Source organism: Diuraphis noxia, unplaced genomic scaffold, assembly GCF_037042655.1.
Source record: "Diuraphis noxia isolate RWA-SAM2 unplaced genomic scaffold, SU_Dnox_SAM2 contig0003, whole genome shotgun sequence".
Taxonomy (NCBI): Eukaryota; Metazoa; Arthropoda; class Insecta; order Hemiptera; family Aphididae; genus Diuraphis; species Diuraphis noxia.
Window position 1 is genome coordinate 47,858,139 of NW_028301713.1, and position 137,489 is coordinate 47,995,627.

Here is a 137,489-nt window from a genome sequence, read left to right on the forward strand (position 1 = left end):
TTTAATCAGCTATAACACTAAATTACCAATCGAAAAACGATAACCTTAAATGAACTTTAACCTAACGATAAACTTTAACCATACCTAACTCATTATGTACAAGCAATTTTTTGAAACTATGTTGGATACATTGCATACTTATTCTTCGTTATATTTTTTCGATTGTGGGATATATATGTTTTATATCAGTTGATTTCATATTTTGTAGCAGTTTATTTTTCTAAGAATTTTTATGAATAAAAATATAACTTTGGATGTAAGTATTAAAACTTAAGACAAACAAAGTGTTACGGTTCTCTACAAAATCGTGATCAACTACTGCACTCCTAATATAGGTATGTACTTTAAAGTTTAAACATTTATAAGTACTGATTAACAATTTAACTAGTTTGAAATTTTATGTTTATATTTCCAACTTCTTAGAAAAATATTCTAAAAAAATTAATATTCTTTAAAATAAAATGAATGTATATTTTCACAGGAAAAAAAATTAATGAATTTAAAAAAAAAAACATATTAAAAACTTATTATTTTCTCAAAAATGATCGAATGACAATATAATATAATTTCGAAAGTTATTAATATAAAGTACTTATTAATACTTTTTGATGATGAGTATTATTTAGTGTTAAAATAATCACTCTGTATAGTAAAACCAAACAACAATGCTATTGATAGAATAGTTAAAAATTATAATATGTAATTAAAAGTACTATCGTATCGCTACTATATATATTGGTAGGTAGTATTTATTAGTTATTATTATGTAATCTGTTCATTACACTACAATATAGTTCTCATGAAATGTATCAGTCATATAAATATATAATATCTAATTTAAAAAAAAAAACACACAAATACCTAATGTGCAATAGTTTTTAAATCAATTTCTTATGTGTTTTAAACGTTTAAACATAAATAATAATGATAAGATATATAATTTTGTTAAATTTTTTTTTGGTTTTGGTGCCATTTTTTTCTACTATAAATACAACGGATGCTCAAGTACCACAACCTATTGAAATTATCTATCCTAAATGTTTTCTTGCGTCAGAACAAACTGGAATCATGGTCTATGAAAAATACTTCAGTCCAATACATGGTTATGCAATTAGTCCATTTGAAAGTCCAAATACAAGAAGAAATCATTTCTATCGCAGAAATGTGAATGATAAGATAATGATTATAGTACTACATTATACTGTAGTAAATTTTAGAACAACTGTACAAATGTTTACTTCTATCCGTAGTAATACTTCTAGAAATGTCAGTTCTCATTATGTAATCGCGAAAAATACCGAAGCTGGAACACACAATCAATTACTGCAGGTAAAAAGCTTTACTTCAATGTTTTTCTTAAATTCAAAAATACAAAACAATACAAAAAAGGGAGAGTAGGTAATAGCTCAAGTATATAATGAATATTTTGTTAAATTTGAATTTAAGACATAATATTGCATTCGAAAAAGATTCTGAGTGGAGAACTATTATCATATAAATATGTTCCTATTAATTATAATAGTAATTTATTTTACTTTTAGTAATACGGTTTAAACTATTATTAGGATTTCAAGAAATAGTGTCAAATTAATCTAAATGTTTAAAAAAAAATGATTGTATACATAAAATATAATAATGTACCTGGTTCAAATTAAAAATGATAAGCCATTATAATAAGTGCATTATAATAATTACCACAAAATAACTAAACATCAGACGTTTATAAAAATTATTTGTGGAATTATATTAAATTTTAGATTCTGAGTGGACCGAGGAATATATTGATTTTAGCATGATGTGTTTTTTTTTGTCTGTCATCACGTTTTGGGGCAGTAAAAATGTTTCGATTTTCGACTTCACTACCTCGTTCGATCATACAGTGAATCTAGTTGGTACTTTAGGGGGGGGGGGGCAAAAGTAAAAATTCTCGTAAATAGTCGGGATAAACAAACTAAAAATTAAGAGAAAAACGGGAAATTTTATGCACAATCAGTTTTCGATAAAATCGATTTTGTTTTTGATGTAACTTTGAAACAAATGACCATAGATACATGTAATTTTCACCGAATGTTTATACAAGTATATTCTATCAACCGTGCAATTTTCGAAAAAATTTTGACATAAGAGTTGAACTATTTATAGGCATATGCAATTTTCGATCATTATTAATTTTTTTTTAATTTTTTTAATTTTAGTTTATTTTATTTGTTGAGTAGAAAATCGTGAAAATGTAATACAAGACTCCTAACATATTGTTACAATAGCAGTTGAAAAATAAAATAAATTCATAGTCACAATTTTTTTTTATAAGCATTCAAAGTTTGAATTTTGACAACATAGTATGTAAAAATCAATAAAATTCGTAAATTATTTTAAGCTAGAAATTCATAAAAAATTTTCTTTTTAAATCTAAGATTTGAAAATTTAATACAAGGTTCCTAACATATTTTTACAATAGCAGAGAAAAAAAATAAATATATTGTTCCAATTTTTTTTACAAGCATTCAAAGTTTGAATTTTGACAACATACATGAAAATCACGAAAATTCGCAAATTATTTTAAGCTAGAAATTCATAAAAATTTTTCTTTTTAAATCTAAGATTTGAAAATTTTTAATAATCTATAGTATATCCTAGACAGATAAACCGTCTCCGCTCAGAATCATTTTTCGTATACAATGATTATAATATCTTTGGATTAAAATTTAATTCTATCCATTACTGCAGTAACCCACTTGTACAGCAGAGCGACATCCACGACTTACCCGCTTTTTTTTGTTTTAAATCTTTATTGATTACAACATTTGAAAAACTTTCTTGAAAATGTTTGAATCTTAGGTGTGAGTATGAATAATTTTAGGAGTTTTTAAAAACAAAATAATTTGCAAATGTTCGTGATACTTGCGAATTTAGTCAATATTTAAACTTCAAATGCTTTTAAAAAAATATTGTAATATTGTGTAAACAATACACACAAAAATAAATTATAATATTTACTCGATTATTAAGAAATGTCCCATTCTACCAGTAATTGTTCTCTGGACTCCAAGTTTAAGATTCAATCATTTCTGAAAAAAGTGCCGAACCAGCATAAAAATAAATAAACAAATAAAAAACACACATTGTTGTATAATCAATACATCAATCACTGCCTTCAGAGTCTAAAAAAAATTGTGCTTTTAAAAATTACTTGAAGTTTAAACATGCTGTAAATAAAACGTGGATTTCAATATTTAAAAATATATTATGTATAATATACTTATCAAAGAAGTAATTGGTTCGGCCTACTTGGTTACCTAAGTTAAATTATTTATACGATTTTCAGTATTTATCCATATACTGTTAAGATCATAACGCTGTATTAAAAACCAATATAATTTAACTCATTAATACAAAAAATAAAAATAAAATACAATACAAAAGATTTAGTTAGCAAACAAAGACTAATATAAATTGATACAGCTAAAAATGTAAACAGTAATTATTATGAGGTCAAGTGTCAAAGAATAAATAACACTTGTTTGTTTTTTATTATATAAGTACACAATTGAATATTCAATATCCAATACACTTCAATACTTTTTGATCATAATTAATATACATTTTTTATAACGGGATTATTTTTATTAAAAAATAAATTTAGTGACTCTGTATATATTATTAAGAAGTGCATTATTAGAAATGATAATTGTAGTTTCTGCAGGTCGTACCAGAAACTTTCGTATCGTTTCACTCTGGAAGATCCTCATGGGGCAACTACTCCCAAATCAATCCCATATCAATAGGTATCGAAATCGTTAATTTTGGACATAATGAAATTGATGATTCGTGGGACCCGTTTTTTCAAGAACAAATTCGCATTGTTGGTTTAACGGTGACTCGAATGGTCAACCAGTATAAAGTGTTACCACACAATATAGTTGGACACTCGGATATTGCCCCGAATAGAAAAACTGATCCTGGTGTAATGTTTCCTTGGGGCCAATTGTACAAGGACTATGGCATAGGTGCTTGGTTGGACAGCGATGAAATGAACGAGACAGTCATTATCGCCAAGTACCGTCCCTCAACACCGTGTCCGCGTATACCAGATCAGAAGCTGTTTGTCAATTATTTGGGTATTTACGGATACAATATAACCGATGAGGTTCAAGCCATTAAGGCTTTTAAAGCACACTTTACAGCCAATCAAAAACCAGAATTATATAATCAAAATGTAACACATCTTGAAATGTACTGGATTTGGGCTTTGGTAGCTAAGTATTTACATTAACGAAAGTCTAAATTGTAATTCACTATAGATATAGAATATTATAGAATTAATATATCACATAATAAAAATTCAATTTTATCATGGTTTTTATCGCATAAATAAAACTTAAATAATGAACTGTTAAAATGTATAAATATTTTAATGATTATTTATTTAATTGATCATGAGAATTTAACTTCAACAGTTAGGATATATTTAGCGCTACGCATGTGTTAGCATTTTCTTTTAGTATATTAGTACGTTATTAACAAATCATGTTTAAATTATATGTTATAAAACCAATAAAACTAACTTGAGCATTTTTAATGTTAACGGTATCGACATACCGTTAACACCGTTAATACCGACGTATTATCATAGGCGAATTGTAATGATTTTCTTTTTTTGGGAGTGTGGAGGGGCTATAGTCTTTTTTTTGTGGTATCAACGACGATGCCGCAACTTCTTGCGAATTACTTCACATAAAGGCTATAATGATTCAGGTACAGAGGTACAGACCATATATCCTACTAATATAACTATAGAAAAATGTAAAGGAACAAAATGCAAAAAGGATTAAAGAAGCATATTATCAAGTAAAATATGAATAAATAATATACTATACATCATAATATTATTATTAAATAAACATGTTGTATTTGAATTAAATATAAAAAAAAATATTTTAAAAAGGAAATGATTACTATATTATAAATTTTAAACACTTGCTTTTTTGGACAAATATATTAAGAACCTTTTCAGATTTAATATTATTATAGCTAAGTCCCATTCAATATGAAGTAACGTTAGATTTTCAAATCTATCGTTAGTCATAGTCTCATATAATTTCATAGCAATGTTTTTATTCGTCACATTACTGAAAATGATATCTCACATATGGACATATAAAACAGTAAACTTTTACACGAGTGGATAAACAAATTAATAGGGGGGGGGGGGAGCTTAATTGAATTCGGAGGGGGGCTATAGCCTCCTTAGCCCTCATCATTCTACGCTTACGAGTATTACATTACATATTATTTACAATAGGATTGATTGTTTATGTAATATCAGTAATGATTATATTAATAATAATATACTAGTGATGTAATAATCAAAATCTATAGTGATAATTGTTAGTCATAAACTCATAACTCATAATAAATTAAAAAACTGTATCTATAGTTTAAAGATTATTTAATTGTTTTTAATAACTGAATAGTATTATGTGGAGCCAAAACTTTTTGAAATAACTGACTTATTTTGATCATATTGTTCTAAACTTTTATAGTTATGTCCATCGTAAAAACATTATAAAGCATAGCCGCATAAGAACAATATGATATAAATACTGAAATGCATCATCTATAACAGAAAAAAGCAATGTTTCATTATAGTAGATATATAGTTTAATATATACCTACTTCATAAATATGAATTCAAAATAATTGAATAATATCTTTATTGCATTATAGTCTCATTTAAATTCACCCGATGACTAATGTCAATGCTATATATTATTAATTCGTTTAAAATTTATGATACCACAATTTATTATTTGTATAAGTATTATTCAACTAAGTGGCCAGGTGGGCAGACAAATTCAAATTACAAAAATATGTTTATGTTGTTGATGCCACAATACCATTTTAATATATTAAAATTATCAAATCAATGAAGGTTGATTTTTAAATTTTACAACCTTCTCAATCGATTTTAAGTGTGGCTTATAACTCAAATCTAGCCAAAGAACTTTTGAATCAGTTTCATCAATATTTTAATAGTAATACATAATTCATATAAATTATAATGAATTTCAAAGGTTTATTAGAAATCTAATATGGTAAATCTCAATTGTTTTACTATAGTGTTAAAAAACAATACATTTTATTTAATAAAAGTAATAAATAAAAATCTATAAATGGGTTAAAATTGTCATAAGTTTATATCAGATTTCGTAGGTCTTTTAAAACGTATATCAAATGCAAATCCCATCTTAATGAATGGTTATTCATGGATAAATTTAATATTGTATAAAATAAATTGATTAAATTGTTATTGAATGAATGATTAAACTTTTTAAAAATTACCATATTATCAAACTACCAAATGAAAGTTTAAATTCGCTATAGAAAAATGATTGCTATTAATGGTCTCTCAGCTGGTCCTTCGTCACATAACATTATCTTTATTTGTATGAATACAACTTTATTTTATTTTGTTATATTGTGCTAAAGCACTTATTGTAAATATTATGTTAGTAGGTAAATAAAAATAATAACTTTGTTATAACTCAGGAATTCTTAGGAAAAGAAAATTCTATGACATTAATTGATGAACGAAATAATAATACTTTTTTTTATCAATTTAATAGGTTATAAATCCTTATTTGAATTTTATTTTTTGTTATTCTTGCTAACTGTTTAAATTACATTTTTTTCAGTGCTAGAATATTAAAACCCAATTAATAACATAATAATATTATTTCATAGAAACTAAATTTTATTTAAAGACGAAACACAAAAGCCAAGGTAATACTTTAGAAGATTATAATCAAATACCTCTTGTTCATCATAAAATTTTTATTTTTGTATCTTCCATATTATAGCATATAAATTATTTAAATTTAACAATAAAACAATGTAAAACAATTAAGTATCATGTTATTATAAAGTTCTATAAATTTATTTTATTTTCATTACAGTGTAGGTTTAGATTGATAGTCGATATATCCAATATTTACACTACTATATACAGGATGATTCACCTAGCATAGTAGCATGTTCACCCCCTTTTTCTTCTTCATAAATGTAGTTATTCAAAATCTGAATTTTAGGATTTTTTTTTTATATATTTAAAGACTATATTTTCAAATTCTTGAAATTTTTTGTAGTACTTAATAAGTATTCTGTAGAGATACAAACTTTTGTTTTTCTTATGAGAACTCCCCTCTATAATGGATAATTTTTCTAAAACATTTGACCTACCTAAATCAAAATTCGTACAAGTAGTTTTGAGTTATTTAACTTTGTGGTTTATCGATAAAAGATTCATAGTAATGTGTTCATATGATATGGGAGTTAAGGTAATTTGAACATTTTAGTAATTATTATTTATCTATCAACATTAATAATTTATAAAAATAGCCCAAGTGTAGTAAATACTTATAGTTCCAATTTATCGTTTGTTTTATATTTTTTTAAACTATTTTTAAGGATCTTTAGTACTAACATTTTAACAACCAACTAAATAATTTATAACAAAAAAAGGAGTTATCAATTGAAAAACAGAAGCTTGTATCGTCACAGAACATTCCTTTAGTAAGTATTACAAAAATCTCAGGAATTGGAAAATATGGTATTTTTTTAGTATATTTAAAAATCCCGAAAATCAGAATTTGAATGAATTAATTATTAAAGGAAACAATGGGGATGCACATGCTTGATGAATCACCCTGTATAATAATCAATTTTAAAACGATAGAATTTTTTTTTTGTATTCATCAATGATTCACCGCGTATAGCATGTCCAGTCTGTATTTTACCAGTCATTCTGGTCTATTGTGTGGTCTGAATATAAAATGTATAGCGCACGCGACTGATTGTCATGAACTGTTAAGGAAACTTGCCTAAGCGCCATAATGGAATGCCAAATAGCTTTTATCCATAGAATAATGATTTTTCATTCATACGTTGTAAAATATAATACCTATGGTCCTACAGTTACTAAAAAGACTTCTTGATAAAAAAAATAAAAAAAATACAATCATTACTCTTCCTTCATCACGTACATATTATAACGACATAACGCTTAGATATCATATAGCAATTAAAAACATAATTCAAGTAAAAAAATATACATTATTGGATTCTGAATCCTTAAAATAACATTTTCTACAGATATTAAATTAAAAAATAATTATAAATATTAAAAATCTCTTATTATTCAATGTTAAATATTATGGTAAACACATAGATAAATTATGATGCAACTAGGATGTTTCAGCTATTGGGCTACATTTTGCAAAAGTATAGTAGAACAAAAAATTAATTTATTACTCGATTAATATTAACTATATCTAATAACTATTAACCATTATAATCTATTTATGATTACATTTTATGTCATCGAATTCAATAAAGTACAATATGTAAAAGGTAAAAAAATCTAATAAATTGCTAGTTTGAGTTCGCTTAGTTCTAGAGGATATTTATATTTCATCAATATCAACAATATAATATAAACCAAATAAAAGCGGCTATAGGGTTGTAACTTTTATAGGTAAGTACATTATTCAATAATTATATAAAACCCACTGTAAGTACCCACTATGTATTCAATTTGATCGTAAATTGTTATTATTGTGTCTAGGTAACTTATCACCTGCTGTGTTATTTATCAATAATTGGGTATTTCTGCCCCAACGTCTGAAAAACAATCGATAACTTTGCACATTTTTCAACCACTGCTGCGACACACGATGAGTGCCAGTAACGATGACTGTAATAAGACCGACGTATCGATAAACATTTCTTTATAGGTACCTACAAATACCTATATAGTATTATATATACGGCATACGCGGTTCATCCCTCCAAAAGAATTTTAATATGTGGTCGAGCAACTCGCCAGAGGGTGTGTCTAATTTTATTGTGTCGGCGAGCTCTCTCTCTTATCAGCCGTGTCGGATCAAATTCGTTTGGACTTTGTCTCAACCGAGTTAAAACACACACGCACGTCGTCGCAAGTAAGCACATTACATTACTATAATATATGTTACATATTATACATCTATATCTACAAATACCCACGTGGATACATTTGTGGACGTACGACTTGGTCCGAGGGGATGGTCGGGGGAGAGGGTCAACCGGGTGCTAAGAGAAGATGGCATAGGTAGGTATAATAATATATATATAATGTATAATATATATGGCGTATAGGTATAGGCCACACGGGTATGTATGCATTATAAATGTTTTGGAATGTCCAATGGTTTTGGAATGCTACTGCGGGTGGTATATACCTACCGTGTATCTTCTTCTTTTTCTCATGCCCCCACACGGCCGTACATATTATTATTATACATGTATATACAACACGTATATTATTATTATTATTATTATTATTATCCGACAGTGGTCGGAAAACGATACACCGTCACTAATTGACAACCGTGCTTTGTGGGGCTTACACATATAGTGATGTACCTATATAATAATAATAATACCTGCGGTGTGTGTTTGTGTGTTTGCGTCTATATTATATATATATATAGGATACGAAACGTCTTAATGGATGTCGGACGGCGGCGGGTCCCCCTTAAACAAACAACCATATAATAATAATATTATAGCGGCTATGTTGTAAGATGCTCTCGCTCTGCACCACACACATGTAGAGGTACCTACACGCACTACACTATACAAGCACGCGGCTCTCGTCGTCGTCGTGCCGCGCTTATCGACGGTCTCGATCTCCCGTGGGATAAATCACCGCACAAAAAATGATCGTTGCCGGAACGGGTGTGGCCCGAGCGACGTCATCGCGCGGGATTCCAAACGTAATTGATCGGGGGGATTGTGGCAGACCATGGCGGGACGGCAGTGCGGGAGAGGATAAAAAGGAAACCAGGGAGGTCCACATATAATAATAATTACACGTCCGTTTACCTACAAAATACAAATCGCCATTTGGTGGTTACACGACCGCTGTTACCGTCTGCATAGGCATCCAATATTATGGTGTATATATATAGTTGTGTGTGTGTGTCTGTACCTACTTGTGTATATATTACATACGTATCACGTGCGGTCTTTATATATACTTTATATTATTACCTATATACCATCGTTGGCGTCCAGTAAGAGATTATTACATTATATATTTACCAGTAGTTATTATATCTTTTGAGTTTAAACAAATTATTATTTACTAGGTACCTACGATTTATGTTATATACTATGGGCATACAAGTACATACGTCGTGTAATTACCTCATATACAAGGTAATTATTTAATACATTTATTATAAAATCTTTATTTAAAGCTGAACGGTAAGTATTTTGAACAACATAATAATTGTTTTAACACAAACCTACAATAATTTAAATTTATGTTCTGTATTGTATACGTTCATTCTAGCACAATTTTCTAAAATTGGTAAATGTATTTTTATTTTTAAATAGTAATTACTTATTCAGAAGATGCGGAATAGTTCAATACTCGAATAATTATAGTCTTCTTTATTAAAGCTTATATTTTAGTTCTCGGCAATATGACGAGATTGTAATTGTAGGTTAGATACAACATAATATTTATGTTAATATAAAAAACATAACATCACTTAATAAAAATTAATAGTTCAATCAAGGAAACCTTACTAACCTAACTCTGATATATTTTGTTAGGTACTATTATTTACCATTACAAGGTAAGTCTTTTAAATCAATTAAATTTTTTTTTTTTTAATTTAATTTAAGTATAGAACTATTCCCATGGTGATGTATTATATATGAATTAACTGAAGCAAATAATGTGCTAAAAGTTTTACGGATAAAATAAATGTTTTTAAGAAGTTTTGCGTTGAAAGAATTATTAGTAAGCAATTTTGTCCTCTATGCTATATAGCTATTTTACAAAACTAAAAACACTAAGCCTTGGGCCACTACATCATTTATTAAATATATTAGACGATAAGGAATCATTTACATACTCAAGTTAGAAATTTAAACAACCATCATAACTCATACCAAATTATAAGAATATTATGCATAAATATGATACAGAAATAAAGTAGGTACATTTTGAAAACGGCTCTAATATCAGATTTATTCAATTAAATTACTACTAAAAAATTATACAATGCGGTTGTGCAAAGTATACTAATAGTTTTCGACCAAAAAGAGTTTCTAACACTCTTGGAATAAGATTTCCGCTAACTATGAACTAGGTAGGAACTTCCCCGCTACTATACTCGGTGATCAAAAAATGAACATATCAGACCAAGACTTTTTATAATTAATAAAATAATAAATATATTACATAATTATTATATTATTTCATAAATCACTGATTAATAATTTAAAAATGTAGATATTCAAATTTAATTACTGTGTTAAATAGTGGCTCTGACTCCTTGGCCACTAAATTTTGTCATTACGCTATTAGTACTACGTATTAGTCTGACGAATATTTTATTCATCAGTTCGCCCGGTGACTTTCGAAGTACGCCGAGACGATCGCCTGCAGATGATAAAATATGTTTACGTAACAAATGCATCCGACGACGGAGTGATGGTATAAATCTCGTAACACATTGAGCGATTCGGCGTAATGCAACGTTGCAGGTTACATCGTAACATTACTGTTAACACTATAATAACGATTCAACGTCGCAACTACATACAAGACACGAAGACACGTTACAAAGGTAACGACAGATAAATCGTAATTCGTTACATTTGCCGCGTGCGCGCGGACAGCGAAGAAACGGCAACGCAAAACCGAGAAAAGAAAAGCCAAACGGGCTAATTTTTAATCCCCAAGACGACCAGTAACGGCGACACACAACACGAACATGTCAAAATAAAAACGATTTGTCATCCTGCAGCTGTCCGACGACGGGTGTACTCAACGTTGCACACACAAAAACCAACGATAAACACGACGAACGATAATATAGTAGATAACCGATCTAGTGTTATTTAACAATTTAAACAACTGCGCAAACTGTATAGTGAGCAATTATTGTAGCCGTACAAAAATAAAATGTCACTGCGAAAATGTCTCGTCAGGCCTGCAGCGTAACAGTAATAATCAATAAACAAAAATTATAACAAACAAACAAACACCGTGCATGCCACGGCCTACTGGTAAACACCACAAACAACGGTCAGTATCTCCGCGAGTACTATAATAACTGTCTGCGGCGTATTTCGGCTGAAAATGTTGATATATAATCTCGGAGACGGCGCGACGGACGTGAGCGATTTCTATTGACTATATTATTATTATGCATCACATAAACATATAACGTAATACGCGACGGCGACGGTGACACCACATACTATATATTATATACTTATATAAATATATCTATCAGATAACCTATAAAGGTCCCCACAACGGTAGCGATAGGATTGGGAGTTGGGACCTTTACCACTTCGACGTAGTGCCGCAACTAGGATTCTTGGGGCCCCGGACACAGTCAATGTATGGGGCCCTGAGGCTTATGTATATATTTTTTTATAGGTTACCAATACAAAATAAATAATGATGGTATTTTTTTTTAAAAAACCTAAAAATAAAATGCGAATGCCCACCACCACCCAGTGACTGGTGTCTTGTTATTAAAATATAACAACACTTTTAGTGTTTGTTTTTTTATTATAAATACAAATTGTATTATAATATTGATTCTGTCATCAAATTACCAATACTTTCACTCAGTGGCGGCCTGGCCAAGTCGGCGAGTCGGCGATCGCCGACTGGGCCTTTGGCTAAATGGGCCCTTACAGCCAGAGCCATTACCCGATTGAGATTATATTATTTTAAATGTTCATAAATAACTTAGTTTGTAGATATTATCTTAAATCGTGTTAGATAGTCGTATTAGCCAAAGGGGTAAAGTTAATTGAAACCTAAATAAGGTACTTACAAAAATAGTTACATATTATACATTTTTTTGGAAGAGGGGGGGTAGTAGAACTTCAAAATGATTAGGTATCTTTAAAAATGTTGTAAAAAGGCCCATAGCCATTTGCATTTGCACATTTGCTATTAGTCTTATTGGTCAGGGGCCTTTTTAAATTCTAGCCGACTAAAAAAAATGAACCCAGGCCGCCACTGCTTTCACTAACAGTTCAGAATTATCATAAATAGAATTAGCTAAAATAATAAAATGTATGAAATAATTGTTAAAACGTTCATCGGCGGTGACCGGGAGGGGGGGGGCTTACGGGGGCTTAGCTCCCTCAAAATAAATAATTTGAAGTTAAAGCCCCCCTAAAAATATTAAACAAACAATACCATACTTTTGTACAATTTGCAAAATTGTTATCAATATTTTATATTCTAATATCCACAATTATATAAGTGTATTTAGTACATACATATTATTTACCAATTTATTCTGTCACTAAATTACCAATACTTTCACTAACAGTTTTATATATAAATATAGATGTTATTATGGATCAATAGGGGCCCCCCGCTCTTCGACAACACATTAAATAGCATTATAAATCATAAAAATAAATATTTTCAATAATATTTTTACTTAATATATTTTATTTTATTTAAACATTAAACTATAATACATTTTTTTTTAAATAGACGCACTGCACGTCGGGGCCCCTTGAGCCAACGATTAGCGGCCCTCTGCAGGGGCATTGCCCCGGCTGCCCCTGTGGTTGTTGCGGCACTGCTTCGACGTGAGCGAGACTACGGCGGTATCGTTATCGCTACCACTACCGCCGCAGTGTGTGGGACCCATGAGGCCAAGTGGTACGCCACAAATGCACGCCGACCGTAGTCGTTCGCAACGGCGTGATGAGTATTATAACGACAAATTAGATCTAATTCGTAATGAGTAATATATCCATCACGCGTTTTCTTTGACGGACAGGCGTGCACAAAATTAGCACTGGAGCGACTATGGCTAGACCAGACGACAACACCTGTACAGATGTGTAGGTACCGGACACTATTCGTGTTGGCGTGAGCAACGGGTCAAAAGTAACGATATCGACGTAAAGCGATAATGATTGTGATGCAGCCAAAGATTAATTGACGCACGATATTCGTCGTTAGGAAAAATTAAACTGTCGACAATACTTACCACATATTGGCATAGCTTCATATTGTCATTGAATGATCTGATGTGAATTTAATATGAATAAAAAAGGACAAATAACAAAAAAGAAAAAGTTATATAGTAATAAGTACGATATATAAACCAATAATAAACGAAAATAATAGTTATATTAGAATTGATCCAATTGCAGATGATACGAAAGAACTCAAAGAAAAAAGAGTAAAATAGGTACAGATTCATCCACTATTCTCAAACCGAGACTGCGAAATCGATAATAATTGCAATTATTGCAGGCTACCGCAGTATAATAATCAATTTATAACAAACTAGTTATCACGAAGTGGTAGTTATTATTATATCAGTATACAGATGACCTGTGTGGGAGTTTTATACACTTGAGAAAGAGGGGCACAAGTAAACAAAGGCGCAATTGTGCAAATAGTGTAAATTTATGAAAAAAGCTTTATTTCGGAATTCTATACAAAAGGAAATCACTCCTGGAACATAAGTTTTGTCCAAAATCCCTTTATTAAAACTTAAAAAAATTTTAATTATTTAAAGACGACCTTATAGACAACAGCAATTGAATTATCATTTTCTTTTACATTTAAAAATTGGAGAAACAAAACAAAGCTGTTCTAAAAACTTAGAAAAATAGATAAAAGGAAAAATTGAAACCGTCAATACTTCATAAAAAAAAGCTAATAATGATATACATTTTTTACTGCAACAATCGAATAAAACTAATAAATATAAATTGGTATATTAATTCAAATTTAATACATTTTGAGATATTAAAAACATTAAATATTGAACTATAGAATTGAAATTATATTAGGTAGGTACTAATTTTTGTAATGTTTTTGTAGCACCAAATTGAGGAAATATTGACTATGACACATAAACAATAACAAAAACTCATCATATAATTCATAAAGATACAATACAAATACCAATTAAGCCTATTCTATTAAAATTTGTAATAGCTTATATGATATAATAGGGATAATATTTCTACTGCAAAATTTGACAAAATATTAATTTCATGATGAAATATGTGTGACAAAAAAACATAAATATAATAAAACATCTTAATACAAATTTTTTGGATTCTAAATATTTTAATAAGCGTAACTGTAAAACATATTAGCAAGTTTAGATGGTAAAAATACTTTCCTTCTACATAATATTATTGCAACATTTGTATATCAAATAAATATTTATCCAAAAATACACTAGTTCAAAATAACATTTTGATAACTTTTTTTTCTAAAAATATCACTTAGTGACACCTTAAAGTATGTATACCAAATTAGGAATCGTCAGATCAATATTTCTACTGTAAAATTTGACAAATATTAAATTCATGATGAAATCGCCAACAACAAGTGTGTATATACAAAAACTTAATTTAAAAAAAACATAATTCTTCATTTTTTTTTTTTATTAACATTATAATCGACCTAAAAGTAAAAGGTATTGATTAGATTGGATGGTCAAAATACTTTTTTTCTACATATTATTACAAGAAACCTATTTGTATATCAAAAAACACTTTTCAAAAAATACACTAGTCCAGTATAATATATTTATAACTTTTTTTTGCCAAATATATAGCTTAATGACTCCCTAAACTATGAATACCAAATTTGGAATCGTCAGATCAATATTTCTACTGTAAAATTTGTCAAATATTAAATTCATGATGAAATGGCCAACAACAAGTGTGTATAATGTATATACAAAAAGATAAGTAAGAAAAAAATCATAATTCTAAATTTTTTTTTTATTAACATTATAATCGACCTAAAAGGTATTGATTAGATTGGATGATCAAAATACTTTCTTTCTACATATTATTACAAGAAACATATTTGTTTTCAAAAAGTGTTTTTTTTAAAATACACTAGTTCAAAATAACATTTCAATTTTTTTTTTCCAAAAATATCGCTTAGTGACCCCTTAAACTATGTTTACCAAATTTGGAATCATCGGGTTAATATTTTTACTGCAAAATTCTACAAAATATTAATTTTATAATTATATGGCCATCAACAAGTGTGACAAGCAAAACATAAGTAAAAAAAAATCATTATTTTTTATTTTTTTTTTTTATTGACATAATAATCGACCTAAAAGTAAAATGTATTATACAGTCATGATGGACAAAAAACATTCCTTCCACATATTATTACAAGAAATATATTTGTATTTTAAAAAACTCTTTCCCTAAAATACACTAGTTCAAAATAACTTTACAATAATTATTTATTTCCAAAAATATGGCTTAGTGACTCCTTAAACTATGTATACCAAATTTGGAATCGTCGGGTTAATATTTCTACTCCAAATTTCTAAAAATATTGATTTTATAATGAAATAGCCACCAACGAGTGTGACAACCAAATCATAAGTAAAAAAAAAAAACATAATTCTTCATTATTTTTTTATTAACATTATAATCGACCTAAAAGTAAAAGGTATTGATTAGATTGGATGATCAAAATACTTTTTTTCTACATATTATTACAAGAAACATATTTGTTTTCAAAAAGTGTTTTTTGAAAAATACACTAGTTCAAAATAACATTTCAATTATTTTTTTTTTCCAAAAATATCGCTTAGTGACCCCTTAAACTATGTTTACCAAATTTGGAATCATCGGGTTAATATTTTTACTGCAAAATTATACAAAATATTAATTTTATAATGATATGGCCATCAACAAGTGTGACAAGCAAAACATAAGTAAAAAAAAATCATTATTTTTTTATTAACATAATAATCGACCTAAAAGTAAAAGGTATTGTCTAGATTGGATGGACAAAAAACATTCCTTCCACATATTATTACAAGAAATATATTTGTATTTTAAAAACTTCTTTTCCAAAAATACTCTAGTTCAAAATAACTTTACAATAATTATTTATTTCCAAAAATATCGCTTAGTGACCTCTTAAACTATGTTTACCAAATTTGGAGTTATTGGGTTCATATTTTTACTGCAAAATTCTACAAAATATTAATTTTATAATGAAATGGCCATCGACAAGTGAGACAACAAAAACGTAAGTAAAAAAAAAATCATATTCTTAATTTTTTTTTTTTAACATAATAATCGACCTAAAAGTAAAAGGTATTGATTAGATTGGATGGACAACAAACATTCCATCTACATATTATTAAAAGAAACATATTTGTATTTAAAAATACTGTTTTCTATAAATATACTAGTTCAAAATAACTTTTCAACTATTTTTTTTTCTCCAAAAATATCTTTTAGTGACTCCTTAAACTATGTATACCAAATTTGGAATCGTCGGGTTAATATTTTTACTGAAAAATTCTAAAATATTAATTTTATAATGAAATAGCCATCAACAAGAGTGACAACCAAATCATAAGTAAAAAAAAATTCTTAATTCTTAATTTTTTTTTTTTATTAACATAATAATCGACCTAAAAGTAAAAGGTATTGATTAGATTTGATGGTCAAAATACTTTCCTTCTAATTATTATTACAAGAAACATATTTGTATTTTAAAAAATTCTTTTCCAAAAATACACTAGTTCAAAATAACTTTTCAATAATTATTTTTTTCTAAAAATATCGCTTAGTGACCTCTTAAACTATGTATACCAAATTTGGAATTGTTAGATCAATATTTCTAAAGTAAAATTTGACAATTATTAAATTCATGATGAAATCGCCATCAACAAGTGTGACAACCAAAACATAAGTAAAAAAACATTCTTAATTCTTAATTTTTTTTTTTTTTATTAATAAATAATCGACCTAAAAGTAAAAGGTATTGATTAGATTGGATGGTCAAAATACTTTCCTTCTTATTATTATTGCAAGAAATATATTTATGTTTCAAAAAACTCTTTTCCAAAAATACAGTAGTTCAAAATACCATTTCAATAATTATATTTTTCCAAAAATGTGTGACCATTATGTTTGCTAACATATTGTAGGATAATTTTAACTACAAGTAGTCCTAAATTAATAAGAATAATTTTCTATATGGTTTTGTTAAAAAAAGTATTGTTTAAACATTTAAAATTGAATAAGTTTTCTAAACATTAATAATTATAAATAATCTTAGAATTTTATATGCCATGATTTTATTAGATAGGTAATTGATATTGCAGTTAACCCCAATTTTTGGTAGACTTGTATTCAATAATAGCCTTAATTAAACCTAAGTTTAATTTTCAAAGTCTGATTTATTGTTTGTTTAGGTCATAGGTATAACAACATCATTTTTTAATGATACACAAAAAAATATATTAGAGTATATTCAATTATGTATTATCTAGATTAATTATTCGACATCATTTCACATTTTCAATAGCTTCAAAATTTACAACTTACAACTTATATATAGCAAATTCATAATATTCAATTAATCTCCCACAAGGGAATATTGCCAATAGTTGAAGTGTTTGGTATTTTATGAGTTGTTGGCACTACTAAATAGGTATTACTTATACAACCAAATTAATACAATTTAAATAAAAATAACATATAATTATTAATTAGTATATAATGTTCATGTTGATTATGGTTTCTATTCAGTATTTAAAAATACAGCAATTGAAATTAAAATTTGTCGAGACTGTAAAATCAACAAAAAATTTCAACGACAACTATTATGTAAAATGTAATTTTAAATTAAAACATAATAATATATTAATAATATTTTATTATCTACTCATAATGATAATTTTGCTTAAGTGTATTCAATTTTCATATTGTTTATTTTTAAGTAAATGATCTACAAAAATTATAATTATAATATAATAATAATGTTTATATTACTGTTAAAAAAAATCATATGCTATGTGAGAAGGGAAAAAATGCACAAGCTGTAACAATGTTATAATAATTTGGGCGCTGATAAGGGTGATATACATAAACAATTGAAAAAAAAATTAGTTACACGCAATTATTGACATAGCTTCTGCAGCAAAATATTTGACATCTACATCTGTATCTGTATTTAATTTATCCAAAACTGGTTTTATTTGAGATTTCACAGCAGCACTAAACACAAAAAATATTTTTATAATATACATCACTAATTTAGCGTATGATTGAATAAAAATACATACGATTGTGCAACAATTGGCCCAATTTTTTGAAGTGTTTTAGCTACATTGAAACGTACATTAGCCACACTATCACTTGCCATAGATAATACAGTTGGTAACATTGTCTTAGCAGTTATTTCAGGACCACATACTTCAGCTAGCTCCTAAAATCAATAGAAATATTTGTGTTTAAGAAATACATTAAATTAAACAAATTACTTTATTTACATTAATGCAAAATAAGAATGTCATTCGGTGTAAATAATTTGGATCTCTAGCCATAACTATGACTTTTGGTATAACAGATGTTTGGGCCCATTCAGCGCCAAATTTCTCCACTAGTTTTTTCAAGTTTAATGTAGCAGCTTCTCGTATAGCATACACTAAATATAAAAACAATAATTTAACACACCATTTAATTCATAAAAATACTATACTTTAGATATGAAAAGGGAAAATACTAAAAGCAGGATTACAAAATAAATGTTAAATATAAAATTTCTTCTATACAAGAACATAATAATTATTATTACAATAACCATAATAATAATTATAGCTAGCTATTACAGGTAATCAATAGTAGTACTATTAGTTTATACAATATATATATTTATAGTATTGTTGTTACTTAAACAAGGAAGTAATATTTTCGAAAAATAAGTGCAATATTTTCCATATTCAACTGACATCATATTTTTAATTACTAGTAAAATTACACATCAACACATAGGCACAGATAATGAAAAGTGTATTGCCAAAAACATTAAATTTAATAATCTGTTATTACCCTTCCATAATATAGATTTGTATACTAACACTCAATCTGGATAGCTGGATTTAATAATGACATAATAACATCATGATTTTTACACTGTTTATAGTATTAATGCACTGATAATGGATCTTATTACTAAATTTAATTATTTCCATATTTAGTGAAGTGTACATATATGTGTATGTAAGAAAGTGTAATTTTAAGCTAGCTATAAATTTTATAATGGGACATGAGGTTCAAAGGACTGAATAAAAAATTAAAACATTCAAAATCTCAACTACATAGATGTACTAACAGAAGTAAACTGTGGTTGTTTACCTCAAGTTTTTAGTGGACGGAGTTTGAACTCATTATTTTAATTTTTATATTAAAAATATTTTAACAATCATCAAATATATTACAAGCTAATTATAAAAGCATGATATTTTATTTTACTTTTGTCAGATGCTTTAACAAAAATATTAAAATTATAAAATGTATAAGTATGAATTCTCTCTGTAATCTCTGGTAATCACTCTGTACAAATTCATGATGTTTTAATTGACTCATACATCAACTAATATCAGAAAAAGTTGTATTGGTTAATATTACGAATTATTTTGTAGATATTATACTTGATATTTCCATTCAGAATAGTTTTTAGTCATACATAATGAACTAACATTTAAATGTTATTTCACGCATCCCTAATGGCTATTGTGCAGTAAAAGTGACCTAATAGATGAACACCTGACACTTACTATACTCTATTCAAGATAAGAAATAGTCAGTGCCTGACTTGTGTACAGGTGGAAATACTACTTTGAAGGATATAATATAAAATAATGAGTTATTCAAATTGTGGTATTGTATATTTTAAATACATGTAATGTATGTAGAGTTGGTACAAAAAGATTAATATTGACAAGTAAAATTTATGTCAAAGTGATTCAATTTAAATAATGCGAAAAAATGGGAAGTCTTAGTATATTTTTACAAATAGTTGAATCTTTATTCCAAGATTAGAATGATAAAGCAAAGATAGTGTCTAGAAAATTACAAACCAGAAAGTCAATCAAATTGGATTAAAATTTAGACTAAGTTGGATATAATTTGAATTAAGTAAATAATCAAAATTATAAACACAAAGGTCATGGATTTTTGGTTTGTGAAATATTAATTACTAACTAGTATATTAAGAAAAAGACAAAAAGACTTTAATTGAATTATGAAGCAGTACAAGGGAATAAAATATTTATTCTAATCAATGGTGGACATGCTTAAATTTTAGACACTGATTCGTTAATAAATAAGAAAGTAAATAATTGGTTTTTCATTTAAATGGCACCAAGACTTGTTAGAAACCAAACAACCTCTGAAAATACATCAAAACCAAGCATAACTTTTCAAAAAAATGCGGATTTACAAATGGAAATTTTCCTAAAAGGAATATTTTAGTGGGTAATGTATAGACCACATTACAAAAATGGCCAAACTTTTTGATTAAGATCTTCTGAGAACATAATTTATCTTGAGCAATCATAAAAGGTTAGGTAAGGATCTAACCAAGGATAGAAAACCATAACTATGCCTAAAGAAAGTATCTATCATAATTTATTGTCTATGTTTTTCAGTTATATAAAAATTTAAAAACACAGTCAATAGTAAATATTTTATTTACTTCTTAAGGAACTGTCAAACAGAGAGCAGGTTGCCGTATCTAACACCTGTTAGATACCTATGCAGACCATGACAGAAAGTGCTCCTATTGTATTATTTTACAAAGACCGCCTGCTTTATGTTTGACAGCACTTTTAATATTTATCAAATTATAAAAGCTTAATAAAATTTTTGCATTAATAATTTTTACCATGATCAGTAAGCCAAGTCATACATAAACTGTTGAGTTTATCATCAAAGAACTGTACACCTAGTTGACTTGCTAATAACGGCATGTATTCAATTATTGCTAAACGAACCCGCCATTTAGGATCCTCGGCAAGTTCAACAATAGCAGGTAAAAGTGTTTCAGAGAGCTAAAGTATTAAATTAAAAAAACTTCATATAAAATAAATTAACATTTTAAAATTAAAATAAATATAATACCCGCTGAATTCCAATTACTTCATTAACACAATCCAAATTTGATATTATGTTAAGACGTACTTCGGGGCATTCATCTTTCAACTGTGTCAAAAATAGTGGCAACAAATGATCAAGAGTTCTAAAATAAGATAAATTCTTCTTCAAAAAATGTATTATATTGATTATGACAATGTTAATTACATGAAAGTAAAATTACCTCTGTTTTCCAAGAATAGGAGATAATCCCATAATAACAGATGCTAAAGCTGATTTGACATGTTGATTAGTGTCTGCAACTAGTCCTTTAACCACAGGTAAAATTGATGTCATGATAATGGAATCAACTGCATTTGCAGTTTGTGACGCATTTGGATCATTTAATAAAGCACCAGAAGCAACAGGAGGACAAAGATTACGGCAAAAATCACACACTTTATTGGCAGCTGCCGCTCTCACTTCAGCCTCAGTGTCACGTAATAATGATTGAAAAGTTGGTACCAAGTCAATACGAGTAATTTCTGGTCCAACAGCTTTTTGTAACTGCATTATATAACAATAACTTGATTAGTCGTTTATTTTATCATGAGTACCTACTTAATAATTTGAAAAATATTTGTTATTTTTAGAAAGAGTATTTACACTTAAGGTATTAACCTGTAAGTACAAAGAAACTAATAGAATTGGCAAAATTGATAAAACTAATTTTAAAAACTGTTTTTAAATCCACTGTTGTGCATGACCTGTGAATGAGGCCTGGACATGCCTATGATATATAATATGTTACCAGAAAAGATGACAATTCAGGAATTGTTGGTATATCCTAGTCATTGTTGACAATGACTGGAAATGTTAGACAATGTTGGATATTTCGTAGTTTTATCAACATTTCCGTATTATATTAGGCAATGTTATAAATCCGCATCGAAACAAATATCAAGACTGCTTTATAGGTGATTGATCTAATTATCGAACATAGCAATCCATACTATTAGTATAATATATTATGGTAAACCAGGTTTTATGTTATCGTTTTTATTGCTTATAAGTTATAAGTTATAATAAAATTGACAAATGAAAAATTATCGTACTATAAGCTGGTATCGTTATGGAGGATAACAAATCCCGCAAGTGACTACACAGTACTGGTTTGTACATTGAAATAGTGAATAGCAACGTGTAATAATAGTGTGTTTAATAATCTGTTTAAAAATGGATTTAAATGAAATGCGCATACAATTTGACAATGCAATTCTGTTTTTAATTGAATCTAAACGAACTGACAACAAATTATTTTTGAATGATGAATATTGAGAACGAATCGAAGAAATAAAACAATCTAAAATTACACTATCTACGGCTGGAGTAAAAAAGTGTTTGAAAGATTATGGGAATGTTCATAAGTACGTTTACCATGTAAGAATAAAGATTAATTACTATTATTATTATAAATATTATGATTATGATTTATCCTAAATAGCTAATAAGTATTATAATATATTTTTTTTCCACTTAATTTTTAATGTTATCATTAATTCCTTCTTTTATTAGAAATTGTTATCAATGACTATTTATTGACTTTAATTCCTTACTAAATCAGGCATTATCGTTATTGACTAGTCATTGATAACACTGACTAAATGTCATCTTTTCCGATAATAAGTCATAAGTTATGATAAACATAATATAATAGGTAATAAATGAGTTGTAAGCAAATACAGATAGGAAATATTTTAAAGTCGTATAAGTAATATATCTGAAATTCCAGTAACTGTAGTAAAACAATATGACTACCATTCATATAAATACCTCAGTAAATTTATCAGCAACCATATATCGTACTCTCCAAGAACTATCGGAAGTACATAAGCGCAAAGTTGGCATCACTAAATCATTCACATCTTCATGTGTAAGTAATGATGCTATACTAACACAAGCTTCAATTGCCAGAAGCCGAACAGAATCCTGAATAATTAAAATATTTTTAAGAAATGTAACATAATATATGATTCCATAAAAGCATAGTAAATAAGTACCTGTTCATCTTGAGCAAGTGATGAAAACATAGGTATAAGATCATTTTTTAAGGAATCCAATTCAACAACTTTTGCAAATTCACCCAATTTTCCTGCAGCTGCTCTTCGCACCATAGGAGTATCATCCTGACACAAATTACGGAAGAAATTGCGTAGTTCAGCTATAGAGAAAAAAATGATTAACAATACAAATTTAAACTTATGAATTGAATAGTCAATACATTTTAATAGAAAAAAATACATATATATATATATTAATAAAATAATTAATAAACTTACATTTGATCATTGGATTGACACGAGAATAGCAAACTGAAAATAAACCACAAGCAGATGTGCGTGATGTAAACCAGTCACCAGACGCCAGGCGAATAACAAGACTAACAAAGTGATTTTCAAGATCAGTTGGAGAGTGCAAAACTGCTATTTGACGTAGTGACTCAACTGCCTTATCTCTAACAACTGTTTCTTCAACTGTAGCCAATGATTCCAAGGGAGGCTGTAGAAAACATGTCATAGTTAATGAATGAAAAATTTAAAACTTAAAAAAAAGGACGTAGTTTTTAAGTAAATTACCAATAGTGTATACGCAAAGTCCGGTCCTCCAACATAATTTGTAAAATTTCCCAATTGTTCAGCCAATGCTAACAATACTTCATCTTCATCATAAATAGTTTCAGTTAAAAATGGAATAAGCTCTACTCTAGTACGCTCTACACCAAGTGCCAAAGCAATTGTTGACAGTTTCTTGATAGAATTCAAACGTAACTGTTAAATTAGAAAATTAATTAATTCACTATAGCTATTCCTAAAACCATTATAAAATAAAATGAATCTTGAATCTTGAATAGGTTAATACATTTTTTATATACTTATAATTTAGTAAATTACTAATATTCAAATATATAATGCAAACAGGGATACAAATATAATCCTTTAACTAGTTTAGAAATTTAGAGTTGTTGAATGATTTGCAATAAAAAGATCTTACTTGTTTACACAGATATATTTAATTAAGTACATGTTTAATTTAATTTAATAAAAATTATCATTTATCATACTATTGATTTTATATTATTATATTAAGTAATGATCATATTAAACTAATCAACAAATAAAAACGTAATTTTGAATAAGAAACAGATTTAAACTTCCTTACAAATCTATCAGAATAGTTTTCAATATATTCAAAAAGAAAATATAAAAATATTTGTTTTCTGGCCCATGTAAATATGCTATAATTGTACAACTAAAATAGTACAATATACTATAAGAATAAAACTGTAGGACATCAAATAAAACTAAAAAAAATATACTAAAATTAAAATGTATTACCTATTCTATAACAAATATATTAATATCTCATAACATTTTCAATGCAAGATATTGAAAGCCATAATCGTATAGTAACATTTACTATGAACTGAAAGAAATCAGGTTGTCTATTGTTCAAAATCAAATTATTCTAGATGTTTATGATAATTATTGTAAAATTAATTTTTGTACATTGTTGAAAACAAAACAAAAAGGTAAAGTTTTTAAGTACCTACCTAACTTATAGATATAGAAAATATTTATAGTAAGAAATTTAAATAGATTCAGTATACGCACAATATCTACTTACTGTAAGAACAATGGACTATTTTACAATGAAATAATAAATGAGCTTAAAACACATACATCAATACATTTTTTGAACAACTAACATGAATATTAGTAAAAATATTATACCAAAAAGTAATAAATATTATTGTCCAATTTGTGTTTAATAAATATAATATAACAGGTAGGTAACAGATTTACTTATTTTTTGAGATTGACTATTTGAATCTATAATGGCATAGATCATAGATAATAAATTTTTATACTCGCTTTAAAACCAAATCAATATAACTGATTATCTGAGATAGAAATTCAGATAAATTGAAATATTGGAGACATTCTGTCTATGGATATAAAATCGATAGCATATTTACTTTTTTTCTGGGATTTGGGTTTAACCGCTGCTAAAAGACAATAAATAACCAACAGATGTAAAACAAAACGAGAAGTATTGACACTACCTATCTAGAATTCAATTCAGGGAGGGGTGAGCAAATTACATACTTCTACTTTATTAAAATTATTTATGTGTACCTCTAAAAATTATAATACAATCAGTAAGAAATTTAAATCTTCACGGAATTTATTTTTTATACCTTATGCATCCTTTTATAATTTTTTTACGAATCCAACCATTGCCTATGTAGCGTTTGATAATTTTCATTTTTAAAAGTGTAAAAAACGTACCTGTACGTCTTCATTTTTCAATTCATCTATGAGCACAGCGATCGGATACAGCGATGTATCTTCGGGCGCGGGCTCACCGGATGGCAATGTCGTCGCAGCCATTTGTTGTCTGTACAGTATTTGTATATTATAGATCCGTCAACAGGACCAATCAATTTTTAATAGCGTATTCGAATGGCTAACACTAAAAAAATAATAAAAATTCACCGTACGCGAAAATCAAAACAAACGGGATACAGGAACAGGGGAGACGTCCATTTTGATTAAATTTTTTCATGGAATGACATCGCCTTTTGCCGAGTTCTGGTTCGACTGGTTTAGGTTATTTGTCATGGCGGAAACGGTGACGGACTTGGTCTCTCGATGGACGCAGTGGAGAGGGATCAATAACAATAAGCAACAACTTTACTTTGCAAGGCGTCAACTTGCAATATTGGCAAGGCTGCTATCAAAGTGAGAATATTCTTTTCTTATCTAGGTATAATCTATATATTATGATTATGTATGTAAATAGTAGATATGACTCAAAAAGTCCAAAAATCAAACCTACCTTAAGGCTCAAACAGCCAACGGTCAATCTTCAACGGCTCAACGCTCAAATTTGAAACCACAGAAGTACAGAATATTTTGTGCTGAAACCATGAGGCATGAAAAATAGATAACAAAATATTCTCGTCTCTAACGATTCAAACTCAATACTTATTATCAAGATATATTTAATCATGATTCGTGTTCATTACTAAACTATAAATTATAGTAAAGTAAAGTATTTATAATTTTAATAATAAAATATTTAAGTTATATATTATATAACTTATAAATTTATAAAATTAATGGTAAATATTCTAATCAATACTATAGTATCACGTCAAGTAAATAATTAAAGATCGATTCACACTAACGGTTCGGTCACAGTCCCTCAATGGGTAAAATATTTATATATATATTTATATTATTCACAGATTTATTTTACCTACGAGGGACTGTCACCCTGTGAAAATACTTTTAATAACTGAATATTATGATCTTAGAAGTTAAGAAGTATATGGGGAAGTAAAAAGTATAACTTAATAACAATAATAACTTAGATCGTAGGTGTGCACAGACCATAAAAGCAGGTAGTGCCCTGTCTTTGGCCACGTATTATATTATTATCGACCTCCAGTCAAAAATTTTATAGGTAACAACAAAATTTAATTTTTTGAAAATGTTTGATATAAAATATAGGTAATGTCTTGAAACCCTGCCATATACAGATATACAATCTTAAACTAATGAGTTTACTTAGTGAATCGTTAAATAGAACAAATGCACTTCATCATGCCCTTCACAAATTTCAAAAAAATTTTTTAAAAAGTCGTAATTTTTAACGCTGATTTTGACACTGTGGTTTTTTTTTGCGGAAACCATTATTTTGGAAGTTATAACCTTTAAAAATTTAAGATTTAACGTTTATACGCATGTGCGCAACATTAATTCCACGCGCACTGCCTTCAAATTTAGATTTTGTTTTGACGTCATTTTACAAATTAAGGACATACTTATAATTGATTAGGATAACTCGATCGAAAGCCTAGGTTAAAAAATTACAATTCAAATCCAACTTTTTTTTTATCTTTCCTAAACACATAAAGTCAATACAGTCAATATAATTAACATATAATATATATATTTATAAATAATATTAAAATTTTTTTCATCATCATTTGTACCGCTAAGTTAAAGAAACATAAGTATATTATAGTGACTTTCTTCGCCTAATTAGAAACCCTCCAGACCTCTAGTTAGATGGGGGATCGGCCCTCAAACCCCCCAGGACTAAAATAGCCAACCGGGGGTTGCGGGGACAAGCATCCCAGCGCTTCTGGCTAACGGATTACGTATCAAAAAAACTTAACCTTGTTAGTTAAAGTAACACAAGTAACCGGCTCTGGTAGCCAAACTTTAGGGACCCCTTCGCCCACTGTCTCCGGATGGTAGATTACCAAACAGTACGAGGTAAAAAATAGTCCGAGTAAACTACTCGCCTCTAAGTCTGCTCCACGCGGCATTAAAATAATGTTATACGAATGCGTATAAATGTAAAATCTTAAACTTCGAAAAGCTATAACTTTCAAAATAATGGTTTCCCTTTCCGCCAAAAAATTCAAACAGTTTCAAAATCAGCGTCAAAAATTGAGTCTTTTAGAAAATAAATTTGGAAATCACATGGGGCGTGGTAAAATGTATTTTAGCCCATTGAATTTTTATTAAATTCATAGTATTATTTAGAGTCAATACTCAGTATTTATTTGTGGTTGATTGCATTGGTCTCCGTATTCCGTTTGATAAATATTTTTCTTTTATTTAATAAAATAATTATTATTGGATATGGATGAACAGCAAAAAGCATGTATAGCAATTATATTAGCCTTATCCTTTCCAATTAAACGAGTTTCATGAAAACGAAAATCATAGGTAAAACAATAGATTTCCAAACGAAGACAGTACAATTATTTGTTATAAACAAGGTGCAGCTTTCAGATCCAAAGAACTTTATTATTTCTGAATGAACATTGATAATTATTATGAGCTTTTCAGTATGATAACACCATTAATCACCAAAATGAATAACCACATGAGAGAGAGTATTTCAGTGAATGAAAGACTGACTGTTACGTTGAGGTACCTGGCAACTGGACGGACTTTGAAACCTGAAATGGCTGAAATATTCCTCGATAATCTCACTATGAACCATAATTCTAATTGTAATCGAAATATGTGATGCAATAATAACTGTTCTCAAGGATTATATATAGGTGCTTAAATAAAACAATCTTTTATTTTTTTTTGAGCATAACATTTTAATATTATTAATTCTTAATAACAAATAAAAAGTAAATAAGTTTGACATTTATATTATATGATATAGATGCTAGGTTTCATCTTGAAAGTAGCAATTTATGACAGTATGTCTGTACTGAGTTTGGTTATTCATTATGGTGAGGCAGTCTAATCCAATCCTGTGAAATAAGTACTGTTTGTGTACGAGTATAACTTAATAATGATAGTGGTGTCGATGAACTACTATAACATGTTGATGGTTGTGTTAAAGAACTTTCATTAATTTTAACAGAGTTTCTATGTAATGAACAAAATTGTGCTTTGAATAATATATCATGTGATACCATTAAATACCTTTTCAGCAAATAACCTTTGATTTGGATCCAAATATTTCAATTGGTTTGCCTAAACTTTGACCAGATGTTAAACACTATCTTCTTCGTTTTAATGTTTGGACAAATACCATATGACAATACTAGAGAGATTTATTCATTTTTTTGAGACACACTTGTTGTTGAGGACATTGAGCCCATTGAGAACTTAGTTCTTGGACTTGAGGTTGAATAAAAGATACGTTTGACTCCACTGATCCACTTAAATCACCAATTGTTCACTAAAATATATTAATGGACATAAATTTATTAAATTTAAATCCAATGACATAAGATGGTCTATCAGCCTAAATATTAAAAGAATATTTTATGATAATTCCATTAAAATAATTTATTTAAATATTAAAATATTGGACATTAGTTATTAATACAGTAGCTTGAATTAATTTTTGACAAAAAAAATCACATTTGAAAACATCATTGCGTGTATAAAATATAATAATATATAATAATTAATTTTTTAGCTTCCAGAAATTGTTAAACAATGGCAAAATGTCTCAAATGATTTTGAACCCTATTTTGAAGCTAAATGGAATTTTTTGTTACTGTGTTGGATCAATCAATGGAAAATATGTTAATATTAAATAAAATTAACATTATATTACTTATTTATATTTAGATGAGTGTTCTGTCTTGTCTGTCTTCGTTTAGAAATCCATTGTTTTCGTTTTATTGAAACTTGTTTATTTCGAAACAATAAAGCTAATATAATTGTTATTCATGCTTTTTGCTGTTCATCCATATCTAACAATAATTATTTTATTAAATAAAAGTAAAATATTTATCATACGGAGACCAATTCAATCAAACACAATACACAAATGAAGTCTGAGTATTGACCCTAATTAATACTGACTGAGGAATTTACTGCCAATATGCTCAAATGCTGTCAGTATCTATACTGGCAATAATATTGACTGTGTAAGGGTGGCTTATCCAATTTTTTCATCAGTCATCAATATCAATTTTTTATACTGACGTACATCAGTTCTCACATTACACAATCAATAATGTCAAAAATATTGTCAATAATATTGACCATGTGAAGGCCGCATAAAAATATCAACTCATCTATATGATTCAAAATGTGTGTTTCATTTATCATTTAACATCCTGCTAGTCGTGTTCAAAAATGCTCGTGGATTTACCCTTTCTTAATCTCCATTAAAGATTTTTAACACAGTCACATAAAAAAGGATTTCTTGCTTTGTAAAAGTAAAACAATTTTTAAAATTCTTACCTAATAATAAATTGCTGATTTCTTATTCATCCATACTAAATTGTATTACATTTAATGTAATTTAATTACAGTTATATAATAGATTTATATTTGCTGGATTAGTAGGTTAATAAATGAACTGTATACGATGCATTCAAACTGATTTCAACTGTGTACCTGTTAATTTAATAACTCTTAGTCTTAGGACATAGGTATCATCATTATTATTATCTTTTTTTTTTTATTAATATTCTAATAAAATTTATTTTGAATTTTCGCAATATTTTACTTATTTTTGGTTTAAAATTTAAATTGTTTTAACTATAATTAATTCAAGTTAATCTATTTTGATTTTTGATTGTATACATTTTAACAAACAAACCAATGATAAACAATTATATAAGAAATATGCTATCTGGTATATTGCAATAATTATTGTACTCATGCATTTTTAATATTATATTTTATTTATCAATATAAAATTATATCAATAATTTAAAAAAAAAAATTTAAAACCCTTAAGATGTTTCATTATAGTATTATACATATATTATTTTAAATAATTATCTCCTTTTATATGATTATTATAATTACGTCTATTAATGCTTCCCAACCTGCGGGCTGTGGCTATATATGATGGGGGGAGGGGCCTTGAAATATTTATTTCATTTAAAATATTTTTGGTTATTTATTTATATTATAACCGTCCTTATGATTAATCTTTGTCGATAAAGTGTTAGATTACTGTTATTAAATAATAATATATTTGTTTGGGGGGGGGGGGGGGGGGTGCCTTATAACAAAAAATGTAGAAAAGCACTGTATTAAGGTAGTAAATAATTTATAAGTTTATTGTGTAGGTATCGTGTATTCATGTGTGACTTAATAATGCTGTTGATGCAGGCACTACACAGAATAAAATTTTGTCACCTGTATTTACCTGTGCTTGTGGAAATAACACTAATAAAATCCCTTCTCCATGATGTTAACAGTTCAAAGAAGGAAAAGGAACATAATATTATTTTATTATATTTTACTTAATTTATAAATATTTAGTTTATTTCTTTATAAATACTTGTATAATTTATTTTTTCTTTATTTTATTCATATAATTGTTTCAATACACAAAGTATTTTTACAATGTTTTTACAATATTATAAAGTTAATTAATTAAGGTTTACAAATAAGTTTACAGATACATTTAAGCTTGATTATGAGTCTGGGTAGTCCTCTTTTTGAGCTTCAACTGCTTCAAGTAAAACATCTTGTGGTAGCCATGGCTTTAGTCTGTGGTTTTTGATTATTTTCCCAATGTTGAAGTGAAGGTGCCTTTCTATTGTTTTTAATTTCAAATTACATTTTTTAAATTGTTCATTGATCCGTGTGGTTAAGTATGGTATTCTAGTGTTGTTGTGCAGTTGTGTGTTTTGCATGTACCATGGGGCTTTAAGAGCTAATTTGAGAAATTTGTTTTGTATCGTTTGGGATGCAGCTGCCCATATTGGGCATGCATGTTATTAATGATCTTATTATTATGAGCTTATTATCTTATTATTAGATGTGAGCATTTAATCTGAATTGTTGAACTGTAATTTATTAGGAGGTACTTATAAGATTTTCAATTGTGTATAGGCTTGGTTTAATTTTTTATTTATATGCATTTTCCATGTTAATTTTTCATCAAGGTAACCTCCGAGATATTTAATTGATTAATCTTTATTATTCCATAAGAAAGGCTGATTATTGATTTTTAATTGAGTTGGATTTGTATATCTCTTTAAAGTAAATATTTTTGCTTGGCTTTGGGTTATGAGCGAGCTTCCAATTTGTAAACCAGTCTGAAATTTGGTCTAAAGAAATTTGTATATGAACTGGGAACTGGAATATTAAGCAATAAATACAAGGTGGGGTCAAGAAATGACTCCATGGAACTTCTGCTTTTATCAAGTGTTCCTTAGAGGTATATTCGTACTTTAAACATGCAATTTGTGATGAATGAGGATATTATATAGATAGGTTGGCATAACTTATTTAAATATACATATAGTTTTTATTTTTTATATAAGCTTCCAGTCAGTGATTAACAGATCAACAATAATTTTAAGTACGCATTTCAAAATGATGTTAAAAAAATACAAATATTAAATTACAAAACCAGCTCCCAATACTAAATTAATATTTTTACTGTAATAGTTATAACAATAATTTACCTAAAAAACAATGATATAATTTGTGTTTTGAATTAAGTATCCTGAGGGCTAGGCAATATCTAAGAAACAAGTATAACTAAATATATTTTTGGATTTTAAATTTTTAACTAGTCTCTTTATATTATGTTTATGACACCCCCACACAGTCTCTACAATTTAATTACATATACAATAAGATAATGATTTGAATAAATATTAGGAATTTTAATAAATTAAATAAAACTTATTAGAATTGTCAAGTATATCTTTTTCACAGCTATCCATTCTTAGATATTATAGGTGTTCAAGATTAGAGTATTTTGTAAAATTCAAACAATCAATAATATATCTTGTATTCTTATTCAACTGTCTGTGCTTAATATGTGTTTTCTAAAAGTTTTTATAATAAATAGAATAATAAAAATACTTAATTATTACAAATAAAATTATTTTATCTTAGTCAGTTTGATATTAGGTAATGATTCTGGTCGCAAAATCAATTGAGTGCTTATTTTAATGTCATCTTGACTTCCTAACGTTTCAATTCTCATCTTTCTAATAACTGTTGATATTACAGTTTTCATTTGATACATAGCAAATTTTTGTCCTAAAAAAAATAATTCATAATATTAAAAAAAAAAAATAATTGCAATATTATTCTATATAAATATCATTAATAATTACCAATACAATTTCTTGGACCAGCACTAAATGGTATGAAGGCATAGGGATGTCTATTTATACTGTTTTCAGGTAAAAATCTATCGGGATCAAATGTCAAAGGGTTTGGAAAATGTTTTTCCTCACGATGCAATAAATATGGTAGTATTACAATGACTGTATCTGGTGGAATTTCATACTCCCCTGGAAGTTTAAGTAAATTATTAGAATAAAGTAATTGATAATTGTGAACATTTTGTCAGCAAAATATATGTATTAATTATTATACAACTTACGTATGTGAAGATGTTGTTTAAGCATTCTGGTAACACTAGGAACACTTGGATATAGTCGTAAAGTCTCCTTTATTACTCGATCTAAATATTTCATAGATTTAAGATCTGCCAAAGTAGCTTCTCTATCACTGTCTTCAAATATTGAATATAATTCTTCCCTTACACGGTCCTACAGAACAGATTAATTTCACACAATGTCAGTAAGAATACATTAGCTAAGCTTGTAGAATATTGACTTATTTACTTGAATATCTTGATTCAATCCCAATTGTATGAAAGCCATTGTAATGGCAGTTGACGATGTGTCATGTCCCTCAAACAGAAAGGTGTCTACTTCTTCTCTGATATCTAAATCTGTCATTTTTTCTGGATTTTGTTTTGATATTCCAATTAGAAGATCAAGAAATGATTGTACTTGTTTTTTCCCTGTAATTCAACTCTCAGATATTAAATTTTATATTTTTATCATACTTTTAACTTTGAGTTGAATATATTAATAATGTATGTTTTAAAATGTATAGGGACAAAAAATCAAATTAAGTAACTCAATTAATGCATTTATGATTAAATTAAAAAATAAATATATTTTTTAAATTTATAGTTGTAACATATCAGTCTAACAAGTTAATCCATAGTGAAATGGAAAACTATTTAGCTATAAACTTATAAATTTTAATTTGTTGCTCGCAGAAAGGTTGTACCTATTTAAAAATAAATTCCATGATTCATAATTTCATCTACAGTCTTATTTTGATTTTTGAATATCAATCAATTTTTCTGTTATAACCCATAACAAATTAGATAGATTTGAATTCAATTATTTATAATATTATATTATAATATTATTGTGTACGGAAAACGATTCTAAGTGAAAACGTTCAGTCAGCCTGAGCCTATATATTAAGTAGATATACTTGCTAAATATATTTTATAATATTGTTGCTATTAAAGTCATTTAGTTTACCAATAATAATACAGAGTATGTTTTACGTAGATTTTTTGGTTGTGGGATGAGCTAAAAACTAAATAACTATTAAACTACTTAAAAAAAAACTTTCATTTAAATTTTCAATCCTTGCAACTGTAAAAATTAAACATTTTATAATAATTGTTAACAACAAAACAATTTACAAATTTTGCCAAAATGCTAACTTCAAACGCTCATAAAATACAATTGTGAATTTATGCTGATTTTTTATTATGAGGGAAAAAAAATTATCTTATCCCAATGGCCAAGTTGCCGAGGGTTGTTTCTTTCATAAAAAAATGAATAAATTATGAGGAATCTTGTAATGAATCAGGTATTAAGTATTTGACCAAGTGAAATTTTTGTACCGACAATAGGTAGACAATTGAAAAAAAAAACCAATAAAAATGGAAAATTCTTATGCCTGTAAATTGATCAAAAAGAGTCAAAATATCTTGAAAATTGTATAATGTATAGAAAATGATTATAATATAAACATTCGGTATAATTATCAAGTATCTATGGTTACTATTGTTATAATATATATATATATTTATTTAGATTCTGAGCAGAGCGACGAATGTATTGATTTTACAATGTTGTGTTTTTATTTTTGTGTCTGTATCTGTGTACACGATCAGTTATCAAACTATTCTTCAATTTTTAACTTCAGTATTTTTTTCAAATTGGAAAGTGATTCTAGTTTATGCATTAAGTATTCCCAGTAGTTTTCAAAAGCACCGAGAAAAACAAAAACAAAAAATTTTTTTTAAAAATAGGAATTTTTATGCAAAATCAATTTTTGAGAAAATCGAATTCTGATAATGGTATAAATTTACAACTTATTACCTAAAAACATGAAATTTTCATTGAATGTTTATGCTGACATTTTCTATACATAATAAAATTTTCAAAATATTTTAAATCTCTTGAAGTTATTTATAGACATATAATATATCTAGATATATTCATTTTTATAAACTTGTATTAAAAAGATACGCAGTAATCAGTATAGTTAAAAGTCATAGCCGCATATTATAATCGCATTATGTGTATCTATGTTACAGAGAATGTTGACGTTTAAGAAATGTTGACAAATCCTTAAAGCGGAAGGAAATTATATCATTTCCTAACGATATCAGGTAAAATTGCCATATATTTTTTTTAGATATTTTACTTTAATCTGTCTAATTTAAATATTACTTTTATCAAACATAATTATTAATTACCCTGCTATTACCCTATAATAATCAAAAAATCGAGTGCTGTCAACATTTTTTTTTTATCATTTTAATTTGTATAATTTAAGCTCTTTTAAATTTTTTTCTGGTAAGACTACACTTTTAATAAAACACTTAAATGTTACGATAAACATGCGATACCCATGCGACAGCCGTGACATTTTCCAATCAACCATTTTATTGATATCAGTCATTTACTTACCTGATATTTTTATAACACGGACAATATTGACAGTTAGTTGCAGTATAATATGGTTTTTACTTTTTAGCATGTCACCGTAGTGAGCTAGTTATTTTTCTAATAGTTATATTGTAAAACCGGTCCACATGACCTACGACATCCACCAATGTTTTCGTGTTAGAAAGTGATGCGTGATAATATTGCCTAATAAAATACGGAAATTATGACAATTCCTAGGCAATGATACCACTTCCTTCCGCTATTAGGAATTGTCATAATTTCTTCGGAATTTTCGTGATTTTCTTAATTTTCAACATTCCCGGTAATATATATATATTTCGTCTTACTGTAATACGGAATTTTAATTAGACATCGTAAAATTCAAATTCGACACATACCTACATAACAGTGACTTACTCAGTCACTTGACACTTTTTGTACGGTTAGTACCTATACATCAGAGCGGCTACTTACTTTCCCTTTATTGATTTTTTATGTATCATAATACATATGGTTGTAAATTTTATTATTATAGATAGTTTAATTATGAATACATAAAAAAAAACCAAGGCACAATTCCAAAAAGGAATCCTATTCCCCTATTATTTTTTATTGTTTCCCAGTCCTTCTCAAGTACGCTATCATTGTGCTGAGACCCATCATTTTATACTACCTAAGTATAATTCAAACATAGATACATAACTAATAACGTAGGTACCTATTTCATTAGTCCTATTAGTTTATACTTATAATCTGACGACTGCGGTGTGAACTTTTTTCTTTGAAGCGACAATTTTAAAAAATAGTACCCAATCACCAAATGTCCCGGTGTTAATGTTGCTATAACCACAACCAAACCCAATTCATTAAAGTACATAAATAATCATTCATAAATTATAAATGATTAGCATAACGGTCCCTTCATAAAAGAGCTATTCATGGCGCTACTGGACTGATGACTGGTGATACTTGATAGACTATAGGTAAATTTAATTTGTAAGATTTTTATCGATTATACTTAAATAGGTAATAAAACAGTAAATATTATAAATTACCAAAACTTAATTCTTCAATTTCTAAACAATTGACGGATTCAAGTTTAGCTCGTTTGTTTTTAATCACCTAAAATTAAAAATATGTAGATATATAAAAATACAATTAATTATTAATTTTTTTCCTTACAATATATTATTTAAATATTTACTCACGTTTTCAGTAAATGTATGTAAAATCTTAAGAGATTTATTAAAATTCCTTCCATTTTGACTTAGATTAAAAATATTTTTATTCCATAGCCAAAATTTACAAACTCGATTAATCGTAATATCAGTTACTCTGAAATTAAAAAAAAAACTTATTGGGAAAGTAAAAACACGATTATTTTCATTTATGGTATAATAAAGCATACATACGTGTCAATTGCTTTAACATATTCTTTAGATTCACCCTCTTGTGATCGCAATTCTGTTCCCATTATTGTGTCTATAACATAATATTATTTAATGGCATATTATGGCATTTAAGTATAATCAATAACAATATTTTAATAATCTATATATAATATATATGATACTCGTCGGTCGTGTTTAGAATTTATTGTATATAGATAGGTATAGCCGGTATTATGTATACAATGAACAATGAACTCACCACACACTAGATCTAATGCACAAAGGGTCATATGATTATAAATAGACACACGTTGATCATTACTTGCCATATTTTCAAGTTTTTTTGCCAAACATTGAGCATGTTTATTAAACGTAGGAACGTACGTTTCCAATATTTTAAAGTGAAATGTATATGTTAACATTTTCCTCCTCGTATGCCATTTTTGATCTATTATATATATATATAGATAAAAATATTCATTAATTAAATACAAACAAGTTATGCACAAGTGTTATGAGCATAAATAATATTTTTTTTAATTACTTCCACTAGTTAAAAGACCTTTATTTAACCAAGGCTTAAGAAATGTATATTCTGGTCCTTTGTTTATATGTTGTGAACTGGATAATAAAACCTGTAAATATTTATGTAAAATTATACAACAATAAACTGACTTTTAGAAATTAAGTTACAACTGACATATTTCGATATTTTTATATTTTCGTAAGTTTCTAATAAAATATATAAGAATATAATAATAATTTATTGTATAATATACAACTTTTAAACATCAATAATTATGAAAATAAATATGTAAATAGATACTTTTATATCGTCTGGATCGTTTAACAAAACGTATGAATGACCCAATACATGAAAATGAACCAATGGTCCATATTGCTTTAAAATACTATCAAAAAACGGCAAAACATCTGAAAAAAAACCTGTATTTTAGTATAAAAACCATTATAATGTTATTCAAGGCCTCAAGGGTGGATTTATTAGTAAGATATATAAGCAGTTGCATGTGTTGAAACCTGTGATATCACACTGTCTAAAATTTTTCGTAGTTAGTTTACCGTGATAACGGTGATAGCGATTGCCGGTATTAGCACAGAATATTCATTAGTATAGGTAAGACATATTTTACTAATTCAGTATGCGTTCATGTATATGAATAAATATATAAATCATCAAAAAAAAAAAAAAAAGCATAGCAAATACAGTCAATGAGGGCATAGCCCCTATGCATCCGAAGCTCAAATGTAAAATACTATAACAAATTTATTGTGAGATAAATTTCTTTTTTATAAGCTATTTAAATCTTTCAATAAAACAAGTAATATCAAATTCATTAATAGTTTTATCAAATAAATATACAATTTAACAACCTCATTGTCATTAGATTTTGAGGAAGTTGTTGATAGTTTTGTAAGACTTAATCAAGATGCACATTTCTTTAAGATTTACGGCTTAATGTTTCTATTACGAGCATCGAGCATGTTACAATATATAACTATTACATATTTAGCTAATAAAAGGAGCATATTCTTTCATTGATAATTGATTAAGTAATAAAAAAATTGTTTTATAAATTTGTAACTGCGTATTATTATTTATTATACAATTATATTATTTGACTTAACATGCACCAGTGATAATTAAAATATTTGTTACGTGTGGGCCAAATATTAAATGCTTTGGGGCGAAACACATTTAAATCAACCAACTAATGTTATATAGGTAATACGTATAAGCCATAACAAAGGTCAAAATATTTGGCATATGAAAAGTATTGGTATGTCTTCATAAATGTATTTTCCTATTTTTATTTTATGTAGGTCTAAACGCCGTGATTATTTTTTATCATTGTAAAATTGATCACCTATATAACCTAAGGATTTTAGTCCTAACTTTCAATCCAAATTATATATTATTATATTTAGATATACTATTTATAACAAATACAAATACTATAGGTCCTATGAAATAATAGAACCTTGAGAATCAGACCAAATTTGTTTGACAACGATTGCTGTGTGAATTAGGTGACTATAGCTAGGTTATTTAATGGTCATGCAGACCATGGAAGTTTTTCCCTACTTTATTGGTAATGTGTGTCCGGTTCAGAGCTTGCGCTTCAAAGAATTATGAATTTCTAGAATAAAATAATTTACGAATTTTCGTGATTTTTACGTATGTTGTCAAAATTAAAATTTGAATGCATGTAAAAAAAAAATGTGGCTATATATTTCTTTTATTTTTCAACTACTATTGCAAAACTATATTATGAGCCTTGTATTAAATTCTCAAATCTTAGAATTAAAAAGAAAAACTTTTATGAATTTCGATCTAAGATAATTTGAACATTGCCGTAATTTTTATGTATTTAGTCAAAATTTGAACTGTAAATGCTTATAAAAAAAATGTGTGACTATATATTTCTTTTATTTTTCAAATGCTATTGTTAAAATATTTTAGGAGCCTTGTATTAAATTTTCAAATCTTAGGTATAAAAGGAAATTTTTTTATGAATTTCTAGGATAAAATAATTTACGAATTTTTGTGATTTTTACGTATGTTGTCAAAATTAAAATTTGAATACAAGTAAAAAAAAAATTGTGGCAATACATTTATTTTATTTTTCAACTGCTATTGTAAAAATATCGATCTAAGATAATTTTAAAATTGCCGTAATTTTTACGTATTAAGTCAATATTTGAACTTCAAATGCTAATAAAAAAAATCGTGCCTATGTATTTTTATAATTTTTTTATCACTTTAAGAATAACTTATGAGGAACTTTGTATTAAATTTTCAAGTATTTTGATAGGGCCATAAAAATTTTATCGACACTTCAAAAAAAAATTTTCAGAAAAATTGAAAATTTCAGTTGTCTATAATAAAATACCTCAAAAAAAGTCAAAATATTTTGAAAAAATCATGTAAAGAAAATGCCAATCTAAATAACTGGTAAAATTTTTCAAGTATCTACGACCTATACTTTTTGAATAATAACAAATATTTAAAATCGTTTCAGGATAAATCGTTATCGTTACGCTATTTCGTAAAAATTTAAAATTCAAATGCACTTAAAATTTTTCCTATAATGTTGCTTCGAGTTTTCTCTATAGCTACTTGAAGGAAAACTTATGGAAAACTTAGTTTTGTATTTTTAATCCTTAATTATAAACGCAAAAAATTTTATGATTTTTCAACTTCAAAATTACTTGCAAATTTTCGCGTTTTCGACAGATTTCGTAAAATTTTGAACTGTAAACGATTATTAAAAAAAATTGTTACTTACGATTTTTAATTTTTTTTAGCTACAATAAGGTCAACTCATAAGGAACCGTGTATTAAATTTTCTAGTTTTTTTGGTTGTCCAACATTTTTTTACCGACACTTTAAAAAAAAATTCTCAAAAAAATTGAAAACTTCAGTGGTCTATAAATAACTCAAAAAAGTCAAACATTTTTGAAAATTAAACTGTATATAGATAACACTAACATAAACATTTGGTGAAAATTTCAAGTATTTACAGTGATTAGTTTTTGAATAACAACCATATAAAAAAATCGATTTTGCGTAAAAATTCCCGTTTTTTTGAAAACTGTTGGAAAATGTTTACTTTTGACCTCTATAATGCACCAAGGATCTTAAATTTTACATCGGAAACCACCCCCAAAGTTTGAAATCGAAGCATTATTTCGACTAGTTATGCTGTACACAGACACAAAAAAAAAAAAAAAAACACATCATTGTAAAATCAATACATTCATCACTTCGTTCAGAATCTAAAAATATTCTACATCATAAGCTTTATTAAAAAATCATCTTAAATTTGATCCGAATACAAATAAACGTGTGTCTATAAGATACAATCTAAATGGTTATTATTCAAAAAGGGTACCTATTGGCTATTGGTCAGAAATTTGTAGACTAAGTCTAATTTATTTCAATTATCTAGAAAATAATATTAAGAGGTATCTTAGATTGAATAATAATATTATTATATTAATATTAACAAATATTTATCAAATGTTTTTATAACTAATTTGTTAATTTAATTACCTAGTTTTTGAACTATTTCATTATTGCTTATTCTTTTTGTCATAATTTGTAATCGTATATGCTGTTTAATCTCTAATGAAATAATCTCATAATAAACTCACTACCTTCCAGGCCCGTGCGCAGGATTTTAGAATGGGGGGTGTTTTGAAAAAAAAAAATGTATAACATAGATACATCAATAATCAGCAAATAGTATTATAACATATTTATATTTATTATTAATTTTGTAAGTACCTATGTTAAATGTGTTTTTTAACAATACCTACTATAAAATACAAATCATTTTTTTATTATTTATTACAAATAAGATTGGAAAATATGATATATAGGTAATAGATCAAAAATGAAAAACACGATTTTTTCGGCCATGGGGGGGGGGGGTTGAACCCCCCCCCCCCTTGCGCACGGGCCTACTACCTTCAACACAAGTTTTGCTTAAATAAGGTAGCTAAACCAACATGTTTGTTCAGTTTACTTGTACTTTCATTTATATTTAATAAATGGTTATATATATGTATAAAATAATTCAATAAATTATAGAAATGTATAAGTAACTACAGTAAAACCACGGACAGTTTATTATATTTCATATAATCAGTGGAAAAATTATCATCAAAAATGTATTCAGTACATTAGGACAACCTAAGATAAATTAATTCAGTACTCAACTATTCAAAGGGTCAACACATTTAGGCTATGCGCACGCCCATACCGATTTTATTTTACAAAATATTGAATATTATTTAAAGTTTAAGTGTTTAAACTACTGTCATAGATAGAATCAATCAATACAATCATCGATAGTCGATGCGTATTTTAAACTATTATTGTTTTCTATCAATTTATTATAAAATAATGACTATTTTTGCTACTGAATTGTGGCTCTGCTACTTACACATTTGTAAATGTGTATTAATATAACAATCAAAACAGCTATTGTTACAACTTATAATTATTTACAGGAAGTATAAACAAACTCAAAATATGTGACTGTAATAATTAAACATAAGGTTCTAATAAATTATAACATCTTTTATATATATAAAAAAAAAATAAATATTTATTTTTAAATAATATTCAAGTAGGTACGCAAGGTCAATATTAAATTATTATTCTTTTATGATCACATTGATTTTCATTGCAAATAATTATTATTTATTTACATACTTAAATGTGAATAACAATTGTATTACAATATAGGTAGTTTGTAGGTATAATATTATAAACATATATGGTTGATATTTAAAAAAAAATATTTTTTAAAGCATCTCTAAAAATATCATACATATTAAATAGCAATCCCAAAGTTAAATTTGAAATATTAATAAGCACATTTTTAAATTAAAATAAAAAATCTAAGTACCTATTTAACGAAAAAAAAACAAATATGTACTTAATAGTATTATTTAAATTTAAAACGTCACTAAAATAAATCCAAGTCTTAAATACTAAAAGAGTATCAATAGAAGACCGTACAAATCGAACAGTTATAGAAACAAATAATTTAATACCAACATTAAAATCAGAGGTTAAAGTGGGAAAAAATTCCAGAGGGGACTTATGTCTCCAGAAAGTTTTAAGCGTTCCATATATAATTTTATGTATAATGTCTAATGTATAAAATCCTAATTTGTTAAAGGGGCCGCTTTTTAACCATCGTCAGAGAAGGGAACTGAGTCCTCCTGCGCCCCCCCCCCCCCCACACACACTTCAACCCCTGATTAAAATTTAAGTTTCTAATAATTTACAAATAGTTTGGGAATTTCTATATTATTTATTACTAAATTGAAATCAAAATATGCTCATCAATTATATTTTATTTATTTTTTTATAATATTATTATAAAATTTTGATTTAAAGATTTAACAATTTAAAATAAAATATAATAAATAAGTATTAAAAAAAATTTTTAATTCTAATTTAAAATTTTTAACTTATATTTATATGTTCATACTATACTCGTAATGTCTAATATAAAAAATTTATAAAAAATCATAGTGTGTTCTGTTTTGTCACCATATTTAATATGCATTGTTCTTAGTAAATACGAATAAAAAAAAATATTATTATTTTCCTGTTACTTAAATATTTATAGAATTAAATTATTTTAATATTTTAATTTTAAATGGATAACTATTTGGGTATAGAATTCTTAAGGAGGCCGTTACACACGCATTTGTTGTCTCCACCTTACAAGTAGGTATAACATACCAAATTTAATAAATTTATGCTCAGTAAATTACGTTTCGCTTGGTTTGAAAATTAGAGGGAATTGACATATTATGAAATTCAAAGAGGGAAAAAAATATCTGTGTACGTATTTGAGTTCTTTACAATATTTCAATAATTTAGCAATCATTGCGTATATTATATACCTAGTGCAAATTAATGTTCATAATTCACTTCTAACTTTATTATCGTATAAAACCTTCATTAGAACATAGAAAACATTAAACATTAAATTTCAGTATGGTCTTTCTCTTATTTTTAAGCCGATGAAGGTAAAGTGAATTACTTAGCGTAAATTTGCCATATTATACACTTTTAAGATGAGACAACAGATGCGTGTGTAGTGCCCTCTTAAAATATTTTATTTGGTGGTAGAAGCAACCGTGATCTTTGATTGTATTTGTATACTGTCTAGGTAATGAAGAAAAATACTGCAGGCTCTCTGTCTACAGACGACGAAATGTATGTTTTTTATGATTTTTATAATTATTGGATACCACTTTAGGTTAAAGTTTTAAGGATAACATTAATTACCAAAATTATGACTTAAAATAACCTGAGGGATCCATCCTCACTACCTAGATGCCATCAGTTATTTTCGATTCTGGGTAAAGCGAAGAATGTATTATAGGTTTCACAACAATGTGTGCGTGTGTTTATTATGTATCTATAACTGACACTATAATATCGGTGAACTAATAAGAAAGACAATCATAAAAATACTCTACCAAAAATTTCTTGCAAAGTAACTTTTGATAGGTTAAACAAAATTGTACCAAAACTATTGCATATAACTTATGGGTAACTATAGGTAAATAAATACTGACGTATACAACAGTAGAAACAGTAGTGTATAATAGCTCAAACATAATATTTTGAAAATTAAGTTACCTGTGTATAATAATGATAAACCTATCATATTATAAATTATTTCATATGTATATTTAAACTTAAAGGATTATTATATAATTGAACGTTTTAGGCTTGTGAAATGAGTATATTATAAAATTCTACTCTTGAGTCTTGACTGAAAAAGGAGAAAGCTTAAAAAAGATTATTATTTCAATATTACTTATATACCTAGTTTTAACACTTATGTGTAATATTTTATGAAAATTGTCTGCTATCAACAATTATTTGTAAAAAAATATATACAAAACTGCAATGTAACCACATCAAATCAAAATTTAAGCAAATGCTTATGAAACAATAAAGTCATATAGTGATAAATAATAATATTATGGAGATATATAACGTTTCTTAGAACATACACGCCTGTAGGTATACGCTGTATATAATACACGAATAGGAGGCACCACGTAGGCAAGTGGTAACATGCAATGACTTACTAAAAGCGCTAAAACTATGGTTGGTACCTACAATAAAAACATTGCATGCCAGTATGCCACTACACATATTAAATTTATAAATTATTATGTATAGGAACAAAAATGTTAACATGAATAAATATTTTATTAAATATTAAATTAAAACCATATTATTAAATAATTGTGATTGGACACAATTAATACTATCGAAAAATGACTGTGGACAGTTTTGTATCATCTATAATAATAACTGAGATCTAGGTAAATAAATTCAAATATTAACCAATAAGGACGATAATATTGGCTCTACGAAAAGTTAACTTATTACTTATATATAGGTAGCTAGGTAGCATGGGAAAGATAAATTAATCTTCGATATTATTAATATTTAAGTAGATATACCTACAAATGGATAAAACAATTAATGTTATGCATTTCCATAAGCTGCACTTACTAAATGGCCTGCTTATAACCTATCAGGCAATAACATAATTTTAAAAACTCGCTCTGCTGTAAGTAAAGTTGATTTCGAGCGTAATGACTTACTAATATCTTATTTAAATTTGACGTTACCTAAATAATTATAGTATAGGCATGAAAAACGATTCTATGGAGAGCGGAGATGATTTTCCTGCCTCCATTTCTGTATGATATTTATAATATTACATACCTATTAAGTAGAAGTAATTTATTTTTATAATAGTGTACCTAATGCACTGAAAAATAAATTTTGTTCCGGAAACAAAATATAATAAATGTGACCACGAAAAGTTGTTAAAATGTTAAGTATAAATTGATACAGTCGATAAAACGATACTAATATATTATAACATATAATATACAGTGTTATGCAAAATGTATTTCCGTATTTTTGCAGTTATTTATTTAATTTATTTCCATTATTTAGAAAAGTACTGTGAACTTTGAGAATTTTTCTAAAAGTTCCATGGTTTAAGAGGAATAGACAAATTCAAAATGCTACAGGAATCCTGCTTTTCCAAGATTGGATAAAAATCTAATTCAAACACTTTTCTCACAAATCTCAATACATCCTATGGCGCCGCAAGATCTTTTTCTATCACACTTAAGTGAAGACGAAGATCATTCTAAAATTAATATTAAAATTACCTATTAACTTATATCAATACGAAAACATCATAACCTAACCTATCACAAACTAATTGTAATTATAATACTTGTAATTTATAATTTGTAATTAGAACGTAAACAAACCTGTAATACCTAATTATCATGCTGAAATATTTTTATTGTAATAAAAAAAAAAAAAAAATACGAATTCAATAATTTTGCTACATACCACATACTCTCTCAAATTTGAAAATTGAAAAATGTTTTCGTTAAAACAAGTGGTTTCTTCTACACAAACGCACTGCACACACACATATATAAATACATCATTATAAAACCAATAAATTCATTGCACCACTAAGAATCTAATCATCTACCACTAAGTATCTTATCATCTACTCACCTAAAATTCAATTTTTCAATATCTATAAAATATAATATATATATTATTTTTCTATACTTCGTACATCCAATGAATACCTAACACCTATATTTAATTTACGTGAAAATATTATAAATTGAGATTATATGCAAGTACATTGTACATATATATGTATATACAAACTACAAACTGATAAAATCATAATCATATATTAGTACCTACTATTTATTTATCTTGAGGTTAATCACAGGTCTAAGACAACAAATTTTGCGAATAATGTATACGTATAAAAAATCATTGTATCATATTATTTTTTTTATATTGATCAAAAGACATCGGCGACAACGGCCATTAGTCGTAAACGTTACATTGATTACATTTTTTTTTTTTATTTATCTTAAATATAATATTTTAAATTAAATTATACAATTCATATTTTCTTAAAAAAATCAAGATTTTGAGTGTGGAGTTTTCATATTATTCTCATATTATTAACTGCAATAATTATGTTTACGTTTTGGTAGTTTCAAGATGTTCGACATTTGTTTGTGTGTTTATCAAACATGAACTTAAAAAGACCTATTTAAACTAGTGTAATAACACAGATTATGTGTTTATAATGTATATCTAACTTTATAAGTTCAGAAATAGTTAAAAACATTTTGTATTATACGTAATAATATAAAGAAAATGAATAAGCAATAAACAACATTTACAAGATAATTATTTTATTAGTTATTAAAATTTAAAATAGCATCAGACACCTGGCACATTATTATATAGGTAACAGCTTACATTTATATTGAAATATGAAATCATTTATTAGTATTTATTAGCTATAATCAAGTAGGCACACATTAAAAACACATTATTATATGCATAAACCTATTATAAAACCATACATTCAATACGTTAAGTACACATCACTGGATTCGGGTCAAGTAATTTGTAGCTAATTATCACACAATTAAAGAGTTTTATTAAAAATATATTATATTTTAACCCTTTCGGAACAATATCTAATGTCTGGTTTACAGTGGATAATGGGTTCCTAATACCGTTATAAATGACATTTTGATCAATAATAAATTATAGGTAGAGGCCTAAAGGCATGTACTATTATATTAATTTATTTATACAAATAAAAATGGAAATATTGAGTTGACCCCATTCAGAGTTCAGAATAAAAAAAAGCGGGAAAGTGGATATCACTCTGCTGTACAGTAGGTTACAAGTGGTTTGTATCATATTATATCATTGTATATGAAAAACAATTCTGAGTGGAGACGGTTTATCTGTCTAGGATATATTATATATTATTATTACTTAATTATTATTAATACTTATTACAATATTTGACTTTCTGGTGTCCATTTTTTTTTTTTTTGATTAAGGTAGACAAACTTATAAGTTATAAGGAATCTTGAATTAAATTTCAAATCTTAGATTTAAAAATAAAAATTTTTATGAATTTCTATCTAAGATAAATTGAAAATTGCCGTAATTTTTACTTATTTAGTAACAATTTAAACTTTAAATGCTTATATAAAAAAAATTGATGTCTATGTATTTTTAATATTTTTCAACTGCTATTGTAACAATGTGTAAGAAACTTTGTATTACATTTTCAAGCTTTTCTACTCAACAAATAAATTTTAATCGATATTTATAGAAAAACTAAAATAGTTAAAAAATTAAAATGTCAGTAAACAGCTGAAACCTAATCAAAATATTTTGAAAATTTAATCAAATAAATAAAATGCCTATATAAATATTCAGTGAAAATTTCAAGTATCTGAGGTCATTTGTTTTAGAGTTACACCAAAATAAGAAAATCGCTAAATAAGAAATCTAGTTAGAATTCAATGTTGTAAAAGTTTAAATTTCAAACGCTCATAAAAACTTAATTTAACTTTCTGGTAGATATTTATTTTATGATAAAGGTTGACAAACTTGTAAGAAATCTTATATTAAATTTTTCATGAATTTCTAGAATAATTTGCGAATTTTCGTGATTTTTACGTATTTTGTCAAAATTCAAACGTTGAATGATTATAAAAAAAAATTGTGACTGTGTATTTCTTTTATTTTTCAACTGCTATTGTAACAATATGATAGGAGCCTTGTATCAAATTTTCAAGCTTTTCTACCCAACAAATACATTTTTATTGATAATAATTTAAAAAAAACTAATAATGATTGAAAATTGCATATGCCTATAAATAGTTCGACTTAAGTCGAAAATTTTTGAAAATTGCACGGTGGATAGAATATACTTATATAAACATTCGGTGAAAATTTCATGTATCTATAGTCATTCGTTTTAAAGTTACATCAAAAACCAAAATCGATTTTATCGAAAATTGATTCTGCGTAAAATTTCCCGTTTTTCCTTTAATTTTTAGTTTGTTTATCCCGATTATTTAAAAATTTGAGCATTTTTTACTCTTGACCCTCCCAAAGTAACTACTAGATTCACTTTCTGATTTAACAGGGTACCTACTGAGGTTGAAAATCGAAGCATTTTTACTGTGCCAAAACGTGATGACAAATACAAAAAAAAACACACATCATGGTAAAATCAAAACAATCCTCGCTTTGCTCAAAATCTAAAAAAATCACGATTAAAAATATAAATAAATGATATGGTTCTATTATGAAGTTTAACGATCAATCGATCAAAAGATATCAAATTATTTTAAATCTAGAAACTATGTTTATAAAAATAAATATACATTATCAGTTTATGAGTAAGGTGTGAATTAAATATGATTGGAACTCTCCCCAGGAAAAAGATTGTGTTCTTCCCTTGACTGATACACTACTATTTTTATTTATCGATATTTTCTATTTAAAACAATTTCAAATAAGTACTTAAAATAAACCATTAACCAACAATAAATTGTAAAAGTAACCTTACAATATATTTTGAAAGAAACCAACCTTTGGGTTTAAGCGTAGATAGCTTATGAGTCAGTCTTAAATGAGTCAAATATCCTTGTGGCATGGATGGTAATTTTGCGCACATGCGGTAATGTTCCTTGGATCTCCGAGTATAGAAACACTTCGAAAATATCAAAATTAAAATTATAAAAATTAAAAATGAACTTAGTAGCAAAAAAATTGTCATGATGAAAAATGATGAAGGTAACAATAAAACATAAAACGATAAATATTTAAAATGAAATAGGTTAAAGGACTATAAAGGTAGAGCACTGCTAGGTAGGCAATACGTACAATAATGGACCGAGAGAGTTAAAGTAATTGAAATGGATAACGAATACTTCTTTAAATTATTATTATTATAAGGAATTGTTATTAGTGGTGGGGATTATTAATTCATTATGGAAACAAACATTGGGAAAATATAATATAACCATACCGTCACCATGCGCAGTGTTGTATTGGTAGCTGGTATGTCATACAGTTGTAAGTACTGCACACCCCACTAATTTGGATAATCAGTATATAAATATTCCAAACATAGAATGGATAATAAAGTATTTTGTTTGGAATAATATCACATTTTTATAGATGATAGATTCAATGCAAATGTTTAAATTACAATAATATACACATGACCGTGAAGTCATTAAGATGGTCAATTTTTTTAAATAGTTATACTTTCCAAATATTTAAAGAATAGTTCGATGTTGAACAGGAAATCATGGAGCTTAGCCACATATCAAATACGATTGTTAAATCCAAAAATCACATACTTTTTAATGGATTAATAATTATTTTTTTTTTTTAATAATAATATGTTTTTAAATTTAAAATGCATTGTTTATATTATTAGTAAATATTTACTTAATTCAAATTAATACTATAAATATTAATAGGTATCAATTTCAATATGAAACAAAAATATAAATCTATCGACAAGTTTGTTTATTATTTTAAATAATTAAATAATTTTATTTGCTTGTTAAAATATCAATTTTATATTCCCTGTAAACAAGAGTTGTTTTAAGTCGTAATAATATCACAATATTAAAAAAAAATGAGTGCTTCTTACAAACTGTTTGGTAAACTTGGTAAAAGTTTTTAATGTTCATAACAAATAGAAGTAGATTAAAAGGAAACATAAAAAAAAATTTAGGAAAAACGGAATTTTTACTCAAAATCAGTTTTTGAGAAAATGAATTTTAGATATGGTGTAACTCTAAAAGAAAAATACCGTAGATATATGAAATCTACACACAATTTTTATACTGTCATTTTTATATATACTTGATCAAGTTTTCAAATTTTTATAAGTTTTTTATAGACCTTTGAAATTTTCAGATTTTTTCTATACCTATATGTTAATAAAATTTGTATTCATTTGGTAAAAAGGTTCAAAATTTGGTACAAGGTTCCTTAAATTTTTTACAATGGTAGAAAAAATGGTAAAAAAATATTAAAAATACATAGTCATAATTATCTTTAATACGCATTTAAAGTTCGAATTTTGATAAAATACATACAAATTTAGAAATAAAATAAAATGTATTTTTATAAATCTAAGGTTAGAAAATTCAATACAAAACCTTTCACAAGTTCGACCACTTTTATCAAATGAAAAATTCTACCGGGAGTCCGGAAAGTCAAATTAAATTTTATGAGCATTTGAATTTAAAATTTTAACAATATAGAATCGATTTATCTCGTTATATATTTATATATTCTTAATTTGTTGTTATTCAAAAACTAATAACTGTAAACACTTGAAATTCACATCATATATGTTTATTTTATCAATTCTTATATTTTATAAAAAAATTAACTCTTATTAAGTTATTTGTAGACATTTGAAAAGTTTATTGTTTTTAGTTTTTTATTCTATAAATGTTAATTAAATTAAATTTTTTGAGTCAAAAAGTTTAAAAATTTTAATACAAGGTTGGTGTAATACCAGTTGAAAAATATTAAAAATAAATGGGCACTTTGTTTTAAAACCGTTTAAAGTTCAAGTGATTACAACATTAATTGAATTGAAAATTTACAAATTATTTAGTTAAAATAATATCCTAGACTGGCAAACCGTCTACGCTCAGAATCGTTTTTGTATATAATGATATTATATCATTGAGTTCAAATTTAATACCACCCATTACAGTAACTCACATGTAACCTATATTGTACAGTAGAGTGACATCCATTTATACCCGCTTTGTACATATAATTTAATATACTGAATATATTTTTAGGTAGTTACCTATTTCATAATCATATATTATAAGAGTACTCTTTTCTAAACGCACAAAGACAAAGCCGGTAATAGGCGACATCGTAAACTTAATATTGACCTGTTATAGTGTTTATACCATATTAAAAAAAGTAAGTGTTTATTTTTATTGTTTTAAATATGAATTCTTACAAAGAATTTGAGATTGGTTTTGATAAACTAAAAGATGCGGTATAATAAATTATATACAATCATTGTGTACGTAAAATGATTCTTGATTACTACGTACAGTAAGTACCTAGCTTATAATACTATAACTATATATTATTGGGACTCCGAAATAACTTTTAAATTTAGATATTAGACACTTATCGTTTTTGAGTTTTAAATATAAGATTCTTGTTCAATTTGTTTAAAACCCTGAACTCCCCCTCTAGTTATGACCTTGCCCATGAATAATATTTTTAAATTTGTCACAACAAAATAACTAAAATCATTATAATTAGTTTGAATATTTAATTTTTTTTAATTTTGAATTCAAAATATATATTTGAAAAAAAAAAGTTTATGTAGTTCTTAGATTTATAACTCATTAGAAATATTATATCAAATATTCAAGCTTTTTGGTCAGAAAATCTTTATTAATATATGTATATTATTTGACTGATTTTAGAAGTAGATATTTTTTTATTTTTTTTTACTAAACGAAATATACCCTCGGCGACATAGGCCTAGAATTAGATATTGTAGTGTTGGTAATTGGTAGACGGTAGTATCCAGTAATTTTAATAATATATTTATAGATTCATTGTACAGTAAAAAATATTATAATTGACGTACATTTCGCCAGCCCCCCCCCCCCAACCAGTATGATTTTTGAATTTTTTTTTGCTAAACTTTATTGTGCTATTAGTGTGAATTTGTGTGACTAATTTCAGAATTTGTGCGATACTGGTTTAACCGTAAATTAATAAAGAACATTTCTCCAGCTCCCCTTATATATTTTTGTACTAACACTAAAGTTTAGCAAAAAAAAAAATTCTAAAATCATACTTGGGGGGGCTGGCGAAATGTACGTTTATAATTGTATTAAAGTTTTAAATCCTACAAGTATTATACCAGGTGATTCTTTTATCATTGATAAAAAACAAAATAAATAAACACTCATTATTTCAAAAATTAGTTTCAAGTAGTTCAAAAACCAACGTTTTTATAAAAAAAAATTATTTTAAAATATTTTTTATCCTTATCATTTTTTAAGTGTTTTACTTTTTTGAATGACAACATAGAGTTTTAATTTCACATTCTAAAGCAGAATATTTTTCTAAGTATTTTGATTCATAAAAATCGAATTTAGGACGAGTAGTTTATGAGTTATAAGTATTTAAAGTTTAGACAAGCGGATCGAGTAGTGGACAAACATTTTGCTGGGTAAACTTCGTAATTATTACGAATTAATTTAGTCGACCCCAAAAATATTTTATTACCACCGTTACACATAAAACTGGGTCTAATGAAACGATTTGTAAAAGCATTAGATAAAAATAAAAATTGTTTTCAATATTTATCCAAAAAATGTCCACAACTTTCCGAAGCTAAGCTCAAAGCGGGTATTTTTGTAGGCCTACAAATAAGAACATTATGCAAAGACAATGCATTTTTAAATTCGATGACAACTATTGAAAAAAAATGCTTGTATTTCATTTAAGGATGTAATTAACAATTTTTTTGGAAAAATTAAAAGTGAAAATTACGAAACCATAGTAAACTCTATGTTAGAAAACTATCGTATAACATGAGTATCAAAATGCATTTTCTATATTCACATTTGGACAAATTCCCGGAAAATTTGGGAGACGTTAGCGAGGAACAAGGCGAAAGATTTCACCAGGATATAAAATAAATGGAGAGACGCTACCAAGGGCGTTGGAGTGTTATCATGATGGCTGACTATTGTTGGATGTTGCAACGTGAAACTCACTATGTATATAAAAGAAAATCGACTAAACGAAGTTTTTTTTCAAAGAGGCAAAGATATTCTTCAAATACGAAGTAATATTAATGTAAAAATTGTATTAGTTGTTTAAAATAGTTATGTAAATAGGTAATCTTTATTATTTTCAATTTAAATTTTTTTTGTAAATATTATGCTTTATTTCATTCGTAATTTGTAAAAAACTGTGACGTGGTTTGACCAAATAGTTAATATATTAAATTTGGTGTACATATTTTAAATAAAACCAGTGATTAGAAACAGGACAGCTTTTGAAAATATTTTTTTTGTAGACCTGTACTTTAAGTCGAACAAAAGCTACCACATTAAACATAAAATCTTATTAAAATCGGTTGAGTAGTTTCATTAGCATTGGTATTTTTTTATTATATCATGTTATCTGACTTAAATGAAAATATAAACAGCATTATATTTATAAATACATCACTAGGTACCCAAAATATATTATCTGCGTAACAATTAAAAATTAAAATATTCATTTGACAATTTAACGCCTGCGCGGACCGTTACGTTATTTCTATAGTACATATATTGTTATACACAAAATATAGTGAACTAGTTAATTATTATTGCTTATTGAAAACTACAATTGTCTGGGTTTTAAAATGAAGACAAAATCATTTATAGCACTAGGAGCAATAGCTGGTACAGGATTGGTATGGATGAGCAGGCGATTTTTGTACAAAAAAGCAAGATGACTTTTAAAGGTACACATAATTATGCCGAATATGTCAACATAATCGAAAAGATAAATTAATTTTTTACAAACGTAGAAGTTAAATACATTTATACACGAAATTAGGTTTTATAAAATTTTGTGACTTAAACTTTTAGAACGAACAAGATCTAGTAAACGTACAGAGTACTTCGGCTGCTCAACTAACTCCATACTTCGTCCGCAACCTCATAACGACTGATAGAGTAATATGAATATAATTAATTAATATGTCTTTTAAATATATGTATACGCAATTAGGTTTTATAAAATATTGTCACTAAAACCGACTTAAACCTTAGAACGAACAAGATCTAGTAAATGTACAGAGTACTTCAACTGCTCAGCCTACAAATATATAGACGACGGCATATCAACAAATGATAGTGATGTAAGATGATTAATTAATATGTCTTTTAAATATATACGCAATTAGGTTTTATAAAATATTGTGACTTAAACCTTTAGAACGATCAAGATCTTGATAATTACTGGATAATATTTTAAGACATTTTATTTAAAAAAATTGATAATCTTAAGCATTCATGTGTTAAGAGGACGCCACATGGACAATTGTTGACTTCGTCTTACACACATACAACATTTCAATAACTTAGATATTTTTTATTTTTTTATATATTTTGGTTAAGTTTGATTTTATATTACGAAATATGCTTGTATTGGCAACATTAATGTTCATTAAATTATACAGTTCAATGTTCATTATTACACTAGATATAATTATAGTAAATATTATAACTTAAACCCTTTTACTTTAGGTGATGAACCACTTTGAATACAAATTGAAGTACCGACCAGTTCTCTTATAAAATGAAATTTATCCATATATTAACTACACAGTCAGCGTCATAGCGATTTCTCCGCCAGTGGTAATGGTGGGGTGTGTCATTAATAGTCAATCTATTGATGCACAAAGTAATATTTTTATATTGTAGATATTGACAATTTTAATATAAACTATAACAATTTCAATATTATATTTAATTTAAGTTTCACTTATATGTGATGTATGATTTTTATATGATCACTTTAATATGTACATATAAACGATTTACTGTCGAAAAATTAATGTCGAGATTATCTAAATCTAAAAAAAAAAATGTCTATTTAAGATTAAAAAAAAGATTATTTACGACAAATATTGGTTGGATTAATAATAGTATTAAAGTATTGATATTTAAAATTGTTACAACAATAATCACTAATCACTTTTATCGTTGCTTTTTTATGTAGGCTCTTCAAAAAAGGACGCCAAAAATATGCTTGCCATCTGGGTATTGAAACATTTTTGCGAAAATGAAAGTTATAACGGCGCACACACACACGAGCGCGTAAAAAGGTCTTTTTCAAGATCAACAGTGTGTACGAAACCACACGTTGACAATTTAATTTACACACTTTTGTCAGGGAAACTTGACTGACGAAGGTGGTTTGAAAAGAAATAAGTTACAAGAGGCTGATGAGGGAAAAACGCACGCACCAATCAAGTAACCACCACCACTGCAAAAGTGCGACATTCTCTCGTCACTCTTAATAAACTCAATCAACCGGCACCGGAATTCCCCATAAATGCATTATATAACGGTGCAGCTACAAAACTCAAATCAGTCTTCATCCTAACCCTCAACTGTCAAAACATAATAGTACAATCAGGTGCCACCAGCGGCATACTTGAAGCGTATCCCGATTGTTATATATTATTATATTATTTTCACCAAGTGACATATATAACGGCCATTTTACGACCGATCCACTTAATTGCAGGCTTGCTGCACGTTATCGTTTCTGATGCCCAACCCCGACGACCGCCAGTTGTCAACCAGTTGCACACCAACGACACACAACCCTGAAGTCGACTCAATGTCAACCGATGAATACCCCACGCCGATTAGGACTAGTCTCCGTAGAACCAAAATTGCCCTTTTTAGGACAACCTCTATATTATTTAGGTCACACTTATCCGAATGAGACTCACGGAACGGATGCCACTTTCATAAGCGGCCTCGACGTGATCAGATCTCGTTCCCCAGAATTTTTAATTTTTAATTTTTTTTTTTTTTGGGGGGGGCAGTTTAAACCTCCCCTAGATATGTCACTGTTTTGCATGACCTGCAAATGAGGTCTGAACCCACCTATGATACACAAAAAATATATTTAGACTAATATTAAACTATATTTTATAATACAAACATTTATTCAATGTAAGTCCTTTTTGACTTACAATATATATATATATATATATATATATATATATATATATTATATACTTATATACTTGTATGCAATATTTTTGGAAAAATTTGTTCACTCTGCAGAATTAAGCAATACAATAATATACAGCATGCCCTGTGAAGATATACCCATTAGCCGTGGAGGGGGACTCGCTGCCCGGACAAAACCAGTTTTTGCCGTTTTATCAATGAACTAAAAAATGATTAAAAAGAGATTAATGGAAATAAAATAGTGAAAGTTTAAAATTTTTAGCAAAATAAACTATAAAATAGGTACTTATCTTTATTTTTTCAATAGTTTAATTAAAAATTAATTTTTTTAAATTTTTCCAAAAATGTAAGCCAAATCAAAAAACAAATTTATGATGGCATATTTATTATCCCAGGAAATATCGCAATGGATAAATTCTAGATTCTTATCAACGCGTCTCCTAATCTCAGAATCATTTTTTTTGTAAAGTTTCAAATATTAATTATTTAATTGTAATGTACTGACTGAGTAGGTAGAGGTACCTATTACATTATTATAGTGCCTTACAGAGGAAGTAAAATATAGGAGTATTTATTGGATAAACTTTTATGAGGAATGTGAGTCATGTGTACTTATATCAGCCAAATGTAAGCTCCTATACGAATAACCTTTTTACCTGAATCATCATTAAATGTAAACTCCTACTCTAATAACCTTTTAAAACTTTTACCTGGAAATCAAAGATACTGTAATCTCCTATATAGACATTTTTCCCTTTAAAAAATATGGTAATATTACTTAAATTCACGATTTTGAAGTTGAAAAGCTCAACAAACTAAAAATTATCAAAACTTTGAAATATTGAAGATTGCTTTGTATTTTCTTTGTTAGAAAATATGCCATCTAACGATAAAGTTCAACAATATTGCGACTATTTAACTGAAAATTATATTTTTTCGTTTTCATTATTTCCTCCAAAATTGTGGTCTTCTAATGATACTACTAATGCATGTAAATCATTTCATTCAAGATTTAATAGTAGTTTTTATCATCATCATCTAAATTCTCCATTTATTCATGAAAGTTTTGAAAGATCTACAAACCGAAACATACATTAAAATTAGAAGCAGTCATACAACACAACGCAGACAGACAAAAACAATTTCGAAATATCAATTTATACATATTAATCAAAAAAATAAATATATACAAAGAGAAATTTTACGTTTAGAGTTCATCTCCAAAGTACGCCACACAAATAGATTAATTTAATTTTGTTTTAAACGTAAATGATTATATGACTATTGTTTTATTAACATTTGTATTATATTTTTCAAACAATTTTTGTTTAATGTATTAATATTATTGCAAGACTGAGATTTCTTACAGCAATACAAGTGATATTAATTTTTTGTAGGAGTTAACACTATCTTTTATAGGAGTTAACACTATCTTTTATGGGAGTTAACCCTATCTTTTGTAGGAGATTACATTACATTGGTAGGAGTTTACCATTCTCCCTTATATCTGATGTTAAGGGGATGACATGCTGTTTCAACCAGGTAAATGGTGTTATTGGACAGAGCGTCTGGACTCTGGACCAACTAAATGAAGTTTAACCAATATATTTATGATTATAATATTAAAATATATGTTAATTGAAACGATTATAATTCAAGATAATCTTATTAACATTTAATAAGTATAGTTATCTACTTAGTATATGAAGTAGGTATGAAGTGTTTCTTGTGACATCAAACTGGAAAGTTATTAAGTTTAATTAACTCGTTAACGTCCAGCCTAGAAATAATTGATGATGTCAGGCGTATAGCCAGGGTGTTTTAATTGTATATTTAAATATTAAATATTAAATATATCTGAGTGTTACTCCTGGGTGATTTCTCTCCTCATATCTTCAGATCTTTGTAAAATATATATTTATTGTAAATACTATTATACATTGTATAATGTATATTCCAAATTCCAATAAATGTTAACATATATATATATAATTATAAAATATGAGGCACATTAAATACTCTACACTACTTTATACTTTATAGTAATAAATTGATAACTGGTTAAATAATTTATTAGTTACGGTATACCAAAATATTTCTTATCTTGAACAGTAATTTTGCGATTAATTTTGTATAGAATTAATTGCATGTATTCAACCATAATTACCAACAAAAAATTACATGAAAACAATTTGAAATGTATACCATACATTGATTTCAACCAGTTTATAGAAAAAACTGGTTGTGTTTGTGTGATCAACATATTTTGGAGTACCTCGCTATAGTGAAAATGCCGTGATTTTCATCTTGATTTAGCATCTTTTCTAATGGAAAAGTGAATCTTATGAATCGGGTGCATTGCATTCGAGTGGTCAAAACTGAAAATTTGCAGAATAATTTTAAAAAATGTCGAGAAAACAAATGGGAATTTTCACACAAAACCAATTATTGATTAAATAGATTTTTTTTTTTTGATTTAACTCAAAAACTAATAGCCGCGGACACTTGGAATTATCACAAAATATTTATTACTTTTAAAATTTTGTAATTTATTTTTAAATTAGTGTCGATGAAATGAAATGCAAGAGTCCTCATAAGTTACTTTAATATAGCAGTTAAAAGATATTAAAGATTCATAGCCATAATTTTGTATGTAATTTAAAGATCACAATTTTTAAGATTCATTAAAAATTTGAAAAATTTGCAAATTATTAAAAAGTTATTCTTTTCATAGCAATAACATTGGAAACTTTAATATAGAAAATTCCCCACAAGTGTTTTTACCTTCAACATAACAAAAAAGTATACAGGAAAATAAGATTCATTTTTTATGAGTGTTTCTACAAGCAAATAAAAAATTTTATCTCGACGACTATGTATATTAACGACTGTGGACTATCACCGCAAGCGTGATTCAAGTTCACGGCGTTAGTAGTAGGAAAAAAAATCACCGGAATTACAATTTCAATACAAGAAAAAAATTCACAAACCCTAAGACCACAAAATAATAATTAAAGCAACGATGCGACGGGCATATTAAATTTAATTAAATTTAAATTATTCATAAACATTATTTTATAAATTACTTATATAATAATAATATCACTTAAAATAGGTATAAACATATTATTATACAATATTTATATTATTATTATTACTAATCTAGCCGGTTTAATTAATATTATTTGCATATCATTATATTACTTGTATATAATAATATAGGTACTTTTAAAGCTAAAAAGTTTCAAGTATCTACCCGTGAATAATATTTAATTACAAAATAAACTACTTACGTTTAACCATGTTTTAAATTTTTTATCCTTAGCTACAAAAGTTGAACATTTTATGCATTTTTAACTACTAAATAATTTGTAAATTATAACATTTATCAATTATAATAATTAACCGTATATTAGAAACCTTGTACTACATTTTCAAGCTTTTTGCCATAACAAATACAACTTTATTGACATATTTTATAGATAAAAAAAAAAAAAAAAAAAAAAACTATGTAAATATTGAAAACTGAAAATGTCATTAAACAATTCTAAACAAGTCAAAATATTTTAAAAATGTTATCAAGTATAGAAAATAATAAAATAAATATTTGATTTAAATTTTAAGTATCTATAATAACTCGTTTTTGAATAAACCAAAATAAAATATTTAGAAAATAGAATATATCCAATGTAGTAAAAGTTTGAACTTTAAATGTTCACAAAAATTTGATTTTTACTTTCTAGTAAACACTTTGTTTTTTTTTTTGATAAATGTAGACAGATTTATATGGAATCTTGTATACAATTTTTAAATATTAAATTTATAAAGACAAATGTTTATGAATTCATTACTCAAAATAATTTGCAAATTTTAGTGATTTTTACGCTCATTTTAAATAAAAAAAAATACATTCGAACGCTCATAGAAATTATTATGGATACTATTTGTAATCATTTGATATACGCGCTCATTTTTTAAAAATTTTCTATTCATAAAAACTTACTAGGAACCTCGTATTAAATTTTCAAGTTTTTTGACAGAACAAAAATGTATATTTCATATGCCTATAAATAGCTCAACACAAGCCAAAAATAAATGTATTGAAAATTGTATGGTATATAATATAGAATGTATTAGAATTAAAAATTCTATTATTCAGTGAAAATGTCATGTATCTACGGCTATTTGTTTTATACAGTTAGAGTTATACCAAAAACCAATCAATTTTGTGCAAAAATTCCCGTTTTTCCTTAATTTTTTTTGTTTATCCCGGTATTTTTGAATACTACTGGAAATTTAAAATTTTGACCTCCCCAATGCACCAACTAGATTTAGTTCTCGCCGAAAAAAGATGTTGACGATAATAATCAAAGCATTATTTTGTCTACTTATCGTGTACATGGGCACAAAAACAATTAAATAAACATACATCATTGTTAAATCAATACATTCATCGCTTCGCTACTAAGCTAAGAAACTAAAAACGTAACCTAACCGTCTCACACTCAGAATCGTTTTTCGTACATAACGATATGAAGTCATTGAATTCGAATTATACCACCCATTACATCCTAACCCTTTAAGTTTCAGTCACCTATTTGTTTAGTATAAGGGACTTGGGCTAAGGAGAAGTTTATCATTGAAACCATTGAAGGTATAACTTCTAACATGTTCATAATACATATTATATTGTATTATATTGTATTTGATCTTTAGATACAACTGATACAAGTATACAACTATATTATAAGAGTCATTAATATCAATTTTTGTACATTTTTCATAATTTTCCGAACACACAGCTGTTGACTAAACAACTTCTTAAATATACTCTCCATATACTATATAGATTTACACAGTCAAGGTGAGCTTATCACGTTACAGGTCTATTTTTATCACTATCATAATTTTTGTGAGAGAGAGAAAACAACAGTCTGCTGCCATACACGTCTTATAATATTATAAAATGTTTTGGTGTATCATCATGATTTCTATAAACATATGTTTTTTTATTATTAAACGTTTAGGCATGATGTTGTCATCTATTTTCACATAAAATGTATTACTCATATCGATTTGTTTGTGAAATATCGGTGTTTAATATAAGAAAGATTAAACAACACGATATAATATTAAATATATACAACGAATTAGGTACTTACATACAATTAGGTGCTACTTAGTCCGAAAAAAAATAATATTGAATAATTAAACCTATACTCAACTATAATTCATTAATTAAGTGTACCTATATCGTTATTATAAATTATATATGATTAAAATTAAAATATTTAACACATTTACATAAAATCAAATAGTGATGTATTTGTTTTTGAATGCATAGGTAATTGGATAACCTATTACCTATACAAAAACAATTTAGAATAACATTTACTAAGTCATAAATGAGTAAATATTAAAAATATTGTATATTTGCATAAAAGGAAATAAACTTAATTATTACGGATATTGGATAATGCATCCAAATTCCAAGGCCGTAGCAGGAATATATTTTCAAGGGGTAAAATCGAATCATATATTTTCATGATTATTAAAAAAATAATATTTACCTTGAATATATAAAAATTGAAATACCTATATAGGTATTAATTAATATGTTAAATGTTAATGCATCTAGATAATTTTTTTTTATGCATTTAGGAATCGATTAATTTATATCGAGATACGTAAATTATTATTGAGGTTGTATTAATTGTCCCCCCCCCCAAAAAAAAAAAAAAAAAATACTTAATACATTTATTATTTATTTCATAATTTTATGTAAATTAATACATTTTAATATACTTTGTTTTTTCTAGGAATTTAAGATAAATATATATATGGGTATAATAAATAAATATGTACCTAACAGATGAAAATATGAAATATTGAAATGAATGCAGATTAGTTCCAAATTAATTTTAGGAATTTTTTCAAAATGCGTGTGCATGCTTAATATAATGATACTTTAAAAAGTAGTTGATCAAATTTTCTTTGTATATTATGATCAAGAAACTTTAAAACTTCAAAATCTTATTTTTAAGGTTAAAATTCCAAAAACTGACATTTTGAATTTTTTGTAAATGTGAGCTTTTTCATTCTTAACATTGTAGTCGAATAAGAAATTACTTATCCTACTTTAGTAGTTACTAAATAATTTAATAATATTTAAAAAAAAACTGTCCAACGAGTAGGAATACGTAAACTCAGGGACTTAAAAAGATTATAACTTGATTACTTTGAAACTAAAGTAAGTGGCATAAGTCACAAACACATTCTGATTGCATCATTATTCTAAACTTATTTAAATACATAGGTTTTCGAAAAAAAATTCATAAATCACTTATGGTTGCTAAACACTGAATTTATTCCGCAAAATAGTATTTGTTCTTTAGATTTTAAGACTTTTTTTTTTTGAAGTGAAAGATAATATGTTGCTCCGGGGTGCAAAATTTTGTTACGACATCATCTAAATTGGTTTTAATTTATCCATTTAGGTACCTATATTCAAGACCTGTAAGATGTTTTTTTTTTAGATTTTCATGGTAGAAAATATACGTTTTTAAATTCCTCATAAAATTAATAATAATAATGTTAGTATAATTGCAGTTTAGCTCCCAAGCGATTTTTTCGATTTTTTTTATTGAAACACAAGTATTTCAACGAGTTTAGAACGATGGTGCAAAAATTAGTTGGTGCAAACCATTATTTTGGAAGTTATAGCCTTCCAAAGTATGCGGTTGTATGACAAATAGTACGTATTGCAGTGTGCGGCGCGCTTATCATATAACACAACAGCTGTTGACTTATGTTACTCTTAGGGTCTTAAGTCTCTAACTGGCCATCGAGTATGGCGACCGAAGCCGGTAGGCGGAGGGACGTCCCTTGAGTTTGGCGTTCGGAGTCGTCAGTCGAAGGGAGCCACTATACTTGTGTTACTTTTACTAACAAGGTTAAATTTACTTGTTAGGTCATCCGCCTGCCCGCAGGTCAGGTATGCTCTCCCCCCCCCAAGACCTCAGAGGTTAGGTGAAATTTGAAAGGCTATAACTTTCAAAATAATGGTTTGCACCAACTAATTTTTGCACCATCGTTCTTAACTCGTTGAAATACATATGTTTCAATAAAAAAATCGCTTGGGAGCTAAACTGCAATTGTTCCATAATAATAAATGTATTCGTTATAGTATAATATAAATTGATTTTTTGTTTAAGCGGACTCGATTCCGCCGGAAATGTGTATACCGTTATAGGTACCTATCAAAATATACTTTTCTTATGCCAACCGTAGGTACTCCTATCCAAGTCATTGGGTAAGACTTCTAAAAATATATTATTTGATTTCGCCATGAAGTTGACTTGAAAACGAATTTAGTAATTACAATTTATTAACGTATCTACTGATACCTAGTTTCTAGCCAGTATACATTATATCAATATACCGTCTACCCTAAAGAAATGTAGGTATTTCTGTTTTAACTTTTTATTTACTGGCTCAGGCGTGGGGTCTAGAGGGTCTACAGGGAGTGGAAAAAAAAATGTATAATACCTTTCTATTTTAGATTTAAGTACATACCTAATTGAAGCAAGTAAAATTTTTTTTTAATTGGTGGCTTAAATAACGTGATACCCGAGGCGTTCTAAGCATCCATTGCTCCTACCCTTAAACCCGCGTCTGCTGACCTTAACTTGGTATAGACATGACGAATACCGGAATACTGCTAAATTACCGATTGGCGATTTGCAATCACGGTAACGGGTTATAACTTTTTACAGTTTTAACAAACGGTGCTCCACCAATGATAGAAAAAAATGAAGGTGTCAGTTTTGAGATGAAATTTGTATTCTATACAACTGACTCAATTTCAATGAATTATCTATCAAAAAATGTGGGTGTACAATTTGTTGATTTTCAAACTGTAATGAAGAAAGCTGTAATACTAGTAAATTGTATAACATCAAAAGCATTGAATCGTATAAAATTTCAAAACATTTAATTAAGTATAATATTATGTCGAACACAGTGATGGAATATATTTTACTCATTTACTGGTGTCCCTCCAAATTAAAAAGTTTGCCAACAAACATGTGAAAAAACTTGAGTTGCACCCAAATGCAACTGCTAAACAACTTCTTCACAACTCGCAAGACATTAGGCGCCTCAAACGCCTGAAGCCATACGACTTAGTTTAATTAACTTAAGCTAAGAAAAGGGGCTATCTCATTGGAGGTACAACCCAAAACATGTTCTTGTATAATATATATATATATATATGTATATATAAGTAATTATTATTATTGTATAATACTACTTATGTATTACTATTGTTATATGTATTCATTCACCCACAATGTATTATATTTATAAAGACTTTTGGTCGTTTAAATAAAGATGCAATAGGCAGTTAAAAAAAAAATTACTGGTGTCCCTAGATCAGTACCTAAGTAGATAAAATGTCTAAATGTCTCAAATAAGTTTTTGATTCAAAATACAAAATTTTGTAATTTGCAGCAAGTAATATTTTACTTTTTTAAAACATCCTCTAAAAAATATAGGTCTAGTTACATCTATGCTGCAGCCCAACATAATCCATATTATTTAATAATAAATTGCTAATAAATGCAAATCAAAATAGAAAAATAATTTAAAACAGTTATTCACATTCATCAATATCTTAAATTAGATTTTTATTAATTATCTGCTTACAAAAAAAAAAGCTTATCAATTTAACAAAACTATTTAAATTAAAATACATCATTTTAGTTCATATTATTAAATTTAAAATAGTTATTTATACATTTATAATTTGTTATAAACTGATAGATAAAATAATTTATCATTCTCAATGGATTATATAATTACAATTTGAATATAATAAGCTTTTAAAAGAATTAAAATTACTTATATCAGAGCAAATACATTCTATATAGCTTCTCATGATCAGGATCTTTAAAATGAGGAACGAAATTTATTTTAACTATTTCGTCAATACCTTCATTTTTGGATGGTTCTTGGAATTTTGAACTGAAAAATACGTAGGATAACACAATTATTTTAAACAATGACAAACTTATATTAATGTGATATTCAGATGTTAATATTAACACATATTTTCTTATTCATAAATCGATAGATAAAATTATAAATAATACTATCTTAAAAAATGTTAATACTACAAGTTATTAAAAAAATGTATATAAAATGTATTAAAATAAAAGGAACTAATAAGAGTTTACTCAAAATCAGTAAGTGACTATTCTGAAAGATTTTTAGAAATCCTTTAAAACCCCATACCAATTTTTTGTTGAATACTTTTTTGTTTTACAAAACATCTCATGTTATCATAAAATTATAATAATTATTTTATATTACAAATTATAGAAGTAGAAATAACAAAACATACATATTTATTATTATTTTTATTGACTTATGTTAGGTGTTAATGTTTCAGCGGGCCCTCTACATGAGTATCGCAAACCACTAGAAGGCAGCGGACCACAGGTTAAGAACCGCTGTTATATTATACTATACTATGTAAATGTAATTATTCCAAATATATTAATAAATTATTCTTTTAATTAAAATTTGCCATACATGAGCCTACAGTAAATTATGTTCTTAGTATTACCTAGTATACTTACAAGTAAATATTAATTGCAGCATCTGATACTTTTTGATGTTTTCTATCAGTAAGTTCTCGAAACTGTAAATAAAAAAAAACATAATTTAAGTTAATTTTTAATATTTATATATATATCAATAAACAAAAACATAGATTTATGAATAACCACAGAATAGAGTAAACAATTTTTAAACATCCCTTTACATTTGTATGAACAGTTTTTTAAATTATATTATAAACATCATTTAATAAATATGAGGTTATTGAAAATCAAAATGTACTTCTCCTTACATTATTTAACAAATCGTATAGAAAATATTAAATCAACTTCATGGCATAATAGTGTACAGACTCAAAATAATATTTAAGTTATTTAAATGTTAAGAGTGCTTTTGTTTTTACACTTACTTTATTGTTATGTTTTCCATGGTCTTTGGATACATTCATTAAAAATACTCTGCATGGGATTTTTAAACTTTTGGCTAAATCAATGAAACGTTTTCTTGATTCTATATCAGGATTTGTATTGTCAATCACAACACTCCAACTAACACCACTTAAGTATTTTTTAGCCTCGGAAATACATTTTTGCCACGAGCCTAGTGTATCTCTATTAATTATTTTCATTCGGTCATGACAAAATAATTTATTTGATGCAAAATAACTTTTTCCAGATCCAGGACAGCCAACCATTATGATCATCTAAAAATATTATTATTATTATTTAAACATAAAGATTGCATGAGCTGAAGAGGTCTTACTTCTTTATTAGGGGAAAATAAAATTTTTGATGTTAAATCTGTATAGAGGATATTAGACATAACATCATTTGGATTAAATGCTGGTAATGTATACAATTCTTCAGTAGATTCTTTTAAAAAATATTCTTCAGGAGTATAAAATTTGAGACCAATGTTCAAGGCAAATAAGCGGTCACAACATGAATGGTCTTTTTTTATTGGTTTACCGTCAGCACTAGAACGAGAAGGTCTGCCTGCTGCATCACCACAAAAAAAACTTTTATCTATATCAATTGATAACCCTCCATTGTACTAAAATAAAAAAAACAAAGTGATTTCTTTAGTTGTATAATAATTAATAATTGGCCCTAATTGAACTCAATAGCAATAAAATCATTTTACTTCTCAAATATAATGATACATAAATTCAATGTAAAAAAACCAATGTATTTATTTATAAATTTTATAAACATTTAATATTTTTGTAAGCTAATAACCCAAGTTGTTGAATCTGTGGCAAAAAAAAAAAAAAATAATTAAATAAATAAATACATACATCAGAAACCAATATATTCCACATTCCTGGTGCAGGTTTTCTGTATATATCTTTTCGAGTGGCTATAAATACTTGAACTGGTGTTTTTATAGTTTTGAGGATATTTTCAATTTTCTTTTTAAATGTTTTTTCATTTACATTATTAACCCCAATACCACCTTGATTAGTAAATATCACTATTTTGTAACCGTCATCAGACAATTTGTTAATAGATGTAATAACTTCTGGACTATAAATTTGCCAATCATTCTCATCAACAGGAAACACTTTACCAGACTGTGTAACAATTAGTGTTCCATCCATATCAAATGCTGCTATCTTAAACAGCGAATACAATAATACAAACATTAAAAATAACAATTTTAAATTAAATTAATAGTATTAAAATTTACCTTATCTTTATGAACAATATTTGAACTATTATAAACCAACAATGTACCATCTCTAGTTTCCCAATTAGATGTAGAATCTGAGCGAGGTTTTTTAGGAGCAATTTCTTTATATTAAAATTATTAATTAATTAACATTTACCTTATCTAAAAAATATTTTAATTATTAATCACCAACACATACCATCTCTAGTTTCATATTTAGATGTACAATCTGAGCGAGGTTTTTTAGGTGAAATTTCTTTATCCAAACAATTAGTTGTCCTTTTGTTGGAGTCTACACCATAAGTAGGAGGTGTAATAAAATCCAAATGATATGTATAATTGCTGTTAAACAACAGTGCCACTTTGTCTCCATGGTTTAAGAGTCTCTTTTCTCCTTTAATCATAGATTCATCGTTAACAGCTGACTTGTTGCTACCTAATTGTTCAACCAATACTCGAGCCGTAGAATAGTCGGCAACAAATTTCACTAAAAAATAATTAGAATATTTAATAAGGGATACCTACCAAATTCTAAAAAAAAACTAATTAGATTACAATAAGATTAAGTATAAGTTAATTAATTATTCTTTGAAAATACCAAAATATTTATGATTAAGTTTTCAACATGGACTTGGATTGGATTTAGATTTATAAGTTGATTAATATTTGTATTATTTAAGGTATCTACACTAAAATCAATTTCTAGGAGTATTAATGTGAATAAAATTATTTGCCTATTATGTATCCATTCCATTGAAAAAATAAACATATCTATTTTAAATTTTTAAAAAGAAAGTATCCCAGTGACACTTAATATATGTAAATCATTGTAATTGTATCACTTCAGATGGAAAAATGCAAATAAACTCATGTTCTTGTAAAATAATAATTACATAAAAACAATTCATATGAAAATGTATACATATTCATAGTAAAATATTTAATTTACTTTGATTTTTCGACATTCTTTGATCAACAATTCCAGTCTGTTGTGTTCTACCTAATATTAAAGGTTCGTTATCCAGAAGTATAAATTTTAGTTCGGGATTTTCATCGGAAACCAAAACACATAATGAAACATTTTCGTTGGTCTTCACCGATAGTAGTGACATATTATTAAGCTGAGCAAAATATATTAAAAGTATTAAAAAATAAAAAATATATGACTGAATCTACAGTTACGTCTTAAAAATACATAACTCAAATAGTGTAATAGGGAACTTAATCAAATAATTTGAAAATTGAACTCGAAAAATGGTACTTTTTTATTATCTATGATTATAACATAGTGATAAGTGATAACTGATTATATGATAGCATTTCTATGATGATATTAAAATAATTTTGATAATAAAATAACCGGATAAGAACAAAAAAAAAATAGCCAGATATTATTCATAATAATAAATACAAAATTGATTTGAGTACCTACCTACTTATGAATTGCTATTTCGAGAAATTATAATAAAAACATTTTATTTCAAAAATTATATTAATTTATCACCATAACATCTTCATAATATTTTAACTTATTTTAAGCTGTTTACGGACATTTTCAGTTTTAAATTGTTTTAGTTTTTTTATCTATAAATGTTAATACAATTTTATTCTTTGGGTCAAAACGCTTTAAAATGTAATAAAAGGTTCCTTATAGTTATAAGTTAATGATTTTTATAACCATTTAAAATTCAAGTTTTGACAAAAATTATTAAATTGAAAATTTACAAATTATTTAATTAAAACAATATCATTGACGGACAAAACCGTCTCCACTCAGAATAGTTTTTCGTACCTATATAATAATATTATATCATTGAATTCAAATTTAATACCATCCATTACAGTGACCCACTTATAAGCTACTGTAGGTACAGCAGAGTGACATCCACTTACCCACTTTTTAATAGTATGAATCGTAAACATACGGTAAAATAATTTTGTGATAGGTAGGTTAAATGTGCCATAATAGATGAAACACATTTCTGATTACCTAAGTGATTCAGCTAATAATTCTACACTCTTTGAACTGTAAAACTAATTATAGTTAGTTATGAATTATGGTTATCTATGTAATAAATCAATACATGTGTATTAATGCATTAACTATTTTTTTTTTTTTTTTTTTGGAGTATCAATATTCGTCATACATAATAACATAATATAGTATAATTTAAATAAATAATTTATTTCGACGACGGCGATTGACAGTCTGTGAATTTTTTTTCTTTTTCATGAGCTTTTATTCATTTAACATGCCTGTTTTGAAATAATAAGGACTAATAAACTATAATACATTATAGCAAAAATATTTTTGGCTAAAAATATTTACTTAAAAATAGTATTTTATTTAAGAACGTTTAGAATGGCGGCCAATTTGCCGTCCGCGCGAGCGGATGAAGGTTGACAAGTTTTAATAGTTAATTACCTATTCAAAATTAAGTTGCAATAAAAATATATTAAAATTCAATGAATAAATTTACTGCATTTTTTTGGGAGTAGCAATATACTTAATACATAATATAATACAAAGACTAAAGAGCGCAAATGGTACCAGTGGTAAGTGGTACCGTACCACTGACCCTAAAATACAAATTTTGTTTTTGCCGACCAGTTGGTCCATGCCCGAAAATACAGTAATATTTATATTGATGATCGTTAACAAATATCATATTTTGGCTTCGGTTTGATATGATTTGTAGATATTAAATTTTTCCGTGTACAATGTACATTTTCCCCCAGATTGTTTTTGGCGTAGTAGGACATTTTCCTCCCAATATATTTTCGATGCGGACATTTTCCTCCCATTTTTTTTTTAAGTTTATTATTGAATAATATAATATTATTTATTATTTAATAAGAAATTATTTTTTTTTGAATAAAATATTATTTTTTTTCATAAATATAATCAATTATACTATCATTAACTTTATAAATTTATAGTATAAATTAGATTTTTTTCATAAATATAATAAAAATTGTATAATAAAACGTAAAAAAATTATATAAGTATAATAGTCTAAAAATGTCGACATAAAAATGATATATTTTGTAAAAAACATTTAATTTCTGATTCTTTTTCTATATCTAAGCACATATTTTGTAATCGTCTTTCATATTTATTTTATTTTGTAAAAAAACCGTGCCTGTTTTAGTTTTTAATAATTTATTAATTGCCATTGAATTTGACTTTTGTAGTGCTTCAATGAACATCCAAATATTTGGATGCGGAGTACTTACCAAAGTTTTAAATTTATTATTGAAACCTTCACTTAAATTATTTGTTCTACCTGTGTTTTTCTTTATAGCATTATGTACATTCCATAAATAAGGAGGAAATAATATTATTTAATATAAAAATAATATTTTATTAAAAAAAAAATAATTTCTTATCAAACAATAAATAATATTATATTATTTAATAATAAACTTTTAAAAAAAATGAGGGGGGGAGGGGAAATGTCCTCATCGAAAATATATTGGGCGGAAATGTCCTACTATGCCAAAAACAATCAGGGGGGAAATGTCCGGGGGGAAATTGTCCGGATACCCAATGTACATCTATATAAGCATGGGCAGATTTTGTTCACATAGTATGTCGGTATTTTTAAACAGTTATATCTAACTCAAATACTCAATACATAAAATAACTCTACAAAAACACTTAATATAGATAGGTAAATATTATATTATCAAAATGTATATATGAATCTACATTAGAAAAAAAAAATTGACATGTAAGTTAGGGATTTAGATATTTTAGTTTAAAAACTTTGTATTGTGATTCCATGGTGATTATGCATAATTTTCTCATGAGAATATAATTACGAAGTGTAATTAATTTTTGATTTTGTCTCAGTTCTCAATATTTTTATAATAAAAATAAAAAAATATCAACATTTAAATTCTAATCGTAAACTAAGTTAGGTATCAGGTACCTACTATGAACTACCTTAGACCTTAGTTAAAGATTTTAATCAAAATCATTTAACTGTATAATAATCATTATAATATAGTTATTAATTTATTATATAAGTAGTGTAGTGATCAAAACTATTTTTTTTTAGTACATTTTATTTATCTGATTTACCATCAGCAGTGGCACAAATGGTAAAAATATTTAGGGGGCTCAAGCCCCAAGAAATTTTTTTTAAAATTATAATATGTTAGTACAATGTACATTATTAGTACCTACATATTTTTAAGGATACCTGTATTTCTTCAATTCTGACTTATGTAGTTAAGTATCATACAATATACATAGAACATATTATATATAACATAAGTATTAATATTATAGTAATACAAATTTATATTTTTATAAACGAACCTATTTATTTAAAAAAAAAAAAAAACGACTATAATAATCTATTAGTAATATTGTTTATTGTAATATTATTTTAGTTGATAAAAAAAATATTGTCTTATTTGTGTAAGGAAAAAATGTCTAATTACTGGGTAAAATAAATGTTATTAAGATTAATACACATTACACATAATATAATTTTTGAGGGGGCTTTAAGTATATATTTTTTTTTATTTTTTTTTGTGGGGGTCTAAGCCCTCCAAAGCCCCCCTTATTTGTGCTACTGACCATCAGCTATATATAGAGGACGTAATCGTTTAACCGTGTATTTTAGTTTTGGGACCAGTTTTTTAGAAACTGTTTCGTAGATATTATGGTATTTTTAATTTCGATTTTGATAGCCTACAGTCTAAAAGTATTATTAATATAAATAAATAATTAATTTTTTATCACGATGTAGGATGTAGAGAAGATTTTCTCTGCATTTTGTTCTGTATATTATCATTTATAATAATATATTAATATATATTGTACAGGGTTTTAATAAATAATTTAACCACCGTGAACCGGAAACACAACATGAGCAAAAACAACACATTATAATAACATATTCTTTATACAGAGGAAATAAGAGCAATTCGTACCTCATCCATTCAGTACTACAGATACAATTACATGATTAGCATGTGACCTCACGCCATGCCAGAGCACAATGTCCTCGTAGCAGTCATAGCCATATTATACATAGTTAATCCTCGTTCTGTCAACGGTCAACGGACCAGTACAGTGCCACCTACCTGGCTACCTGTAATACATAATACATCCGATCCATGAATTATATGTTTAGCAGGTAATAGTCTAATAGGTTATGTACAATTCGAATGATTGTGTTTCGGTAATTTGACACAAATTGATAAGTTTGGTATGGTAATTGGTAGTATATAAAGGCACACATACGATCATCCATAATCGGTTTATTATATATATTTTTTTAATTATATAAAATAAAAACACATTTCATTGTTTAATACGAAACATGATATAACACATAATTATAAAATTGTAAGGCATTTCGATTTTGATTCGTAAAATATATACATGCATGCAGTACAATCGCGCGTAAATAAAATATGACAAGTATTAGGTACAACAACAAAATAATAATAAAAATAATAAATAATCATTAGTTAATAAATAGGTACATAGATTGCCAACATTATATAAAAAATGTTGTTGATAGTAATACACTAATACATGTACCTATAGTGAATATTTATACTACATTATTATACAGGCATAAAGTATAAAAACTAAAATACATAATTTAAGTTAAGATTTATCATAAATAAATATCCTAGGTAGGACTTGCTAACTGCTTATAAACGCACAGTATCTATAGGCAGGCGCTAAGCGTTACTCGATCCGTTTGGCGAATTATAATCAACTTATGGAACATTTGATATATGATTTTGACAAAGAAACATAACAATTGGCGTAAATCGTTGGTTGGCAGGCTAACCCCCCACAAAATCATCCTACCCAAAAACGATTGGTAAATAATTTTAATATTTAAGATGATATACGAATCTTGTTCATTGAAAATATCGGTAAGTGTAGTTAGATTTATTTAAAAAATAATAATTGAATAATATTCAAATAAATATTTTGTGTAAGCAAAAAATTTGTTATTTTTTATGAACGGTTTTTGTGAACGTAAATCATGACTATACTTGCTACAGTTCGCTCGAAAATAAATTATATTATGCAGGATTTCCCATCGGAAACATACCTAACTTTTAAGTATCCAATGTGGTTATTAGTTATATAAGTACGTAAATACAGATGGTCTGTATTCAATATTTAAATAGATTGGTTATTTTCAAGTATAAAATAGATTTCACAGTTTAGAGATTTTGATTTTCTACTTTTCGCTGAAAGGTTAATTAATTAAATTTATTCTTTAATTAAGTCGGTAATATTTTATTTTTAATGCAATTTTAATAATATTCTTCGAGCATGAAAAAGCGAAAATTGAGAACAAATTTTTAATCGTATTATGTAGGTATTAATTTTAATTATGCTGATTGCTTCCTAACCTAAAACCAATTATTCAACCAGATTTCAGCATGTATAAAAATAGTCTAGAGTAGGACCATTCATGGGGTCTACACAGTGATTATTTGAATACATTATTCATTAACAAGTAACAACAACATAAAATTATTCTAATATCTAGTAGGTAATAGTACCAACGATTTATGACAAACGTGCTTATATTATAATAATGAATAATGATAAAATATTGTGCTTATGGCCTTAAATAGTATGTCACAGAAAAACATTTTTACTACTAAAAGTAGACATTGTAAAATATTTTACCAATTATTGAATTTAAGATTTCTGTTTACCAGAAGTTAAGTGTAGTGAATTTCATGAAAGTGTACAATTTGTAAGTTAAAACTCATAAAATACCCACTTAACATTATTTAAAGGGATTGCAAACAGACATTACTCTGTAGTCTATATTGATACATACCCATATTTTGTCCAGGGCCGTATTTAGGAATTTGACACGAAGGGGCAACAAAAAAAATACGCCTCATTAATCATTATACAAAATACAAATTTAAATTATAAAAAAATTAGCCGCCCTCTTCTACTTAGCCGCCCGGGGCAACAGTACCCTGTAGCTCCCCCTAAATACGCCCCTGATTTTGTCCATCATACAATCATACCAAATTAATAAAACAATAACAATTCTCAAAATAGGAATTTCTCATGAAGTTAACATGTCCCAAAAAGCATTCTGAGACCTTAAGATTAAAAAAAGCTAAATATTTCTGTGTGAAATTAAATGAATTAGAAAAAATAGTGGAAATGATGTTAAAGTAATGAATAGGGCCGAGGGCTTAAAAAAGTTATTATTCAAAAACCTAAAAATAGAATAAGCATATAATATAAACTATGAAAAATATGTTCTAAAACATTTAATTTAATGTAAAATATGGAATATATTAATATAATTTTAGTTGATTGATAAAAACTTGAAAAATTATTAATCATCACTCACATTATTCCGAAACTTTTCTAGACAAATGTCAAAAAACTCGATGGCCTCAGCTCTACTAATGAAGAATTGAAATTTATTTTTAGAATTTTTCTAATAAATAGACCAAACTGTATGATTGATAAAAATTAGGTATATATATTACATTAATTCATTTCGTAAAAACAAAACAAAATCCTCTCACTCAACCGTGACATGCAGTATGCATGTGGAAGTTACACGTTTTAATACGCACACGTCGCACACTGGTGATAATTTTAACACACACAATGAACAACTCTTCACAAGTTTTCTTCATATTGCCTACACTAAACTCCTTAAAAATGAACCGTTTGCTATAATATCCCTAATAATAATAACAATAAGAACACAGGTGCTAATTAAGATTTAGGTACCGTAATGGAATCGTCTCAAAAAAAATTGTCTAACAGTTTCATAAAATTAAACCTAAATCATGTCAATCATTTAGTTATTTGAGAGACTAAAATGTTTTGATGAACCAACACTCTCATAATTCTATAGTTTTCGTTCAACAGTATTGGAGCTTACCTATTCTATAGAATATATAATGATCTGGAGTCAGCCTTATATCTAAATGTCTAAAAATATATTTTATATATTAGGTATATTTTGTATAAAATTAAAAAAAAAAAAAAAAATTGCTAATCGTTGTAGCCTGTAGGTATATACTCCATCTGGGTAGACGTGTTTTGAGCGTGTCGTAATGTGGAGGTATCCAACTGCGGTTAGGTACCAGTGTACCACATCATACCTGTTCAATCGAATGTCATAACTCTGTAGTTTCCAGGTTTTTCACCGTGATTCTTGTTCGTTCGTAGTAGTCGTCAGTACTGTCCGTGTGTATGTTACACTCGTTACTGCAATCGAAAACCAATTCAAAACCTATATGAGTATAATAAAGTTGTGTTTGTTCAGTCTATGTATACCAACCTTTTGATGAATAATGTAGTTGTTGATCGCTCTATCGGCTGAGGCGACGTTGTACTAGTAGTAGTATTGTCGTCCAAAGAGTCGCGTTCCGACGTTTGACTGTAATAAAACAAGTCCAATAATTATCTAAAATTAAAGATCAAGGATCTGCACGTTTTGTCTTGACGATTAATGATGATTATTATTTAATCAAATAAAAAACTTAAATAACCAATTTAATAAGATGTTTTGTCACACATAATGACTAAACAACACGAATCACATATTGGTACTATGAGTCAATTAATATCTACCTACTAACGAAAGATTATTTTCAGAACTATACGTAAAACGAAACTGTATCACTGTATTTGTAACTTGTAAGTTAATACGACGATACTACACTCTGTAGTTTAGCGACCACTATATAATGAAATAGTACGTAGTATTATACTCGCAGATGTTGAATTACCTTAGAGTCTCTCTGTCTTTGTACCATTCGTTTTCATACGCTTGCATCCACATAGGATTTGATCCAGCTACACTGTGCATGTTCGTATTTGGTACGCGTCCACTGATTGCAGCTGAATTGACGTGATCTGGAGTTCTTGGATCTATACAACAGCGATAAAATTTTAAACTCATATTTGGATATTATTTCATATATATATTAAAAATTGAAGGTTTCAAAACTTACCAAATGCGTTTATAGTTGCCGCTTTGAGTTGTCTACGATAGTTCGAACGTTGCGATAGGCAAATTGATACAACGACTATCAATAGTAACCCCAAGAAAAAGGTGGTTCCGACCAACCACATCCAAATCACATTATCGTCTTTCATTGAAGCTCGACGCAATGGTTCTGGCTCAGCTGCTTGTGTATCGAGTACATTGAACTCCTAATGATAAATCCTCAATCAGTATTATAACCGGAAATATTTATTAAGCATATGATTACTTTAAATAACGAATCTAGATGCTCAATGTTTTCATCTATAATTCGCAACACGTGTGGAACTTCCATGATAGAATTATCGTGATGGTTGACGAAATGTAGGTACATGTCCGATCTTGTTTTGTCTACTCTCCCGTCGTGAGTTTCATGAACTTTGTACTCGTCAACGTTTACTATAGCTCCAGTAACGTTTCCTAAAATTCTATTATCAAACAATTAGATCAATATTGGTTTATTGTCAATAATACATAAAATTAATACAATTTTAGCCAATGATCCGAGGTAATTATTATCAATTATAATAAAAAAAATTAATAAAAACTTTTGACTTACTCTCTAAATATTTCAACTTTCTCTCGTAGTTGCGATGGATTTTGTCGCACGACAAACCTGACTCTTTGGTCTTCGCGCAACAAATAAATTAGTACTCGTGCCGTATCGTATAACCCACCGGTGTCATTAACTACCACTTGAAAATCAAAGTAACCTTTCATTCCCTTTTGAGGATCAAAATTCAAATAGATTGCTCCCGTAGCTATGTCCACCAAAAACGGGGGATATTGTATACTATCCAATCCTTCTGCTAGTGATACTTCCAAAGAACCAGGAACAATGTAATATGACAATTCAGCATTGTTTCCTTTATCCGTGTCAATGGCCTAACATGAAATACCAGGTTATAATAATAACAGTTATTTTCTATTGAAAGGTATTACACTATTATTTTTAGTTCTTACCTTTATCTGCATAAACTCTGTACCAAAATCGGCTTCTGTAGTTACACCTCCCGTAAATACTCTTTTCACAAATTCCGGTGCGTTGTCATTTATATCATTAACAAAAACTAAAACTTTAAGTAAACTATCATCATCTTGAATAAAATTCTGACTCGGCGGTGGAGAGTGCAAACAATCTTCACTAGCTTTCACAAGTAATTCATAGGTTTCTTTAACTTCACGATCGAGTTCATAAGCAACCTGTATATCATATATGGATAAATGAAATATGATTTATTCTAATTATTTCATATAATTAATATTTTTTTCATACAGAAATCCTGTGGTTAAGAGGTTCAACAATAAATTTGTTTTCATCGTTTCCAGAAATCACATAGTAACAAACCGGAGGTGGTGTTTTTTCTAAATCATTTAACTCCTCTCGATCAACTGTATCAATAAGCTGCCAATATTCAGATCCTGGTTCGCGGTGTTCTAAAATTTAAACATATAATATATTCACTGTTAATTTTTTTATTTCTGTTTTACATAAATATTAATTGTTATCAACAAACATGAAATTACCAGTGAAATTGACGGTGATTTCATCAATTAAGAATCTAGGTTGAAAGTCATTAGTACTCCTTACGTTAATTGTTAGTTCTAAATCAGAAGAAAGGGATGTTGGTGTACCAAGATCATAAGCTTCTATACGAATCTATTAAAATTTAATGGATAGTTAAAGTAAGATATTAAATACTGTAAAATATAAACGTAAGACTCAGCTAGGTACCTGATAGATTTTTTGGATTTCTTTGTTTAATGATTTTTTTAATGTGATCAATCCAGTATTCTCGTCCACCAAAAATGTCTTCCAGTCGCCCATTAGATCCTGTTTAAAACGATATCTAACTTCTGCATTTTGGCCAACATCGTCATCAATAGCCTTCACTGTAATTACCGGACTTCCAATTGTCATATTCTACATTTAAAAATACAATCACTTACATACAAATTCAATCATCTATTGATTTACTTCAAAAATGTTATTATTTATTATACTATCAATCCTTACTTGAAGCAACCTAACGGTTACATTGTATGGAGGTGATACGAAACGGGGAGCATTGTCATTAACGTCCGTGACACAAACGTTCACGGTGGCTAAACTAGATTTTTGAGGGTCGCCTCCATCCTGTGCTCGAATGAGAAGGCTATAATTTCCATAGAGATTTTTTAACGATGAAGTTGTATACAAACGACCAGACCAATAATCAACATTGTGTAAACTGAATAACTCTAAAAAAAATGAATTTATCACAATTATTCATATTTCATACTCCCTCTACATAATAATATAGGAAGTCATTATGTTTTATTATTACGTATTAGTTATAACTAAAAATAATAGTTATTACTAACCTCTTTCATTCCCATCCTCAATAGAAAACATTATTCGACCATTAACTGTGGACGGGTCGTCTGCATCTGTAGCTTTTATTAATAAAATCATATCACCAATGGTATGAAACTCTGTTACAACGACACATTCGGAAGGTAAATGGTCGAATAACGGAGCGTTGTCGTTTATATCGGAAACCGTCACCCTGTATAAATAAATGTAATTAAAACGATTGTTTGTATTAAATATGCAATGTAACGCACGATTGAAACTCACATAATTTGTTTGAAGGCGTTCCGACTTTCGCCGGAAATGTATCCAAACTGATAATTATCCCATGCCTCGACAATTAAATTATAGGTACTCGTCTGTTCTCTATCTAACGTATCAGCTACTTTCAATACTCCGTTATTTGTATCGATTGTAAATTTACCCTAAAAATGATTGTTGCTAGTATGTTTGAATATTATTCTTCCTAAAAATCTTAAAATTATGACTTACCTGAGACGATAGACGATCTAATAAGTATGTAATTTTACCAAAATCACCCGAATCAGCGTCCATTGCTGTAATTATAGCTACCGATGATCCTACGCAAATGTAAACATCATAATAAGTTTTAATTATTTCAAAAAAGTAATCATATAATATGATATATACCGATTGGCGTGTTTTCTGGAATTGTTATGTTAGTGGGTGTATCTTCAATAAAATATGGATTGTTGTCGTTTTCATCAATCACGCGTAAAATAACGTCAGCAAACGAAGACCGAGTTGGAATTCCGCTGTCTGATGCTCGAACACTGACATTTATCCAATGTACTTGCTCGTGATCGATACGACCAGCAACGACAATTTCTCCAGACTCAGGATCTAGTCTAATTAAATCTGTAGCATCCATTGACGAATCTGAAACATTAATTGGTGTGAAAATGTACCGCTATAGTATTTTAATTACAAAAAAACTCAATTAAATAAACCTTCTATCGAATAATGGATTGTTCTGTTTTTATCGGCATCGTCTGCCATCACGGTGATAATAGGTACACCAGGTTGACTATTTTCCATTACAGTTCTTTTATAAAACTTTTGACGGAACACTGGGTCATTATCGTTTTCATCATCGACATGGATAATTAAAATAGCTATTGAAATGAAAGATATAAATTAAATTTTTATTTAAGTTAATTAATCCAATTACGACTTACGGATAGATTTTACGTTTTACTTACTTTCAACAATTTGTTTGCCATTAACTGCAGCAATGTCTTCGACTACGAGTGCTAACCGGATAGTTTCAACTTTTTCTCTGTCTAGTAGTTTACCCACTCTTAGATAACCATCTACGGGGTTTAAAGCAAATGCCGATGGCCAATCATAATCTGTCGGTCTAATGATAACTCCATCTTCATTTCTAGCTTCTGAAGCGTTCACATCGATTTTATATCTCAAGACCGGTTTCGCATCTGGATCTTCTGCTTCAACTTTCGTAATAACGCTACCAACCTAATTAATATATAATAAAATATGATTTTAAAATAACATCTAACGATGACAGTTTAATATGATAAATTACCAACCAATTCATTTTCTTTCATGTGAACCGGTTCCATTTCTTTGAAAAATGGGGGCTTATTATTTACATCTTGAATTTTAATCGTTACGTTTACAATAGAACTGAGTTGTTGATCACCAATCCCTCCATCAATTGCCACCACTTCTAAATAGTATGCATATGTCTTTGGTTGAGTCTTGTCTGGGTCCAAAGATGCCCCATGAGCAACTTTAATCACGCCTGAATATGCATCAATCACAAATTTATCTTCTGCTCCACTACTAAGTCTGTACACTACAATGTTATTTGGAGCAGATCCATCTTCATCCCAAGCATTTACCTATATGATTTTATATTGATCAAATAATGAAACACTTTAACTCAAAATATCTTGGAATACAATTACATAATTCATTAATTGACGAATATGAATTTAATTATTTTTTTTAATGTAATTTTACCTCTAATACAGTGCTGCCACCAACTAGATCTTCAGAAATAATTGTTTCATAACTGCTACTTTCAAATGTTGGTCCAAAATCATTTACATCTTCTACATATACAACTACATGAGTTTCATCAGAAAGTGATGGCAAACCGTGATCTTGTGCTTGGATCACCAAATTGATTGGTCTCAGATTTCCATTAATACTGTTGGCACTCTTTCGATTTTGCAGCTTTTCAAAGTCTACTGGCCTTATAGGTTTTAATACGCCAGTAATGTGATCGATTGAAAAACACTCAACTGGATAGTCAGAATGCAATATGCGATATGATATTTCTGAATTCTTAGTGCCTAAACATATAAAAACAATGAAAATAATACACTTAGGTTTGTTTTACACAAACATACCATTTAAATCTAAATCTCTTGCTTCTACGGTGACTGGTGATTCAAAGATCAGATGATTTTCTTTAAGTCGAGTTTCATACTTAGAAGAAAGAAATCGCGGTGAGTTATCATTAACATCTTCCACGTTAATAATTAACTGAACAGAATTTCTATTTCCTAAACCTAAATCATCACGTGCTTCGATTGTTAAAAAGTGTTTGGATATTTGTTCTCGATCAAATACAGGTCTGTCGGATTTTATTATAATTTCTCCAGATTCCGCATTTAATTTAAGACTATAATAAATAAATGTTTTACAATTTTTTTTTATCTAAGAGAATGTTGCGAGTGTTACTTACAAATCAGCGCAACTTCCTCTTATACTTGTATATCGTATACCGCTTGTTCCAAAGATACCAGAATCTTTATCAGTGGCTTCAACTTTCCCAATAGTTTTACCAGATACAGAATTTTCAGAAACAAAAACTTCATAAATAGGACGTGAAAACTCTGGGTAGTTGTCATTAACATCTCGAATGTAAACGGAAACGGGCACTACACTATATTTTGGATTTTTAGCTATTGTTTCAATGGCGACGATTGTAAAGTTAATAACTAAAAATAATAATGATAAAAATAGTGAATAATTACCTAAGTATAGACTAGTAAAGTTAGATGTATTTTAATTTTTAAGGTCTTAAAACCTGTATTAAGTTTCGTCATACCCTTAACAAGTTCATAGTCCAAATCAGCTGTCCTATTCACACGTATCAGAAATGACGCATCGTTTATACCTTCGGAAGGTGTAATATCAAAGTATCCAATTCGCCCTTGCTGGATTCGTAAACGAAAAGTTCCATTTTTACCTTGATCGTAATCATACACTTGAGGTATTGAGTCTCCAATAAAATTCACAGGGGTATTTTGTTGGGCATTTTCGTTAACTTCGGCAATGTATTGTGGACTACGGAATGTCGGAGTTTCATCATTGACGTCTGTAACGATTACGGTGACTTCTGTTTTTGTTGAAGGATTAGGGAACACGTTCTTCGAGTCTTCTGTGGCCTTAAATATTCAGAAAAAATATAACAAAAGGTATTTATAATCAATAATTATATGTGAGCTAATAGCTATTTTATAATACCATAATTTCAATGATAATGGCACCAGTTTTAATAATAAGTGGATCCTCCCGATCCAGAACGTTCGTTGTGTAGACAATACCAGAATTCGGTTCAACTTGTAACATTCCATTGCCCCCACGCGTAATTGAATACACAATGCGGTTATCTATACCACGATCTCCATCAATTGCTTTCACTAATTATCCAACCATTTATTTAAATTAATACATATAACATTGTTCCAAAACCATTATATTTTAAAACGTTATAAAAAAAATACAAAAAGAACCTTGAATTATTGATGTCCCTGGTGGTGCATCTTCGCTTACTCTTGCTACCGGTGTAACAACAACGAACTCGGGAGGTTGATCTTCGACATCTTGTACTTTCACAAATATGGCAGCTGTACCGGTTTTCCTCTATTTGATATAATAAAATATTATTGACTTATTAGTTAGATTGAGTAAATAAATTATTATGATAAAATAACAGTTAATCGTTTTATTTTTAATATTCAATTTTTGATCATGGAAAATCCGAATACTTCCATAAATACACAAACCTTCTCAACGGTTGCACGATCAACAGCTAAGATTTTCAATTGATGCAGCGATGATTTTTCATAATCCAAGCTTCCCACAAGGCGTATTACGCCTTGGCCATTCACTGTAGATATAGAAAATAATCTACTTTCTATTGAATCCGAGTCTTGTAAATGATAAACCACCTACGTGAGTAATAATAATTGTATTGTTTTATAAACAGTTATTGAATATTGTTAAATAGCGTAGGAATAGTACATATTATCAATATCGATTTTATTTGATCACCCTAAATAGAGGGATTCGGTGAGTCATATATTGTATACCATGTTTTAAAATGGTCTAATAATGAACACAATAATATTATTTAAATAATGTATATACACTATATAGTGTAAACGAACTTGAACGAGGGTGATGATCGTCAGACCGTGAAACCCTAATTTGTTGCTATGTTACCTGTCCATATGGGCCTTCATCTGCGTCGGTGGCCTCAACCGTTGCAATCACCGTAGGTGGACTGTCCTCTGGAACAAATATTGTGTTTTGATATGGCTTGAATATAGGTGCATTGTCATTTATATCATCCACAATTAATAGAAAACTCTGAGTAATGAAATTTCCATCTCCCAAGTGACCATCAGTCAATGTCAACACAAGTGAATATTCATCTTTGGTCTATAAAAAATCTCGAAGTATAAATATAGGTAGTTAAATTAAATAGATATTTTAAAATTGTATGTACAACTATTAATTACTTCACGATCTAATTCAATTTTCAGATAAATGTTAGCTTCACTTCTCCCAAAATTTTCAACTCTAATAACTTTATCGCCTGGCTCCCTGACACCAAAAATTAATTTGTCGGCATCGGGATCAATACCACGAACCCGATAAATGAGACTTCCTGAAAATAAAAATCAGAGTTATAGGTATGTTAATATCTCAATCGTTTATTAACTCATAGTAAAATTTACTAACCAATAGGAGTCTCAGGACCCTCTTTCAGTCGAACAATAATTTCGGTTTGCCAATCAGTGACAAATTGTGGGGGCTTATTGGCAGCAGAAAACTGCACTAATATCACTACTGACAACCAATATAATATTTTCCAACCATTCCGATAGACAACCATATTTCGTCCTCGGTCGATGACATTATTTGCCGTTTTTCAACTTAGCATGTTATTATGATTAAACCGGTATATCGGTTTTCATATCTGAAAAAAAAACACAAAAACACGTTAATACTAAAATTGACTATATAATATAATATATAGGAAATACAAATATACAATATCGTTATTTTCGTATCTTACACGGACTTCTCGCAAGCCGCGGGAGCACCTTTATACGACGGCGTTTAGATGTAAACGAATATTTTTATAGAATTGATTTCCACGGTTCATTATTTTATCGATTTCAAACTTGTATGGTTGTCTATTATGTTGAAGAGAAATGGCATTCACGTGCATTATTGTCACCGAATATCCACGTATTATATAGTCGTTATTTTATCATAAACAGTTACGCATACAAGACGAAGAATTGAGGCCGCCGAAGTAATAAGGCCTGGTAAATTGGTAAACAAATAATATGGACGAGAATGTGATGGACTCTAGATAGTATAAATGAATGATAATATACTAAAAATATAGGTTAACAACGAGATGTCTGAAACGGTTGAATGATTCACAACATGAATGCTGATGAATCACGGTGACTGTGAAAAAAATTAATATATAATAATACCTACAGCAACCACGAGGATAAACAACATCTCTACATAGTACGTGGGATTTTACAAATCCACGGAACATCTGCTTTCAAGTTTTATTGATCAATGAATGAAACAAGTCACGGACTTAAGTCCAAATTTTTGTCCAATTAGTGATACGGCAAAATGATTATAATTTTTTTCTATTCGCATATGTATCCATCGATATTTATTAGAGAAGCAGGTGTTGATACGTTCTATTATGTTCGGCTGATTCACAATCCTGCTTTGTCACTGACGGGGCTTACTGAAGAGAACCATTTAAGTCACATATATCAATTTTAAAAGAGTGGGTTTACAATTAAAAAGAAAACACATACAAAATAACGATTACATAAAAACAAAAAAACAAAACGACAGATGGCTTTGTCATGGAAAACACAGGTGTTGTGAAGAATGTTATGATAAACGATGTTCTTGACAGTCGACCGTTCTGAGAATTGTGTTTTACATCGGAAAGACTAAATGACCATCGTACGTATACAGAGAAAGTGTTGACTGAAGACTTAACTGTACAGTATATGTCAACATTTATAATATTTTGAATTTATCAATAAAATATTCAAATACTATGGTAAATTTATAAATAATTATTTATGATTGTCTATTAATGTTTTAAATTTTTTTTATTAGGTACTGGAAAACGTTGTTGAACTCATTGGGGATAAAACATTATAATATAATTTATTATGATATTTTAATACCAATAAATATATATGTTAAAAGTATTAAATAAATCTAAAACCAGTGTATAATAAATGGAATCTTTCATGTACTTGGAAATCATGATGGAAAATAGTTACCTAGTTAAGGCATTTTAAAGGTTTAAGGTCATATAACTATTGGCTACTAACTTTTTAGCTATTATACTACTTTATATTTACATTTAAATGGTGAAAAATAATACTCACGAATACTTAAACTATACATATTATTATATAAATTTTGAATTATAATTAGAACCTAATTAGTAATTACCTATTTTTTAAGTTGCTTATTATTTTTACTATAACTGAAAGGTATGCATCAATAATATTAATATATTATATATTATAATTTTTATATTATATATAATAGTAATCCGATAGTATATGTTGTATAAATTTGATGGAAAGTACTACATATTTGATATTAATTTATTTTGTTCCAGTTACTTTCTGTAGCATATACATTACCATTAATTTAAAATTATTGTCATGGTTGAAGAGAATTTACGTATCATAATATAATGATGATGAACTAAAAGCAAATATAAAATAAAACTAAGAAGTAGAATAATTGTATATGTTGATAAACGTGCATATTTATTAACAGTATACTGTTCCTATAAAAACATACAATTAGCACAATTTATTTTTTTTTTAAATTGACCTAGCATCGTATTATTGAATATAATTATTGATATAAACAAATATTTTCATTTTATTCGTTAAGACTTTTTAATTTTTTTAGAACTTACTGTTTGTATTGCGTTATTCGTTGTTTAAAATGCTCCAATTATTATATAATTAAATAAAATACCCACACAAAAAATTACCATCATTTGTTTATACTTGCCTACTATAAAAAAAAAAAAAATATTTATGTAGAAAGAGCAAGAACGCCGAGAACTATAACTTCATTCAATATTCTATTACACAATGCAATTACATATTATATATATGATACAAAAACTCAAAACCCAATTTTACAAATAACAAAATTATAAATTGCATACAGATCACTGTGATAATCAAAAATATTTTATTCATGAAAATTGGTTTTGAGTCTGTAATTCTGTTGGTAACTATAAGATTTTGCGGTTTAATAATTAATATCTAGTACTGACTACTGAACATTGAATACATAGAGGTACCTAGATTATTTAAATGTTTTGATATACTCTAATACTCTAATAATGAATTATATATTTTTATGCAGTCTTGATTTTCGTGATTGAAGATTGAAGAATTATAACTCCTGTTGTATAATCATCTATTTTTTACGCACATCATCAAATTACTATTTTTGGTATGTAATAATTTTTATTTAAAATTCATACGTATTATAGTATAGTATATACTATTAAGTACATACTTTAATATTATTAAATACATAAAACTAACCTAACCTATTGGTGTGCTATTTGTGATTCGCAATCGTTAAAAATCGTAAATAATAGATAATAAAATAATATAATTTTACAATTTTGGATTTAATTATTTTTGTGCGTAATTCAACTCCATATTATAATATATTATGTGTGTGTACCTGCTTTCATCCGAACATTTTTCACATAGATTTATACATTCGATTGATATTGCGTAATTCTCATGAACGTTTATAATCGATATTTATCTTGTTCCGTTATTTTTTTCACAAACCTAAGAGCTTTCCAATGGGGTGGGGGTGGGGATGTATTGTGTCGTAACATTATAGAAAACTAAGGCAATCCGATAACTATGAACTATTCAACTATAGATGTATCTAGGCACCGTGCATCACGAACATGATACAAGGATATAATTGCAACAATATCTTCTTATTAGATTTACGAAATAAGAAAATAATATGTCGCCATGACAAATCGATGATATACATTTACCTCTTAGGTAAGAATTAAAATAATGGTTATAATAACTAAAGATATTTTCATAAATAATATGACCTACATATTTTATTACTCTTTAATATGAAAACGTGTTTGTTAAAAACAAAAACAAGAATAGTTTTATTCAATTTAATAAATTTAATAAATATATTATATAGGTACTGTTAATTTTTATTTTTAAGGCATAATTAATTTGAAATAATATTAATTATGTATACGAATAGACATTTCACTTAAAAAAAATAATTTATTTTTAATAATTTAATTAACTCTACAGATATACCTACCGTGTCACAGTAATCAATAAGGAACTTTAGATGAAGTTTTGAAAATTAATTTAAAAACTAGTTCAGTTAATTTTAGTATTGTTGACAGAATATTGTTAACTTTTGAATGGATTATATAAATTATAAAAATCATAAACGTTCACGTTCCAAAAAAAAAAAAAACAATTAATTTTAATCTAATGTATAACCGTAAGATCTATGGTTAATAATTGGTTATAACGTTAAAATATATTATGAAAGATTGTTATTAGCGAAATTGCCTAATAATAAAACAAAATCACATTTCGTTATAAAATCAATGGCTTATCCACATTATTTAAAAATAGGATATAATGACATTTTATAGTATTGACATTTATTATTTAACTATAAAGTATTGATATTATTATCATTGATGAGCTAAGAAAATATAATTTAATAATCGTTCCTTTCAGTTTTGTATTTAAGTTCATGATAATATTGATAATAGGTTTAGAATATCATCATATCATATTAATTATTTGTTTAAATTTTATAATTTGTAAGAAGTTTCCAAGTATAGGTGATAAGTACTACATAAAATATTACATCTTTTTTATTTTTTTTTATTTTTTGGAAAACTATTTTAAACCCTAACAAATTCTTTTTAAAAACTCAGAGATTACTGAAATTTTTATTTAAATTCAATATTTAAAAAAAAATTATTTGGTTTACAGCAAAAAAATCTGATCTTAATTTAAGAAATACAAGATATATAGTATCGTCATTAGACACTCTAAAAATGGTATAAAAAATTTAAGTATTTCAAAAATTTGTGGTTCAATATGCTTAGTGATTCATCTTCATATATATTATATTTTACGTACTTATTGGGTACTATACTAAACTTACATATAGAGAATACATTGAGGTAAACTCTTCGATCATATTTTTTTTGATGTAGTCAAAATTACTTATAAGAACTATTTTTATTAAGGGCATTTGGTCAGACTAATCACTAATATGGGTTCTAAAATTTAGCCAGACCATAGAAAAATAGCATCAAGTGTCAAAGATAATTTTCAACGTGGATAAAAAGAATGAATAATTGGATATTCTATAATAAGGCTATATAGTTTAGGAAATATATATATACGAGTATTATAGTATAGGTACTATATTAAATTGTAATTTGTAACAATCATCAAAGTGAAGACTAGTTGAATAATAAATTATAATAACAAAATAAAACACTATAGATATATTTCATTCGGAACTAGCCTTTCATTTTTTTTCTCACTTTTCAATTGAATGTCATCGATTTTCAGTATTTTAAATTACACCACAATTTTTAGTTTCGATTTCGATTTTAACATTTAACTTTGAATAAATAACTATGATAATTTTGTTTGAGAATAAATCGTTTTAAAATCTATTACCAACGTTAGCGTATAATATATAATATAATTTAATTCAACAATATATCATCGTTATTATAATAATCAAATTATGAGCCTTTGTTACAAGTCAAAGTTTACATGTAATCAAATAGTTATAAAGACTTTAAGGTAGTTTTTTTTTTTTAACTTTTACGCATCAAATGCAGCGTACCTTTATTATTTTGTACTCGGAGTCCCATTTCGTTCATTATATACCTTCCTCTGCAACTTTGCAAGTGCTTAGTATTGTCATTTACGACGTTCACAATTCGTTAGGTACAATAGATTGCAACACAATATACTATACATATATACCTTACAACGGGAGTCAGTTATTATTTACAGTATTATTGTCTCATGACCATATCGGTTTTCACTTATTAGTTTATCCAATTAATCGAACAATACACCGCAGCCGTCGCCCGTCGGGCGGGTAATCGTTTGAACAATATATAATATAATATATTAATACATATAAGTACATAAAACACTGAACGTTTGTGCATGTGTGTATATATTAGGTAAGTATGAGAACCTACCACAAGGAGGTGAGTGGGTTATATCGAGAAAGTATATTATGATATTGTGATCGTTCCGATATCGATTTATTTGTTGTTTTTCTTCATGCACAGAGTTGCACATAAATATGTGTTATTGTGGTATTACTATTATAATATTATATAGCATTACTATTGCAGATATAAAGGTATTAAGTATTATACACGCTTAATGATTTAATGTCTTAAAGAAACCGATAAGTAACTAAATCACCGCCGGGGCTTCCAAAGTGTTACACGTTTCTTTGGTCTTACAAGCAGTGCTACGATACAATATCACACCACATAAAATTCTAACTATCATAATTCATCAATTTATCATCATATCATAATATTACGCTCTCAATACGGTGCGGATGTATGTCATGATGTTATTTATATTATCGTTTATCGAGTATCGACCAAATGAATCAATGTATGAATGTACATAAAGAAGTACAATACGTTCAACCCCGAGTGACAAGAATTATAGGAGAAGATTCACAAAGCAAAAAGGCCAATCGCCGCGGTATCGACTTATATATTATGCAAATCAAATCCACTCGGCAACTCGCAAGACGCAAGATCGCTGGTACAGAATGATGTATAAAATGAAGAACTAGATTTCAGTGCGTGACACTAAGTCTAGAGACCATCCACATTCCACTGCTCGATTATCTAAACCGATTGGTCCTGAAAACATGCAGGTTAGAAAACGAAGACTGCAGTTAAATGCCAACGTGGCTTATTAAGATTAATTCGAGCCAAAATAGGCCACGGGACTGGGTGCCATAAGCCGCGATGATAATCTTGACCATGAGCCTACCCTATTCTAAATTCAATCTATTGGCATTATAGTGGTTAGGGGGGGGGGGGGTGTTGGACAGGAACTTCGGTTTATATTTTGATTTATTTCAAATAAACGAAGACGACTATAACTAGACTAATATTTTGGTTGGAGAGAGGATTCCCCATGTCATTAATTGGTGAAATTGGTTAATTGGGCTTCACTCATCGTCTTTGCAGATTTATAAAAAGGAACATTTTTTTTTTAAAAACCGTGAGAAAATCAATAAATGACCGAAATTGGGGCAAACCCGATGTGATCGGATTATTACGTCAAAACTATGTATACGTATAATGTACCTATAGTGTGTACAATCTTCCTCGGATTCGTTCAGAATTTATATAAGGTTAAGATATTTTACAAGTGCGATATCTACCAAACAACACGGAATGACGCTCAATATGCTCATCGGTCCTAAGTCACGCTCGTCCGTCGGCCGTATAATATATATATATATATGTGTGTGTGTGTGTGGGCAAGCCGGCATACACGCCGCAGCAGTCAGTGTGTCATGATATAACGTGCGCGCACGCCTCGGGGCTTTCGATAATTATTATTGTTGTTGCTGTTGCCGTCGCTGTCGGTGCAGGTAGTATTGCCGCTGCAGTCCGTGTCCGTCGCCTTCCTCCTACACCAAAGCGGAACACGCCGTCTCTTTTATGTAATTTTATTATATTATAATTTTTTTCATCCGTTCCTTTATGTTATATATTATATTATATTTACCTATATAGGTACACTCTTGTAGACGGCCGGTCACGCCAAGCGATTCTCGCACACGCTTCGCGGCCGGGGTTATTATGATTATTATTATATTGTTGGCGGTTGTGCGGGGCCGTCACTCGACCAAACTTAACCCCGATTTCAGGCGCACGTTATTGTGCCATCCATCGGACGTGGACGTTTTATGAAGGCGAAACGAAGAAAAAACACGCGAAAATACTCATCGCACGGTGTCGTGTTAGAAACGCGGCGTAGTATTTTGTCCAGCGAAAGTTTTCGGAAGTATATTTATGTATAGTGCGTAAACATGTGTGTAGTAAATGCTAGTACATCAAACTATATTTAAAATACTCGCAGCGATGTACGGTGAGAAAAAAAAATGCTTTTTTAAAATACAAATTTTTTTGTTTTCTCGATAAACAGACTTGATAATTAGTTTGAACCGAGAATAACGGGTTTCAATTTCGGTACAGCACACTATATTTAACGCATGAAAAACAAAGTTTTGGTTCATCGAGTCTGATGACCGGTTGGGGCGACGCGACTACAACACCGCGACGAAGAAGGAGAATAATTTAATGTCTTGTGATTTAGTACTTAACAGTTTACCTTTTGCAGCTCTATCACTTGTGGAAAATCGTTTATCTTGTTTACTATAGTATTTATCAAAATATATTATATTTTATAATTGCAGAACAACAAAAGACGTTTAATTTATTGTTATATGATATTTTATATTTCTATACAATTTGGTTTCTTGTTTTTCAAATGTATAGCAAATACTTCGCTATCAAATTAAAAATAAACACCAGTTATAATTGGGGCTTAATTACAAAAAGCTAATCGATATCTAATTATTGTTATTATAACTCATAGACTCCTAAAATTATTAATTCAATAGCGCAATTCACTACTTGTGTGAATGAAATATATGAATAAAATATATTATATTAATAATGATACTTTGATGTATTATACTTTTGGTTGTGCATTTAACTATAGAATATCATTGGTATGATGGGAACAGAATTCAAACGCATATAATTTGACATTATCAGCTGTTACTTGTATCATATAATTTTTAATTTATACACATTGGTAAAATTCAAACATGTGTTATGGTCAAATTTTGGCACATCTGCGTAGTCTCCTCTCCACCTCTAATTATGACGCAAATTAATTAGATTGATAGTTTCTTATTTTTTAACTATTGTTTTACATAATAGATTCTTTGTTTTTTGTTATTACTTATTGTATATTATGTTATATTTTATTTTATTTTATTTTCCAGCTATAATATTTTAGTACTAAAAAAATATTATAATATGTGTAAATCATATTTAGTTAGTAAATACATCAGCCAGAAAGCCAGTAAAAATTGTTTTATGTAAATATTATAATAATATTTCTCAACTCCATCGTTCCAATACATTCACTGTACAATATGATAAAATAATTCATGGATCATTGAAAATTAAAATATTATTATATTATTTTATTACTTATTAATTATAATAAATTATAATATACCTACGTAGTTCCTACGTACAAGTCTTTTTGTTCTTTTAATATAATAAAGTCATCGTTCTGCGTATTGATGATCATAAACCGTATCCAACGCTATGTTATATGTTTATAAAAATATTATAAAATTTATAAAATAAAAACATGCGTATAAATTGAACTTCCTATATAGGTGTTAAGTATACAGAATGATTTTTTTAAGTTAAATAATACAATTATTATTTAAAAAACTATTGCCATTTTGGAAAACTTTTTTCCCCTTTATTTCAACCTTTAAATTTCATAGGTATTTTAGGTATAAAACGTTAGAAAATCATTTTATATAGTGTATAGGTAGTTATATATTTATCACAAAACTTTTTTGGGTATTCATTCGCGTCATTAGTCATTAGATATGCAGATTATTCAGTAACACATCGAGGTAAAAATAAAAACAAAATAAGACTATAAATACAACTTTAATAAACAGTTAACCCAAATGCTATTGTAGTAAACGTGCTTTCGGTCGAATGTTTACTTAAATTCAGAGTTCAGAACATATTTAGATAAGTACAGATTTTACAAGTATGTACGAGGTTACGAGGTTTCTGCTTGTTTACTCTGTACATAAATCATATAACCCGTTCCAATTTCCAGCAAGAGTTTTGATTTTGTACAATATACACAACGGAGACCGACGGAAATGTTTTTCGACAAGTTCTACTGCCTACTGGTACTTATGCTGGCGACCTCCTATTGAAGCAGCATATTATGGCGCTACAGTCAATAGTATAATTACAATATAAAATAATTGTAAATTACATAATTACCAGTGTTACCACACAATCATCTCGTGGTATTTACGTTGTTATTTTATTTTGCTCGAGACGAAAACACAAAAATATATATGTATGACAATAATAATATAGCTGATATATCTGCACGACGACGCGCGACGTTCCGACGGCGACGGTTACGAAACACTGGCTTTAGCGTTTAGCTTGTCCGGTGAACCTAATCGCCGCAACACGGCATGTGCATTAGGCGGATACATTATTATGTTATTTGTATTTTAATATAGTAACTCTGAGAGACGACGAAGAGAATTGGTGGTGTAAACATGTTTAATTATGGTGACTATGGTGCCATGGTGGGTTTTCGGATATCGATTCCGTTGCAAACACGGGTGTTATACATACGATGGATTGGAAATCGGACACCGGTACATCACACCCGGTACACCAGATAGGTACTATATAAAGCGCAGAGGTACTTTTCCGAATTTTTTAATAGTTTTTGAGAATATATTGAGGAAAACCCCTAAAGAAATACATAATGCCAATACACAGAATAAGCAATTGTTTTGAAACATTTTCAAAACCCCAACCATTCCCGAGTTACACAGGCTCGGAACTAAATTCCATAAATCCTGTAGGTATACTGTATATGCATAAAATACAATTTTTGATTTTATTAATATTTTATAATATTATAGAGTAATAAGACCTATATGGTTATGTATAGTTTTTGTATCGTCTGATCGTGTCACTTCAGAATATTATGTAGATATAGAATTTGGAAAAAGGAAGACGACCGTAAAATAATTGTCTTGCAGCGAGCATCGTACGTGTCACATTATAATTATCGCTTATCATCATTAAACAAAAAAAAATTCAATCAATCAACTATTTGGATTTTTTTTTTTGCATTATATGTGTACCTTATACTATCTAGAAAGAGACATGACAATTCAAGTTTACTTAATAGTAATATAGACAAAGACTGGTAACTTTGTTTTTTCAGTCCTGATTCAATTATCAAATTTGGTTAACTCTACAGGGCAGGATCATTATTCCCGTAAACCGTGTTTTTTAGGACAAAATCACATTGTCAACGGGCGCCTTAAGAAGTTCTTGTATTGATTCTATTTTAAACAAAATATTTAGATTAAAGTATAAAGTTAGGGTTCAGATTAAAATCGGTATTAAATGGAACCTACATTTCAATTTTTGAATTTACAACTTATTACTTAAATATAATATTCTGTTTAATTTAAGTTAGTAAAGTTAATATCTACTCGTGAAAAAAAAATTATCATGAAGGTAAAAAAAAAACCTAATAATCATAATATAACCCAACATTTTTCATTTAAAAATATAGGTTCCGTTCATATATGAATATTTAAATTTGGTCTCTGTCATGCTAGGTTCCGGTTAGGTTAGGTTAGGTTCTGTATTTAAGGTGTTTTGAATTTACAGTACCAGTACCTTTATTTTTTGCAGTTCCATATTACAATACTATAGTTAAATTAATACTGTATTAGCTTTTAAATATAATATACAATGATGAGAAAATGTAAAAATTAAAAGCTTATAAAGTTTATGAAAACAATTTTTTATTTCTTCCAAAAATTGGAAAAATAGGCTAGGATCATTGTCATACCTCTGGGTTCTCACTTTCTCAAATATAGATATATATTAATATAAACTCCTAAGGTATTACACATTTATACGTATAATATTTTACAGTATACTCTCCTAATTCTACGAATAATAGATCATAGCTGTGCACGAACAGATGAAGGATTCATACCTGTTGATCAATGCCGGATCGTATACACACCACATATACCAAATATAGTATAATGTATACAGCATAATAATGGTTTCTCCGGCTCATCGACCCGCGGCCATCCTGTACACCGCGTGCAGACCCATCGCATCACGCGGATGCTACGGATCAGATCGTGCGGATCGCGCGGATCCCATAACAATAATATACAACAACTGACATATACAACGTTAATAATAACATTATAATCATAAAAATATTGCAGCATATCACAGACGAACTGCGATCGGTTAAGAAACACGAGCGGGACGATCAGCAATAGTTATTTTCGTCGTTGTCGTGGCGGCCGCGTTTCTCTCGTATATAATCGATTAGTAAAATAGTATATATTTGTGTTATCGCCATCGATTTGTGGGACTAAATAGTTATATTACAATATATACCTCTCTAATCGCACTAATTGTATGCCTATAAGGCTATAAATTGTTGCATAATATATTATTACAATTTATAACAGTATTTTGTAGATGGCATCAACATATTCGGACAAAAAAAAAAACTATATAATTTCACCTATAATGTAATACAACAACTATAATACATCAAACGTAAAACATAATAATAAATTGAAATAAAAAAATAATGAAAATGAGTAAGTTATATCTATACCAGCTGCCATAATTTTTATAGCAATATAATCAACATACTTTTATTTAATTATTTAGTTTTAAAATATATAAATATATGTATTTATTTTCTATGTATCTGCAGTCGTATATATTATATATATATTTATATAATATATATTAATGCGTTTCTCTGAACCTATTTTTATTTTAATATTACAAAAATTAATCATGTAATGCAATGGTTTACATTAGGTTAATATAAGTTAAGATTAATATAAAAGTGAAAATAGTGTTGGAACAATAATTGTTAGTAGTAGGTACTTCTAAAATTGCGGTATTTTATCAATAATATATTATGTGGTTAAGTTAGTAGGTATATACGAGAAAGTATATTTTATTATAATATCTAGTAGATACATATCTGTATATATATAATATATATATAACATATGATTTTCGAGTTATTTAAATACTTATACTAATATACTATACTGTTGGTTTAGTGATATAACATCACCTAAAACAGATTACTCGTTTAAGCCATTCATGCATTTTGGGACGTGCTTATATTTTAGCACAATTTAAAGAGAAAATAGTTAATTATATATTGACAAGTTACGAGCAATAGCTAGTGAATTTCCATTTTCAAATACATCCTTACAAACCTCAGCAACATAACTTTTCCATCGAAAATGCAATAGGAAGTGTCAGTTCTAAAATTGCCCATTTTCAGAATGTAGTGTAAGATATATTTCCATTACGATCAACCTAAATACAGAAGTTGCTGAAATACAGTGGTTCGGATTCGGAAAACCCAAACTATAATACGAGTGCCGAGTACGTAATAATTGTAATATATTATGCAAATCCCAAAACGTGTACGAGTAGGTACCACTGCAGTTTCCGAATAAAGCATTACACTCAACAAGCAACAATAAATGCTTCAAGGTGGGTGATATTGTGCAAAAATTCAGAGTGCAGACTAAATAATACCTATTTTAAAGACTAAAAAGTTGACAAATAATTTGATCTTATGTGGCACACGGTGAGACCCATCCTAAAGTTTTTCACATATAAACGACTGTATATTGGTCGATGCACGTTATGGTTATTCAATATTATCTTTCAAATCTCAGACTTGGTACGTTTTAAAATATAGTACTTATATATATTTTTCTAGTATTAGATAATATACAGAATTAAATTAATTTTACTCCTTATAGGTATAGCGGCCAAATTTTCAAATTTTTTCTACCGATTGAGAACTTATATATTATCTATGCACTTCAGTATATTTTTTAGCCATATACGGGTGGTGATATATCCATGGAAATTAATATTTTTATATGACATTGTATGACCATCAAATTTGACGTAAAGTGTTTTGCCATTTCGATAGTACGCTTGAAAAAATTTGAAATACGGCATATTTTTCTAATCGAAAGTATCTAAATTGAACGACTGTATACCTACTTTAAAATATTATTGAAAATCATTTAAATATGAAATATTTAAGGCACTATTAATTGATTTGTCAGCATCTATTAATAACTCACTATGGTTTATTTTTAATAATATATTATAATATTTATTTTTTAAAGAGTACAAAAATGTTATTGCAATAATAAAGTATTCGAAGTATTTTTGATTTTGATTTATTTCCTTCTGTGCCTTAAAATATTGTTAATATTATACTTAGTAATATTATGAAGAAACATTTAATATTAAAATACCAAATTCATACATAATGTAGTCGTGTTAATTCGTTGCCCATTGATAGATATCAAATTGCAAAATCAAACATTCTACGATTCTACATTCATCACATTATATTGATATATTACACCTACCTATTGATTTATGTCATTGTTCATATTGGCTAATGGCTTTATCGATACTTTAATATACATCAGATTTTTTTGTTTTTTTTTTTTTTTTTGGGGGGGGGGAGAGGGCTCCGGCCCTTAAGACCATCCCGTAAAACAAATTTCAAACAAATTAATTTTTTTATATACTTCAGATAATTTAGCTAATATTTTAAATCTATATATTACAGTTAATTTAATATTATATATTTATATACTTAATAGTAGTTGTTTGTATCGACATTGCGGTCTTATGGGCCATTTGGATTTTTTTAAGGAGCTCAGGAAATTATTTTCACTATATTCTTTTGTTTTTGTTTTTTTCTTTCTGCTAATGAATATTATATGTTACACATCCGTTCATTACCGACCATATTATATATACATATTATTAGTTATTAGTTATTATAAACTATTATAATGACTGTGCACCTTCAAAACTCGTCCGAAATTGGGTTATATATACATTATATATTTATGTACATTGTATAGTGTAGGCGATCATAGGCGAGGTTTATGAATATTCTAGATGTATAATACCGCGAGCAGAGCCGGTCTTTCGAAGATGGACAATACAATCGATGTGCGCGTGTATAATAAATAATAATAATTATTGGTAATCAATGGTAGGTATACCGTTGCCGTTTCTATTATTCCCGCACACAAATATAATACGTACATGGTCCGACGGCATAATATTCAATAATAATATTAAAGATTCGTCTTGGAAATAGGCAAATAATAGAAGACAGTATAAAATATTATACATGTATGTTCGTCCATATATCTCGCGAAAGTCCACTGAAACGTGAGCACCTTATTTAAACGTTTGAATTTAACGGTGGTTATGGTACATGGCGTATTATATTATTATACCAACTATTAGATATTACCCAGGCAAGAAAATTGGTGAAAATACCGATTTGCGTGGCATGTCAAATACTATAATTTAACGGATCATTTACAATCTTAAAATAATAATAATACAGGAGTGTGTATCCTATGCTGTTGTACATCGCGACGATCCTAGTGTAGATATTATATTAATATAATATATACGTCTGCCTATGCCATGTATGTAATAAAATATAAGTTAGAGCACAGGGAAAACAAACATATCAGAGTAGGTCTCGCATGATATCATATATAGTAAATATATTTATGTAATGTATAGATATCTGATATTTTATATCGAATTATATGATAATATTAGGTTTTTTCATAATAGTTTAACTATTACAAATATAAGCTATACATTGATTTCACGATTTTACGAATAAAATTTAAAAAGTTTTTAATTACATTTTTGGTTATTCAGAGATTATATTAGTTAGGGGATGTTTTGAGTTCTATTGATCCGTATATTAGATGACTAATACAATTTTTAATAGTATAAATTAATTAAAAAATAAAAGTAGTTAAGAAATTCTTAAGAAAATAAAGATAGTGTTATTGACCACCAATATTCGTAACTTTGAAAGTTGTATATTTATTTTAAAATACTGAAGTAAGTATGTCTATTATCTATTGAAAATTAGCCGCAAAGGTGTGAACAGTGAAGAATTATTTTAATATGTTGTATAATTTAAAATTATATTTTCGAAGCATAGTTTTAGTTTTAATTCTAATATATAATACATTTGGTGTATATTGGAAGTTTATAGGCACGGATCTAGAACACACGCCTGAAGAGGCTTAACAGTTTTGTTTCAACACAAAATCAAATATATACCTACATCGATTGTAAATACAGCATTTATAGTATTTATAATCAATAAAGGTACATGACATTCATAGTAACTGGCGCTCGTGTGTCTTGAAGGGGCCCTAAGACGACATGCACCACACTTGGAATCACATTTCGAGAGTATACCTAAGATCAAAAACGATTTCTTTTAAATACGTCGAATATTCCGGTTGCATATTGATCACGGTTTCGTATTTTGAGCAACCTATATTTTTTTACTTATACCGATCGCTATCCAGTCATATATAAGACCCAATACACACTCACACACATACACTTGGCCGTAATTCATAAATATTCTAGCTGTATACGATATCCTCTCTCTATCTCTATTTAGCTTTGTACCTATTTGGTCCATCGATGATCGTCAGGAAATTTTGTTCAGATGGAAGACAAGTCGCCGGGACCGTCACGCGAAAAATCCGTGGTTGAAGCGTTACACGTTTTTTCTTCCCCGAAACACGAATGACCTTGTATACGCTCCGGGCAACAAAAGAGAAGATCATCTCCTCGCCACTTGTCGTTCCGTTTGGGCCACCAACCATAAAAACCCAATATGATGCCAGACAGATAATATTATAGTAAAGCACAAAAAGCATTGGCGAAATAACAAATGGAATATCATTTATTTATGACGTGTATAATATTATGATAACAATAGTATCACGTTTCAATATATGTTATACATATATTATATTATATATACCTACATACGTATTACATTGTGTTCCATTCGACATCGAGTGTCTTCATACTCTCTAGTCTCTACAACAGTACAACATAATTGATACAAGTAGGTATATCAAATATTTATGGGATGTACATTCGACAGATATTATAACATATTTAATTCGAAGTCCAATATATTATAATATAAGACGTATATATATCATAAAATCAACTGTACCTGCTAGTATACTATAATATAAACGGTATAATATTATTGTATAAAGAGCAATCGACGCTGTCGTGGAACACGCTATTCGTGTTGGTCTTGGTGAGGCATACACATCATTCTTTTATGCACACAAATTTAAACACTTTATATAGGTAGTATCTAGTATCTATTCTTTACACAGTATACATATATATGTATATTATATAGACTGCAATCAATGAGTTGGTTTGATGAGTTTTAAAGCAACGTGTTTATTATTTAGCTGGTAGCAATTAATATGACTAACGAAAAGTTTCAAAGTCTAAACAGTGACGTATTTAGGGGGGGGCTAGAGGGGGCGATCGCCCCGGGCGGCATTAGATTTTTACATAACCCATCTTCTGTTAATGAAAATGAAAATGAAAAATAATATAAATTAGTTTTTTTTTATCAATAATATAATAATTAAAAAATTAAAATTTTTATCAATAATATGGCAACACATTCTTTAATAATATAACCGAATTAAGCATTAGTGAAGTTAGAGAAAAAGTTGAACGGTTAAGAAAACACTATTCAACGGATCTGGATTTATCATTTTCAAACGAATGTATACATTTTCGTAGCTATTTACTTACCTTACCTAAGGAGCAATTTAGATATGTGTGTAACACTTAAAAATGAAGGACTTGAAGACATATACCCGTACGTAAATATTGCTCTAAGAATGTATCTATGTTGCCCTGTGTCTAACTGCTCTTCAGAGCGATCATTTAGCCGTTTAGTGCACTAAAACGAATTAAAAGTTATTTGCGGTCGAGGATGACTGATGAACGACTAAACAGTATCACCATATTAAACATCAAATCAGATATTACAAAAGGTTAAGACTATGATGATATAATCAATGAGTTTAGTTCCTTTAAAGCTCGAAAAAAAATGTGAATTTTAAATATTTATTGTTTTGTAATTATAGTTGATAATAACTAAACCTATTTTATATTAAATATGTAAATGTGACTAATTTATAAAGATAACATAATGTTTAAAATTTTAAATCTGCTTTTTTTTCTAACTTTTGTTCTAAAAAGGATAACGATAACGGGTTGTCACCGGAAAGTAAGCTCCAATGCGCTCGGTAGGTTGAAAAAGTCAAAAAAAAAATTTTGGTGGGGGGGGGAGGGCGGAAAAACATTGGCACCCGGGCGCAAAATTTCTGAATACGTCTCTGAGTCTAAATAAGATAACACCTATAACCATTTTACGAAAATCATACACGCTATATCGTGTTCAGTGGCAAATTTTCAGGAAAAGGGCTAGTCGGTCTAGAATCTAGACTCTAGATAAATAAATATACAATTATATCTATAAATCATATAAAATAAATGCTCTTAAGTAATAACTTATAATTCCATAATAAGTAAATTAACTTTTGGCAACCTTAGTAATCATCACCTCCACTTATGATCTGAGGTGTGTACATCATGGCATCATGCAATTACATCGTTACATGCAATACATAACGTGTTTATAAAATTATAACAAAAAATAATCACATTCAAATTCTCAGCATGAGTAAGACGAGTGTATAGAACAGGTACTTTGTATGAAATATAACAATTTGTTTTTGATGTTAAACATATGTAGTGCTAACCCAGTTATGCATAACTTAAAAGACTTCAATATTGACCCGTCCTGCAGGCCACTTATACTATTATACTAGCATAATTCCACATACTAGATATTAATACAGGCATGGTTTAATTATTACCTAGTTATTATTCTAGTTTATCCAAATATATACATATATGTACATACCTATTATTTTGGGGTTGATGTTTCTAATAAAGGAAATTAATGATTGAATGCACAAGGGAACGGAATATTTCAAAATCGCACGAATTTGAACACTGCAATTATTATTTCTACTCTTTCCGTGATGTTTGATTTCGTAAGTCTATCGCTTCGGACGTGAAACACCAAGACACTGTTTTCACAAAAAAAAATTCGTGAACATCTTTTGCACACGAATTTATGACAAAAACGTGAAATACGAAATATATAATAAGAATAAATTGTACATGCAATAATCACCATTAACTTTATACAGCAGTTTTGAGTTAATAATAATATGCCCTTTCTACACGACTACATATTATTATAATTCAGATATCGTAAAAAATCAATAATTTCATATTGATACAACTATAAAAAAGCGGGTAAGTCGTAGATGTAGCTCTGCTGTAAAGTAGGTTACAAGTGGGTTACTGTAATGGATGAAATTAAATTTGAATTCAATAATATTAAATCATTGAATACGAAAAACGATTCTGAGCGGAGACGTTTTACCTGTCTAGGATATAATATTATAGATTATTAAAAATTTTCAAACCTTAGATCCAAAACGTCGCTCAAATGTTTTGATAATCTTACCATGACTAGGTAAGGCAAATATAAGTAAACAACTCAAATTTAAAGTTTTTACGAATGTTTTTAACCGAATTACAACAAAAAAACTCCCAAAATTAAAATGTCTATAAATAGCTCAAAAATGGCTAACATATTTTCCGAACTTTAAATCGTAAAGATCAAAATCCAAAATACAACCAAAAAAATCACTTGCCATTTTTCATCTGAAGCAATATTTTTGGTAGAAAACGTCGTCCGTATAATTATTTAATATTATAAAAACGTGAAATCGCAAGTTTTTCTCCTTTAACCGCTTTTATTTCGAGTATAGTTTCGAAAATCGAAAATGACCTCTCTAAAGTACCAGCTCAAGAATATTACTTTTCAAAAAAGATGCCACTCTTGATACTTTTGAGCAAGTTTAGAGGGATAAAAAGTGTTTACAGAATAAAAAATAAAAATAAATAAACATCATTGTAAAAACAATACATTCCTCGCTCCGCTCAGAATCTAAAATTACTTTTCAATCAAAACATACAACGTTAATTATAAAATTAAAATAATAACAATTTATAAAAGTTTACTCAGATAAGTACTCTTAGTAAACAAAAAATAGTTTGAACTTATACCTATATGAAGTTCTATAATAGTTAACTCGCGTCCGGAAAAGGATACGGTTTGTAAATAATCACAATGCTCTTCATTTCTACCTAGGTACTTCTTTTTCGAACGTTTACAGCCGGTTGAGTTTTGGAAAGCAATAAGCGCACGTAAACGATATACACATAAACTGTTTTATCAATAGACGATTCATTTTTTTCTTTCGGAACTATATACTAGGTATAACAAATACTACAAGAGTTAATCATCCCACTTTATATATTACTCAATTGGAATAATGTGATGTGTAAATGATCGATTATCGTGAAAGTAAAAGCCGAATGTATAATAATAATAATTAATCGCATAGGTGTAAAACCAAAATGAAAAAAAGTTTCTTTGAGTCAGGAAAATATTGTGGTCCGTATATAAGCCGCATAAATACCTATTACAATACCGTTGGGTAAACAATTTATAGATAGGCGTACAAAAAAAAACTTATAATAGGCAGTCAATAAATATATTATATTGCAAATCTTTTGGTCACATAGTGAAAAACGTTTCCTTATTAAGCGGAACAGCCAGAACATTATTGCCAAAAGAAAAATGTTAATTGTTCAGCATAAACTACAAATAGTTTGGAATGTTTAACGAAAACGTGTGTAACGGATTAGCACTACCAGAGCACGTTTTTTCATTCTCTATAATCAAGAATAGATTTTTTTCTCTTTAATAAAAATAACAACAATATAATTTATTACATTAAAAAAAATTAAGAAATTAAAATGAATGCACGAGTCTTAAAATCATTTAATCCATTCGAATAAATCGGTTTAGACACATAGGCATTACAGCTTTTAATAGTAAAATATTGCAATGAAATTTGTCGTGTCATGTATTTTGCGGAATATATAAATATGTATAAATATAAATTAAACTTTATTAATATGGATTGTGTTATTATGATTATGTATTGTAAAAACTTAAAATTATTTAATAAATTAATGAATGAATATATTATTATATATATTTAATTTACTCATTAATGTAAATATTTATTATAGTATTGTTTTTTTAAATATAAATATACATAGCTTTTCAACATATAGGTAGTTATTATTGCTTGACAACTCGAGAATTACATAAAGTATACAATAAAATGATATTGTAAAATAAATGATAGTACCTACATTAGAATTTTGATTAAATAATATTTTAACGAGTGTATAATGAGGTAGTTACTAAATGAAATAAGATAGTTAAAATATAAATTCTAAAAAGGTAAATTTATACAAATTATAATTGTCGAATAATAATAATATTTATAGAGGTGATTTTACGGAGTGATAATGACGGGAAGTGGAAACGTATTTATAATTGTTATTAACGCGATTAGTAATGGGTTAAGGATGGAATCAACTACTTAAGTTCTTCAAGAAATGATGTGATTAAATATGATCGGATGGTGGAACATGTGCTGTTACGTTGGCGTATGTAGGTTTTCGTTTTGACTTAGAGCTTAGGTTAACATTATAATTAATAGTTTATATCACGAATGAAACGACAGGTGTTTCGGTGAGACGATTGCTGTTGGTTACGACTTTATATGTTTTCCATATTTAGACATATTAAATATTAAAGTGTATTGTTATAAAGTTGAATTGATAAAAAATCAAATAAATAACTCTTGATAAAATAACCATTTACAATAAGACATGTTTTGTAACAACTTTTACATATTAGGTATTATTATAAGATCGTAAAATACCATTTTGATCCCAATTTTTAATTTTTTTTTGTAATGTATTATACTCCATACATAATATTGTACAAAAAAATCAATTAAATGAATTAGCAACCTACATAATGTAATATTTTTATTTTATAGTAAATCAAAAAATTAAATCTATAATTTCTATAGGTATATATATATATATATTTTTTTTTTTTAAATCGATATAATTTTTTCACTTTATATAAATGATAACATTTGAAGGTTATAACTTACTAGGTAGGTAGTTATTAGTTATTATAATATGTATTATGTATACATAGAATATAGATAATATTATATAATTAATAGCAAATATATATTTTTTATCACATTTTGTTATTATTTTTTATTTTGAATAATACAATATATATTTATTGTAATTTATTAGCACTTAAAAATAATATATAGGTAAATAATATTATGTTAAACACGGCTGATTTGATTTTTTAAGGTCAACTTAAGTCTATAAATAATTATGATTTTTTACGCGTGGATTATTCGAAAAAAAGAATAGATATTTTATTTAATGACTGAATATGTCCTACACCAATGGTATAACAGACAAAAACCAAAGAAGTTTCGTTGCTTCATATAATATATTTTGAGAGTAGGTACCGTTTATTACTGGTATGTCACTGTAATGAGTGTAATGGATGTGTTCAATTATAACACATCATTAGGTATATCGTATATATCATAAAAAATATTCTGAGCATTAGGGCGAGGGTCGTTAAATATATAAATATATTTATATAGACTGGGACATACCTAATATATTATATTCATATTTTATACTTTTTTTATTGTAAACAGTATTTTTTTAATTCGATAGAACTATGGTGTGATTTAGGCATATGTGCAACTTATTATACTTCTTGTATAGATTTCAAATTAAGTTTTATTTAGGTAATAAAAAGAAAAAAATCACCTAAATATTTTGAAATCTGAATTGTTTAAATAGGTAGTAAATGAAAATATGAGACATAACAGTGGAATGTAAAATCGAAAAAAAATCAATCTTGACAACATTATATATACCTATAATAGTAATACCTAATATATAGTATTATAGTATATATATAGTATATGGACATTTTAATATTTTAACTGTACAACGTATGCAAAAAAACCTACAATTATTTTATAAGTAATATATTTTGTAAGTTTTTAAAAATTATTTTTTTATTTTTTAGTTATATAATGCGCTAGTCATTGTTTAAAAATGAGATATATTATGTTATACGCAATGTCACCTATCCAATTTTATAGATGTAACGAATTGATCTAACGGAATCTATTTTTAATTACCTTTTGCGATTAAAAAAAAATTATTCTGAACGTTAGAAATAGCTGTTTCGGAAACATACCACAATATTATATTAATTAGTAATTACCTACACTTCATCTGACCATAGCACAGGTAAAGTAATAAAAGTTTATTGAAAATATGCAGGTGTCTAAATTGGCATTCGTTGTTTCAACGTAACAGTAACCCGGTTTAGTTTTCTTTCTTAAACGTATACGTGGGTGCTTTAAGTGGAAAATCATTAACGTTTTTCTGAGCATGTATATATTATACTGGGCAGATGAACCCAACCAAGTGGAAACGCTGACCATTCACGGTCTGTGGGTCACAACAGCAGAGCTCATGTTTATATATCCTGGTCCATACATTTATGGACACTATTATCATAACTTAAGCGTATAGCTGTATAATATATAATATATTATAATTTACAAGGCATTTCAAATTTACAATTTTATTTCCAGAACGTTAAATAGTAAATATATATAAATATATATAGAACAACTACTATAGATGGATGTTTTTTATATACTTATGCCTTATTTTTTTATATGTTTAAAATTTAAATGTTATATTCGAATTTTGATAGCTGATCTATTAATTATATTGGGCAAACTAGGTATATACCTATTAATTCTGATATAACAATTGGATTTATATGATCTTTTTAAAATAATTAACAACATATCGCCTGCCGCAGCGAAAAGGGTCGTAACTCTATTTTCTCAACTTTTCATGAGGAGCAATACCATAATGGTAATTTAAATTCTAATTCTATTTTAATTTCTAAAATTTTGGTATGCATAATTTTCTACCACAGTACCACTCATTAGCAAACTCGATATTTATTATTATTGCTAATACAGGTATATTGAGGTCCGTCGAGATTTCTTTGGAAAGTTCTTCACATTACCATTACGGCATTACACGTACCTAAAGACTAAAGAGTCATAATATTTTTTTAAATTTATAACGTAGATATAATATTTTATACATTGAAAAATAATTCTAATTTTTTAGTTTTATCTGAAATAACTATTAAACACAAATAATTAAAATCTTCATGCACTACACAATTAAAGACTTTTTTGAAATGTATTTACTGGAAAACTGTTATTAATGTATATTTCGACCACAAATTATATTGGCACTTTAATGGTTATTTATTACTTTTTCAGTTTTTAACAGTAGTAAGCGATTGAAATGATAACATGTTATTATATCAACATCTATGATTAAAAAATAATTTAAGATGAATTATAATTTTACTGAAAAACGTTAATTTACTATATGATTTTTTCTTTGTGTTTTTTTAGGTTAAGGTTGGACGTTAGTTGTTTAGGTTGAAAAATCAAGTAAATGACAACAAATAAAGTAGATGTAATATAGGTACTTATTATAAATAATAAGTTTAAACATTTAAATAACCCAAGGTATTTTCATTTTTTTTAACAATAATATACCTATATGGTATTATGATTATAATATATTAGGTACCTATAAGACTAACAATATATATTTTCGTATTAATTATTATCCAATAATACCTACAATCTACATCTATAGTTATAGCTTATATAATTTATAACAAACCAATAGTTTTTTAAATACATATTGTATAATGTTGACCGTAACTAAAAAACTTTAATTTCAAATTTCTCTATAAAGAAAAATTGTATTGTTATTTATGAATATAGGTAAGATAGTAAGACAGTAGATATATAAACATGTATAATATTATAAAAACAAACTAAGTGAATAAACATTTAAAAATAATAATAATTAATAAACATATAAATTATATACATCCGTCACATACACTTGAATTTGAATTTTCAATGTAAAGACTGATTTATTGATACATAGCCTATCGTATCGGATGCATTTTAGTCATACTCATCATATTCTGATTAATCATTTTAATTATGGTAATTATTCACTAACTATGATCTACTAAGAAATTCCCAAAGTTGAGACGATCTCAACTTAAAGATTTAACACGATAAACGACGTAATAATGAGCCTGGGTTAACATTAACCAGCAATATTCCTTTGTATAATATTGAATATACTATTATTACCAGTATAATAACATGTTATATAGTCGTATATAGTTATATAGGTTATATACATTATAAATTAAAAATAATATGGAACCTACATTTATAAGCTATATACTGAATTATACTGGTCAGTGGTAATGTTTATTCGGCAGTCAACGGCTTTTAATTTTAATTTTTTTTAACAGAGATCTTTATTCTCGGTAAACAAAATAGATCGAATGTAGTTTTTGACAACATTTTACTAACGGAATATTTGATATCCATATTATGTATCAATAACTAAAACGAAAATATCTAATATATATGCTAATAAGTGTATCTCATAAACCAATTGTCGTTAATTCGTTATATACATCTAGTCTGTTAACAATAATAAGAAATAATGTATCAATCAAAAATTTAATTTAAAAAAAATGTGTATACGTTACGTACTTTATTTCTTGGTACAATTTAAAATTTCAATTTTCATAACCATACAGAACTATATAGATCCATATTATTATTTTTATAAAAGTTTACTGCTATTTTTTTGATTCTGGGCACTGGTAGTTCTTGTTTTTCTGCATGCAACTTTTGATGGTCATATCATTTATTTTGTTTGGTAAGTTATTAAGTACTTACTAGTTAGGTACTTCCTTAAGTAGCTCATTAATATTTAATACTACCCTCTAAGGTTCAGTAAATTCATTAATTATTTCAAACAATTGTAGTTTGAAATAAATATTAATCTGACCACCTGGGTATAATATAGATATATATCGATGTATGTGTGTCCAAAAAATTAAAGTTTTCTTCAAGATTTTCGATTTGGAGTTTATAAAAAGATAATAGTATTAGTATAATATTATATACTATATTTAAATAACTTTGTAATATAGATGATTAGAAAATTAATTTATATTTATAGTAAATTAAATGTAGTAGGTAATAATTATTTAAATTAAAACCATAATACATATTTCCCATAACTGACACTGACGCTTTTAATATACCTATACTAATACTACAGTTTTTAATTTTAGAACTTTTAGCATATAACTATTTTAGTTCGACATTTACTGAATACAAATAACATATAGAATAGACATAAATGTACAATATTAATGAAACATATACTACAATTTATTTATATAAATAATTTATATCCGTATACGAACATTTACGATAACTCACCTGTCGTAAGTAATATAATCCACGGTTTGTCAACTGCAACAAGGCTCCGTGGAATAATATATTATCAACCGCCGGCTGTGCCCGTGTTAAGTTAGAACGATGATATTGATGTATTATTATAATCGACGAATATTGTGTCACTACAGACATCCGCACAAGCACAGGAAGCTGACGAACCAATTGTCGGTGCACTGGAAAAATATCATAATCAACGCGACAGTAAACGTGCGACGGTCGGAAAACGCGTGCGGCGTGAGACTGAGGACATCGAGACCGTGCAGAGTTCGAAATCGGCGGCCGGGGAACGATGATGAACTCGGACGTGTCGGCGAGCCGCGCGCGTGATGTGAACCGGAAAATTCAATTCTCGTCCGTTTTTAGCGGGTCTCCTACTCAAATAGATCGTGACAGCCCGCAGCGCCGCCAATCGTGGTGAGGTGATCAGGGGAATTTCATACGCGTATACCTGTTGGCACTGCGTCTATAATATCATAATCAGCAGCACCATATTGTAGAAAAGATATTATTATTTTCACTAAATCGTGAAAAATCAACAGCTTGCTATGATTCCGTGACACAGGATACCTAAAGCCGTGTTCTATTGGTTCTGTGATTATGTCGTGGTGTTTCACCCTCAGATCATAATTTACTAATCTACCAAGGGTTGGAGCCACGGCGAGCAGCGGCCAACGTATACAATATACCTATAAAACACAATCGAAAAAAATTTTGCCCTAATTATATTAGCGACGAGTCTCTGTATTGGGTGTTCGATATTTGTTCTGTGATATTATGCACCATGCGCGGTCCAACACTCGTCGCTTATTTATCCACATGCTACGTTGTTATATTATTTTGAATTTTGATAACAATTAATAATATTGTATAACATTTAGACCACGGCCTTTTCTATCTTTTAACGAACTTTACCCTGAAGGGTAGTAAAATACAAACACGATCTGATTTTACTTGTCGCACAAAGCGCAACTAAAATCCAAATTACACAAAAATATAAAATATATACGCACCGATGTTTTGTCATGGCGCGAAAAATAATAGGCATGGCATAACGAGTAGCATACTTTTTACCCTTCTTTTTACAGTCCTGTAAAAAAATATTCAGTATATTCTATTATTTTATGCGTCGCGGCTGCAATAGCTTGTTGCAGCTGCAATCTGCAGCTGATCGCGAGCCGCGGTTATTATAGATAACTACGTCGTTATCAAAATCCCCAATAGATTGTTATTATTATTATTTAATGTTTATGACTTAAAGAGATGGTATAATTATTAAAATAAAATATCTTTTTTTATGATCATCGCGCTTTAATGTTTTATAAAATTCTACGAATTTCGCGCTATTGTCTATTGACTCCGCTTACTTGCCATCCATGGTCAGTGAGTACAGAGTTTTCAGAGACGCGGGTGAATAACAATAGACATTTTGGTCGAATCGTAATTTAAAAACGAACGTGACAGTAGGTTATAATTATCGCAAGTATTGTTTGAGAATAGTGTTGTCTCACCATGTCCGGTTCGCTGTCCGCCGTTGTTCCGGCCAAGCCAGACGTACCATAGAGTATTGATTCACTTGATAGGAGACATGAACAACGGTGACGACGAGCTGCATCGACCTGGCACAAGCAGAGGAGTGGTATCTGATCAGAAAGAATCTTCCAGGTAACCAAATGCCGGATATTATAATCTTCAGTATCCATCAAAAAATGTCTTATGGTTTTGTTATAGATTAAACAACAACGTAGCACACAACTATGACGATCTCGATACCGAAAGTTGTCATGATTGTGATACCCCTGAACAACATGACCACATGATAGCTGCTAGTTTAGTACATTGTGATCAGGAAGATAGTGATTCAGATAACGATTCTTGTATTTACACTTACCGTGGTGATCGGCAAGAGCCGGCAGTTGAAAACTTACCCATGGATGATAGAAGTACATCACCTTTGATGGATTACTTAGAGATGGACTTTGAACCTGAACCAACAGTTAATAATGTATCTGAAGACGAAGAGATTACTGAACCGACGGCTAATAGTGCAAAGTATATTTTTATTTTTTTAAGGTGTTTTATATTAAATATCATACGCTTATTTAATTGTGTTTGTATTACATTGAAAGTTAACTGTAAGTAATTTATAATCAATTTTTTTTTCTGTCTCAGTGGTACAATGCTGATAATAAAAGACCTGAAATCTGCTGTAAATCCTAATCGTCGAGAAAGCCAACTTAATGTTAGAAATGCTGTGATGTGTGAACCTAATATTAATCCAAATCTAATCCCTCGATTATCTTTTTCGAATTCAGATGTACCCACTCTACATTTCAAGTCTCTTAATACTAATCTCCCTGTTTGTAAAGAAGAACGTAATGGATGTATGAGACGTAATTCTGATACAACGGTAAATTAAATGTGTAGTGCTTAGTATAAATTCTGTTTTTTCTATAAATGTCAAATATTTTTCATCAGGAGGTATGTCAAAAAATGAAAAGAATGCGTGTTGATGATTTAACTTGGATTAAGGAAATGGTATGGTCGGAAAAAGAGGCAGCTCAACTTCAAGTAAACCAAATTGGTGTATCAGCGTGTGGGGCAACTGCAGTTGTAAATACTTTGGTAAGGGTTAAACTTTTTAACTTTATCATCATTTTATTTTACTATAAAGATATTTTATTGTACTATAAATTAACATACACAATCCAACCAGAAATTTACAAATTATTTTCATCAAATTAAAAATAGTTGGCAACAATCTTAAAAGGAAGTATAAAGAAATACATTTTAGCGAGACCAAATTTTTAAGATATTCTATATATTATTCTGTGGAATAATAAAGCTAAAAAATATAGCGTTATTAAGATTTAAACAAAATTTGACACACAATAAGTATGTTATGTTTAGTTTTTTGTTTTGTTGAGCTACTATTAACTATTAGATATACTATAAATTTATAACTTGTAATTTTAATTATTAGTTACTACTCATTGTATCATTACTGTGAATTATATTATTGTAAATATATTTTAGTTGGCTCTAAGGACACAATTCAATCTAGACCGTATAGTTCAAACTATTGGCACCCGCTTACGTGATGAGACTGCTCCACTTGTTCCCTATTTGGAATCACGAGCTGTAGCTGGTTGCATGCCCCAAGATTTGGTTAGAACATTGGAAACCGTAACAGATTCACAAGTCAGTGCTAGGTTTTTTGCTACTCATCAATATTTGGATTTGCATCTTGCCCCATGGCTTGCCACTTGGATTAAAAAAGGTAATATTGGGCTATATTAGGTATCTAAAAAAATACTAAACATAATTATACTGTAATTTTATATTTTAGGTGCTGTTCCCATTTTGACATTAAATCTCCAACGGGTAGATGTTTCACCTTCTCTTGTGCCAGATAGTTGGCACCATCAAATGGTGTATGGCGTATCATACAACCCCTTATGTCCAGAATTTGCTCAAGTTTACTTAACAAATCCACTGAGCATTTCATGCATGGAGTCGTTACTTCCACAGTTAATTTCTCCATCTTCATTGAAGATCAAAAGAGCTGATATATTGTCCAGGTGGACCCCTCAAACAGATCTCATGTCCTTGGCCACACATCCTAGCCGAAATTGGCATAGGTTTAATGTATTAGGTATGTACACTCTGACAATTTCTGTTTTAGGCATCAATAATAACCTAGTAATTATTGTTTTAGGACAAGTAGTAAACCTTTTACGTGAAGAAAAAGAAAATGTCAAATTCACTGATCATATTGAAATACCAGCCAACTATAAGAGTGGTATAACTTTAGCAATAAAAACATCATCAAATTACTGCCATGAATTGAAATCTGTGCCAGAACTTTAAACTTTAGATAGGTACCAAGCAATAGGTATTCATTTATTATGTTTAAATAATTTTATTTGTATTATGTGTTTTATTGTGTAACCAATATTTGAATATAAAATTTCATGAAAATGTTAAATTAAATATTTTTAAGCCAATTAATGTTACCAACATAAAAAAATATTAGTGTATTACCATATTTTATGTTATAAAAATGGTATGGTTAACTAAGATTGACATACAAATATACATTTTTATTTCTGACATTTAAATGTAAACCAACAAAATGTAATCCTTTCAAGTATAAAAAAATATAATATTAATTACAAACTGAAAGTGAATTGTTAGTTGTTACAAATAAAGCATTAAATTAAGATATAATGTATATAAATATATTGTATGCTACTTTTTGATAAAATATATATATTTAAATTATAAAATTTAATTATTTATGTCAACTATCAGCAATTCTTTAAGTCATCTAGTAATAAGGAAGTACAACAATTGAACAAAGCAATTTTAGTTCTTGTACTCAATTAGAAAATAATTAAATAATTTACTGATATTGTTCCTTACCTTGTTCTTACAATTGAACTATTTTTATTCCTTACATTGAGACTATAAAAGAGAATAAAACAAAAACTTATCATACACCTTTGTTTGAAAAGAACTTACCATTAGTTAGTACAATTATTAATATTAAGTTTAACGCAATAATATATTTTTTTTTGGTTTACAAATTTCAACATTTGCTTATATATTATGTAAATTAATTGAAGTTAATAATGTATACATTTTATTTCTGTGCAATCTTGAAGGTATGCTACTATAATCACTATATTTGATAGTTGTAACTAGGAAACTGAGTAACATGTAAATGCATATTTTTTTAAAACAAGGTAATAATTAAGATTTGATAAGAAATTTTCATGGTTTAAATTATTCTTATTAAAATTATGCTACATATATTTTACATACTTTTACATATTTCTCTAAGTTTTAAATATTTTTAAACATATTTTATCATTTCATCATTCATACGTTTTCAAGCATCAAGCCATGTTGCAGTGAACAAAAACAGCCATTTATCGGTATAAATCCGTAGAGGGGAGGTAAATTGGGAATTTAGTTATATGTATATTATTTGATGAGCCTACTTATTCAATATTACTTAACTGTGAAAAACTTTAAAAATCAAATCATCAGACAATAGCATACATTTTAAATGACTATGAGTTTACTCTGGCTTAGTAGAGTAAAACACGAAAATGTATTTTGTTCGTTAGTGATGCAGCATCTCATATGTTGAAGGCAAAAAAAGCATTAAATATTTTTTATTCAAAACTAATTATGCAAAAATGAAATATTGAAAAATAATTTAATTTTCATCTTAGTGAATTTTATTTTTATTGCACATAAAATTACAAAATTAAAAACAAAAAATATGTCCAAGCTATAGTATGCAAATTGTCAACTCAACATTTGAAAAATTGAACCAATAGGTGTTGTAAAAAAGAAAATTTATGTTGTTACAGAAAAAAATCAAGACTATATTGATTATAAAACAATTAATAACATATAGAGGGGCAGCCCTTCTTACAAATTTAGAATTATCGTTTTCAGATATTATGCGCTTCAAATATGTTCTAATTACATCGGTTGACTTGGAAGTTGGAATGATCATTAAGAGGTTTTAAAAATATTTCGATACCTAGTAGGCGACATTTAACATTTAAAAGCAATTTTAATTATTCAATACATCAAATCAAGCACATATTTTATAAATTATATTTCTATAATTTTATTACATACAAAACTGCTCTCTGGTTATAACTTATAAATTTTAATTTATAAATATTGCATTATAACAGATATTAGGTTTTTTATATTATCATTAATTTTAAAGTACATAAACAAGTCATATCATAGGAGTTTTTATGACAACAATAAAGTTTTTTTTTAATTGTTGGTAGGTTTTGTTAGACTATTTGGTGTTATATACAATTATATTTTCTGTAAAATCATATTTTATTATTAATTTACTGAGGCCATTGAATAATAATAAATAGTAATACAGCACATTTTAAAGGTCTAATACTAAAATATCAGTATTAAATTAATTTGAAGTGATTGTATGGAATTTATCAAGTAATAAAAAATAAAATCTGGAAGTGCATAATTTTACTATGGTCTTTATTAATTTTGATATTTTAGGGAATTGAATAATACAATTTATTTACACTAAAATTACTTTTTGGCATAAAAAAAAATGTTTGCCAATTTATGTTTTTTTCAATTACACAATTATAGTTTGGACATTTCTGCTCTCAATTTTTTCAGTATTTCATAATTTGGACCACTCCTAGGCCTTGGGCTTTGATTTCCAGGTTCGTCTAGTTTTTTCTCACAACCATTTCCAACATTTTGATGGCTGTACAGCCTCAATAAAGACCCAAAATACTTAATATGAGGGTGTAACACCTATGAATATATAAAACAATTTGAATATGAATAAAAATAATTAATATTCTTATGAGTAAACCTTTAATAGAGCTTGAGCTCCTTTTTGTCGTCCTTCTCGTTTATTTTTACAAATTACAGTGGCCGAATGTTCCTTAACAGTCATAGTGCAACGGTAAAAAATTTCAGAATCAGATCCACTTTGCATACTTTGCATTTCACACTTTACAGATGCATCTTCACCAAAATTTCTAAAATTTAAATCCAAATAAATACTAAGACTAAATAATCTAACTTTATATAAATACCTTTTTACACAAATCTGCAACATATCATATGGCATAGATTCAGCAGCTTGAGCACAAAACTCTGGTATTCTTGAGTCTTTAATATTAAGTTTATCAAAAAGCTAAAACACCATAATGTCGTATGAATAAAATGATAAATTAGATATTCGCAAATAACTAATTCTAAATAATTGATATAAAGGTACTTACTACATCTCCGTCAAAATTACTACAACCTTGACGCTCATTCATAGCATGTCTTCGATTAATTTGGATATGATTTTTGACAGATGGTAATAATATTTCTAGTGTAGCTCTAGCTGCATCAAGTTTAGCTTGTTTTTTACTTGAACCAATACCGATACCATATTGCATGCCATCTAAGATCACAGTTGCTAAGTAAGGATACCTGGCATTCTCTAAAATATAACAATTGATCATTAATAGATTAAATTTAATAATTTTAATAATTTAGTATTTTTAACTAACCAAGTTCTTTAAACTCATAAGATGGCTGTGTTTTGAGAACACGTTGAATGTATTCGTGCAATATACTAACATAGCTTTTACCATTTAAATTTATAGTCCATTGATCTTCAGGATTGGATGTATTACAATCGCTTTTAACTGAAATATAATAATTTAACAAAATTATACAAATAGGGAATTGGATAAAATAAATAAAACAAGTTTATTAAGTTTTTTTATTTTTGAATTTATAGTAGAAATACCAAAATTTCAAAATGTAAGGGATGCATACTTTATATGTGCTGGAGCGTCTTAATTTTGATTATAACATAAATACAATTTAAATTATCAGTTTAGAAACATACTTTTTTTTTCATTTAATTATTAAAAGCTGTTGATTAGTGCTATAAAAAAAATAAAGACACTACAGCAATTAAGTTCTAACCATTGTGTTGTGGAATTTTGGTAATTCCACTATAAATATAGAGATTTGTCTAGCCAAAACAATTTTTGCTGTGTTGTAACGTTTGTAAGACGGAGACTACACATGCAAGTGTAGTTTCCTCTTAAGCAATATAATTTAATATTAATCATAAAACAAAAGTGTTAATAGAAATAATATATTATATGTTGTATTAACTATTGCATAATTGGTTAAACTTAGCTCAAGAAGAATTAACCCTATTGATCTCCTTTCCACATATTATGATAGATTAAATAGTTATGTCAGTAACTTTGTAATATGCATATCTTAAATGTAAGCAAATCGCCAAATGTATGAGGGGTAAAGTTAGGTGGAGTTGGCGGCGGCGAAACAATGAGAAACGATGAAATTCTTTTATCATTGTACACATGGTGGAGGGTGGATGCGCGATTAGTTTCAAATCTGGTAAATTTCAGACAAACTAATTTAGTTTATCATGGCACACATGCAATTAATTACCTAATTTAGATCAAGGTTTCTATTTTACAACAGTAAAACTTGTATATAATCAATATTGTATATTCAATCAGTCAAATAACAAAGAAAAATTTATAATTCAATAGATAAAAGATAAAAAAAACATGTAGAAATTACTACTATAAATACTATTTGATGTTATATAGAGATAGACCTTCAATTGAAAATAAAAACGGTTTTATTATGATTTATATTTATATATATATATATATATATATATATATATTTATATATATATATATTTATATTTATATATGATTTTATTTTTAGACATTATGTCCATAAGGCACAGATACTTATAATATATTATAAAAGATAAGAAATGTATTTAAAAAAAATTGACCATTAAAAACTCATATACTTTGCCAATATTTTAATGTAAATGATTAATCATAAATTACTCTTAACATAACAAAAATTAAAAACACTAAACACTGAGTACATTGTAGATATTGACAGAATCTAAAAATGTTTTAGGTGTAAGTACACTTTAAAGACCAAATTATACAAAATTCCTGCAAACACTGTTAATAGACATATCATACCTTAAGTTATAACGCTTACAATAAATATTAAAAATAATTATTTTATTTAACTTACCATCTGATTCTTGAACCGGAAACGACATTAAATGAGACTTGTCTTTTAATTTTGGAAGATCTTTACGTCTTCGATCAGCCTTTACCATTCTAATATATTCACGTCGTTTATCCCAAGAACTAAATAAGATAAATAATTTACATTAACAGTCATAGTTTTAGTAAAATAAATTCCATACCTAAATCTCATAAACTTAATATTTTTAAATTTAAATATTTTACTACAATATTCTCGATACTCTTCATGGCTTAATGTTACAGGATATTCTGTAAAAGAATTTAAAAAATCATATAGATAATAGAAGATCCAGTAGCAAAAATAGATATTTAATACAAGCATTACTGTTTAACTCTTCATTACTTTCTGCATTCTTTTTTTGTAATTTTTGTTTATAGGCTAAACAAGGAATATTTGCCACTGGAATATTATGGTTCTATAAAAAAAAATATGCATTTAATTTGTTTATTACAAAAAAAAAAATTATATTAGCTAGTTTATGTTGATCGCTACCTTGAGACTATTCACCCCAAGAAAATATGGCTTTGAAAATGAACAAACTTTCATTTCTTCGTTTAAATAAACAGGCATACCACTGTCATGATTACATTTTATCCATCCTTCTGGTAAATCATCATCAATATTTTCATCTTCATCTAGCTCTACAATATATAAACATTGATTAAAGTCATAAGAAAAAGTAAATTTCAGAAAGTTTAAGTTTACCATATGTTATAGATCGAACCTCAGAAGTTGATTCAGTATTTTGGTTTTCAAGTTTCACTGCTGCATTTTCATTTAAGATTGTAATCTAAATAAAAAATTAATATATTAACAATGGGATGGGTGTACTACTAGATCAAAAAATAAAACATCAAAATATCAGTTAATATACATAATAGCAAAAGAGTAGTATTAATGGAGACAGATGAAGCAGATATGTGTTATGAGAAATTATTAAATCTTTTTTTATAAATATGAACTATGAAAATAATTATTATTTATCAAAGTGTTTCAGTTACCTGCTGCTGATCATCATGTTCTTGTATAATTGACACAGATTCATCATGTTCTTGTGTAATTGACACAGATTCATCATGTATATTTTCTTCTTTGAAATTAGAGGTGTTGGTTTCAGACATCATCAGTAAATGAGATGGATAAAGTACTACCAAAAGTATTTCACAGATTGGCAGTGTTGAATTTGAAACAAGACAATTGCAGCGCACCAAAGTGTCAGCAAATTGATAGTGTAAATGAAAGGTGTCAATACGACAGCGTTAACTAAAATTAGCTGCGATATAAAAATTGTTGCACAGTACAAACGATAGTTGACGCACGACGTACAGACACCTACCTTAAGACTAAGCACACAACAAATCGATACTTAATGTGTTAATATTTTAATGTTATGTTATGAACAGTAGTAACTGTTAAGTAGTGTTAACTGTTAGTAGCAATTAATAAAATAGGTACTAAACTAATCACGTCGGAAAAATTATGGAGGTTGTAATCAGAATTATACAATAGATTTAATAATAACTTATTAACTTATTAAAACACAAGTTATTAGTTATTACAATACCCGGTATCGTGATTCACAACGAAACTCATTAATTCTATTGAGACTATAAAAAAATACTATTATATGATGTCCGTGATTAAGATTTAAGATTATAGACATTGATTATAAAACAATAGTTTTAAAACTAACTTTTAAAATCAATGGTATAAGGCTAATGTCTGAGTAGAGTGTTCATGACTTTAGTTTTTGCGAGACCTGCATTAGTAATTTATAGGTAGTAAGAACTTATTACTTACTAGTTACTTATAAAAAAATATTTTCTTGTAATTGATTGAATATTAATCATTAAATAGTAAATCCTATAGTAAATTACGATATTCACTACACAATACTAACTATATAGTAATGTAATAATTACTCAGCGATATAAAACATAAATTACTGAATGTCGTAACTCGTAGTCTTCGAAGTTGCCAGAGTTTGAAAGTAGTAACTAGTTTTATAGTAAGAGAGTAAGACCTAACAGAGTCGGAAAATTTTAAGTTTTTTATTAAAAAAAAAACTACAATCAAAATAATGAAACATGACCATGGTTAAAGTATTATGATATCATCTGCTTTAGTGTTTTATACCGCGGTTACGAACTATCTGGGACGGCCACCCACTTCATCATAACAAATACTATATTATGTCTATATCTAGACCGTTTCATAAAAGGGAGGGGGGAGGCGGCGAACTTCATACATATGACATATGAGTAATGTATATATGTTACCGGCAAAGACGTAAATTAAGGAATTAATGTTAATGACTAGTCAATAACGATATTTCCGATCAAATTAGGCAGTACACGATATTGACTAGTAAATATCGTTAATGTCTATTATAATCAGTCAATGATGCAATTAGAAATATCTCCTAGGTAATGACAATAACTCCGGGATTTTTCAGGCATAATTGACAAAAATATAAAATATTCTTGCGTTGTAAAATCGATTTATCTAGATATAATAAGTACGTACGATAAAGCTGATAAATCTAATCCTTTTTACATTTTTGGATTTTTGTAATATCTTAGATTCGAACAAAGATCAAATTAATAATCATAGACAAAGGGCCATAACTAACCTTTAAAAGCAAGCACAAAAAATGTGATGAAGTATTCTAATACTAAGTTAACAGAACTTCAAGTAGGAATTACTGTAAGAGTACTTATACCTGACGTGGATAGAGCACGTGGCTCACCCCTTAATCTTTTGGCGGTCATTGTTTCATATGAAGCTGATATGTATAAATTATGTAAGTACAATAAAAATTAATTGTTAAAATAAATTAATAACAATATTAAAATAAATTACTATGTAGGTACGGAGTATGGCATGCTAAAAAATAGGTTCACTAGAGCACAACTCGTTCCGTGTCCTGAAAATATATTGAATTATGAAAAAACAATCGCGACTGCCGAAGTAAAAGAAATTACGGTTCGTGAGGCTGCTGGAGATTGTGAAAATAAATAATTATTAATTATGTATAATTTATCTTGTATTTTTACATTTCTGACCTAATTAAAATATTTCGTTAAACATAATTATCAACATTGCCTATCAGTATTAGACATTAAAGTAAGTTCCTAGTCATAGTTCTAAATGTGTTAACAAAATATTTAAATTTTACAACCTTGCCTATGTTGTCAGTTAATTCCTAGGCATTGACAATATCGACTATTAATGTTAGGAATTTATAATATTGGCTAGGCATTTACGTTATTAACTAATTTACATCATTGACGGTAACATATATAAAAATTATTAAAAATTCACCAATTATTATTAGGAGCTTCACCTGATTTAACTTGGGGTATGTAATGTCATTAGGGCATCTGACATGGGCATAATTATAGATACAAAAAACAAAGTATAATTAACAGAGTTACAGTATTAAAATATTTGTGTATATCTATATATTAGATTATTTAAATATAAATTAATGAATATTAACACTCAAAATCAAAATAAATATTATTTTTATTGATTATATGGGTATAGGTAAGTATAGTAAAAAAGTGGAAAAAAATTTGTAAATCAAAAAATTAAATCAATTCTGGGTTTAGATTTGTAGATTTGACAAAGCAATAAATTAGGTATACCTACCTATTACAATATCTAAAAGCACATTGTTATATGAATATTCATAAGTACCGAACCAGTTAAACGTGGTTGTCCCATTTTATTTCTTAACCAAGTTTTCAATCTAATAAGCATAGAAAAGCAAAAAAATAATAATAAAGTTAAGAGCAAAAACAAAAATAATACATTAAAAAGCAATAGAATAGGTAGAAACAAAGAAAATATCAGCGTTCTCATATATTTTTAGGGACGCCCCTGCTATATTGTATATACTATATATAATATGATAGGTATATTGATATATCACAAACGACGATTTAAGATTTACCGGGAGATGGTATTTTGCGCCACTTTTATTACTTGTAATTTGCGCCAAAATATAAAAATATAACATGTATTTTGCGCCACATATACTTATTAACTTTGGTATTTTGCGCCACTAAAGAAAACAAAATGGAATATGTAATTTGCGCCACACTTTCAACTTCAATAGCAGTTGGAATTTACCAGCAGATAAATTTAGCGCGATCATATCGCATAGGATATACAATAATACGTTATGATGCGTCCGACGCGTGTCACATATCGTCTTAATATCGTCGAATTATTTATAATTATGACTGATTTTTATATGTTTTATTTATTAATGACAATTTTGATGTTTAATATGCATGGAGTTTGATTTTTTTTATAATTATAATTATTTATAATTACGAGTTTAATATGACCAGTGTTGAGAATTATCTAGATAAAAAATTACTCATCTATTATCTTATCTAGATAACTATTGTGCCATTTATCTATTGGTTATCTTACATGATACATTTACTTATCTAGATAAATTTATTTAAATCATAATATTCATTTTTCACGAATTATTCATACATTATTCACTTTTTTTTACTAAAATGGTTCTTACAGAACACTATCCAATCAGTACATGTTATTTATATAATATATAATTGTCATTTTAAATCATACTTTGATAGAAAGTCAACAATGTGATCGACAAAAATAAAAAAATACCTATGCATAGTAATTGCTATAGTAATATACCTACTGGTTAGTGGCCACTTCCTATATGTTATAGTATATATAATAATATTAGAAGTACTGAACTGCAGGATTGCAGGATAATAATACATTAACTTACTTTTATTAAATTACTAAGTAAAGTAGGTAGGTATATTAGACTTGTATTATGTAAAGGTAAACTGAGTGGTGATAATCGAGTTTATTTGAATTTCAATTGTTGAATGTTACATCTTATGTGAAATTTATGTCTGAAATAATGTAAATACAGTTTCTTTAGTTTAATCAGTCTAGGTGCAATGTAGAAATAATATCTTAATAAATTACTATAGAAGTTTTTGATAGCTGCAAAATATGCACTTATTCTGTATGAATGTTTATAAGCTTTATAAAATAATGTCTTATTATTAGTTATTGCTAGGGTAGAGGACTTGTAGCACTAAAAAATCACAAAATATGCACTTAAATATATAAATATATGCACTTTAAAAATAACATGCATTTTAAGATGAATATTGTTTTATTTTTTATTATTTTAATGAATAATATATTTTATTTACATTTTAAGTACAACTTACAATAGTTACAATAAGTTTATTTATTTATGTTTATTTTATGGGTTTTGAAATACTTCAAATTAATGTTTCAACTTCTAAAAAATAATCTACAAAACATTTTAGTTTCAAATATTTAAGGTTAACACACATTTTTACCTTGAAAGTTGATTTAACAATTACATTTTTTTTCAAATTTTCAAACTGAAAACTTTTTCTAAAAATATTATGATCAAAATTTAAAATAACTTTAAATTCAATGTTATTTTGGTTGTTTAAATTAAAACGTCTACGAATAAAATATTGATAAAATGATAAATTATTCAAAATATGCATCTAAAAGTATAAAATGAAAGAAATATGCCCTAAAAACTAAAAGAACTGAATATATGGCCTTAAACTAAAAAAAACTGAAAATATGCATTTATATACAAAATAAAATTTCAATACTAGCTTTGTGAAAGCATGAAACGTATTTGTTTCGTACTCTGCTATTTTTGTGATTGTGTAAAAAAAATATGCAAATGCTACAAGTCCTCTGCCCTAGTTATTATATACCTATTTCTAATATAAAATAGTTAATGTCATGTATAGTATTTTGTATTATAAGTCTTAAGAAGTAATTACCTATAAATTTACAGCTTAAACATAACTCATTGATGGAAAAAGTAAATGAAGCAAGGAAAAGACATGAGGTGTCTAAAACAACAGAGATTCAAACAAAACTGTTTAGTGGTCCAATTTTACTAATTTTTTTTTAAATATAAAATGATTAATATTAAATATTAATCACTAAAATGTTCAAATCACTATAGCCCCCATTCTTATACAGGTAACCATTATCATGGACCTACTATCTTTAGTACACAAAGTTAAATATTTAACTCTAAAACAACTTGTATTAATCTTGATTCTGGTACGTTAACATTTTCAGAAAAGTTATACACTAAAATAATAGTCTACAGTAGAAAGAGGGTTCAGACAAATTCTAATTAAAATTTAATTTGAATTTCCGGTGGACATTTTTTTTGTGATAAATATTGACAAATTTGTAAGGAATCTTGTATTAAATTTTCAAATCTTAGGTATAAAAGGAAAATTTTTTATGAATTTCTAGAATAAAATAATTTACGAATTTTCGTGATTTTTACGTATGTTGTCAAAATTAAAATTTGAATGCATGTAAAAAAAAAATTTGGCTATATATTTCTTTTATTTTTCAACTGCTATTGCAAAACTATATTATGAGCCTTGTATTAAATTCTCAAATCTTAGAATTAAAAAGAAAAACTTTTATGAATTTCTATCTAAGATAATTTGAACATTGCCGTATATTTTATGTATTTAATCAAATTTTGAACTGTAAATTCTTATAAAAAAATTTGTGACTATATCTTTCTTTTATTTTTCAACTGCTATTGTAAAAATATGTTAGGAGCCTTGTATTAAATTTTCAAATCTTAGGTATAAAAGGAAAATACTTGATGAATTTCTAGTTTAAAATTATTTGCGAATTTTCGTGATTTTTATGTATTTTGTAAAAATTCAGACTTTGAATGCTTTAAAAAAAAAAATGTATTCATGTATATTTCTTTTATTTTTCAACTGCTATTGTAAAAATATGTTAGGAGCCTTGTATTAAATTTTCAAATCTTAGATCTAAAAAGAAAAATTTTTATGAATTTCTATCTAAGATAATTTGAACATTGCCGTAATTTTTACGTATTAAGTCAATATTTGAACTTCAAATACTAATAAAATAAAATTGTGCCTATGTATTTTTATACATTTTTAATTACTATAAGAATAACTAATGAGGAACTTTGTATTCAATTTTCATGTATTTTGATTGGGCCAAAAAAATTTTATCAACCCTTCAAAAAAATTTTTCAGAAATATTGAAAATTTCAGTTGTCTATAAATATCTCAAAAAAAGTCAAAATATTTTGAAAATTAAATCATGTAAAGAAAATGCCAATCTTAATAACTGGTAAAATATCAATCAAGTATCTAGGACTCATACTTTTTGAATAATAACAAATATTTAAAATCGTTTCAGGATAAATCGTTATCGTTACGCTATTTCGTAAAAATTTAAAATTCAAACGCACTTAAAATTTTTTCTATAATGATACTTCGAGTTTTCTCTATAGCTACTTGAAGGAAAACTTATGGAGAACTTAGTGTTGTATTTTTAATCCTTAGTTATAAACGCAAAAAATTTTATGATTTTTCAACTTCAAAATTACTTGCAAATTTTCGCGTTTTCGACAGATTTCGTAAAATTTTGAACTATAAAAGCTTATTAAAAAAAATTGTGACTTACGATTTTTAATTTTTTTTAGCTACAATAAGAAAAACTCATAAGGAACCTTGTATTAAATTTTCAAGTTTTTTTGGTCGTCCAACATTTTTTTACCGACACTTCAAAAAAAAATTCTCAAAAAAAGTGTAAATTTCAGTGGTCTATAAATAACTCAAAAAAAGTCAAAAATTTTTGAAAATTAAACTGTGTATAGAGAACACTAACATAAACATTTGGTGAAAATTTCAAGTATTTAAAGTGATTATTTTTTGAATTACAACCATATAAAAAAATCGATTTGGTCGAAAACTGATTTTGCGTAAAAATTCCCGTTTTTCTGTCATTTTTTTTTGTTTTTCTCGATTTTTTTGAAAACTGTTGGAAAATATTTACTTTTGACCTCTATAATGCACCAAGGATCTTCAATTTTACATCGGAAACCACCCCCAAAGTTTGAAATCGAAGCATTATTTCGACTAGTTATGCTGTACACAGACACAAAAAAAAAAAACAAAAAAAAAAAAAAAACACACATCATTGTAAAATCAATACATTCATCACTTCGTATCTAAAAGATTTGACTATGTTAGATTCTTTTAATATTGTTAAAATGTATTTTTAAAATACAACACAACATTGCCATCATCTGCTCCAATAGAAATACTATTCAGTGGAGCTATACAAGTCTTAACACCACGTCGAAATCGTCTCAAAGACACTACTTTTGAAAATCTGCTCTGCTGTAGATGCTCTGTTGCAAAATAATATTATATTTAGTTAACTACATAATAATATGTAATAAAATATATTTGTTTTTTTATTTTAATAAAGGTATATGTATTTTTTTTAACACCTAATGGTATACATTTTTTTTCCGCTGTTTTTTTAATAAAGATTATAATCATAACAATTATCCTCAATAATATTTAAACTATATAAATAAGTGGTACCTATAATTTGTTTCAATAAATAAAAATAAAATGCTAAGGTAACAATACATAATTTATTAGCTACAAAAACATTTATAACTGTATGTGCCAGGTACCTATTAATTATAAGTTATTTTATGTTCACATAGGTAAAGAAGTAAGCACATTTTCAATTTAAAAATACAAAAAAAAATTATTTTGTCTATAATATTATCTAGATAAAGGTTAGATTATCTTTACCTTATCTAGATAAATGTAAAATATATGTATCTTTATCTGTATCTTATCTAGATGAAATTTTCGTCATCTATTCTCAACACTGAATATGACTGATTTTTATAATACGTTTTATTACTTAACGATAATTTACATTTAATATACATGGAGTTATTTATATTATTATAACAAATTACTATTTTATTAGGTGGAAAAAAGCGCAAATTACAATTTTAGTAGGTACTCTAGGGCACAGATTACATAATTCCTTTTTATTTAATTTTATTTGGGGCAAATTACAAATTTAAAAAGTGGTGCAAATTACCAAAATACATTTTTAGATGTGGCGCAAATTACATATATTTTTTTTTTTTTGGTTGATTTTTGCGCAAATTACATACGCCCGATTTTATAATTTTGTGTTTTTTTTATTTTACTTAACTTTATTTTTGTGTTGTTTTAAATCTCTGAACCATTTACGTTTTAGACTCTTTGGAGAGACATCTGGAATCAGGGGCATATTTATGGGGGTGGCTGAGGGGGCTTCAGCCTCCCCAGAAATCCAGGAATTGTTTATGAAGTCTGCTTATTATGTCCTATCAGATATAAATTTTCTAACTCATATAGGCTGAATCGGGAATTTCAGTTGGAGAAAATACCCCTCCAAACTCCTAACCCCCCCCCCCCCACCCCAAAAAAAAAAAATCTAAATACGCCCCCGTCTGGAATTGTGAGGGATGATAAGTTTTTAACGAGTGGATTTTTTTGAATATGCTTACTACATTTTTGTTGAATGTATCGAAATCGAATTATGGTTTTTGCTATAATATTTTTTACTATAATATTGAATATTGAAAAATGTGTATTGTAAACATATTTATAAAATTATTATTATTAATGTTATATGTAAATACTTATAATGATTAAAATATATCAATACAATCAATTATTATTATAAAATATTTACAAGTTTATGCTTTGTTATGACTTATGAGTTAATTTTTTTAACGGCGAAGTGGCCTCACGTCGAAACCGTCAACGCTCGGTAATTGGAACTATATATTCACCAAATTAAAAAAAAATTATGAAAATTTAAACTAAATTCGATGAACATCATAACAGATTTCTTCAAAAAATAATAATATTTTACTATAATAATTTAATTTACATAGTGCATTATTAGGTATATAATTTAATTTACAATTTAAAAACAATAAATAAATCTAATATGTACTACCTGATTTGTTTAAATAATTAATAACTATGAACAAAACTAAAAAAAAAACAAAATATTTTTCTTAACTCTCAGTAATTAGAATTTTTTTGCTCTCTTGTTACTTATTTTACTCAACAATTTGAACACTCGGTGATTCAAAGTTTTTCAACAGTCCAGCCAACTTTGCAAATTAGATACGATTTTAACGAAAAACGTTGGAATTTATGTGTAATTATATATTATACGTTACTATGAAATATAATATATAGTATTCTATTATTATTTTGTACACTCCATTAGACATATTTAGATATTCTTATAACTTATCGTTCATTAAAGAGTGCACGATTTATAATAATAATTATTATACTATGGCTACAACGGCATCGTCTTATTGTAGCATGAAATCACAAGCATGTGTAGAAGAAGATGGAATGCCATTCAATGACCCAGTAGGTCCTAATTATTATTATTATTGTTATTCATGTATTATGCCAAGATATACGTATATTATATAAAAATTAAAAAACCCCGCTGTTTAATTGTTGTATCCCTTACAAATTATTTATGACTAATAATACGTGATGCTTCATATAATTCACAAATACTGTATAACAAGGGGACAGGTGATAAGTAGCAGGCAATTTTTAAGGAGTTTAATAAGAAATTTTCTAATTGCATGCATATGTGGTTTTGTATGTGATGTGTAAACACCGAAGACTGAACCGTAAATTATCATTATAGTGTGTCGGTGTGTGTAAAAGAAATGGCGAAGCGTTGCACAAGTCACCGCCTTGGCTTTGAGCGCCAAGCGTGATTTTATAATTTGCTCAATTTTATGTACTTTATTTTGACTTTTGTTCATCTTCCGGTATAATAATATTATATGGTTTCAGAAAACTGATCCAAATTCGTTATAATGTCTATTTAAGACGGTCAACCCGCATATTTTAAGAATTCTAATCTCAATTCTGAATAATCATCTTTGAAAATCCTGAAATTTCAAAATATTCAAGCTAAATGTATAGTTTGTTGTTCTTGGGAAGGGGGCTATGAAATTAGAAAAAGGTGACTGAACGATCTCAAATAGAAATAATAACGAATTCAAATCAATTTTAAAAAATATTGACGCATATATAACTATAGGTCAATCAATAATGTTTTGGCTAAAATAACTGTCTGCCACCGACCCCCGTAATAATTCAATTAAATATATCCGCTCAATTAGCTAGGAGTCGACAGTCGTCATTTTTAGAAAGAGTTTTTCTTCATCTCGATTTGTTAGCTTTGTAAATTTCATTTGCAAAACATTGTTCTAAACCAGCGGTTCCCAACCTTTTTGAGACTATTACCCATAACCATAAGTCAGGTTAGATATTAACAAATACCCCCCCCCCCCCGACCCAAAAAAAAGTATTGAGAAAAAAAAATATATTATTACAATTTCATTTACAGTCATAATACACATGTGTAAATGGATAATAAGTACTTAAAATACAAATAAATAGTTTAACTTTTACCCCCAAAAAATTGTGTTTTTACCCCTTAGGGGGTAATTACGCCCAGCCTCCCAGGTTGGGAACCGCTGTTCTAAATGATACTCTACATTTTCAATGAAAGAATGAAGGTATGTCTATGTAATATATTCTATTTATATAACAAATCAAATACATTCAATCGTTGACAATAATTGTCAAATAATAATATTATTTATAGATGTGGATTGACTACCATGTTCTCTATGTTGAAAATAAACGACGACGAACTTCTGGAGGAAACTAAGAAGTAAGAAGCATGAAGAATCGAGTTTAACGGAAAGTTAAGTAGGTATTATATTTATGAATTGCACTATCGTGTATAATATATATCTATGACCATAAACGGTTGTCGGTGAATTCATAAAGCCGACGAAAATTAGAAATATTATATTTTACAATATGAATCTGACAATTAATATTTTATAATATGGGCACAATTAATTATTGGTTTTTTAATATTTGATGTTATTATATAGACGATATTATACTCAAGAGAACTCGAGTCATCTCTGAATTACAGGGTACCACTTGGTGAAATTACTAATTACGTGGAATCTAATATCAATACTCTTTTACAAGTTGAAATAAAAAATCTATTAAATTATGGTATACATTATTGAAATTATGTTATCTTATACAGGTAAAACGTAAAAAAGGATTAATGGTTTCGGATGATGAATCGCAAGTTAAAAAACCGAAGCATACCATTGAATTTCCTTCTGCTTCAACTACGGTTTGTATACCGATTACTAACACTTATACTATTATTATAAACCATATTTATTTGAATTATTGTAATTTTGTATTTGTATACCTGTATTTCACAGGCCCAACCGAATTGTGAAATTGAAACGATTTCAACGTCCGAGCTAAGCAGCCCTATAATTCAAATGTCCATAGAATCTTCTGCTTTAACAGTTCGTAATAGTTGTATTGTTGTCTTTTTGTATATAAAATGATGTTATTATATGATATACAATCATGAGTGTTCCCATAGAGTATACTTTTTGACTTTTGTTCATCTTTCGATATGGTATACTATATGGTTTCAGAAAACTGATCCAAATTCGTTATAATGACTATTTAAGCCATTCAGCCTGCATATTTTAAGAATTTAAATTTCAATTCTGAATAATCATCTTTGAAAATCCTGAAATTTCAAAATATTCAAGCTAAATGTATAGTTTGTTGTTCTTGAGAAGGAGGCTATGAAATTAGAAAAAGGTGACTGAACGATCTTAAATAGAAATAATAACGAATTCAAATCAATTTTAAAAAGTATTGACGCATATATGGTTATATATAGGTATATATAGGTCAATCAATAATGTTTTGGCTAAAATAACTGTCTAATATTAATTCTCTTTTACAAGTTGAAATAAAAAATCTACTAAATCATGGTATGCATTATTCAAATTATGTTATCTTATACAGGTAAAACGTAAAAAAAAGGCGGGAAAGTGGGTATCGCTCTGCTGTACATTAGGTGGTGGGGTGGACCTCTGACTAGGGTAGGTTAGATTTGAATGCAATGATAGGTATCATTGTATACGAAAAACGATTCTGAACGGAGATGATTTGTCAGTCTAAGAAATATTATATTTAAATATTGTCATATATTCTATTTTGAAACAAATATTTTATTTTTCAATTAGGACGCAATTTGCATAAGATATGGTTAATGAATTTTTCCAAAAACATTGCATGTAGTTATCATAATTCATAATACCTTATATTAGCATAGATATTATACATATACCTGGCTTGAGGATAAATCGTTATCATTACGCGATTTCATAAAAATTTAAAACTCAAACGCTCAAAACATTTTTCCTATACTGACGCTTCAAATTTTCTCTATAGCTATTTGAAGCAAAACTTATGGAAACTTAGTGTTGAATTTTATAACCTTAGATAAAAATACAAACAATATTATGAATTTTGAACTACAAAATAATTCGCAAATATTCATGGTTTTGACGAATTTTTGTCAATATTTGAAATTCAAATACTTATGAAAATTTAATTTGCATTTCCGGTGGATATTTTTTTTTTTGTGATAAAGATTGAAAAACTTGTAAGGAATCTTATATTAAATTTTTAAATCTTAGTTTAAAAAAGAAAATTTTTTATTAATTTCTAGCTTAAAATAATTTGTGAATTTTCGTAATTTATACGTATTTAGTCAATATTTGAACTTCAAATGCTAATCAAAAAAAAATTGTGTCTACGTATTTTTATAATTTTTTAATTACTAATCAATGATAGGTATTATTGTATACGAAAAACGATTCTGAACGGAGATGATTTGTCAGTCTAGGATATATTATAGATAATTAAAAATGTTCAAATCTTTGATTTAAAAAGAAAATTTTGTATAAATTTCTAGCTTAAAATAATTTGCGAATTTTCGTAATTTATACGTATTTAGTCAATATTTGAACTTCAAATGCTAATAAAAAAAAAAATGGTGCCTACGTATTTTTATAATTTTTTAATTACTATAAGAATAACTTATGAGGAACTTTGTATTCAATTTTCATGTATTTTGATTGGGCCAAAAAAATTTTATCAACCCTTCAAAAAAATTTTTCAGAAATATTGAAAATTTCAGTTGTCTATAAATATCTCAAAAAAAGTCAAAATATTTTGAAAATTAAATCATGTAAAGAAAATGCCAATCTTAATAACTGGTAAAATTTTCAAATATCTATGACTTATACTTTTTGAATAATAACAAATATTTAAAATCGTTTGAGGATAAATCGTTATCGTTACGCTATTTCGTAAAAATTTGAAATTCAAACACACTTAAAATTTTTCCTATAATGATGCTTCGAGTTTTCCCTATAGCTATTTGAAGGAAAACTAATGGAAAACTTAGTGTTGTATTTTTAATCCTTAGTTATAAACAAAAAAAAAATTTATGATTTTTTAACTTCAAAATAACTTGCAAATTTTCGCGTTTTCGATAGATTTCGTAAAAATTTGAACTATAAACGCTTATTAAAAAAAATCGTGACTTACGATTTTTAATTTTTTTTAGCTACAATAAGAACAACTCATAAGGAACCTTGTATTAAATTTTCAAGTTTTTTTGGTCGTCCAACATTTTTTTACCGGCACTTAAAAAAAAAATTGAAAATTTCAGTGGTGTATAAATAACTCAAAAAAAGTCAAAATGTTGGTGAAAATGTCAGGTATTTATAGTGATTAGTTTTTGAATTACAACCATATAAAATAATTAAAATGTCAGGAGTAGTGTTGTACAAAACAGATCCTTCTCTATTATTGGTTCTAACAGGAAAAAAAACGTTTATATAGGTAACTTATGCATATTTATTAACTATCAATTGAGATATTAACTGAAAGTTCTAAACTTAAATTTGTATTTTATTTCTAAACAAAATGTTTTAATATCTGTTTTCTAAAGAATATTAATTAATTATTTATATGCATAGTTATGCTCCGCAGACCCACAGTCTACAATAATACAATATTACAATGTCTCAAATCTCAATATTATAATATTATATTTCGCTCATTATAAATTAAAACTAAATAGTATTATAATATATACTGCTCTTAATAGACTTAGAATCGGTCACACATGGTTAACCCACAAACACCTAATGTCCAAAACGGATCCCGAACCTTGTCTCTCATGCGGCGAAACACCTTCAGTCAAACACATCATATGCTTCTGCCGTGAACACAACGATGTTAGAGTCAACCTCAAACTAGCTGACAATCTCTACAAAGCTCTTGGTCCTGACCCCTACAACACTCAGAAGATATTTACCTTTTTAAAATTATCTAAATTATATAACCTAATCTAAACACACCTTCACACCCCAAGCTTGAATTGTATAAATATCCCTCCTTTTATCACCATATTATGTTAAATTTAACTTCAGCCAATAATCTATGTTGTTGCGGCTTAATTTTAAATAAAAAAAAATATATATACTGCATTAAATTAGGTAGAAATTCAATAAGTATACTATACAGAAATGTTAACAAAAGTTAACTGTCTATCTGAAATAGTTGTCAATTGTCATGAATAAGATGAAAAAAATCTCGTTGGACGTTATTGTCATACGCGAAATCAATATTTTTCGCATTGGTTATTGGTAAGTTATATTATAATAATATAATAATTTATTACTAATAACGTAATAATGAATGTAAAGGTATATAATTTATGGAAATGTACCGTTACTTTTGACTCCTGAGTTAAAAGTTTAAACATAAACGTTTTTATGTATATAAAAAGGCATCAGACGACGACTAAAATATTTAAATTGAGTAGGTACTTACATAATATAAAATCGAATGGAATTATTTAGACTCCACCCAGGCATAACAAAAACCCGAGCAAAAACCGTAGGTACGCGTATTATTATAGAGCTCTTTTAGGTGCGAAACAATGATAAAAGCTCGCGTGACACCGACTTGGGCAACGACGACATTATTTTTGTCAAAATAATATGCATTTTAATTTAATTTCATATTTTATTACATAATATAATAACGTATTACGTATTATAATAGGTAGGTAGGTACTTGTCTACATAAGGATTTATTTATTTATTATTTTACCTTTTTTTTTTTGCTGTTTGAACCGACGACGCCGCGGGAACTGCTTTCGCATTGCTTCCGCGAGAACATTTATTATTTTACCTAACCTAACCTAACCCTTTTAGATTTTAAGGACTTCGTCGCCATATTCATACATATAGTCATATATTATGTATGACATATTACATATTGTGATTGTCATACATTTATATATACATTTTAAATGTGACGACAAACAATTGTTAATGATTTAACTGCCAGTATTTTATCTAACTTACAAGTCGTATAGGGTATAGTTGACCTATTAATATTATTGAAAACTAAGGAATCTGTTTATTATCAATATATTTCTGCTCCGGCCCATCATCACCATGTGGCATCATGACAATTTTGTTTTATCTTTCCATTGTGTCTATAAAAACGACCCTCAACACCAGAAATAATTTATGATTACAATCTTAAGATAAATGATCTAAACATTTTTTTTAATAACGATAAATTCATAAGGACAGATAAAGTGTCCAGAAAAGAATTCCATCATTTATAATATCTCAAATGACAGAAAGTAAAAAAAAATTTTAATTTATTGAACTTAGAGAAAAAAAAATTTAAAAAAAAGATCGATTTTGAATAATAATAGTACAAAGGTGACATGGTGCCCGCAGGCAAACACATTTCAAGAAACAAAAAAAAAAATTTAAAAAAAAAATGATCGATTATGAATAATAATAGTACAAACTGCACAGTGTGTACCTAATGTTAAAATTTTCAAACCGAAAATACAATTGATAAAAATAAGCTTATTCGGGAATGATCACTGAGAGAGCATACCAGATTAACAATGTTGAAAAGATCATTTCAAAGGTAACGACAGTGATGATAGTGATCTATCATCACATAGCTTCAACTCACCATAGGTTTACAAATACCTTCCTGGAGCATCCTGGATACGGCACTGAGTTTAATAAGTATATCAATTTGAGTGGCGGTACAACAATAAATAGTATTTAGTTAGGTATCGCGTGACCAACAGAGATTACATTGGACACTTTGAATAAAAAGATTCTTAGTTGGTTTCTGAATTTCTGATATTAGTGTTTGCATATCAAGTTGATATATTGATTGTTAACCTCTTAGAACTTAAATCATACATCAATGGCACTGAATCCTATTCCATTGTTATATTTTGAAAATGTATGGTAGGGCTGTATTATTGACCACTTTCCTCTTCACAGTACTCTTTTTTTTTTGCCGATACATAGAGATTGGGCTTCTTGAAATATTTTTCACCCTTCTAGATTTTTAGGACTTCGTCGCCACTGTCATACATTATTGATAAAACCAAGCAAATCTCATCCGCGTAAATAATTAGAAACTCATATACATATAGGTATGTGACATAATATACATAAATTTTAAAAGTGACGACAAATAAGAGTTTGATTTATCTGCCAGTATTGTATCTGACTTACGAGTCCTATAGGAGAAGTTTACCTATTACTTTTATTGAAAACTAAAGAATCTGTTTATCATCAATAAATTTCTGCCCCTTTCCACCATTTAATTAATAAATATTTGAATTTCCCACGGCCCATCATCGCCATGTGGCATCATGATAATTTTATTTTATGTTTCCATAGTATCTACAAAAACGACCCTCGACACCAGAAATAATAATCAAAATAATCATGACAATCTTAAGATAAATGATCTAAACATTTTTTTTTAATAATGATAAATTCATAAAGACAGATAAAGTGTTCAGAAAAAATTCCATCATCTATAATATCTCAATTGACATACGTTTTGCTAATTATTATTATTGAATAGTTTTATTATGAATTATAGTACTTTATAGATTTAAACAATGTTCAATATTGTATTCATATTATTTGTATTACTAAAATTTAATAATACATTTTTTTTTTTTTACAATAAAATCGGTAATTATGGCTACCTATATTAGCATTCTGTAGGTCATGGGTTGGGTTAGAAACACTTGAGCATTTGGGGCAAGGATTCGTCACTAAAAACCCAGGTGGTCACCCATCCGGGAGCTAGTGACGCCAGACGATGCTTGACACACTTTTAAGATTATAGCCAATCACCGCGCCACACTAAGCCCCAAAATGCACTTTTTGTGTACCCAATTATTAGGTTATATTATTTTTAGTATTATCTAGTGTTGTGTCCATATAGCAGGCCAGAGGTCAATTCCTTTTTTTAAGGCATAAACTGCATGGTTATTTGTTTTACTGTTCGGTTTGAAGCACATGTAAATAGGACCAGGATTTGTCACTAAGAAGCCAGGTGGTCACCCATCCGGGAGCTAGCAACGCCGGTCGATGCGTAACCTCAGAACAAGTGACTGCGTTGCCAACCATCATGCCATATCAGGCCGCAAATATACTTTTTACAACATATAGAAACCATCATAAATTAATAACATAATTTATTATGTCAGATAAAAAAGATTATAATTACAATTTACAATACGTATGTTACTTA

General features: G+C 27.6%; 7 protein-coding genes and 1 long non-coding RNA gene across 15 annotated transcripts; 3 read left to right on the forward strand and 5 right to left on the reverse strand.

Moving 5' to 3' along the window:
* Positions 1-794: 794 nt before the first annotated feature.
* On the forward strand, positions 795-4,399 carry LOC107164800 (uncharacterized). 2 transcript variants are annotated; one of them, XM_089224404.1, is made up of 2 exons: positions 795-1,329; positions 3,695-4,399. In XM_089224404.1, exons 1-2 carry the CDS (start codon positions 925-927, stop codon positions 4,271-4,273), a joined length of 984 nt encoding a protein of 327 aa, XP_089080530.1. In that variant the 5' UTR covers positions 795-924; the 3' UTR covers positions 4,274-4,399. The 2 variants fall into 2 exon arrangements, with proteins under 2 accessions (XP_089080530.1, XP_089080531.1); XM_089224405.1 differs by having other exon boundaries at positions 799-1,329; positions 3,704-4,399.
* Positions 4,400-18,360: 13,961 nt separating this feature from the next.
* On the reverse strand, positions 18,361-26,578 carry Pp2A-29B (Protein phosphatase PP2A regulatory subunit A). Its single transcript, XM_015512769.2, has 11 exons — positions 26,328-26,578; positions 24,615-24,806; positions 24,318-24,537; positions 24,039-24,199; positions 23,812-23,967; positions 22,223-22,545; positions 22,027-22,144; positions 21,791-21,956; positions 19,395-19,549; positions 19,188-19,330; positions 18,361-19,119 (listed from the first exon to the last, which is right to left on the reverse strand). The coding sequence occupies exons 1-11, from the start codon at positions 26,427-26,429 to the stop codon at positions 19,008-19,010; spliced, it is 1,848 nt and encodes a 615-aa protein (XP_015368255.1). The 5' UTR covers positions 26,430-26,578; the 3' UTR covers positions 18,361-19,007.
* A 29-nt stretch (positions 26,579-26,607) lies between these two features.
* LOC149057468 (uncharacterized) lies at positions 26,608-29,959 on the forward strand. Of its 2 annotated transcripts, none has more exons than XR_016190692.1 (2): positions 26,608-26,780; positions 26,842-29,959. It is a non-coding gene; the product is annotated as an uncharacterized LOC149057468 (long non-coding RNA). The 2 variants fall into 2 exon arrangements; XR_016190693.1 differs by having other exon boundaries at positions 26,845-29,959.
* A 1,843-nt stretch (positions 29,960-31,802) lies between these two features.
* Positions 31,803-50,051, reverse strand: LOC107164807 (cytochrome P450 4C1-like). Its single transcript, XM_015512763.2, has 11 exons — positions 49,733-50,051; positions 38,513-38,619; positions 38,231-38,321; positions 37,946-38,134; positions 37,708-37,777; positions 37,504-37,630; positions 37,351-37,417; positions 34,151-34,332; positions 33,907-34,075; positions 33,635-33,814; positions 31,803-33,557 (listed from the first exon to the last, which is right to left on the reverse strand). Exons 1-11 carry the CDS (start codon positions 49,917-49,919, stop codon positions 33,397-33,399), a joined length of 1,530 nt encoding a protein of 509 aa, XP_015368249.1. The 5' UTR covers positions 49,920-50,051; the 3' UTR covers positions 31,803-33,396.
* A 15,533-nt stretch (positions 50,052-65,584) lies between these two features.
* On the reverse strand, positions 65,585-69,482 carry LOC107164806 (uncharacterized protein F21D5.5-like). The gene is made up of 8 exons (XM_015512762.2): positions 69,173-69,482; positions 68,423-68,710; positions 68,242-68,345; positions 67,850-68,167; positions 67,315-67,605; positions 66,962-67,255; positions 66,573-66,634; positions 65,585-65,955 (listed from the first exon to the last, which is right to left on the reverse strand). Exons 1-8 carry the CDS (start codon positions 69,333-69,335, stop codon positions 65,838-65,840), a joined length of 1,638 nt encoding a protein of 545 aa, XP_015368248.2. The 5' UTR covers positions 69,336-69,482; the 3' UTR covers positions 65,585-65,837.
* Positions 69,483-73,480: 3,998 nt separating this feature from the next.
* On the reverse strand, positions 73,481-110,670 carry Cad88C (cadherin 88C). Of its 3 annotated transcripts, none has more exons than XM_015512764.2 (29): positions 110,323-110,670; positions 84,631-84,868; positions 84,408-84,556; positions 84,109-84,327; positions 83,670-83,834; positions 83,397-83,526; positions 83,128-83,303; positions 82,709-83,048; positions 82,343-82,598; positions 82,005-82,279; positions 81,613-81,947; positions 81,177-81,491; positions 80,829-81,102; positions 80,577-80,741; positions 80,257-80,505; positions 80,098-80,186; positions 79,873-80,030; positions 79,617-79,801; positions 79,270-79,493; positions 78,988-79,176; positions 78,780-78,912; positions 78,529-78,689; positions 78,216-78,455; positions 77,812-78,137; positions 77,482-77,680; positions 77,221-77,422; positions 76,996-77,137; positions 76,545-76,643; positions 73,481-76,471 (listed from the first exon to the last, which is right to left on the reverse strand). In XM_015512764.2, the coding sequence occupies exons 2-29, from the start codon at positions 84,782-84,784 to the stop codon at positions 76,381-76,383; spliced, it is 5,640 nt and encodes a 1,879-aa protein (XP_015368250.2). In that variant the 5' UTR covers positions 84,785-84,868; positions 110,323-110,670; the 3' UTR covers positions 73,481-76,380. The 3 variants fall into 3 exon arrangements, with proteins under 3 accessions (XP_015368250.2, XP_015368252.2, XP_015368251.2); XM_015512766.2 differs by having other exon boundaries at positions 73,481-76,496; XM_015512765.2 differs by lacking the exon at positions 110,323-110,670 and adding an exon at positions 94,139-94,249.
* An 875-nt stretch (positions 110,671-111,545) lies between these two features.
* On the forward strand, positions 111,546-114,626 carry LOC107164805 (uncharacterized). The gene is made up of 7 exons (XM_015512761.2): positions 111,546-112,002; positions 112,069-112,389; positions 112,510-112,747; positions 112,816-112,962; positions 113,374-113,617; positions 113,687-113,992; positions 114,056-114,626. The coding sequence occupies exons 1-7, from the start codon at positions 111,926-111,928 to the stop codon at positions 114,205-114,207; spliced, it is 1,485 nt and encodes a 494-aa protein (XP_015368247.1). The 5' UTR covers positions 111,546-111,925; the 3' UTR covers positions 114,208-114,626.
* Positions 114,627-116,358: 1,732 nt separating this feature from the next.
* On the reverse strand, positions 116,359-121,016 carry LOC107164803 (microprocessor complex subunit DGCR8-like). 4 transcript variants are annotated; one of them, XM_015512758.2, is made up of 12 exons: positions 120,781-121,016; positions 119,982-120,243; positions 119,686-119,770; positions 119,473-119,621; positions 119,305-119,395; positions 119,141-119,228; positions 118,963-119,081; positions 117,423-117,560; positions 117,144-117,352; positions 116,955-117,055; positions 116,729-116,897; positions 116,359-116,667 (listed from the first exon to the last, which is right to left on the reverse strand). In XM_015512758.2, exons 2-12 carry the CDS (start codon positions 120,102-120,104, stop codon positions 116,491-116,493), a joined length of 1,449 nt encoding a protein of 482 aa, XP_015368244.1. In that variant the 5' UTR covers positions 120,105-120,243; positions 120,781-121,016; the 3' UTR covers positions 116,359-116,490. The 4 variants fall into 4 exon arrangements, with proteins under 4 accessions (XP_015368244.1, XP_015368243.1, XP_089078044.1 ...); XM_015512757.2 differs by having other exon boundaries at positions 119,982-120,323; XM_089221918.1 differs by having other exon boundaries at positions 119,323-119,395; positions 119,982-121,016.
* Positions 121,017-137,489: the final 16,473 nt, after the last annotated feature.

Excerpts from the sequence above, each read along its gene's own strand:
- LOC107164800 (XM_089224404.1), top strand. The coding sequence starts at position 925 with ATGATAAGATATATAATTTTGTTAAATTTTTTTTTGGTTTTGGTGCCA. Across the intron at positions 1,330-3,694 it reads CACACAATCAATTACTGCAG|TTTCTGCAGGTCGTACCAGA; the intron begins GTAAAAAGCTTT and ends TGATAATTGTAG.
- Pp2A-29B (XM_015512769.2), bottom strand. The coding sequence starts at position 26,429 with ATGGCTGCGACGACATTGCCATCCGGTGAGCCCGCGCCCGAAGATACA. Across the intron at positions 24,200-24,317 it reads TGTCAATCCAATGATCAAAT|CTGAACTACGCAATTTCTTC; the intron begins GTAAGTTTATTA and ends TTTTCTCTATAG. Across the intron at positions 19,550-21,790 it reads GACTTGGCTTACTGATCATG|TGTATGCTATACGAGAAGCT; the intron begins GTAAAAATTATT and ends TTTTATATTTAG.
- LOC107164807 (XM_015512763.2), bottom strand. The coding sequence starts at position 49,919 with ATGACAATTTTTTTGCTACTAAGTTCATTTTTAATTTTTATAATTTTA. Across the intron at positions 37,418-37,503 it reads TACATACATTTACTGAAAAC|GTGATTAAAAACAAACGAGC; the intron begins GTGAGTAAATAT and ends TTTTAATTTTAG. Across the intron at positions 33,815-33,906 it reads TAAACAACATCTTCACATAC|GGGAGTATGAAATTCCACCA; the intron begins GTAAGTTGTATA and ends TTAAACTTCCAG.
- LOC107164806 (XM_015512762.2), bottom strand. The coding sequence starts at position 69,335 with ATGTCACTACTATCGGTGAAGACCAACGAAAATGTTTCATTATGTGTT. Across the intron at positions 68,711-69,172 it reads AAGAATGTCGAAAAATCAAA|TGAAATTTGTTGCCGACTAT; the intron begins GTAAATTAAATA and ends ATTATTTTTTAG. Across the intron at positions 68,168-68,241 it reads ATATTGTTCATAAAGATAAG|ATAGCAGCATTTGATATGGA; the intron begins GTAAATTTTAAT and ends TCGCTGTTTAAG.
- Cad88C (XM_015512764.2), bottom strand. The coding sequence starts at position 84,784 with ATGGTTGTCTATCGGAATGGTTGGAAAATATTATATTGGTTGTCAGTA. Across the intron at positions 83,835-84,108 it reads ATGAAGGCCCATATGGACAG|GTGGTTTATCATTTACAAGA; the intron begins GTAACATAGCAA and ends TTACTCACGTAG. Across the intron at positions 78,138-78,215 it reads CAGAGTTTATGCAGATAAAG|GCCATTGACACGGATAAAGG; the intron begins GTAAGAACTAAA and ends ATTTCATGTTAG.
- LOC107164805 (XM_015512761.2), top strand. The coding sequence starts at position 111,926 with ATGAACAACGGTGACGACGAGCTGCATCGACCTGGCACAAGCAGAGGA. Across the intron at positions 112,390-112,509 it reads CCGACGGCTAATAGTGCAAA|TGGTACAATGCTGATAATAA; the intron begins GTATATTTTTAT and ends TTTCTGTCTCAG. Across the intron at positions 112,963-113,373 it reads CTGCAGTTGTAAATACTTTG|TTGGCTCTAAGGACACAATT; the intron begins GTAAGGGTTAAA and ends AATATATTTTAG.
- LOC107164803 (XM_015512758.2), bottom strand. The coding sequence starts at position 120,104 with ATGATGTCTGAAACCAACACCTCTAATTTCAAAGAAGAAAATATACAT. Across the intron at positions 117,353-117,422 it reads TTATGAGTTTAAAGAACTTG|AGAATGCCAGGTATCCTTAC; the intron begins GTTAGTTAAAAA and ends GTTATATTTTAG. Across the intron at positions 116,898-116,954 it reads TTGCAGATTTGTGTAAAAAG|AAATTTTGGTGAAGATGCAT; the intron begins GTATTTATATAA and ends TTTAAATTTTAG.